The sequence below is a fragment of the Mustela lutreola genome, chromosome 3 (assembly GCF_030435805.1).
Source record: "Mustela lutreola isolate mMusLut2 chromosome 3, mMusLut2.pri, whole genome shotgun sequence".
Classification (NCBI taxonomy): domain Eukaryota; kingdom Metazoa; phylum Chordata; class Mammalia; order Carnivora; family Mustelidae; genus Mustela; species Mustela lutreola.
This window is the reverse complement of record NC_081292.1, coordinates 138,952,824-139,071,126: the sequence shown is the minus strand read 5'-3', so window position 1 is coordinate 139,071,126 and position 118,303 is coordinate 138,952,824. Positions and strand designations below refer to the sequence as shown.

General features: G+C 40.3%; 1 pseudogene; it reads right to left on the bottom strand.

Annotated features, from left to right (window-relative positions):
* Positions 1 to 14,001: 14,001 nt before the first annotated feature.
* On the bottom strand, positions 14,002 to 92,339 carry LOC131827929 (tissue alpha-L-fucosidase-like; annotated as a pseudogene).
* Positions 92,340 to 118,303: the final 25,964 nt, after the last annotated feature.

Below are 118,303 nucleotides of genomic sequence, written 5' to 3'. Positions count from 1 at the left end.
CCAGTCAATTCTCAGAAGCAACGACAAAAGAGTCTTGGGATTAGGGCGACTTGTAGGTAGCCGTGATAGTAATCATGAAAAAGGAAATGATAACCACTGGAAAATCCCCAAGAATAGGTTATGCTGGGACCGAGGGAAGAATGGTACTGACTTTTTTTTTAAAGGAGCAACATGCCTCCCATCCGCATCCTCCAAAATGACTGCCTGTGTGTCTGAAGCCTTTCACAACACATTCGATTGTCTAAGTATTTACAGAGCTTTGGTAGGTGCCCGGCACTACGCTAGGTGTTTTTTTGAGTGGCCGTAAGAGAAAGTTTTTTCAGCAGAATCAGACCTACAAACACAGACAACAAACTGATGGTCGCCAGAGGAAAGGGGCTGAGGGGATGGGCAGAAAGGGTGTAGGGGAGTGGGAGCTTCAGGCTTCCAGCTATGGAATGACTAAGTCACAGGGATGAAAGGTACGGCATAGGGAATACAGCCAATGATATTTGAATAGGGTCGTATGGTCACAGATGGGAGCTACACTTGTGAGCACAGCATAATGTATAGAGAGTTTGAATTATTACATTGTTACGCCGGAAACTAATGGAACAGTGGGTGTCAACTAAGCACAAATTTAAAAATTTCTTTTCTAGAGAGAGGGCTCTTTTTTTTCAGTAAGCAAAATCATCACATTGGAAATGGAGCCATTAGAGTCAGGACTGGTTTTCATGATCCTCAAGCTTACTGAGGGATTTAGGTCCTGGTCCTTGATTCAAGATGGGAGAACTGTTCTTGTGCACATTCCAGAAGTGGGCATCCCAGAAAGTGCGGGCTCTGAAATTATCTCAGGTCCCAAAGGAGTCAAAGGGCTCTGAGACACCTTGCAGCCCACTGCAGGCTCCAACCTAAAGCTCCTTGGAGCCCCAGACCCGATTAAACTGGGAACTGCTTTGCAAGTGCCAAGTTTCAGGCAACTTCCAGTGGATTTGGAATGAGTAGAGGCAGGCCCAGAGCAAAATGAGCTGAGTAGGGAAAGGCGAAAATAGATTCCGAATGTAAAAAGCAGGGTTCTTTGATGGGCTGAGGAACTGACACATGGAAAATGTAATGCATTATTGACAAACACGTATGCTGCCTGCAAAAATAATTAACACAAGCAGAAAAGAAATAGGAATGAAATGGAGCAGAAAGACTTTGAAAGATTGTGAAGTGGCCGCTGAAATTGCCAAGCTAATGTCAGAGAGATGATTAAAATTTTCCAATAGAACAGGTGAATAGGTAGTTAGGAGAGTGTGATGTAAACCAAGAGAGAGTGGATCATTATATGAATCTGCACAGAGGTACTAATCAGCATTTTATGTGCAACTTTGCAGTGCACATTTTAGCAGATGGAGGAAGCTCTTAAAAGCTGATAGCTAAAGCGAGTCTGACTGCCTTTCTACTCTGTAATAACCGTCCCTGGAATGGGTACTTGCTTCGAGTGAGCACTGCAGGACCAGTTCTCAGAATAGAATTCCAGACCCATCAAGATGCTCACAAAGTAAAGGTCTCTGCAAAACTCCAAGGCGAAGGGAAGGGAAGGGAAAGAAACGGGAGGTTTCTGTCTTCCTAAGCAGAGATGACTGGACAGACAGGCTCTCAACAGAGAAGTTGCAAGCTCAGTAATCAGAACTCAGAGTCTCAAAGTCAAGGTCAAGTAGCAACCAGGAAGTATTCTTCTGCAGGTCGAACTGTATGCATGCAAGCAAGCACGCACACACATTCTTGTAGACACTGTATTGCCGCAATAACAAAAACAATTAGACAGCGGATTGTGGGTATGTTAAAAGGGAATAATTCTTCATGATCAGAATGATTTTTTCGCTCATTCAACAGAAAAAGACTCTTATTTTTTATTTGTTGGCAAAGCCAAATTAGAAAAAATATATATCTTTACGACCACAGGAGACAAATGAGTGATACCAAATATCACTAAAAATGCTATTAATCTACAGTGATATAAAATTACCATCTCAGCACAAAGAAAGCCTATATAATCTGAATTTCTCTAGCATCATAAAAACGAATGAGAAGCGAAATTGAGAATAAGTATGCTTTTGAGATGCCATTAAGAGTTACATGCATTGTTAACAAATGTGGCTAGACAGACTGGTGATTTACCTTGAGAAACAAATTTATAGAGGCCCAGAAAAGTTCCAAATGGGACCAACTCATTGCTCTTCTCGTTGGCTGATGACACCTTGAAGGGTGTTATTCTCCTTTCTTAGATATCTAAGTGTGGCTGATCAGCCACTGACCTTACAGATTATTTCCCCATTTTCATTTGCTCATGTTCTACACATTTCAGAAGCCCGAAGTACCTTGGGATGAGGCAAGGATGTGACGAGGAAGAGAATACAGGTCAAGAGTTTCTTCTTTAGGAACCAGAGAGGCACCGGTGATCCCAGTGGGTGACCAGCAGGGAGCACAAAGCACTGTGGACTTGTTTGCTAGCGGACCTCTCCAAACGTGAAGAAGGCCGCCCTCTGTCCAGCTCCCCTCATCTCTTGCTCTGTCTGGGAGGGGAGGAGTATCAGCCCAATTCTAGGATGTTTCACAGGTCTCTGGAAGAGCTGGAAGAGGGTAATGGACGGCCGCCATTATCTGGGACACTGACTGGGTGGGAGGCTAATGAGGACGCAGAGGAAGATGGGTTGAGCACGGTAAAAAGATAGAGAAGTGGCAACGGGAGACATGAGTGTTTCTACTTCTTCCATATATAACAAAAGGAAAAGGAAAAAAGGGAAAGTCACCACAACCACCAACTCCACATGGGGAAATTTGGAAAAAGACATGTGACAGTGTTCAGCTGGTCTCAAAGGTGATGTGGGTACAGCATCATTAGATGGAAAGCTTCACCAAGACGCTACAGGTTAAGCTCAGTTCGCTGCTCGCCGGAGGAAAAAGCATGATAGCAATAGTTTTTTCCTTTTCATTGGATGCCTTCTTCTACATAGGGCATTACACAGGGCACTACAGTGTTGTCCCCAGGGGTACATAATTAGAACAAGGCTTAATCCAGAAATAGAACTCAAATCCCACTCTGATCCATGTCTTTTCTATGAAACCCTACCAGGCACCTAATATCCTTATTGGCAGAGACACCAGCCTTGAGGACACAGGCATGCTGGGCATCCTTTCTGGGTCTTAATAGAAGTGAAGAGAAGGGACCGATCCCAGTTGGTGGCACCTAAAGCTTCAACTTATGGGGCCTTCTTTAAGAAAAATAATTTTAAAAGATGAATGTAAGACCAGGTATGATAGGAAAAATTAATTTGAACGGGTAAAGAAATTGCATCAAATCAGAAATTTTATAACACTAACGAATACCACAAATTTCCCCCAAATGCAGAAAAATAACTGAAAAACAAAAAAATATTTTTATTGGTTTATTAGAACTGATAGAGTTCTGTAATGCTGGTTTCCTTACATTTCTTGCCTTCATATTCTTTGATTGCCTCTTTATAATAACGATTTTGTAATGCTTCCTAGAAAAAGGATAGACAAGTAATTCAGTCTTTCCTCCAGCATGATTGATCAAAATGTGTTTATTATTGATGGTTTTAGAAAGGGACTCTTTGCTTCAGCCTTTTATGGTAATGCCATATAGGTAAATTCCTCTGTAGTTTTGAGCTTAGGAGGTGTTTCTAACTGCAGGCCACAGCTTTTAGAGACTTGATCAAGCCGGGAAGTCCCCCTCCCCACTTTCCAGCTCCAAGTCCTCCCCTCCCTCTTCCTCATCAGGACTGACCCGAGAACAGAGGTCGGGATGCCAGGTGGCCATAAAGACCAGATCAAAGGTGGTAACGAACAGTGCTTGGTTCAATTACTTCCCGTTGAAGGCAAAGCTGGGCCAGGAGGCTCAAGGTGGCCCACCAGAAGTAGTTGTCGTTAAGGACCAGGAGGACAGAGAGATTGTGCCCAGCGTACCAGCCCCACCAGCAGCCCCAGGACCACCACAGGCAAGAGCAGTGAGTCCCCCAGGCTGAGGTAATGTTCTTTGTCTCCTAGCTCAAGTGATGGCTTTCTCCTGCAGGCGGCACCTGTGCCTTGGAAAAGACCTTGAATTTTCAGCTTCTCAAGCTATGCTATGACTCTGCCTCTGGTCAGCTCTGGCCACATTATGAACTAGAAGGCTCATTTTCAGGACCTTACTTTCTCTTTGGAGCATTACCTGTTCTTGGAATGTAATTACAGTAGAAATTCACAGGTAGACCATTCGTAGTAGTAAGTTTTGAAGCTGAAAGTAATTTTTCTAACCTATCATTAATATACATTCAAATTCTGATCAATCTTGTTAGAGGGAAGACTGAATTATCTTTCGACTCCTCCTACAATAAATATCCCAAAATCATCACATGAAGAGTCAATCAAGGAAAATGCAGACAAAAAAGTGGAAGGAAAAAAATATTGTAGCAGTGTGGCCCCCTTGGCAGCTCCAGAACCCAGAGGATATACCCCCATCACTGAGGTACCCCCAATCCTATAGAGAATTGCTCTTGGCTTTCTGGTAGAACTTATTAAGAAATGTTTCCCTTTCAAATAAAAATAAATGCCTGGGAAACACTTAAAGTGCCTCATACATGGGTGACTAAATTTAGATCAGAAATACTAAGACGAAAATCCTCAAGATTTTAAGGAACATGGCTATAACGGTGGTATGCCACTGAGCCAATACGGAAGATGCTGTGATGTTCGAAAAAATCCCCTCAATTAGGCCAAGAAACAGACCCAAACATCACTGATATGTCTACAGTCAACAACAAATTTTGTAACAAATGTTGTAACCTTTTGTAACCTGTTTCCTCACCTATTAGAATGGGAATGGTACTATGGTAACAGTTCGCTCAAAGGATGTGAAACATGTACCACAGTGCCCTCCATATGTGCTTAATAAATGGGATTTCCTTCCTAGATGTTTACAATATAGGCTCTTGAATTTTACAGACAGTGTTCTATGGTGTCTTTCATCTTTACTAAATGCTCCATTATGCAACTTGAGTTCTTGCTGGAACCCAAGAGACCCCATTGTTTTAAAGGCCTCACTAATTCCTGACTTTTGCTTTATCTTCTTCACCCAAAGACCAAACCCTGAACTTCTGCTTCCACCGTGGAGTGCCTGTTTTGTGTGATGCTGACACTAATCCACAGGACAAATGAGCTGACAATGTTAGATCATTTCTTCACATAGCTTTTGATGTTCGATCTTCCCTGAAAGACTGGATTCACAGCTCAGAAGGGAGTATAAGGCATCACGAGACATGCCTACTACTTTCTCTCTTACTCAGACTTCTCCAGGCTGCACACGTCTAATTCTAGGAGTGCCTACGAGCACTTAAGGTCATGCACTGACATAGTCAATGGTCTGTGCAAAGCTGTCCATGTATGATCATATCACACATGCTCAATTACTCTTTGGGTCCTTTCCTTTGAAATGGATGTGTCTTCCATGCTTCAAATTTTTCTGATGTCCAGCAATGTACTTTTCCAGACCTCTTCCTAAACTATGTGAATTTTAAGGGCTACTGTAGGGTTTTTATCTGGCTTTGAATGCTGAATGTATCTGGCTCATTTATTATTAGTAGTATTAGTGTTAGTATTAGTATTAGTATCTGTGTCTGCTCATAAAGGGGCAGGGAACTGGGGAGGAGAAGGCCAATAAGGTAGAATTCTAGCTCAGAGCAAGTTGACTAACAACTAGTGACTGTCTTTCAGATCCTCAGCCTCACTCTCAATCTGAGAGAGTTGTTTCCAAAGGTGGAAAGAGATGGCTTAGAAGTAAATGGGCAGTATTATTGAGATGTAAAAGTGATTGACATGGGCACAGTCCACATCAACAGTGCCTTCTGAACACCAGTGGAGCCTGCACTTCTATCACAGCACATCATGTCATGTCATATCATATTATGGCTTCCTTCAAATTGTGCTGTGTTCCTAAACTTAAAGGAACAAGTCAAATGCTTGCAGAAATTTTAACTCGAACAAATAGGCTTGTGGCATTAGCATAGCACCTTGAGTTCTTTGGAGTCAAGGCATTGGCTCAATTTTCCTTTCTTTTTTTTTTTTTTTTTTTTTTTAAAGATTTTATTTATTTACTTGAGAGAGAGACAGTGAGAGAGAGCATGAATGAGGAGAAGGTCAGAGAGAGAAGCAGACTCCCCATGGAGCTGGGAGCCCGATGCGGGACTCGATCCCGGGACTCCAGGATCATGACCTGAGCCGAAGGCAGTCGTCCAACCAACTGAGCCACCCAGGCGTCCCCTCAATTTTCCTTTCTAATAAATGTTTTGGTCACAAACTAACACCTAATTCCATTATCTGTGTAATGCATACAAATTCCTTTGGTTTGTAGCAAGACCATTTGGTATTAAAGTTTTTCAAAAACCACTGACCAATTACTAAGATGTAGCCTAACGAGAAAGAGAGCCTAGACATGACCCTATAAGTAGACAGATCATTAAAAATAACTTGGCAATTGGTAATTGGAGGAAACCTTAGAAATAATTTCACCCAATCCAGTTATTTTACAGATAGGGGAAATGAGGCCCAAGTTGCTCATGTGATTTGGTCAAAAAAAGCAGCAAATGAGGATTAACATCCAAGTGTTCTGACCTCTACTTGAAGCTAAGACATGATATAATATTTGTACACTGTGCTGGAATGAACTGGGGATTTGAGGACACCAGTACAGGCTAGGTGAAAACACTGATCACATTTTTAAAAGTATTTTATTACTATGATAATAAAAATAAAATACAGAGCATTCAAGATGGATATTAAATATTAAATTCATATAAAATCTCAAAATAAAATCTTTTCCAAAAATGTTAATAAGAAAGTTGAGCTTGCTTCCATGCACATAACTCTTTTATACCAAGTTTTATGTCTGAAATGGCTACAAGCAAGTCCTGATCAAGTCGTTTTAATGATCTCTTCAAATTCTTGATAGTCACCATTGATGAGAAACTTTGTTCACACAAGTAGGTGATAAAAAGTTTAAAGCCATTTTTTACAGCCATTCAAAAATTTACAACAGTAGAAATTATCTTTAAAGAATCTAAGAGTTCTTCTTTTTTATTTTCTTTGACCGACGTAGATGTTGAAATTTCTTGTGATAACGGAAATGAATTTCAAATCCAATCAAACTTCTCCATTCCAAGTATTTGAAGAGCAAGGGGCTTGAACGTGCAGAATGTACACACAGCGCTCAAGCCCTCACCTGGCCCCCTGTGTGAACTTCACTAAAAGGGCAGACCTATGCAAATGCATCTAAGGAACCAGGATATATGAAGAAATAGAGGCAGGGCTACCTTCTGCACTTTGCCTCGCAGGAGTCCCTCCTGTTCCGCAGGCTGCTACAACAGGAAATCTCCGGCATCTCTGCAGCCTTTTTGCCCACAGTAGGCAGCACTGAGCTCTGCGGCAGAGAGCTGAGGTAGGTAGCCAAGGGCACCTTCTTGGCAGTGCTCAGTGCATCGCAGAGAAATTCATGGTTTTAGCCATTGGTGGGGAACATGGGGCCTGCCCGACAGAGCCCCCAGGTTGCTCTTGCTGAGGTCTGGACTGTTGAGCAGCTCGCGACCTCAGTTACCACAGGCCTCATTCACAGTACATCTGGGACCTTTTCTAGCATAGCAATCAGGAAGCCCAGGAAGGTGCAACTACCCGGTATATGTCTGCACGTGACAAGCTGGGGCCAGACAGGACTGTCTGCCACTCGATCTGTCTTCTCTCCCCCGTCCATTAATAATCTGGCCAACATACTCTCCTTGAGGATGAAAGTAATGTCTCCTTAGTTCTACCAGGGGACCAGCAAATGTAGTAGTTTGACTTCCCTCATCTAATAAATGGTGGTCCTAGAAATTCATGCAATTAGTATCTAATTGAAATTTTATTTTGCAAATAAATTAATAATACTAAATCTTATTATACCCACTTCGATATCACAGAGGGCTGACTGCTCTCTTTCTGCAAATGCTCAATGTCAGTGAGAACAGCACTGCTGACCACTGTAAAAACAAACATCATTATGGATAGAAAAATAAAATCAAGCAGTTTCTTTTACAGTTTTTCGCCCCAACTCCATTCATTATCTGACTGTATATGCTTCATCCATTTCCATTCCCGTGGGCTGAGCAGTTTGTGTCATAAAGAACCACAACCTGCACTAAAAATGCCCTTCTCCTATCTTTCTCTTAAAAAAAGAGAAACGTATTTTTCCCGTGGTTGGGATTAGTGCCGGGTAGACAGCCCTGTTTATACCGTGAGCAGCGAAGGCACAAATCAGCACCCAGTCTCTCCTCATTTCTTCATGGAACGATGTCCTCCTTTGGGGACCCATTCTTGGGGTCACGGGGGTGACAGCTTCCCTGCTGTCACACGGATGTGCCTAAGAACAGTTTTAACACCTCCTGTGTGGCCAGAGGGAGCGGCAGCCAAATTCTGACCTTGACCCATGGTGCCCCTGAGCGTTCAGGGCAGGGGCCGCACGAAGCACTCACCCCCACTAGGGACCTCAGCATTACGCTCATCCACTGTGCCCCGTAAACACTGGAACAAGGCACATTCCTTGCCCTTTTTCCTTGCTCAGTCAGCCGTTCTGGTGACATGGTGTTGCTGTACCTCTAACTACCCTTGATCTCAGTGGCTTGAAAGAACCATCATCATATTCTCACTCAAACATTTGGATTTGGCCAATCCAGGCTCGCTTCAGTTGGTCTTGATTTCAAGTCACAGACTGGGTCCAGATCAGCTCAACATGTTTTCTTCATCCTCTCTGGACCACCAGATGAGACTTAGTATTTTCTTCTTGCCGCAGAAGCCCAGCTGCACAAGCATATTTTCCATCTCTGTTGGTGTCGTGTCTGCTAATGGTCCATGGGGCAAGACAAGTCACGGGGCCATGGGGAACATCAGTGGAGTGGGGAAGTACACTCCCCCATCATGGTATCTCAGAGGGGTTGGAGTTGGAGGCAGTGAGTATTTGCTGACCCATCATCCAACCCACCACGTACCAAATCCAAATTACAGGACCAATAAACATGCCATCAGCATGGAGCCAAGTCTGAAACGGTCTGCTCTGAGAGGTTATGTGAAAGAATACATGTCTCATACTGTACAAATATTTCACATCAAAGCATTACCACTTGGCTTCTTGGTCAGCTTCCAGTTGATCCTGTTTGAAACAGTCAGGACTCCCCCAGTGAGGGACCCCAGTTTCCAGAACCTGTGCTGCCAGGTTTTAAAAGAAATCACTCCTTTTTTTCCTCTGACTTGTAGTCCATGCTGTTGGAACTGCCTAGGCTCCAGAACCTTCGGTACATAGTCTTCCAATCTCACCCCATGTCCAGCTCTCCTGCCATCTGAACAGCTTTCTTTCTAGGTCCCAGACTACTTCTCGGGAAGTCTAGGATGGTTTTGCAAAGTCAAAAGAAGAAGAACAAAGATCCTTTGCTAACACCCTTTTTTTCTTCCAGCTCAAACAATGTGTGTGTGTGTCTGTGTGTGTGTGTGTGTGTAGAGATTTACTTATGTGTGTGATACGCCACACTCCTATCACTGGTGATGGAGCGGAAGTTAAACACACATAAACGGTAACCACACGCATAGTACTTGCCCCTCCCTGCAGGGGAGGAAAGCCCCAGTACTATCTCTGGGCCCCCCTCACCTCTATTGTTCTGCACTGCCTTTGGTCTGAAATAGACCCATGGAAGTCACTTTCACAGGAACAATGACATTGCGCTTAGTCACATGTTTAATCTTTCAGAGTCAATATTTGCGGAAAACATGAGCGCAGCAGGCTATTGCCTTGGAGTTGTTGACCAATCCCTTTCTGAGGCTTCCCTTCTTTAAACTTCCTTTTTATTTTCAGCTCATCATTAGTTTCATAACGGGGTGTGTTTCTGTTTGTGTCACATTATCTTACTGCCCCAAAGCCTGTTGAGGACCATGGTGAGCCCAGATTCGGGATCAAGTCAAAGAGACTGCCTCCTTTGCAGCCTGGTTCATAACCTGCAAGAATGGTAAGAATGACTTGACCCAGTGCCCTCGGGAAATAGGGCCCAACTATAGGTGCCTGAGAGAAGTAATGTGGGACCAATATCCCCTCTAATACAGATGACGGGACTGTTTGTCACCTGTTTAGAAAGCTGAAACATGACCATAGAGTAAATGGTTCCTTGATACCCATTTCACACGTCAAACAAAGGAGGCATAGGGACAGATGAAGGGACAAGTAAGAGTCTCACTGTGAATTGGTGGGAGCCCTGAATGACCCTTAGGAGTCTCTGCTTCTCAGGCCATTGAGATCCTCTCTCGAGAGTAGATGCTATGAATCTTTCATTGTGCAAATCCCTTTCCAATGGCTCTCAGATAGGAGCAACGGCATCATGAAAAGATCAGAAAAGTTGTTCTGTAAGAGGAAGGCGAGCTATTTTCAGTCGCCTGACAATTTTCCATTCCTTCTTTCTAGAAGGTCTAGACAAATTGTCATCACAAGTCCTCTGGGCCATTGGTTTTCCATCCCATCTGCTACAACATGAGATAGAGAATTTTCATTGTTGCGTGTCTGTTTGTATGACTGCTTATGTAACCTATAGGCCTCAGAGAAATATAATGTTGATTTACTTTAGACATTAAGACTTGACTCTATTTTATATTTATTTCCAAAAACATAAAGTCTGAGCATCTTAGCTTGGACTCATTAAGCACCAAGAAATTCGTCTACTAAAGTGGCTCATAGAACTTGAAACAATTATAGTTTCTCCAAAAGCTTAAAAAAAAAAGAACTTTTAGTCAAGGCCATTCAGCCAAGCTCATGTGAAATGAAAATTCCATTAAATTTTCTAAAACCATTTTGCTGGAAAAGAGGTAAAAATAAATTTAGAAACCCATGAAGAAACCTGAAGTCATTTAGATAGGCTTCTCTGGGCAAAGGCCTTCAGTGGGTCTCTGCCCATTACTGGAAGCCAAAACATCTAACATCCATTTACTCTTGAATTTTCTTTATTCCCCCACCCAGAGCTCACAGTCGGCCTGTTTCTAATTCCTCTGTGCCAGCATATCTGTTAATATCCCAAGTGGCTTCCTTTACAGCCGCGTGATCATCTGTGTATTATTAACTAACCGCAAATTAAAGTCATTACTTGGTGCTTAATTTTATGTAACATTTCTTTGTAATGTGTACAAAAGAAATTTGTTTTTACAGGAGTTTGGTAAATAGCATGTGCCATGATTAATTAGAGAATTTAATGGGTCTGTTGATCTGAAATTAAATTCAGTGCAACAATTTTCTTTAAAGATAATTTTTTAAATGACATTTCAAGGTGTGTGAGCTAAAAAAAGGAAACATCTTGCACTGATGGTCTGTACGTCCCATTGTAGATGTATCTGTTTTACTTTACCTGCTAAGGGATTCATTTTTATGTTTCTAAAATCTTTAGGCACTCTGAGGAATGGCAACATTCAAATAGCTATTTTAAATCCTTTTTGGACCAAGGTAGGGTGTAAATGAACTAACAAGCAAATTCTTAAATACTTGGATGTTCTGACATGATTCAGTGTAGTTCACTGCCCTCCAGCTCTTGTGCTCTTCCTTGTCTTCAGACACACCAAATGTATTCCTGCCTCAGGTCCTTTGGACATGTTCCTTCTGCCTTGACATCTCTCTTCCTGTCTTCATGTAGCTCAAATCTTAGACAGGGACAGGGTGCCTGGCTGGCTTAGTTGGCAGAATGAGCGAGTCCTGATCTTGGGGTTATGAGTTCGAGCCCCACATTGGGTGGAGAGAGTACTTAAAAATAAAACCTTAAAAAAAATCTTAGGGACTTCTCTGACCATCCAAGTGGAGGAAGTTCCCATCCCAGTCCCTACCACATCATTGTATTTAATGTTAATTCGCAGAATAAGTCTTTCTCTGACTTTATCTGGCTTTTATTCGTTCATTGCTTTTCCTCTGTCTCCTCCTAAAAAGGTAAGTTCCTTGAGAGTAAAAACATGTCTGCCTTATCCTCTCTGTATCTCCAACACCTAGAATAATGCCTAGTATATTAATCAGGGCTTCATACATCTTTATGAAATGAACAGATGAATGGCAATGCTCTCACAAACCCCTAGAAATAGCCATGCCCCTGACTGAGAAAGAGAGCATAATTGGCTTTAAAAGTTTTCTTGAAGAAACAGAAAGAGAAATAGTATTTATTGGCTAGGCATGAGATGCACTAGAAAGAAATGAATAATTAAAATGTGAACAAATAGGGGTGCCTGGGTGGCTCAGAAGGTTAAAGCTTCTGCCTTCGGCTCAGGTCACGATCCCGGGGTTCTGGGATCGAGCCCCGCATCGGGTTCTGTGCTCAGCAGGGAGTCTGCTTCCCCCTCTCTCTCTGCTTGCCTCTCTGCCTACTTGTGATCTCTGTCAAATAAATAAATAAGATCTTTTTTAAAAAAATGTGAACAAATTAAAAGCTGGGAAGGACAGGGATCAAGGTTGTAACTGATTGCATAGCTTGCACAAACACCAAGTACCGATCAAGAAGTGAAACTGGGCATCGGTTGGCACCTTCTATCTTTATAAGCCCAACAAGCAGTTTGAATGGTTCCCATTAAAAGAAAAGCCACTGTCTTTGCTGATAATAAACTAAAAGATCTGATGTTTCTTTCAATTTTCTATATTTAAAGCAAGAGTCTGAAGGTTGAGATGATGTTTCATAGTACAGGGATATGAGGAAGAAGAGGCTTCAGGAATGTAACAGAGTCCTGATCAAGAATAAGAACTAAGAGATATAAATCTCCATGTTCACTGTCATACTATACTGATGTTTTATACTTAAAACACAGAGAAGTCTCTTTCCCAAGACTCCTGTGCCTTTAAAGTTCTCCTACAATTCAACATGAAGTCTGTATCAAACCAATAGTAGTAGTAGTAGTAGTAGTAGTAGTAGTAGTAGTAGTAATATGAGCCTAGAAGTATTAATAAGATTTTATTTCCCAATTATGAGTGGGGTCTAGAAAATGTTTATTTTCTGACTTTCTGAATGTGCTTAGAATGAATGGAAATCTAGGTGTCTCCATGTGCAATGAGTTGGAATTTCCTTATGTTCAAATCCCATCTATGCCATTTATTAACTGTAAACTTTGGCAAGATATTTAATTTCTCTGAGTCTTGGTTTTCTCATCTGCAAAATGGGTCTGTTATAACTCATGTGGATTACATGTAAAACACTTATTTTCACAGAATCATATGTGTCAGTCATTTTACTTATTACTTTTAAGTTTTAAGTTATAATTTAGCATTATCCCTCTGCTAGGTTATACAGTAATTCAACAGATTTACTATTGACTCACTAATCATATAGTTGTTTCAGTTATTGATGGTGGTCTGAAACTATTGTGTTTATAGTGTGAGAGAAAGCAACAATGTTTTTATATTGATGTCACTGGGAACTGGGACTATCGGCTTGGGTGAGAGCAGATACAAATGTAGGATCAATGAGATTAAGTAAAACCCTCTTGTTCTGCAAATAAATCTGCAGTAGCAATTCTGATTCATAATGTGTTTTATGTTTAAAAAGGACTCATTTTCTATTTCTGTCCACTGGAAAGGCCTGTAAACAATGGCTAACCCAATGACAGTGGGCACTCTTGGAACCTTAATTGTGTCTCTAAATACTATTCCCCACCAAAGGAACCAAGTCACTTGGAAAGATGGCTGACTCGAGGCTGATTCCAGGCCTCATGAACTTCCAGGAAGTTCATTAAATGAGTCTGGAATATCCTGTCATACCAGAAAGCAAGGAAGCTATGAAAAACTACTGGGGTTCTGCCCAAAGGATTTGGTTACCAGCTTAAAGAGGATATAACTGATCAAAGAGTTAAGCATCAGGAGGTTGATAAATGCAATGGGTTGAAACATATCAAGTATATTCAAATTCGTGTAAGTTCAGTATGATACCAAAAATTTAGACTCCCCTCTAGAGGATGCTAGGGAACAAATTCATTGAGCTAAAACACAAAACAAACAAACAAAAAATATGTGGTCTCAGAGTGACCAGAGAGTCAGGGGAATTTCCTATTTATAGAAGTTTTCCAGCTAACAAATGAAGAAAGATCAATTGAATCAGGATATCATCATTTTGTGACCTCCTAATGAATTAGTGGATCTGAGCAATGACCACCAATGGCTGCTCAGATCACCAAAGAGAGACAATCAAACATTATGTACATCTTAATAGAAGTACAAAACACTGTATAAGAAATACCCTTGACAAAATAATTGAACCTGAATTTTATCAAGCCTCTAGATCTAACTGCCAATTTAGAGGGTACAATGACAGAGTAATACAATAAATTCAAACTATTGGAAACTCCAAGACAAACACCCAGTCTCTTCAACAATAACAACATTAAAATTGCAGGGAAAAAAAGAAAGGAGAGAGAGAGATGATAGGGAGATATGTAATTTTTCTTTACATATAAATGTATTTATTTGACCATTTTTTAAAAGTTTCTTGCTTTGTTTTGTTTTGTTTTGTTTTTGACAGACAGAGATCACAAGTAGGCAGAGAGGCAGGCAGGTGGGGGGGCGGGGCTCCACGCTGAGCAGAGAGCCCAATGTGGGGCTTGATCCCAAGACCCCGAGATCATGACCTGAGCTGAAGGCAGAGGCTTAACCCACTGAGCCGCCCAGGCGCCCCTTGATCATATTTTAAAAGGCAGAATAGAATCACATCCATTTTTAAAAATAGCATCCCTGTAAACAGACTGAATTTCAGAGCTACTAGTTTTCTTCAGAAACTTCTGAAGATAGAACATTAGCAGCCTAGAAGCCTCTAGGCTCTCCTGCACTTGGGAGGGGGGGAGAGGTTGGTTGACAATTGACATTAAATAAATAGCATATGGTTGAGTTTGCCAAACTTGCTAACTCCTCTCATAGGCAACAGAGTGACTTCACTTATTCTCAGACTAAAGTCCTAGAGTAAGCAAGTAGGCTTATCAAACAGATTATTGAGGAAAGTTCCCATTGTAGATAATTTCCAAAGGTAGAAATGGATGAACTCAGAGCTTAATTGTTCAGTCCTCTCTTTTGCTTCCCAGAGTGAGGTATACTATCAGTGGTGCTCAGATCCTTGTTTCATTGAGACTCGGTGTAATGTGCTCAGTTCCTCTGATTGAAATGTGTTGGAAAAGCCATCTATGGGTAGGGAAGAGAAGTTGGTTTATTACAGTGATGGTACTATTCAAGGAAAATCGAAGCAGCCAACACCAAGCAGTGTCCTTTTTCTCTTGAACTTCAATTATCATCAGCTTCACAGTCTAAGCAAACTCAACTGGGAGAGCAGGTGGTGAGGTCAGAGAAATGAGGACAATTTTATCCAGATCTGTAGACTACCTTGATCTTCTTGGATTCCCAGCACCCCTACCTTTGTAGTCAAGATAGTTATGGGGGGTTAAGTCTTCATTTTTTTACCAGCTCAGTAAAATGGCACACAGAGCTGATCATTTTAAGGTATACCATAGATACTATGTTATTTTCCCATTGCACCCTCCATTGTTTAGATGCATAGACAGCCTCCCCATTGATGCTTAACCACTTCCCAGCACCAAGAAGCTTTCTTGGAAGACGGGAACAACCAGTCCATATTTACTGGGTTTAACATTGAGAAGATAGTTGCCTCCCAAACCTACTGTCTAAACCAGTTCTGAAATGATTTCAGATTCCCTTGCGATGTCAGACAAGGCCCTGTCCCATTGATAATCCCAGGATGCCTTGTGGATGTGGTGTGTATCTCCCACCTGTGATCTAGTGACCTCCCTGGCTTGAATTTGCCTTGACAGTTGTAGTATCATCCATGGTAACAGGAACACTTCCAACCCCACAGGTCATTTCCCTTCATCCCTCACAGAGCTATCCCTGAAGATCCAAGAAAGAAAATTTCTAGAGTTCCAATAAGTATCAGGACATTCTCAATCTCCATCAGATCAACAGGTCAGGGCCCAGTTAACAAGGTCATATAGCATTGTTTTCACACTGACAAAACACTGTGTTTTGAAGCCATTTTTCTTACCAAGTAGACAGTTGATGGGGCCATTCTAAGAGTGAGTGAAAGACTTCAGGGCACATGTTCCTCTTCTGAACAGCTGTTCCCTACTCATCAACTCAGCAGAACATGATGGGGATGGGGTCTCACGTCCTTAGAGTTCTGGATCCAAGACATAGCCTTGGCCAGTTGGTGAAGGCTTTGTGATACTCTGTGGTCAGGACTACCTACTGGCTACATGGTTTAGACGAGTTCAGCTCACTCGTGGAGGTGGAAGAGTTACAAGGGGAACTGTGGCCCTAAGTCTGAGGGTCCTGGTAGTTATTGCACCTGGGGCGGCTCCTCGCCCATCCAGTGTACCCATCCCATTCACTGACCCAGGCCAGCTGGAGAACATGCCTCTGGGGCACTAACTCCCCAAATTCTGCGTCACCCAACTGATCCAGAGTCAATACTTGGCCACTTCAGGCTGTAGTGGTGCCCAGCCCACACTGAGCCCCCAGGATCCCCCCCTGGCCCGACATCTGTCAATTAAGAGAGACTTTTAATTCATCAATCTTAATGAGTGGACTTTGTGTGGAACCTGACCCAAGCGAAGCAAATGCTTTGTTATGTTCTCTTTTGTTTGAAGGAAAACAGGATCAATCTGGTGTTCCCAGAAGGAAATCTGACAGAATGGAGCACCTTGGGGTAGAGAGGTTGGGAAGAGTGGGGGTGCAGGCCAAGGAGGTGAATGTGGGACCTCCTCACTGCCATACTCGTCTCAACCTCATTTAGCTCTTGTCTTTAATTAGCCCCTCAGTGAAAAGTTCTGTTTTAAGTAGAATCTTAGACTAGGGATCCAGAAAAAGACCAGCTCTATCACACCAAGCCCTCCATTTCAACTAGAGAGAAAACAGGAGAGAAAGGAGACATATCTCCAAATTCAATTCTGTCTTCAGTTATGCTTTAAAGAGGACTTATGTCATTCACCAAAGAGATGTAGTTTCCCCAGGGGAGACAGCAGGTGTACATTTCCTCTCAAGGTTATTTAATTGCTGTCAGGAAGACATATGATTAACAAAACCAAATGCTGGAAATATGAAGTATAGACAATTTTAAAGTTGTTTATAGAGTTGATTACAGTATATCATACAATGTGTTTATATGCCATAAACCTGCCTATCACAAACTGTTCCCACACCTGCGCATCTGCATTGAACAGTCCACTGCTTAGCTGTGCATAAATCCCCTGCTGAGACAATGGCCAGCACCCAGCAGAACCCAGCTTCCCCCGATGGCCTCTCTCGGTCACCTTGTATGCACCAGCTTCGTTCCAGTGAAGCTGAGGCCAAAGGCCTGCAGACCTGTAGTGTCATCTGCTGCAGTGAGAGCCCTCTGAGCTCCACAAAAGGAGAACAGCAAGAAAATGACAGGCCTTTGGGGGTTCCTCAGTGTCTTTTAAGATATTGCTATTCAAAATGAGGCCCGCTGTTGTCATCTTGGTTACCATTCAGAGAGGAGACCAGGATAGAATCGAGAGAAAGCATTTAAAATGTTGATATCCATTTGGTAGGATGAGTTTATGTCTGTTGAATCTAATAAAAAAATGGCACTTGGGTGTTGTGTGTATTGGTTTTTTTATTCCATTTTTAGTTACTTTTATTGCCCCTTCCAAAATATCAGGCTGTGATAGATTGCAAATTAAAAAAAAAAAAAAAAACTTCTCTTTCACTCTACATAATTTGAGAAGCACTGCCTTAGAGTGATGCACCCCTCCCTCCCGCAACTCGCCATATCCCCAAGCTTCCCTTGGCACTCTGACAGTTCCCAAGAGTCAGCCAGGGCAAAAATGTGGACCTAGAAAGATGGTCTTCCCAAGAGGCAAAGGGTCGTTCATGGGTGAGAAGCACCAAGGGCTGGTAGAGCTCATGAAACCAGCCCAGTTGAGTCCTGGTCATAGCATACACCTTAGTCTTTCCAACAGTTAACAGTGTTGTAATGCTAGTCATAGAAGCAGCAGCAGTCAAGACTTACATAGGATTTACTGTGGTGTAGCTACTGTCCTAAATGCTCTACGAATACCAGATGACAAGTGGTTCTTCTCTTTGGAGTGACATATATGCACACCTCCCTATACACATATACTGGAAAGCATAGTATCAAGCCAGTTTGCATGGATCTGAAAATTTGCTAATGACTGACCTCTTATTCTGGTATTTCAAGACATCCTTCCAAATATACTAGAGACACTTATTAGAACTCCCAGGAAATAAGAATTTCATGTTCAGATACTGGTCATAGAGCTCAGCTGGAAAATTGTTTTTAACAGAAACAACATTCCATCTTGGAAAATATGGAGATATTTGGACCTCTGTTTTTATTTTTTGTTGTTGCTCTTGGAAGTTCTTCGGCGGGAAACAGAGATTCACAAAATACATGTTAAGAGGCAAAGACAACACCACCACAAAACTTGTTTCACTGTACAGAAAGGTTATCTAGTACCAAGTCTTTCATTTACTAGTTTTCTCCTCACAGATAGGTTGTAAGACTGAGGCACAGTTTAGATATTTCTGTACTCCTTGCCCCTTGTTGAGGTTCAATAAATGTTCAAATTTTATGAAGTCTGTATTCCACAAATGGAATCTATTTGCCCTTGAAGTATGAGCCTTCTTAGACTCTGTGTGAGGTGGGTGAATTCTGCCCTCTCCCGTGATCTCTGCTATATCCAAAGATATCCCACTGCTGTTCGCAGCCAGATTCACTATTTAGCTTTTGAGTGGTCAAAATAAGTTAACCACACACAGATTTTCAGTACATCATTGTAGGTAGGGATCAAGGAGTTCACCCTGAGGAAACTTAAGCAGGGGAAACATTAGCTTCTCTCTCATGTATCCATGGCCTTTTTCCTTCCTTGGATTTTAGGGATAACCTGAGGCTTGACTTTGTGGGGTTAATGGATGTTCCCAACCCAACATGAGCAGGGATGGGGATGTTTTCTCCCGACTGACTAAAATCTATTCTTCTTCTCACCAGTTTAAAACCTAAGTGATAATGCTGAATTACCAATTAATATTCACTGGAAGCCCATAGCATTCCAGAGCCATGATTCCTGCCCCTAGTGAACCATGAATCTCAAGAGACTTTCTCCACATTAATTCCTTGTGCCCTTCAAGATGAGATTATGGGTATAGGCATTCTCCTGAAGATAGGGAAGAGAAAAAGTGGGCCTCCAAGGTAGCTCAGTGAAAGACACAATGTGAGTTAGTGAAAAGACAAGAAGAAAAAGGTATCTGTTACTTAGTGGGGATGTTTCCAGGAGAAAATGTCCAAACTTGTTTCATTGTGTTATTTCTTATGTCTCTATAGTAACAAGAAATAGGACAGTTCCTTATAAAATGCCCTCATTTTATAATGAGGGTGCCTGGCTGGTTCAGTTGGTGGAATGAGCGACTCTTAATCTCAGGGCCATGAGTTCAAGTCCTGAGTTGGGTGTAAAGATTACTTAAAAAAAATAAAGCATTTTTTAAAAAATTGTCATTTTACCTTCCCAACAAAGTAATGAGAACGATATTAATATGTTCACTTTATAGATAAGGACACCAAAACTCAGGAAGAGTAAGTCTTTTTCCCCACATTCATACATACTGGAGCAGAGGCAGGACCCTAACTGAGGTCATCTGCCTTTAAGCTCAGTGCTCTTTTACCATCGCAGATGCCTTTATGGTCTTTTCCTGGATTTACCATATCCCAAACTGAATTCCTGATTATTCCTCTAAATCTTTCTTCTCTCAATATCTGTGTAAGTCTGGGAGTCATCTTTTGACATTTTATTCTCTCACTTTCCCAAATCCAAACCATTACCAAATTATGGTAATTTCATGTTCAAACACCCCTCTTGCTACTTCTCATTCCCCCACGTGGATCAAGCATTCCAGTCATCTATTTGTAAATGCACGTCAAAGTGGAATGTGTCCAATTAAGAATGTTACCAGGAAGACAGAGCAGTTGGGAGATGAGCTAGATTTCCTTTTAAAAATAAGATTTGGAGGGGAACTTGGGTGACTCAGTCAGTTACGCCCCTGACTCTTGATTTTGGCTCAGGTCATGATCTCAGGGTGGTAGGACTGAGCCCTGCATTGGGCTCTGCCCTTAGCAGGCAGTCTGCTTCTCTCCCACTCCCTCTCCTTCTCCCTCTCACTTGAGTGCACTCTCCCTCTCTCTAAACTAAATAAATAAATCCTTTTTAAAAAATTAGATTTTGAGAGGATTCTTCAAAAGAAAATAAGGAAAAATTAAGTTTGTGAGTCACCATATTTGCTTGGCTATACTGAGAAGTATTAGTTGTAGTCACGGTCGTATCTTTTTTTTCAAGATTTTACTTATTTATTTATTTGAGGGAGAAGAGAGAGAGAGAGAGAGAGCATGCATGAACAGGGATGGGAAGGAACAGAAGGGGAGAGGCAGTCGGGGAGGGGCAGAGGGAGAGAGAGAATCAGCAGCAGACTCCACACTGAGCTGGAGCCGGAGGTGAGGCTGGATCTCACCTCCAGGAGATCATGACCTGAGCTGAAACCAAGAGTCAGATGCTTCATAGACTGAGCCACCGAGGCACCCCGTCATGATCCTATCTTAAGTTTGTATTTTAACTTCTCTAAGTGCAACTGAAATCCTTTCAGGAATAAATCAGAGTTCCAATTAAATGCACAGTGATTTAACAACAAAAGAAACTAATGCTTTAGATGCTCTAGTTTTTCTCTCACAATCAGACTCTGAAATCTGGGCAAGAAAATGTTCTTATAATTTTACAGATTGAAAAAACTGAGGTACAGAGAAGCAAAGTGACTTGGCCAGTGTCACACGTCAAGACTAGGATCTAGAATACCCACACCCATTTAGGGGTTCTTTTCTCATAGGCTTTGCTAGCCTCACTGATGCATTCTGTCCTCATATTTTAATGCTAAGATGACCAAAGAATAAAAAGCAATCTAGGAAATTAAAGATTTAGCAGAAGTCTGTGGCACGTACACTGTGGCCCAGATACCATAGTTCTTCTGTTGTTGTTCTAGACACAGTGTGTGTGCTCCAGAAAATAAGAAGCAAAGACCTCAGTCAGAAATTTTCTTAAAGGACAAGAGTATTAAAAGTAACTATAACTATGATAATTTGGTAATGAATGCACCATATAAAAAGAGGTAAATTGTGACATCAGAAATATAAAAGGGTAGAGTTCTTGCATGCAATCCAAGTTTGGTTGTTAATGTTATATCTAGAAAACGTTTTATGTAAGCCTCAAGATAACCACCAAATAAAAACTTCCAGTATCTTCACAAAAGATAAAGAGAAGAGAATCAAAGCAGTCCACTATGCAAAATCATCAGTTCACAAAGGAAGGCAGCAAGGAAGGAAAAAAGGAACAAACGGACTAAAAAGCAACCAGAAAACAGTAAGACAGCATTAATAAGTCCTTACAGATCAAGAAGTATTCCAATGTAAATGAATTAAATTTTCCAATCAATTGCACAGAGTAACTGGATGGATTAAAAAAACAAGACCCAGTTATCTGTTGCCTATAAGAGACAACGTTCATACCACCCAGAATCATCTATAAATTCAATGCGATCCCTATCAAAAATCTATTGACATTTTTCAAGAAATAGAAAAAACAATCCTGAAATTCATGTGAAACCATAAAAGATCCTGAACGCCCAAAGTATGAAGAACAAAGCTGAAGGCATCACGCTTCCTGATTTCAAACTAGATTACAGAGCTTTAGCAATCAAAACAGTATGGTACTTGCAAAAATACAGACACACAGAGCAATGGAATAGAAGAGAGAGCCCGAAATAAACCCCTGCATGTAAGTCAACTTTTCTTTGACAAGAGAGCCAAGAATACTCAATGCAGAAAGCAGAGTCTCTTTAATAAAGGGTGCTGGGAAAGCTAAGATAACCACATGCAGGAGAATGAAACTGGGCCCCTATCTTATACCACACACAAAGATTAACTCAAAATGAAATAAAGACTTAAAACAGAAGAACTGAAAACCATAAAACTCCTAGAGGAAAGCACAGGGGAAAACCTTTTTGACACTGGTTCTGGCAATAATTTTTTAGATATGACACCAGAAGTACAAGCAACAAATGCAAGACTTAAAACTGGGACTACATCAAACTATATAGCTTCTGCACAGCAAGAGAAACAACCAACAAAATGAAAAGGCAGCCTATGAAGTGGGAGAAAATATCAGCAAATCGTATATCTGATAAGGGGTTAAAATCCAAAAGATATAAAGAACCCATAAAATTCAATAACAAAACAAAAAAATAATCTAATTGAAAACGGGCAGAGGAACTGAACAGATAATTTTCCAAAGAAGATATATAAATAGCCAATAGACAGAGAAAAGTGCTCAGTATCACTGATCATCACGGAAATGCAAATGGAAACTACAAGGAGTTATCACCCCACACCCTTAGATAACTATCATCAAAAAGACAAGAAATAACAAGTGTTGGTGAGGATGTGGCAAAAAGGGAATCTTTGTGTACCATTAGTGGGAACGTAAATGAATACAGAAACTTGGAAAACAGCATAGAGGTTTCTCAAAAAATTAAGAATAGAACTACATATGATCCAGCAAACGCAATGCAGGGTATGTATTCAAAGGAAATGAAAATAAGGTCTCGGAAAGATATCAGCAATCCCATGTCAACTGCAACATTATCCACAACAGTCAAGACATGAAAACCACCTACATATTCATCAAAGTAGGAAGATGTTCTGTGTGTGTGTGTATACATATATACATATATACATGTGTGTGTGAGAGTGTGTGTATATGTGTGTGTATGTGTGTGTGTGTATATATATATATATAATATATAATATATATAATATATATTATATATAATATATATTATATATAATATATATATATAATATGGAATATTTAGCTAAGAGAAAGAAGGAAATCCTGCCTTTGCAAAAACATGCATGTAACTTGAGGGCATTTTTCTAAGTGAAATAGGTCAAACAGAGAAAGAGAAGACAATACTGCCCGCTATCACTTACATGCAGAATCTTAAAAATAATAATAATAATAATAAATCACTGACACAGGCAGTAGAATGGTGGTTGCCGGGGGAAGGGCGTGGGGAAATACAGAAATGTTGGCCAAAGGGTACAAACCTGCAGTTACAAGAAGAGTAAGGTTGGGGAGATCTAATGTTCAGCATGGTGAATGTAATTAACCATATGCAGTGTATACCTAAAAGCTGCGTAGAGAATAGATCTTATATGCTGACACCACAGAAAAAAATACGGCAATAATGTGACAGGACAGAGGTGTTCACCAATGCTCTGGTGGTGGTCTTTTCCCAAAAGAAATATCCAAGCCAACATGTCTCACACCTTAAGCTTATACAATCTCATATGTCAATTATATCTCAACAAAACTGGGGGAAAAGAGCTTCTCTTTGTCAGTGAAACAACAATTCTTCAGGGGAAAACTCGCTATTTCTGTAACGCTCTCTCCCACGCTGCTTCCTTCAGCACTGGCTACAAATGCTCCATAAAGAGGCTGTTAATGTGACCCATCTCCTCCCTTCAAAATATCTTTTCAAAACATCGTTTTTCCTTATGGTTCTTCTTGGAATCAGAAGCCATATATTCTAAAGAAATTTAAGAAGCCATCTAAAGAAGTTTTTTAAAATTTAGTGGTCTATATAGGTTGGATTGGGTCACTACAAAATAGAATCATTCTTTTTGTCAGCATTCTGTAGTCTATGCAAAGTATCTCTCTCCTCCCCGTGTCCATGTTGTTGAAAAATTTGCCACGGGCTTCCCAAAAGCTGGCTTTTCATGCTAAAGTACACTCCTAGAAGTGCAAAGATAATAAGTTAAAAAAAAAAAAACTGTCAGTGATGTAGATGAAAATGGATGTTAGAGCAATTCCCAGGCAGCAGAGAAAGACTCCAGTGTTTACATAATCCCCGTGTGCATGCGTGGATTCTTCTCCGCTTCCTTGCTAAACCTCATCTGGCTTTGCTCAAGACCTCAAATGCAGTGAATTCGAGGCAGCACCTAATATTTATTCATGCCATTGTCAAGAGCATCTTTGCAGTTCTTGCCAAGGTCTGTCGTTGAATATGTTTATCCAGCTGCATGGCAAAAACATAATACACAGTCATCATTTTACTCAGTCACCTACTCAATATTTTCTTCTATGATTAAATTAACTCATAAATATTGCACTTTTAATGCCAGAAAGCCATGGTTCATCCAGCCAGTTGAATACTTGTTTGTCCATTTTCTGGGCACTCAGTCATGACCTTACAGAGTTTGAAATAATGAAAAGCACTGCATTTACTTAACATGCACAAGAAACAGAGCAGGATCCTTCTGTGAGCTCCGTTATCATGCAGTGCAAGGCTGCAGAAGAACTTTTGTAAGCAGCACTGAAAACCTGTAGGTAGGGGCTGCGTTGGAAGTGGTTTGGGTGTAGATACGTAATCTGCTCTGATCGGTCGATGCGAAGGACAGAAATGGTGGCTCTATTTGCAACTGGCACAATGTCTTGCTCTACCAAGGAGAATTTCAAATACACACACCTCTTGGTCACACTTGTACTCAATTCATTACCAGACTGCGTTCATGAACCCTGTAGGCACTTGCTGTGTTCTGTGACGTCTTGGAACTTCTTTCTCTAAACATTCCCACACGGACGGCTTGTTTAAAGCAGCTGACACAAGGCCTTACGCGCCAACCTTCAGTGTCGAAGGGCTAGTGTCGAAGAGCTGCTGCCGAAGGGTGAGAGTCTGCCCTTGCAGTCCCAGGCTAGCCCAGGTGACAGTAACGCAACAGGCATCTACACAGATACCTGGCCCCAGAGGCAAGAGCCATGTACCTCGGGACCCTTCTGGAATCACCTCCTGAATGAAATATTTATAGCTGGCACTGCAGGGCAGTTAGCTTTTCTAGAATTCTATCCAAAATCGCGCTGTTGTTCTGGGAATAGCCTCGGTTAGCAGTTGCTCATGATGTCAACGCTTTTGGAAACTTTTAACAGTCATTTTTACTGTTTTTATTTCAAAAATAAAACTTAAAGGAGCTTGAAAAGTAGGTTTTTAGATGATCACACAATGGCCTGATTTCCATGGTTTCAGTTCTGTGCATTTTACTTTATGTGCACCTACTGAAATTAACCAAAATTAATCCATATTTGAACAAAGACTGAGGATACAAATGAGCCCTAACTTTCTAGGCTCCTCGGTGCAGTGCACTAGCTGAAGCGTTTGGAATGCATTGGCCCTGGGAGGCGAAGAAGTTATAGCAAACAACATATGGGCTTTAAAACTGGAACTATCCAAGACAGAACAAGAAAGCTATTTTCACTTTACTTGTTCCTTTTTTTCCCCCTCCAGAAGATGAATTATTTCTAATCACATTTTATTTTCATCTTCAGAGCTAGATCCCAAAAGAGCCAGGTCGTTTCAAACTGCTGGTGAGTTTGCAGCCCCGTCCAATGATTACCTAATGCATTTGTGTCATCTGCTTTCCTTGTTGTGTGAAAACACACTAAGGAAATGTGTAAGTGCACTGAATTGTTCCCAACTCTTTTATTCACCTTTCAGCATGCTAGTTCCTTCCCTTGGCATTGATATCATTATGCATTTGTCAAAGATAGACTGTCACTTTAGGGCCTCTATTATGTGCAAGAATTGGCAGCAAATTTTGCCACTGGGATTTGCTTATATCCTCTGTATGTTATTGTACTTCTTTGGCATTCAGTAAATTCCGTACACCCACTTCTTTGATGTTCATTCCAGCCCCTAAATGTGGAAACAATGACTGAAATTTTGGATCAAAGCATGGCAGGCAACACAGCTCTCTGCTAGTTCACTAAACATGGAGTATCTCCCCCCTTCCCCCGCCCCGAATCTAGACCAATAGTCCTCTAAGAACAGTTCTGGTTTCCCCAGTGCAAAGGAACTAGAGGAAGTTAAAGAAAACAAATCCAAGATTTTAAGAAAAAGAAAGAGATTAAACAAGACAGTGAAACTGAAGCGCACGATCATTTTTAACCATAGAGAAAGCTAAGTACTGTTCCAATTGGTCCACCTGTTCTTTTTTTATCCTACGCATCCCCCACCCTCTAGTCTAGTCTAGTCTAGTCTAGCACTTCTACTGAGCCAGGCTTTTTTCACATTTGGGAAGTCTCTAGATCTCACTTCTGTATAACGTCAGCTACACTAGATGGCTCAGGTTTTTTAAAACAACTTTTTAAAAGAAGTATTAAAGGGCCCGTGAATTAAGGAATTATAAAAGTAATTGACAAAGAAAACCAGAACTACCAAAATTTCAGTATGTTACTTTTGCAAACTAGAATTAGCTGTCTGGAACACATTTTCAGTGTTTGCTTTTGCTTTACTCCTGGGATGCCAGTATAAATAATTACTTCATTCAATTTATTTCACAGGTCAACTTTGACTCATAAAAGCATTAAAGCAGGTAACCCCCTAGGGATGTTGGGAAGACAGATGAGCAAATAGATAGGAAACTGCTATAAGCTCTTTGAGGGGAGAAAAAAAGACACTTTATAAATCCAGGGTATTTTATGGTTATGTTTTCACTTCATTCCATTTGGTATCCAGAATGTGTTAGTTATAATTAATATACAATGTTGGGAACTATTATAAAAGTACCATACTCCTTTTAAATTTAGTAAAGAAGATAATTGTGTTTGGGGAATGTCATCCTGTATAAATTAGAAGAATTCCGAGTAGAGTGCCATAACTGAGAATCGGGCTGACTGCACTGATGGAGAAGAGAGATGTTAGCATGGTAGCCCGTGCTCCATCAAAGGTTAGAACTCGGAGGAGGTAACATGACAGTCCTTAAAATACCAGTTTCAGATGGTCTACGTGGGAAGTTTTTAGGGACAGATGTATGCAACAGTGACATCTAGCGGTTGTAGAGATAATTACAAATATGTCTCATTTTAAAAACACACAACGTTCCCTATTATAACCAAATACTCTGTATTGTTAAATGGTGCCTGGCCACAGTGTAGGTCAGTAATTCAGGTTAGATCGCCACTGCAGCTACATTTACTGTTTATTCACTAAGTAGGTTCCAAAGTCTGTTGTCCCATTATCATTATTTTCTTGCTTTTTAATTTTACTAAAATTATAGTGGTCTAACTCTCCAAGGGTCTCTCTGATCCTCCTAAGCACGCTTAGATATTTTTGCAAGCATAAATGAGACTTTGTGCTACTGCAAACCCAGCAAAAATGGAAGCTACACTTGACTCCACTGTTAGATATTCCAGGGAAGGCACGTGTGACCCTGAATATTTTCATTGTTGTAGAACTGCTCTAAGAAATTCATTAAGATTTTTTTCCAAGTTGTTGACGAAGAAGGGAAAGGAGAGGAAAGAGAAGGAAAGGAAAATAAAGGAGAGAAGGGGGAAAGGGAGGAAAGAGGGAAGGCAGGAAGGCAGGAAGGAGGAAGGGGAGAGGAGGGAGGGATGACAAGAAAGAGAGGAAAGAAGGAGAAGGAAAAAAGAACAGGACCACCCACAGATCTTCAGTAAGTTTTGGTAACCGCTCCATGAACATGATCACACATCTAAAGAGGGAATTCAAAGAGCTATTAGCCTCCCCCCAATTTTTTCATTTTAAATTTCATTCTTTCAACTGGCATGGCAGGCAACTAACTGAGTAAGATAAATAACAACAATAAGAATTTTCATTAAAAAAGACCAAGAAGAGCCACTGCTGCTTGGAAGTACCTACAGCAGGGCCACTTGTAAGAGGATGCTTAAAAAGCGCCCTCTCCGCCATGTTGGGAAAGAAGGCAACAGAAGCCTGTCAGGTCACCTGAGCTTCTAAGTGACTTATGGCCACACCACGGCTGAGCACATCAAGTGACTGCTGACCAGCTTCTCAGGCGATTCTCCTTTAGAGAAACCGTCATCTTGTGGCAAGTTGTTTCTCAATCTTAGACTCCCTTATGTTGGGTTTTTCTCTTCAACTGCCCGCCTCCTTAAGTCCTCAAGATGGGAAGACCTTAAAGGTCCCTTCTTTGACCTCTTCTTTGCTATCTACCCAACTCCAGTGAGAAAATCAAGACATAACTCCAGAAAAAATGCCAATTGCTCTTTAACTAAGCCCACACCTCTTGTGCCCAAATGGCAGAGAAGAAAGAACATTATAGAAACTGCGCTGCTTCGAAAGAGCATGTGTGTGTGAAAACGGTGATTTGCATTAAGCAAAGAGCCCTAGGACAAAAGCATGGGGATGGTCTCTGCAAAGAAAGTCTGGGAAATGATTCCCATCGTGTCAGGGAGAGTTAGGGGAGACGTGCATTGAAACAGAGCAGATAGCCGGGTCTGTTTGCTTTTCCAAGGCCTTTGAACTGCAAGCTCGCCTATCCAGATTCTGAAGTAAAACAACGCCATGTTCCTATCCCGGCTCTCACGGCAGATTCCTCGGCCCTGTTGCTTCTCCTAGAAACTTTCACGGCAGGCCTTCGAGGCAGACGCACCGGGAATGGCTGTGCCCAGGCCTCACCTCTCCCTTGGGAGTTGTGCAAGAATGTGGCTGGGCCAGCTCTTGTCTTATCCACTCTGGAAGCCCAGTTCGATGATTTCTCCAGTCAGATCCAGGGTCCCTCCAGAGCAAAAGTAGAACTTTCCTGTAGCATGTGGTCCTTCCCTCCCCAGACTGCTTAGGCCACCGCATTACCAGCTCCTGCCAGTCCGAGGAGCAAGAGGCTGGCATGAGGAATCAATTTCCTTCTTTTCCCCTTAAAGAAAAAAACCTGCCTTGCAAAGCTTTCCCCGGTGTTTCAGTACCAAAAAAAAAAAAAAAAAAAAAAAAAAAAGCAGTTGCGTGACAAGCATACCCTTTCCTTGCTTACAGCTTTGGGTCTGGTTTTACTGCATTATATAATCTAATAATCCTTTTAATTTCTTTAGAGAGATGTTTTAGATATATACAGGTGGCATTTGGATGGAATCACATATGCCATAAAGCTGTCCGCTCCTATCTGGCTTCAGAATACAGAAGAAGGATCTGTTTTACAGACATTCCAGAATTTTTACATGGTCAATTGGCTGGTTTTGTATTCTGGAACATATCAGAGCGTCTGCAGGAAAATACACAGATAAATTCTATAAAATGGTGGCAGGATTTCTGATTTACTGGTAGTGCTGGTTTGAATTTTCGCAAAAATATTTAGCCATAGGACAATGTATTAGACGTATTCTTAAAGGTAAATAACTGCAGCCAATAAAAGTTCGGCCTATAAAGGGTCCCATCTTCTACTAGTTTTCTGCACCGAGAATTACTACCAGTATAATCATGGCTCCCTGCACACTAATATTTCCTCTGATACAGTATGATCAATGTTGTGGAAAAACATTTATTATATTTCTTCTAGCTACTTAAAGGCATTACTGAATTATGGGCATCGCAAAACGAATCCACTGTGCATTTTTTCTTTATGTGACGTTTTTACAATCTTCATTTTCTGCTTTGCAGCCACTGAGCTATAGAGATCCACACTTTGTCCCTCTTACAACTGCCACTGGGGCCACCCTCTCCTTTCTGCTTTATTACATCTGAAATGCACTTCATATGATAGCATTCCTTTTCATTCTGTGCCAGACTCTTATTTGAAAGGAAGAAGTTATGAAAGAAATTAAACAATCCGTGTTGTTAATAACAGTTCTTAATCTCCTTACTTAACAAAGGTTATGAAGTTTAGACTGAGGAAAGGACAAGGGGAGGAGATGGTATTTCACAGAATCATTCCAGAAGAGCCAATGGACTCGGAATGGGTGTGGGGTTCGCGGTTTTGACATTTAACAATTTTATTAACATCTTTGCTTATTACGCACCTTGATCCACAGGATCTGCAGCTGGGAGAGAGTGTCCAGCTAACAGCCCGCGTCTCAGGCCCTGCCAGGGGATGAATCAATTAGCAAGAGAAGCAATGATGCAAATGCTCCGGGGTCACTCAGGATGCTGTTTGCCTTTTTGATAGAGAAAGCATGCCATAAATAACATCACACCTCAGGAAATCATTCCGGGAGGCCCAGATGCGGGCAGGGCTGCTGCCGGGGACGGAAGGAATCATTTGCTCATTGTGTGTATTTCCCCCATCTCAGTCAATGGAGGATTTGTAGTAAAATCAAAGTATTTAAAAGGAGGACAGTATGTGGTAACGGAGGCATGTTTAGTAATTTTTTTTAGTACCAGAACCTGTGATTTATGACCCAGAGTTACAGCCAACTTTATTACAAAAATGACTTCACCCATAATAACCTTATTCAGGGCTCTCTGGAGAATGATGTAGTACCCAACAGCATTATAATCTAGCAAATATTCACAAACAATTCCCCGCCTCGGTCTCCTTTCCCCCCCCGCTCCAGTCTCCACCCCAGAGGCAAGCTTCCCCCTTCACTGCCTGGAAGAAGTTGCCTCCCAGCAAAGATTCTGTGCTCTTTCTGTGGGGATTTGCCCAGATCGCAGATTTATAAGCAGCCTGGGACAGAAAGCTGCCTCCTGGGTCTGGGTCACACCTTCCCCAACCTTCTGGCCTGAGGAACAGTGAGCAGAACACACCCACTCACCTTTCATTTCCTCCCCGCACAGAACTTGCACAGAACTTGCCTCGACTCTGCACCCCAGGCTACTCTACCAGAGCTCTGATCCCCACCACCTGAGAAAGGATCACTGCAGTCCCCACCCCCCACCACCATTTAAATTGCCATGGTAACCACCAGCTGCACTAAAACTGCTGGGGCTGGGTGTCCAAGCAGGGTCCCCTGGGTGTACCGGGATCTAGGAACTGGCCCTCCATCTTATTAAACTCTGGTGTCAGTTCCTAGCAATTGTTTTAAATTTACACCCTCAGAGGGGCTTAGTGGGATTACATGTCCATTTGCATTAAAACAGGTTTCTGTCATTAAACTGCCATACAATAAGCTTCCTCGGGACGAATTAATGAGCTCTAAATATCATCAAGTAGAAGTTCACTTCACCAAGAGGGCCACCAAGGGGGGCAGAAGGAAGTGGCTGCTCAGAAATCTCAGCCCAGGAGAAATGTAAGTGCCAAGTGAGAGGAGTCTTGTCCTGGTTCTTGGCTGTGAGATAAATGGTTTCTGATTTAGGGCCGATCTGGGAGAGCTGGTGACATTCTCCCTGTTCACCAAAACCCCACACTTCACCATCTACTCCTTATTCCAAATACACCTCTACTCTTGACCTTGGCTGCTGAAATTGGCTGATGGACTGTCAGCCCCTTTACTCTGTGACATGTCTGTTGTCTATCTGTCCTTGAGGAACTTGTCTGCATCTAAGCTGGCTGAGAACAACAAGCTCAAGGCACAGCACCCCCTGTAGCTGGATTGAAGCCTCCTGACTCTAAAATGCAGGGCTAGTTGTTAAGGGACTATCCCCACACGCCATCGGCAAGCTGGATCCCAGAGAACTAGTCTCTGATTAGGAGCACCTTACTCTGGTCACCTAGAAGCAGAACAGGAACAGGGACAGTTTTTAAGGCTGGCTTGTCCCTGCTCACAAGGACCGCCAACACTTGCCCTGACAAATACAGATGTATGTCTAAGGAGCCATTTTTCATCAAAAACAAGTAAATCAATCTCGACTTTCTTTTATGGAAAGGAGTGAGACTTGGTGCTAGACAGACTTCCTGGTCCACAGGAGCTGTGATCTCATTTCTGTGCAGTCTTAACAGGGGACAGTAATGTATGATTGAGACCCTGCTATATTTAGGAATGACAAGATAGGCATTATTAATAGCTTAATTGACATTAAGGCAATTACCCCTACCCTTATTACAGTTTGTAGAATTACACAGAAAATATTGGCTGAGGCCTTTTTCTCCCTAGAGCTACCCAAGGATACAGCATTGTATTTCATGCCAGATCCCAGCTTTGACATTAGATACTTAGCCATAGAATGATTCCAGTAAATCATTATAAATGCATTATAATAAAGATGTTATGAGCTATCAGATATTAACCCCCAACCCCTAAAGAGAGATAAATAGTCCAGTTGCATGATTCTCACTTTTGTTTCATAAGAAATAAGCTTTTGCAAAGAGCAACTGACTAATGAATTATAAAATGGTGTGTTGAGCTCAGATAATTAAACAATGCATTTTAGTGTCTAGTGCAGGATGAACACTAAATCATACACAAATAAAAAGGGAAAAACCTAACCCCCAAGCCCAGCTCCTATTTTCAAATAACATTAAAGGTGGGTCTATATTCCAGAAATGCTTCAACTCTTTTTTTTATCTGATTAGAAGGACATATCGAGTGCAAGATCAAGACACGAGGAGGTAAAGTAAACCAACACTCAGAACAAGAATTCTGGAGGTGCTAATTTCAGATAAGCCCACAAGGTGATTTTAATGGAGATTTTACATGGAGATAACTTCCGTTCCCAAAGTGTTTACTGGGGCAAAAGTCTAGAAGAATCTTGAAGTTTCCAAGTTTCCTTATACTTTTCTGTTTTGTCTGAATTCATGGTAATAACATATGAGAGGGGTGTTAAAAACTGTGGCTTTGACCTTGTAGTAGAAGACTAACGGAGATGCAAGAGGCGGAGAGGTTGGTTGGTTTGGGCTTTCACCACTGTCCTGAGGGGTCACCATTCCTGGCAGGGCTCCATCTAGTGGTCAATCTTGGATCACCAAGAAGTTTTATCCTCAGGTGGCTGGCATATGGGACTGGTTTGCTATTGGCTGCTGTTTCAGACATGTCTTGAATTGACCCCAAGATTTGAGGCTGCGGTTAAGCATGTCCTGAATATGTGTTTTAGTCTCCCAGCTTCTCAAAGGCGTGGTGACTGCCTCAAGGCCATCTTCTGTTTCTTGGTCAAACAGCACACCACTAATAACCAGGTGGCCAAAATTAGAGATGACCTTGGAATCCACGTGGGCAATGAGCACCTGTGCTGGTGTGGAGCTTCCTTGGAACACCAGGTACATCCTGTTCCACTTAGCCGTTCCTCTCCTGTGCTCCAGTCCAGCCAGACCAGTCTTTCCTCCATTTGTCCACGCGGCTTCAGTGTTGTCCAAATCAACTGACTTCAACCCTAACCAGAGGGTTGGGTGAACATTAAATGAGATCAGTTCTATAAAGATCTAGCTATGAGAAGTACCTCTTAGAGAGTAAGCCCACAATGAAATGCTACTATTTTTATATTAGTTATCTTGTCATTCTTTGTCTCTGGCTATTCTCATTGTTCTGCCCTTACATCTCAGGGTCCAGCACAGTATCTTAAGGCACTAATGTCATACATGCTGGCTATCCTGAACAATACTGACGGTAACAAGTACCAGTAAGAGTTACCATTTTCTGACCACTTGATAGCAGCCAGCCACCAGGCTAAGGCATCATCGTCTCAATCAATTCTTTCAACAGGGCTGTGTGGCAAGTACTATTTTCATTCTCATTTTATGGGAAACTAAAGTTTAAAGACGTTATGCAACTTGCTCAAGGTCACACAAGCTCATAGGTGGGCCACCAAGATGTAAACCCAGAATGGGCCTAGACTCGGAGTCTCAGCTCTCTGGCACTGCATTGGGCTGATTTTGTCATCTTTCTTCTCTTTCATTTAGACTGGGCTCCATCGAGGATCAGTCAAGGGGACATATCCACTCTTAGATGGACGACCCTCAGGACTTTGATCTTTGATGTCCCAGGAAGTCCAGAGCTGCAGGCTAACTCTAGTTGACAGCTGCTCAAAAGTCACTTGTCTGAAAACTCCTGGGTCATTACATAAAACCATCCAAATAGACTTTACAATTGCGCACCCCATAAAGTTAATTTCACTTTGAGAGAATGTGTCTGAGGGAGGTGATGCACTCTGTTATGTATTCAGGTTGGTGGCTACAATAGATGGAGCTGTCCTGTCATCCTTGACACCCTGGCTTACTGGCAGCCTCGCTCCATCACACAGTCACAGGCGAGGAATGGCCTCCCAGGCTTGGCTCAGAACAGTTATGCTTCCTAATGGTCCAAGCTTCACAAACCCCACACCTCCCTTAATTAAAGAAGTAAATTAAGAGGAATATTTCAACCTCAGGGATGAATTATCTTAGTAATTTAAGACTGACATTTTATTGGATAAAAGGACACACATGGGTATTTATTAAAAATGCTGCCTTCACACACAAGGATCTGTGGAAGAGGATGTGTGAGGTGGTGAGGCGTTTGGGAACCAGAGGGGCTAGAAGTGAGCTCTGACGCTTTAGAACACAGGTTGACTATTTGTTCTACATTTGTCCTTCAGACATGGCAGCCGGACATTTGGGATTTTCCACAGTCTTGATTGCAAACTTGCTGACTCTGCCTGCTAAGGTAGACACTACTAATCTCACAGGGTCAGGCACTCTCTCCTCTCAAGCACACGAAGGCTGCACTGCTCAGCTCATTGGCAGTTGGAGAGGCCATCTGATGTGTCTGGTTGCTGTGAGTGGAAGAACTGTGGGTCCCTTCCAGGCTGAAGCATCTATTGGTGGATGACCCTCCACTGCTCTCCTCCCCTGTGGAAGTGATCTTGGAAGCACATGCTGAATGACAGCATGCCCAATATCCCAGATTCCTGAATGATTTGGTGGGGCTGTATCCTCCACAGGCCCATGTTGGACATGGAGCTTCAGCAAGAAGTAAACTTCTGTTGGGTGAAGTCACTGACATTTGGAGGTTATTTATTACTACCACAAAACCCAGCCAATCCTGACTAATCCAGAGGTTGACGTTTTGTTCAGAAATATTGTCTTTCTTTCCAATTCATAAACCCTTATCCTTTTTCCGATAGCCTTATTCACTTTTACCGTAGTTCACACATTTTTCTTCAACCTTTCAGATGCCTAAAATTGTCAAATGACCCTGAACCGGTCAGAGCAGTGCTTTGCCCTTCAACTACTGATAAATATTGGTACTATGAAGTAAGTGAGAAAAACAGAAGACAAGGTTGGCCTTTTGAAAGTAACAAGGCATATTATGATAATAAAAAGGAAGGAAAAAATAGAGAAAAGGAAAGAAGAATGAGAGATAAGCAATGAAAAATAAAATAAAGAAAAGACAAAGGAAGAAAAATAGAGAAAAGAACTCAAAAGATGGGCATTCTGTTTCAAGTTAGTGATAGCCACTTGTTGGTAGTTGAGTTCCCCTCTGGAAGGCATCTCTCAGGATATCTTGGATCCTCAGCACCAATACCTGTGCCTTAGCATGCCAAGGTACTCAAGAAATGTTGGCTGAATGGATAAGTCAAGGAATGAATGAATCTTCATTTTGTAATCTTGAAAATGCATATTACTCGAATAGTCTAGAACTATGAATGGGCACTCACTCCATCACACATTGAAAAGCGGTACAAAAAGTGAGAGGGGACTGGAAATCACTGAGTTGGAATAGCTCTTCATAACCTCTAAACCTGAGTCCTTAAAAAGAGCAACTATGAGGGGCACCTGGGTGGCTCAGTGGGTTGGGCCGCTGCCTTCGGCTCAGGTCATGGTCTCAGGGTCCTGGGATCAGGTCCCGCATCGGGCACTCTGCTCAGCAGAGAGCCTGCTTCCCTCTCTCTCTCTGCCTGCCTCTCTGCCTACCTGTGATTTCTCACTGTCAAGTAAATAGATAAAATCTTTAAAAAAAAAAAAAAAAAAAAAAAGAGCAACTATGAGCTCAGAGCAATTATTCCTTGTCCTAGAAACAGGACATCACTGATGACTCAGAGAAGTCTGTTTGAAATAGTGTTTCGAATAAACGGGGTAGAAATGTCCTTGTTTTGTTCGCTTCCAGCTGGGCTGAGCAGAGAATACAGTCAGCACGGAGACATCTGTGGCCTTTAGTGCAGTGGGAGATGAAAGTAGGGGAATGAAATAACATTTGCTGAGTAATTTATTTTTTAAAAACTTCAAATGGGGCAAGGAGTAACAATATATCACAGGGATAAGAAGGTGGAGCTGGGAGTCCTTCTGCCGCCAAAACCACCTGGGGACCACCAGGAGAATATTCACCTGGTCATGGGGTCATTCACTTTCCCCAGGATGCACCAAAGCACTGTGATGTGGCTGCCCCACTGGAAATGCTCACAGCTGAAGTCAATAGAAACCAGTTCTAAGGATGTGGAAGGAAGTTAGCTTTCCCTCTGGGGAAAAGTGTGCATCTGGGGTCTCTCATCTTATTTGTGTGTGTGGGCGCATGCTCACACACACTCCAGCAAAGTTCAGCTGCGAAGGACTTGTAATGAGAATGAAAGCCCCGAGTAAGCAGAAAGCTGATGTGTGGCACGTGAAGCCGGGGTCACTATAATGTGGAGTAGGCAGGAACATGCGCACATGGGAGGAGGGCATCCTTGCAGATCCCATGGAAACCCAGCAGAGGTGGTGTTCTGTCCTGCCTGTAGTTTTAAAGGAAAAGATCTCTTGGAATGATCACCTCCAAGAGATGCTCATACTCCCTATATCCCAATTCAAATTCATCAACTTCCACCTGTCATCCCCAGGTACATTCTCCTCCAATTTCTTATCAAAGGAACACACATTCTTCTGGTGTCCCTGGCTACACCTCTCAAAATCAGGAGCTCTTCCTCCTGAATTTTCCCTTCTTTCAATCTCTTCCCCTTTAAAAATGTTTTTTGGGTTCCCTCTTTTCTTCTCCCTGCCTGGGCATCGATCTAGCTGGTCTAATTATACATCGTTGCTTTCCTCTAGGAAACATAAGACCCAGACACAAAAAACGGAATGCTATCCCATAATCCAAGCAGAAATGATGAGTGTCATAGTAACCATGGCCCTAAGTGTTAGATTTCTCAGATAGTTCAGATTTCATGTAATTTTATAATTTTCAATAAAGGCAATTTGTTTTCAATGCCTATGTTGAAAAATGAAATTTTTGAATATGACCTGATTTTCTTCTCTAGCATGTCTTTTTCCCCTTTTGACCTCTCTCTTCCCCTAAGCACGCAGCTGGACGTGTCTCTGCTCTGTAACTCAAGGAAGGGATGAGCCGGCATTAAATAGAAGAATTATCTTCCTGACTTGCCTATTTCAAAGTGTAACCCCTAGGGGGAAGAAAGACTTATTATTAATGCAGAGGTGAAAGAGCTGGGAGCAAACATGGATATAAGGAGGCACTGCCCCCTCATCTCTTATAGAAGAAAAGAGCCTTGGGGTGGGTGGAGGGAGAGTAGTGGAGGAATAAATGGGAACAGGGATGTTGGGGACCTACATCCACCAGAAAAGGAACTCATGTCCTGCTAGCTGGTTTTAGATATGATAAGGGGACAACAGCCATTGTGGGAACAGAGGTGGAGGGAGTGAAGATGGGTAAACTGGTATAACCACTTTGGAGGCTAACTCAGCAGCGTTCGGTAAATTTGAAAATCTGGAGAAATTTTCACACACACATATATATAAAGAGATTGGTACAAAAACATTTATTGCAGCATTACGTCCAATGGGGGGGGGGAAGCACCCAACAAACTAAGTGCCCATTAATAGAAGAGGGAATAAATAAAATGTGGAATGGTGTCAACCACAGACCATTAGACTATTGTACAGCAATTAAGAGGAATGGGTAAAACAATAGGAAGAAAATTACAGGGGAGTTTAGACCTTAGAATCCCACTGGTATAATAAGACCTCAGAGTTAAAATATAAGTGCCTCATTTTACAGATAAGAAGAAATGGGGGCCCAAAGGTTAAATGGTTTCTGAAAATCAGGCCAATGTTTATAGACTTCCAACGTGGCCTTTTGTCCATGAAGTTATCTGATACCTCAAGCCACCCGGTATAGTTTTCAGTTTATTCCAGAAGTAGAAAGTTGTCTGCTCGGATCTCCCCAGTACACTAGCACAAGAGGAAGACAAGAAGGAGAGAGGGAAAGGGGAAGAAGAAGGGAAAGAAGAGATCTTGCCCTGTTCTTGAGATCAGTCCCGATGAAGACCAGAATCACAGTAGGAAGCCAGGAAAGCCAGTTCTCATATTTCCCATCTTCATAGCTAAAGGGTCTCCTGATTCTCTCTGGATCTCCATTATCTTATTAGGAAAACAAGGAGTGCAACTGGAAGGAATTCTGCTGACTCCTTATGTTCAAAAACGTGGGCCTTGCCGCAATCTACCTTTTCGCTATCGAATCCAAGGGGTCTGGATGTCACTACTGACATAAAATAAGTCTTCATCTACAACTCCCAAATCTTCTGTCTCTACCTTAACATTTTCTGCTGGATAGTCACATCTAGAGAGCACATCTGATGCCTTTTCCCCACTATACTATTTAATTCTCAACACACCTATAAGCTTCTGGGAAGACTCTTTTACCTACGCTTTTAAGAAAAGCACCAAATAAAAATCTCAACACTAAATGGCAATCCAGGCTGGGGGGGTGGGGGAGAGATTGGAAGCCCAATGTCAGTGAAGCAGCCACAGCTCCATCTCTATGAAAGCCTGAGGCGGGAGGGGAAGTCAGACGGCACCAGCACTGGCCACCCTGAGTGGTCTGGCCAGCTGGATGGGAGTGGGAGTCAGGAATGCCACGCTAAGTCCTGACTGTCATCCACTTGGGCTGTCACACCGGAGAAAACTGTTCTGCCTCCAGGCTTCTTTTGCAAAGGAAGAAGAAGTTGTAAGGAAAGTTCTCTGGAAAGTACAGCATGTTCTAGAGGCCAAATGTTCTAGTGATCCAGGAAGTGAAAGGAGACTCACCTTCTTCCTCAACCACGCCTACACTCCAAGTGGCCAGATTTCAAAGTGTCCCAGCCGGGCCATCAGAAACCTGCTCAAATTCACTTTTCACTTTTAAAGTAACACAGTTTTTTGTAGTTATTAATGGTTTATTCGTGTGACCACCCATGAGTGAAGGGCATTTCCCTCTTCCACATCTTTAATGGAAATAATTAATGAGGTGTTAGAAATTAACAACAATTAACAGTGCATAGGAACAGGAGCAGAAGGTCAGAGACTCCAAAATGCAATGGCTAGCTTCTCAGGTGGAAGCCTGCCATTTCAAGGAGGAATGTACCAGGAGAATTTTTCCTGTTAAATATCTTGCCATTGTACTGACTTTTCAAATGGGGAAAAACACCAACAATGGCTCTACTATTCTTATTTCTTAACAGTACAGGTTTCACTGACAGGGTATGAGAATTCCTAGCCCTGGAGTGCACAGACACTGCTGCAAAACAGGGGCCAAAACACCATCCTTTTGTAAGATGGAGCATGTTAACGGAAGGAAGTTGTTACCTGGTGCTTCTTTCAAGTTTATTCATTTTGCCAAGCAAATAAAATCGTACAACAGATTACACTTTTGACTTAGTAAGCATTGCTTGATACAGAGATCAAACAAATGCATGACCATCTTAGATTTTATTAGATTTTAGTGGATGTCTGGAAGGAACTGGTACTTGGAGTAACGCAGGAATATACACATATATATACTATATGTGTATATGTCTGATTAACTACAGTATCTGTGCAAGTATCATTATTGTATCTAGGCAAATTAATAAAAAGTTGCCTTAAATTTATCTCCCTGATAGCTAAGTGCCAAGGAATATTGTCTTGAGGTATTGGGTCTCCCATCCTCAGTCTATGCAATTTTTTCCCCCATTTTCTAAAACATAACTGAACTCAAGCCAAAGTTTTACATACGTCTCAATGCTGAAAATAAAGTTAGAGAAAGTGAGTCAAGCTCAACAAACTGATGATCTCACCAAGGATATCCACCAAGGATATCCTACTAGAGAACGGGCATGGGATTTATATATATTCTGCTTCCACCCACAAAGTAATTACAATTATAATTACATTACCTGTAATTATAAACATAATTAATTATACTCCTGCAGTGCTTTAGAGCTTACAAAGTATATCACATACATTAATTATTTAACCTCATCAGTACCCTGTGATGCAAGCATGGCAGAAAACCTGCAGAACAATATCAAGGACTTCTCACGGAACCCAGGTCTGTTGTTTTCGGGAGGCCACTTCCTCCTTTCTCATTCGTGATTATCTCCTTCAACAAAGCTTATGCAGAAAATGAGAAAAGAATCCAATTTCTAGAGGCAGTGATGATTCTGGATCTTTGGTCAAGCAACTTCCAGACCACCACAAATGGTTTTCAGAGAAGGAATGGGCCAGAATTTGTGGGAGTTGGGACCAGTCTCAAGGCCCTCAAGGTTCTGGTTTAGCCCAGGTATGCAGGATCGCTTGGCTTGCCTTGAGCCTCAGTCCATGTTTTCGTGGATAAGAGTCACTCACAGAATGATAGACTTTGGGAGCTAGGAGATCAAACATCTCTTGTGCACCTAGGATGTGCACATTGCTAGGAATACAGAGCCCAGCCAAGCTCTGCGGCAGTTCACGACCAAGGGGAAGGAACTGTCATCACACCAGGCAGTTCACCCTTGCGTTTCCCAGATCAGAGGTCAAAATGTACACTCCTCTGCCTGCCTTTCAAGGTTCTTCCCCATACCTGCTCAAATCCAGCCTGACACTTCTCTCGAGACTGCTTTCCTACTATACTTCAGTAACCCACCCAGTCACCCTCGCCTCCCTCCTCCTGCTACCCCAGGACCACTGTCTGGTCCTGGCCGTGGGTTTCTCATTTGCAGTGCTCTCCACCCTTCAAGTCCCAGCCCAGGTCTCCTCTGGATAGAAGGGAAGGTAGATTTGGGCCCTTTCACTGAGAACTTAATCTCCTTGAAGAAGGAATTTGTACTCAAATAACTGAAACAGAAATCATAAAGTGTTCAGGGCCCTAAAACAGTGCTGCTCAAAGCATGGACCTCAGACCAAGCAGACTAGTAGCCCCCAGAACTTGTTAGCAATGTGAGTTCTTGGACCCTACTCTGGACCTATGGAATTAGGATCTCCAGGGTTGGGCCCAGCAATTAGAGTTTTAAGAAGCTTTCCAGGTGAATCTGATGCCCATTAAAGTTTGAGAAAGCCTCTCTTCAAAGAAAGACTTTTAAACAAAGTCTGAAGATGGAGTGATTTACATCCTTTAAAGACTGACAGGATTCAGGCACTTGGAGAGGAGTCATGGGCATTCCTAAGGTAAGGACAGTGGGAGAAGAGGCCTGATCCAGAGTGTGGTCTGTGAGCAGCAAGAACTTCTATAAGGCCAGCACCTAGGATGGCCAGAGAGCTGCTGACAGGCAATTTTCAAGTAATAATAGTAATAGCAGTAGCTAGCATTTATGGGGCCCTTGTTATGTGCCACATAGATTTCTAAATGCTTTATTCACAGGAATTTTCTCATTCTATTCTTACAACAACCCTACTGAGTAGAATGTGATCTCTAGTTACATGTGAGGAAAAGCAGGATTGGGAAGAGTTAACTAAACCACCCCAGGCACACAGCTTGTGTTTGGATTTTTGTAACAATGAGGGACTAGGCTGAGTTTTCATATTGGCAGCACCAAGATCACAACTTGACCTTGGGGCTATTTGGGAGCTGTGATTCAGGAGAGAGAGGAAGGAGCCTGAGGACTGGATTTGGGGCAGTGAGAATGAAAAGGAAGAGGCAGATACGAGGACCAAGACTTGCTAAGAGATGAGATGGAAGGAGCAAAGGGGAGGCTGGAGCCAAAAACAGTCCTGGGAGCTTAGTCTAGGAGGAGACTGGAGTCATTAACCAAAGAGGAGAACAACAGTAACCACAGACACATCACCCTGTTCCTCATTCTGGATTTTCAGATAATGTTCTCTAAGAGTTGTACATAGGTCGGGTCATTTAATTTTTACAACAATCTTAAGAGAGAGTATTCATCTTTCTAATTTACAGAGGAGGAAACTGAGGCACAGAGCGTCCGAGGGGCTCATCAAGGACCACAGAGGTTGGCCAGCCCTTCTTGTTCTCCTCTCCCTACAAAACAGCACTAGCATCTTCCCAGCCATTGGGATATTTGTTTCTCAAAGGAATACGTCTAGTTTTCTTCTAAACTTGGAAGCCAACAGAATTTAGCCAATTAAAGCAACAGTCTAATTAATCCAGTAGCTCTCAACTTTCTCCCTGCACGAGAATCACCTGCAGAGCTTTACAAATGCTCCAGGGCTGGGGATCTGTGCTCAGACATCCCGGTCCAGTGGGTCTGGGGCGAAGCCAGTGCAGTGTGTGTTGACTACGTACTGTGTCAGGCTCCCCCATGTGTTTCATGTGGATGCAGCACAAGACTATTGAATTAACCATCTGACAAGCATGTACTGCTTACCTCCTAGGAGTCCACGCTGTGTTCCCTACAGTGGCAGACCCCAAAGGAGATCAAGACGCTGCACCAGCCCTCAGAGTTAATATCTTCCCAGATCCACATGAGACCAAGAAAGAAGAAGATGGAAACAATACTGGGGAGCAGAGCAGAGGTGGTGAATTCAGCCAATGCCCCAGAATTAATCCTTGGAGCCTGCTTGGAGAATCAGGGAGGACTCATGAAGGACAGTGTTTATACTAAATAAAACAGATAAGGAAACCATCCGAGATCATGGTGCAAAGTTATGCTTCCCCTTGAGAGGTCAACTGGCATAGACCAATTTGTCATGTTCTGCCTCCTTTCTCCACGAGAGGAGCTCTGAATGGTTTATGTATCCAGACCTGGGTCAGGGCCTGGCGCCTATACCACTGACGGCGGGGCACATCTTCTTCTTTTTTCTTGGCCAATGGGAAAAGAAGGAAAACATTCAGCAGCTGCTAAATCCCAGGGTCTTTATTTGAACTTCCCTGGACCAGGCAAGTGAGTGGTATTTATGGCTTGAAAGAATTTCCATCTGTAAGTTTATCTTCTTGTTAAAAATCAGCCATCACCCTTACCCAAAACAACCAAAGACAATAAATCAAGGCTTAAGTAAAAAGCAAAGACTTGTTTCTACAAATAGGAATCCCTATATTTAATAACATACTTTTTTTTTCTTTTTTAGTATGGGGCATCATAGGAAGTTAAGTGATTGGCAGGTGGGGGCAAGCTTCCTTCAAATACGCAGAAGGCACAGAAATGAGACAGATGCTGTCCAAGCTAAGGGAGGAAGAGCTGGGCTAACATTCCCCCGTGAATTCCAGCATTTCATCAGGGCTTTCTTTACCTCTCCCAAGTGACGCACACTGGTGCTGTTGTTATTCTTAACTAATTCTGCCAACTCATGACTATCCCTTCCAACCTGGTTCCTTTCTCTTTCACAGAAACAATGGTGTCAAAACAAGCAAGTCTCCTTTCTAAAGTTCTGAATGGATGTGTAGTTCTACCACTGTCACAGAAGGAATGACCACAGAGTTCAGAGGCAGTCAACTGGTGCAATAAGTTACTACTATTCTATCAAAATGTAAAAAAGATACTATTTAATGCCCAAGGACCCCAAAATCTGCTCTCTCAAGAGGACTCTGTGGACCTCTTGTCCACATGGGTTCAACCTCTTGTCATGGGGCCCAGACAATGGCCCTTGTACCCTACCACCCAAGTGGCTCCCACTCCCAACCCACATTGTATCACATGAGTTAGGGGGTCCTTTTCCTGCTGATTAAGGTCAGTCTCATTCATAGGTACAACAGAAAGAGCCCTTGAAAGCAGAAGACCTGTGACTACCAAATATGCCTACTGATAACTGGTCACAGTGAAATATTGTCTCTTCTGAAAAATTTCTGAAGAGTTTTTGGCATTTTCTTTCTTTTGGAGAAATTTGGGAGGATTATTCGGTCCTTCAGAATGTCATTTGAAATGCATATAATCTTTAGAATTGGGGTTCCACATCTTAAGCCACTTTCTATTATTTCTATATCCCATGTACAGCAGGCTTTCTAATAATATATAATAGTAATAATGTACACACAATTTAGAATTTAAAACCTATAAACCATGTTCATGGAAACTTATTCTCAAATACAATCTCACTTGGGCAGACTGGCCCTTAACCAACCTTCCAGAATTAGAAGTAGCTGCCCTTCCTAGGAGTGCTCTTGGTGTTGTCTCTGGTGTAGAGCTGGGTGAAAAGTTGGAAGGAAAGAAGCCATCATCAGCAAAAGTTTCTTCCAGAAGAAACCAAGCATTCACTCTGGATTTCTTTCTCTCATAAAGGGAAAGGTGTATTGCTTGGGTTCTCCTAAGCTCAAAGGGAAACTATAGTATTCTTTTCCCCTGACAAAGTCTGTACTCACCCTACCTTTTTTATTTTTTCTTTTTGAGAAATTTAAAAGACGCAAAAAGGTGGGTCAGTCAGTTAAGTGTCTGCCTTCAGCTCAGGTCATGATCCCAGGGTCCTAGGCTCAAGTCCTGCATTAGGCTCCCTGCTCAGCAGGGAGTTTGCTTCTCCCTCTTCCCAAACCTCCTGCTTGTGATCTCTTTCTCTCTCAAATAAATAAATGAAATCTTTTCTTTTTAAAAAGATACACGAAGTTAAACTCTTACATTCATACTTACCAAAGTTAATAACTGTTAACATCTGATACTTTCTGAAATAATGTTTCAGATTCCAAACTGAGTCCCCTTCAACCTCAACAAGTTCACCAACCCCCCCCCCCACACACACCCAAGAGAAACCACTTTCGTGAGTTGGTGTGGACCTTTCCAGCCTATTAAAAATATATATGTCTTATACACTTACACATGCAGGAAGCAAATAGTATTACCTTCTATATGTATTTTGTATTTAGATAAATGATGTCATTCTTTATATTTTCTGCAATTTGTTTTTTCTTCCTATTTAACATTAAGTTTTGGGTGATCTCAGTTAAAATATGCAGATCTAGTTAATTAACCCCTGTTCATGATGTATACATCATATTTTTAAATCCACTATTGAGAGATATTTAGGTTCTCTCCAGTTTTTCACCATTTTCTAGAATGCTGCAACAAACATTCCTGTACATGTCCCTTTGTACACACCTCAAGGGTTTTCAAAGGAAATACACTCAGTAGTAGAATCTATGGGACTATGTTATGCATCGTTTCACTTATGTGCCGCCATAGACTCCCAAAGTGACTATACTGATTTACATCAGTAAATCAGGTGATGGGACCACTTCCTCTGCATTCTGGCCAATATATGACACTACTGGACATGTAACTTTTTTCCCAATTTGACAGTTTAAAAATAATGGCTAAGTATTGGTTATAATTATTTCTCGTTTCCATGACTATTCATAGGCTTAACTATCTTCACGGGTTTATTGTCAATAACAGTTTTCTTTTATCATATCCTTTGCTTATTTTTCTATTAGATTATTTGATTTTCATTACCAGTTTATAAGGATCCTACATGTTCTGTGCATAGTAGTCTTTTGCATATTATATATATCACAGATAAATCTTCTTTTTTAAATTGGTAATATATTCATAGGGTAAGATGCATGAGTACATAGTGAAAATTTTTCTCTCTCTCATCTATTCTCTTCTCTTCCATTCAGTTTGCCTTCTTGGAGAAAACCAATGTGCTAGTGTTCCTTCCAAAAGTTCTATACATTTGCAAAAAATAGTTTCTATGTTCCTCTCCAGTAACATTAATTCTGCATCTTGCTTTTTTCACTTAAAGATCATTCTCTATTTGTTTATACTTCTTTTCTTTTTATTAATGCAGAATCTTCCTTTGTATTAATGGATCAGGATTTATTTAACCAATTTCCTACCAAATGACAATTAGGCTACTTTGAATCTCTTGTTGTTAAAAGTTGTACTTCAGCGACTTTTTAATACATATATTATTTCATACATATACAAATGACTACACAATAAATCATCCGAAGTTAAAACTAAGTGCTTTTCCTAAAATCAAAAACACAAGAAACAACAGATGCTGGCAAGGATGTGGAGAAAAAGGAACCCTCTTGCACTCTTGGTGGAAATACCAACTGGTGCAGTCACTGTAGAAAATGGTATGGAATTTCCTCAAAAAGTTAAAAACAGAACTAACCAATGATCCAGCATTCAACTACTAAGTATTTACCCAAAGAATACAAAAACACTAATTCAGAGGGATACCTGCACCCTTATGTTTATAGCAGCATTGTTTACAATGGCCAAGACATGGAAGCAGCCCAGGCATCCAATTGATCGATGAACAGATAAAGAAGCAATATAGATGAATGGAATACTATTCAGTCATAAAAAATGAAATCTTGCCTTATGCCACGACATGAATGGAGCTAGAGATTATAATGCTGAGATAAGTCAGTCAGAGAAAGACAAACACCAAATGATTTCACTCATATGTGGAACTTAAGAAATAAAACAAACGAGAAAAAGGGAAAAAGAGAGAGAGACCAAGAAATAAACTACGGAGAACAAACTGATGACTAGCAGAGGAGAAGTGGGTGGGGGATGGGTCAAAGAGGTGATGGGGAGTGAGGAGGGCAATTGCTATGATGAACACCCGGTGTTGTATGGAAGTGTTGAATCACTATGCTGTACACCTGAAACTCATTTAACACTATATGTTAGTTGACTGGAATTTAAATAAAAACTTTTCTTAAAAGTGTCATTTGTTCTGTTCAATTGTATTTAAATTCTGTTTATAATGAGTTTTGTTTGTCTGTTGCCAAATCAAAGAGTTAAATTTTGCTATAGTCAAATTTCAGTACCTTTTTCGCTATAGTGTATGGGGTTTTTTTGGTATCCTGTTAAAGAAAACCTCTCTTACTTCAAGGGTAGGTTTTTTTTCACGTGGGTTTAGAGTTATGTGATTTATACCTTGGGCACTTAATCCATTTGGAATTTATATTTGTGCATGGAATAAAACTAGACTCTCATCTTATTTTCTCCCATGAGATGGCTCCATCTACTCCTTCATTGATTACCAATGTAATCTCTGCCACAAACTAAATTTTTGCATATGTATGGCTCCATTTTCAGGCTGTCCTGTTTAATCTACTTATCTGACCTACTCCAATATCAGACTATTTTAATGACAATAGTTTGTCATATGCCAGGCCATTGTTAAGAAAAAAATTTTTTTTCAAATGTTTTAATATGCAATGACATCAGGCTAATCAAAGCCCTCATACTTCTAACAATGGAACTTTGGTTTTGGAGGAAAATGACATTTTACAGCCTGTTGAAACTGAGGTGGGAGTGCACGTTGTGCCAAAAGATAAAATTTAAAATCTAGATTTATTGTGTTTGGAAAGGTTTCATACAGTTCTTTTGTAAGCACAGTACTTTCAAAACGTCTTTGAGATCACGATGGATTTTGCCTCTCTTCTCGCATCCCTATCCATGTGTGTGGGCAGAGAGAAAAAGAGAGAGAAAGTCCATGAGTCCAGGGTAAACATACAAACCTTTGGTTTACAGGTTAAGAAAAAGAGACCCCAGAAGTGGGACGAGGTCAAGCCACAAGTCACAGAACCCTTGTTATTTGCTGTCCTGCCAACTACTCAATTTAGTAGATTTCAATGCCTCAAAGAGCCAATAGCTGACAGCTCATGATTAATTCATCAGACACCTACTGCTTGACCAGTCTTGAAATGGTGGGAGGGATGGCAGCAGTGAATGTACTCATCAGCAATCAAGTGAGAAAGGACTGTTCTTGCTACAGGGAAAGAACATGTAGAGCTCCAGAAATAGGACTGTCTCATTTCCTCAAGGCTGGTAAAGGGCCAACTTCCATTCTGCTTCCATGGGAACATCACTCCACAAATGCTAACTCTGCTTTCTTTTCTGCTAGGCTTTGAAGACTTTTGTACATCTCCCTCAAGCTAAGTCAATAATGTGTTCATGGTAAAGCATAGATAGAGCCAGAGTCAAAGAAAATACACTCAATAAAAATGAATTCAGGGCACAACAAAGCATTTGAAATGTAGTTTTTCTATGTTGTGTAAGGGAAAAGATCTGGTTGAATTTTCTAGCCTCTGATTTGGTGAAGCCCAAAAGATAATGGGTAATTCACAGCCAAGGTGGGAAAAGGGGATGCTCTCTCTTTGGAGACTTAAAGAGAAGAGTAAAAGTAGGAAAATCAACTGTCATATTCTATACATGATATATAGCAAAGAGCAAGTGATTCATTGCCATAGAGAAATGAGACTTTTGTTTTGGAATAAGAACAATGACTTGGATTCTTTCAATTATCCAACAAATACTCCTCCTATGAATACTGAGAAATCCATAGTGGACAAGACATCCATGTGCCATCTTCCACAGTATTTTTATTCTAGAGCAGAAAAGGCAAACAATGAGTCAAAATTAAATGGCAAGCTGTAATGACCGGTATGAAGGAAACAAAAGTCTGAGCTAGAGGCCAAATACAGGAGATCCATGTTCCATAGGGGGCCAAGGAATGCTTATCTGAGGAGAAACTTATGTTCAGACATGAGGGAGGCAAAGGAGCTGGCTAAGCAAAGACTGGGGGAAGAAATTCCTGGCAGGTGAACGGGTCCTGAAATGGGAAGAAACTTGGCATGGTCAGATTGCTGAAAGGGAAACGGTGGTGAAGCCCTCGGAGAGGGCAGGGGTGGGAGAGGTGGCTGGGAACGGCCCCAGCCAGGTGATGCAGAGCCTTGTGGACAAGGGGAACTCATTCACATTTTTGTCCTAAAGCCCTCAGAAAGCCTGGAGTACTGCTTAAGGAGGGAAGTGACCAATCTGATTTACATGTGCAAAAAATCTACCTGCTACATGAAGAATTGATGAGAATGCAGATGTTTAAGTGAGAAGAGATGGTGGACTAAGGTAGGAAAGTAAAAAGAAGAAAAGTGGACTGATTCGATGTGGACGTGGATTCAGCAAGGCTTGTTAGCAGACTGTATTGAGAGGGGAGGAAAAGGACAGAATCCAAAATAACTTAAAGGTTCTTCCTTTGAGTAGTTGGTTGAATGGAAGTGACCTTTATCCATACGCCCATATGGGAAAGACTGGATGAGGGCGGGCATAAACTGGAAATAAAAATTAAGTATTCCATTTGGAAAGTTAGATCAGCACATATATGATTTTGAAACTCAGAGGAAATAAAAATTGGGGAATTGCTAGCATTTAAAGATACTGAACATAGGAAGAAATGAGATTGTCTAAGGAGAGGGTTTGAAGATGCACAAGAAGAAGGAACAGATTCAAATCTGAGAGGCATCAATATTCAAGGTAAAGAAAAAACTGAAGCTCACACAATGAGCCATGAAGGAAGAGGAGAAACAGTGGAGTGTGCTGTTGTGGAAATCAAACAGAAGAGCAGGTCAAGAAGGATGGAGGGATTAAGGAGAACATGCCTGGGGTTGTAGCTCTCAGCAGCCAGTTTCTCAGAAGGCACCTACTCCTCCTGGTTATCTCTGCACCAGAAGTTCAGGGATTTACTATTCAAGATGTGTTGGCCAAAAGACTATTGCTGTCCCTCTGGGGATTAATGGCTTTGATGCAAACACTGATAGAGCCCATCATGGGAGATCAGGAACTCATCATGAGGAACTCCCTGCATCACCGTACCAGCGCCTCACTGGCTACCGTTAACTCCTGACTTCCTAACCCTGGTATTATATGCTAACTCATGATCATACCTTGAAATACTACTTGCATTTTTCAGGAAAATTTACCCTCAAATTTAAAATGTTTGTACACTCTGACTGGGAATTTTTATTTCTGTGCATCTCATAAGAACTAAGATAAATGTTCGAGAATGTTCCAATTTGTAGTATAATAGGAAAAAATTGGAGCAACCTAAATGTCCACTCTTAGGGAGGTGGTATTAAAGAATGACCTAGCAATGCAGGTGAATGTTATATAGCCATTGGGAAAAATGTAGTCTTTCCAGATGGGCTGACATGGAAAGAGGCCATAATCCATCACACTTCTATGTGCACTTTCCTCTCCTTGCCTTTTAATGGAACCCCAGTTTTGTTCTGTTCTCCACCCCCACCCCAAGGCAGCTCATGTGACTCAGGCTTTAGCCAACTGAAGCATTCACCTAGAAACTCTAAATGTGAAGATCCTCTTTGAAGCTATTCTCAACTCTGTGGCCAAGGAGGTTTTTGAAAAACCTAATCAATGTCACTTTCTTCTCATCACCCTTGGAACAAAGACCAAAATCTGTACAAAAGTCTATGAGGCCTTTGATCTGACCATTGGCTGACCACCCATCACCACTCTCCTGCTTATTCTCTGGGCTCCAGCCACAATGACTTTCTTTCTGTTCTTGAATCATAACATTTCTTCCTTCCACAGGACTTTGGGTGTGATGTTCTCTTTGCCATCATCTCTCAGCTAGCTCAAATGTCATCTTCCCAGGGAAGCCCTACTGGTTATTCAAGCTGGATTAGATCCATCCATTCTTAAGTTCAAAACTACTATGTACTTACCCTTTCTCTCTTGACACTTCTTATGATGTACAGTCATGCAATCACAGGGTGATTATTTGATAGTTTTCTGCCTCCCGCAACTCTAAGCCCTCTGAGAGGACTGTGCCTGTCTTGCCCCAGATTTTATAAGTATCACTGTGCATAGTACATGGGCAAAGTAGGTGCTCCACAAATGTCTATCAAATGAATGAATCTGGAACACACATAGTAGGGTTCCACTGATAATCATTTAGTCAAACTGAGTTGGAGATAGAGATCTAAATTTGTTCTATTAATTTCCATCAACTAATGTGACTTCAAGATTTAAGCATAATATATTCCTTCTTCTTCTATCCAATCCATCACTATATCCCATCAACTCTACCCCCAAAACACATCCCAATCTCTGCCCCTCCCTCCCATCTCCACCACAACCACCATCCTTCCCTTTCATTGGCTTCTCCTGTTCTCACATTTATTTATTTTTAAAATATTTTATTTATTTATTTATTTGACAGAGAGAGATCACAGAGAGGCAGGCAGAGAGAGAGGAGGAAGCAGGCTCCCCACTGAGCAGAGAGCCCGATGCGGGGCTCCATCCCAGGACTCTGAGATCATGACCTGAGCCGAAGGCAGATGTTTAACCCACTGAGCCACCCAGGTGCCCCTGTTTCATGTTTAGAATATCCTCCATGGTTTGACTTTCTCTTCTTCTCCCTCTCTTAGAAACACCCTGCCCCATAACCCAGGAGTTGAATTATAGTTAATTCTTGTTTTCCCTTTGGCCTAGCAGCCAAGTGGTCATCTTGGCCTTCTGAGTCTTCTCTGGAACTTTCTTAGATTCAACACTTTTCCATTCCCCTTCTGGGCCCTGTCTGTTTTTACCTACAATCACACAAACTCTTCCTACACTTGTAAATATCTCTTTAAATTCCAAAAGCTCAGAATCACAAGAGAGTAGGATTGGAAGTATCCCTTGAAGTAACATGTTCAACCCTCCTCATTTTTTTTTAGATGAGAAACTGAATCCCAAAGACAATCCCCTGGTTTGCTCAATACCTGAGTTAGGCATTTGCTTTAGAGATCTTACCAGCTCTCCCTTTACACTGTCTTCCTTTTTGTCTCCAAATGTTCTTCCCAGCTTGGCTCTCTTTCCTGCACCGTTGTTGTGACTTCCTCAAGACAGAAATAATCCCAACCTTCTCCTACTCAAAAAACTTTAGGGGCTTCTAGTGCTTCAGTGAAACTAAGGAATTACTCTCTGCTCCAGAATACACTGCTCACAGATTTAAGCTCGAACTCCTTAGCCTGGCACCTGGCACTCAGGTTTCTCCTGTAAGCCTCAAAGAACAGAAGGGAGACCCACAGAAGCAAGATATTGAAAGACTAGTTTCATTTCAACATGAAAATGAGTTTTCTAGTTATTAGAATTGTTCTCCAATGGCATGGTTCTCTTGGGAGAAGGTGAGTTTCCTCTGAGCGAGCCTCCACGTTCAAAATAGACTAGACATAAAATAAACATTGGAAAGAGAGCTCCCATCATGGAGATGAGGAGGGCAAGTGGATGAAATTATATCTGATTAATTACAACTTGGCTCCAACATCCAGACTCCTCCCGACATTAACATATGGTTCCTTTTTGCACCCACACCCCCAAACAAACTGAACTTCTAGCTATTCTCCATATGGCCCCATACTTTCCAATCCTTCTATGCCTTTATTTACGCTGTTCTTGCTGTGTGAAATGTTTCTTCCAACCATCTCCATGAAACCAACTTAGATGTCACCTCTTCTTAGATATTTTCAATTAAGTCTGTCTGTCTGTCTCTCTTTTTTTGCACAAAGTCATGTAATTATTTTCTCTGAAGTGGATCAGAAGGAATGTTAATGGACATCTGGTCCAATACCTACGATTCTGTTCCCTTGCTATCTTCTCTTCCAGGGAGTCTTGCACACTATTGCTAGATAAATCCACATATTCTTCCTTCCATGCATATCTGTCTATATTAAGAACCTCCAGTACCACTGCCTCAAATCTGTGCCCCTCAGCCCTGTAATGGAAGGTTTCCATAAGTAGCATCCACATCTGACTTTCCCAGCAAAGAAGTTCCTCCCCTTTGGTCAGATGAGCCCCATCTGTACCCTATCCATGTTTCTTGGTCCTTCTTCTTATGTGCTCAGGCCATTCTCTCAATCCCAAATGCTTTCCCTTTTCTTATGCTAGAAAATGTGTTATACTTCCCTCCAGAAAGACTGTCTTAACTAAAAGGACTGGGTTTTTTTGTTTGTTTTTTTGTTTATTTGTTTGCTTGCTTTAAACTTCCTGATTACCTAGCCATATAGAAATCAAATATCTGGCTTTATACTGACAGAGAATTGTTTTCTAGATGTTATGAGTATTGATATCTCCTCTCCCCACGGGGATCACAACCCATCTCGTACTTCCTTTGTCCACCCCCACCCGCCCAATGTATCAAATACACAGGAAACAAACAAAAACACTTGTTGGTATTTACTAAACAAGTTATATCTTACCAGCAGCCATCTTATCAAACAATAACCTAAACCATATTTTGTGCTGAGATGCAGAGCCAGATAAAGAATTAAAAAGAAGGAAGGACGGAAAGAGAGAGAGAGGAAGGAAGGAAAGAAGATAGATAGATAGATAGATAGATAGATAGATGGATGTATTGGAAAGGAGAGACCAAGAGGAGAAATTGAACACCAGCAATGAAACAAAGAGGTAATCAACCCTTAATAGTTTCCTAAAAGAACAGGCGTGATTGCTTTAATTGAAGCAGAAAGACAGGAACACCGGAGATGTGCTCATTTAACACCCGCAAGATGAATTAGAAAAGCCGCCCCAAATATTTTTTCTCTGAGTGAGGTATTATGTGATAAAAGCTTGTAATATGTTTTAGTTGTACCTTTGACATAGGATTTAACCCATTGGTGCAGTGTCTGGATTTCTTGGTTTGCCTCTGTCTGCCTTTGGCTTTTAGAAAGGAGACTAAACTGAGAGGGAAAACGGAGCCTCGTAAGGATTTGACGTGCAGGGTGAAGTCTTTCTGCAGATTTATGCTGAGAATTTACAGTAGCTTAAGAAGAATTGCAAAACTGAAGAGTACAATATGAAAGGTATTCCTTAGAGACAGATCACTCTGAAGTCTGGCTACAAGTGGTCTTTGTGCTTAAGCTTCCAGGCCAAAGGATGGCAGATGAGTATGTTGCTAGAAATTGGAGATGTGGCATTTCACTCTTTCAGATGTTTCCAGAAAGGCAAAATCTCCAGAACAGAACCAAGCCATCTGGTAGACCTTCACCTCGGCCCAGGCTCAGTGCCTAACTGGGCCATCAGAGGAAGGAAGCTTCTAACATAGTCTCAGTGAGTTCAGGTCAGGAGTGGAAAAACAGATCCTCAGAGCCTCTCTCCATGCCCTTTGTGTCCCATAGAACCCATGGGCATGCTCTTCAAAAGCAATGAGCACTGCTGACAAAGCTACTAGCTTTTACCTTACTGTCTTTCACAATACAAGTATTTTTAAAAAGTTAACAGAATGCATGGTTTTAGTGCTATGCTGCTAGATCATTAAAAAAAAAAGTGTATTATGACCTCTAAAATGTTCTGCCATGCTTGCACAGAGCCAGCCCAGCTACATCTCATATTAGGCAAGTTTAATGAGTTTCCCCTCCTATCTCTCTTTTCCATCATTAAGATAATTCTTCAAACATTTAAACAAGAGTGGACTCTGCCTAATACTCATAAACCTCGCTTTCCTCAGCCTTCTGGGTCATGCTGACACAGTCTTGGGCAACCACTCGGGCTGGATCCTGTTAGCTCGTCGAACACCCATCTAATGGTCGTATAGTTTATGTAACCACAGACCAGATTTCCTCCAGCTTACTGATGATGGTGACATGCGGAGGAGCACAAAAAAACAGGGTACAATAGAAATAGAGCAGACAATCTGCTTCCTTTCAACCCATCCTGCCCATGCCACAATCCTAGATGCAGATTAACTGGAAAACATTCCCTGACTGCTACCCTAGTCTCCAAAATATGCTACTACTCTTTTGCTGAGTTTGGAATAAATGCCTCCTTGCATTTGCTAGGCCTCTGAATTTCATCTGTGGCCATTAGCCTTAGCATTCTCTTTTATGTCAACCAATGCCACAATCCCACTATGGATTCCATATCTCGATTTCATCCTCAACATGATTCCAGCCTCCTCCTTCCCCCCGTCTCCTTGCTCCAGGCTGCAGTCTGAGAAAGAACACATAGCAGATTTTAAATGCTAGGAATGACTATTTCTGTGCTGTGGCCTCTTTTCCCAGCCGTTTGGCAAATGCAGTGCCTGTCTTTTCTTCTAGGGCTGTTCTTTCATAGAAAAGTATATGGATTAAATAAGAACATTCCTCACCATCAGGCTTGGGGAGGTGTGGTGGGACACAAAGTCTCTGCCCCAGCTTTTCCCACAAGTCTGAGAAATGAATCTAGAGGGTTCTGTTACTCTTTAACAGATGGCTTTGAAAGGAAAAAGATGGAGAGAGAGCAGATGTTCTGGGTTCACCTAACAAGGTTGATCTTTGAGTCAGGTGTAAAGTCAGATGGATCCACAGCGGAGCAGGCAGACATGACAGAACAACTCAATCTAAAACTTCCACCCCAAGAATTAACAAACTGGGTGTTTCCTTTCATACACGTTTGAAGTAGGTGTTCCAACCGCATGTGGGATCCTACAACTCAGAGCGGGAATCTGCTTTGTGTTTAAAGTCAGGAGTTCCACTGAAGAAGAAGAGAAGATCACCAATGCCAGGTTACAGTATTCTACTGGTCTAGCGTGAAAACTTCAAGAATACTTCAGACTTTTGACCCACTTAGGATTGAAATGACAAGCCTTAAACTCCCAGAGATTTCACTGAGGGAAAAGCAAGTTAGCTTATTTTAAACCTTTTCTTATTAATACCAATAACAATTAATTACAAACATTTATTCTGATTTATAGACACCTGCTTAGGATCAACATCACAGACCCACCCCACCAATTATTCAGTGATACAATGGCACATTCATTTTGCTCAGAGGAGTCAAGACTTTTCTAATTTCCTGTGTAGCCACCTTCAGCTCTGTGTATATCTTCCTAGTTTAAATTACCACCAGGCCTCAAACATATTTGCCTGGTTTTTGAAAGCAGCGGGAGGTGCTTTTTGAAGTTTCTGAAACATGTACACATGCATACGTGTCCTCGCACGCAGAGGTCACTCAGTCCACAGGCAAGATCACAAGATCCCTTTTGTGTCTAAGTGTTCCAAGGACTTACTGTCACTCAGATGTATAAAACTTCTGTTTTTTCCCCTTATTTTCATGATAGATCACAATTAGAAGGGTTTCTTATTTATAACACTGTTTTTGCAACAACAAAGAAACATGGGATAAGTGATGACCAAAATGACTTTAGAAGTCAGCATAGGACATTATTTTCTGCTATTAGTCCTTACCAATGTCAAGTGCAAAATTTAAATTAACAACACTTCCCTTATTGGAATGACTTCAGCACTTTTGCCGCCTTCCATTGATTTCTATTTACTTTGGCAGCCACAGGCAAGAAGAACATATTTCTGTGCCTGATGAAGCAACCTAAGACTTCACGAGGGGATAGAGATGCAAATGTCACAATGAAATGTTGCTGCGAGGTTATTCTAAGAATTAACATAATACAGGAGGAACACTATTTATGTAGTGTTCCTGCAGGTCTTAACTTCCCGTTAGTGTGATGTTAGAGCAGTCTCCAGTCGTATTTCTCATATTAACAACTGGTCTATGGTACTTTAACCTAGCAGTAAATATGATGTCAAAGCCATTTTAAAACGAAACAGCCTACCTGCAAATATGTCATATGCCAGATATTCCCAACCAGGGGTAACCTTGACCCCATGTCAGCGCCTAGGGAAGAGGCGGATGCTTCTCCCATACTGCTGAAGTTACTGTGGGCGACTGGCTTCTATAAAGGGTTGTTCTTCATTAGGAATACCAATAATAAATATTTCTAAGGTCCAAGTTGGCTTCAGAAGGAATAAAAATCTACAGAAGGGCCAAAAGAAGCTTTGGACTCATTCTCCAAGTTTTTTTCTTTTTCTTTTAAACTGCTGTCCTCAGAGTTAGAAGTCAGTGGTATCAAAATCATTAAGAGATACTCCCTCTCCTCTTTCCCACTGTATCATCTGCAATAAAAATCCAGTCACACGATGGCATATTCAATTCATCTACAAAGGTAATGAGGCAGAAATGGGAATCACCACACTTTTCTCGAACCCTGTCTTCCACAGTCCGGCATTTAAACATCTGCCAACAGTGAGTGGCTCCATGGGCTTTATCAATAATACAGAAATAAATAATGTTAAGCTGTGTGTTTTAAATGTGAGATCGAGGGTGCCTGGGTGGCTCAGTTGGTTAAAGCCTCTGTCTTCGGCTCAGTTCATGATCTCAGGGTCCTGGGATCGAGTCCCGCATCGGGCTCTCTGCTCAGCAGGGAGCCTGCTTCCCTTCCTCTCTCTCTGCCTGCCTCTCTGCATACTTGTGATCTCTCTGTCAAATAAATAAATAAAATCTTTAAAATAAAAAAAAAAAAGTAAGATCGACCAGAGATGACTAAAGAAAACATTTTCTCACTCTGCTTTTAAATGAAAAAAGACTCTGTGGATTCCATGTCAACCTCAGTCCTGTCTTCTAGGACTGGAGGTGACACCAGGAAGCCAGCCTGGTGCGAGGAGCGAGTACCTGGAGGACGCACCCGGAGACCCAGTGGAAAACCAGACGGGAAGGGGGCCATGTCGATAAGCAGTCGAAGCAGCTGTGCGGCCACGAGCCCATTCCCCACGAGGGGATGCCCCTGCAGATCTCACCTGCACGGGCATCCGCCACCCATGACCTGGGCCGGGTCTATTTCCCCAGGGCAATTCTGTAGAGACATCACTGCTCAGCAACCCTGGATTCCTTCTGAATGAGGCTACTACATACTTCCTCATCACTTCTTGGGAACATGAGCTAATGAGAATCAGAAAAAAAATCACCCCGTCCCCTGTGGAAGTGGAAAACTCCCGATGAGAAAGTTCCCACAGCAGAAAATTTGTCAGGTTGTCTTCTGCCGTTTGGATGTGCAACTGCGTCAGCGGTCTAGCCTGAGCCCCTGCCCTGGTCGGCTGCCCGTGGTCATTGCGAGGTCAGGGCCATCCTCGGACTCACCTTCACTTACACTTGGCCATTCAACAAACCTGTCCTGACTCTTCTGTGCCACATGCTGGGAACAAGCCATGAGCAATTCTGACAGGGTCTAGCACTCATTTGGCTTCTAAGTCAAGGGACAGTGAATCACGGTGAAGTGGGGTGAGGGGCGGGAAAATGGGAACAAAATCTGTATTCATGGTGACTGCAGTGCTTCTCGCACCATCCATACAGAGTCCACCTTCCCTTCCAAAGTTGGCCTTGGTGAGGCCAACTTTAAAGGGGGCAAAGAGGACTCCTCAACCACTCTGGCTAAAAAGGAATGCCTAGAATTCCAGGCCCAGATCTGATCTCTATCTGTATCTTTGAAAGTTTTCCAGGTCACAAAAATAAATTTAAATGGGAACTTCTGCCGTCTTAGACTATGAGCAAAGACCGGATTTTGTTAGATCTTGCATCCAGTGACCTTATCTTCATGAGTTACATTTCTAAAATGTATCAGGAGGTAGTACCTGGGGATTTAAAAGTGTATTTTTGCCTGTGAATGCATGCAGCAACGGTCAGTGTTATTTGTTTAGCAATCAGTTATTTAAGCTTCACTATGTACCAGGTACTGTTCCAAGCACCCCTAATTTTAATAAGCAAAAGTCTCATTGGAACCCTCTGAGAGAGGGGTGCTGTTACTACTTCCATTTGTGATGAGGAAACTAAGTATTGAGAGGTTAAGTGACTTCCACAAGGTCACACAGCAGCTGGGAGTACCAGCTTCCACGGGATCCCTTCTGAGCTGTCTGGGTATATTTCAGGAAGCTCTCTGAGGATGACAGTCTGAATAGGCCATCCTCAACCCCAAGCCTCCCCCTTTTCTGCTGCCCATTGCAAGTGCCCTCCCTTGATTCCCGTGTCTGGGAAAAAATGTGCTCAGTGTGAGGAGAAATGGGAGATCTTCCCCGCTAGCACCTGCAGGCTCCTTTCAGAGACGCCAGGCAGAACCTGCCACCCAAGATCTGTTCGCCCAAGATCTGCAAGAGCTGGTGCTCCAGGGCTGGGGGACTGGACAGATGGAGCAGGCAGGAGGTAGAGGGGCAGCTGGACTCATATCGATCTTGGCAGTCAAATGCTAGGGCCCTTTGGACACAGTGCCCTCCCTGCACCAGACAGCCCAGAGTTTTTGACCAGGAAAGGGGAAGCATTGGTTTCTTTCCCCAAAATCTAGATGTAATGTGCAACCTTGACGATGTCAGGGTGACAGATCCCATCAGTCTAATTCCAAGCATTTCACAGAGAACCGCCCAGGCACACAGGCAAGAGGCATTTGGAATCTCACCCTACAAAATCAAAAACAGTTAACAACAGAACAGAAGGAATCGACACAGAACAAAACTATTTTCAAAAGTAACACAGTGAGTTCCCCAACACTGGCAGTATTCAAGCATCACTTGGCCCAGATGTTACCGAGGGAATTCAGACATCTAGGTGGTTCAGCTAAATCAGTGGTATCCAAATCTAGACATTCACCAAGATGTCCTGGAGAATTTTGAAAAAACACACACAGCCCGGCTCAATGCCATGTGGTCGGATTCATTAGGTCTGAAATGGGACCTAAGGAATCTGTAATTTTCACAAAAATTGCAGCTATTTTTGTGCCCTCCCAACCCCAGCCAAGGACTGGGTATCTTTGGATAGGATAACGTCTATGGTTCCTTTAAACTGGAGAGGCTAGGCTTCCTTCCCAAGACCATGAGCTTCATCCACCACATATTTACAGGTAGAAAAATGCCAGTGTAGCTTGCTTGTCATTGGGGAATGGTTTTCCCCCCACACAATGCAGTGGTTTGCATATCTGCTGATGTTTCCCCTCAAAAGCACGAGGGAATGAATCATTATTGAAACAATTTACTTTCAGTTAGTGCATGAATGCCTTCCCATGGTGCTCTGATGCTTTGTTTGTCCTCCTATAAAAATTATTTATGACCCAAGTGTGATCTTTTAAATCAGAATACTTATTCCTGAAATCAAAGCTCTAGCATGCTAATGCAAGTAGAAACCTTGATAATGTTTCAAAGCCATGTTGAATATTCAAAAGCTGGAACTGAAGGAAAGGAGTTAACATTAATTAATATTTGAAGCAGTAAAATAAAAGCAACAGTGAAGCTAATTTTGCAGGACAATTAATCATGAGTCTTGCTAATTACACATGGGATTTTGCAAATGATTTTTTTCTCAGGTAGCAAAGTAAAAATGATAATCCGCTACCCATCAAAATCATTGGCTTCTCACCAATGTCCCCAGCAAGAGCAATTAGTGGGAACAGCAGAGCCCTAGTAATTGCATGTCAAGAGAGGAGAATGTGAGAATTTTAATTGCTCTAAATAAAGACCACTTGCTCATATGTACACCTGATTGTCCAAAACAGCTCTGCAAGCTGGAGCAAGTAAGCCACCACTTCCAGGTGCCCACATAAAAATAGCTCTGGGGGAGCAGTATGTTCCCAGCAACCCAGTAAGTTGCTGGAAGAAAATATCAATAAGCCTTCATATTCTGAACTGCAGTGTCATCACTTGACTATAAGAACTACAAAAAAAAAAAAAAAAAAAAAAAAAAAAAGCCCAACCACCCACTTGGGAAAATGTGCATATTCTTTATATTTGCCAAATATTTATTGCTGACATTTTTTGGAGGAACTTTAACAATCTACAAGGTGCCAAGGGCTTCAAATTTACTGAATTTTAGGATCACCAATAAAATGTTTTTAACAAGACATCTCAAGAGGGCATAAAATTAAAAATTACCATATTCATGAGAGTAAGCCTCTAAGATTGCAATGCTATAAACTGGATGTTTATAATTTGCTTGTGGCTTTCTTAATTAAAAACTGGTAATTAGAAACTCAAGTACTATTTTTATACTTCATCTTCTACACTTTCCATGCTACTGTTACTTTTCAGTTTAATATATGTACACATGGATGCACACAATTGCAAATGATCAATAATATTTAACTGTGTGTCTAAAACCTAAATGATGATGGATACATTTAAATATTGCTTTCCAAGAGATTATTATTCCAATGGCCATGTCGTGGCTTAAACATTTAGTTTAAACAAGACAGCTACCATTTCTTGCTCTTCCAAACATGCATCATTTACTCTCATTTTTAAGTTGAACTGCTGAATTGCCTTCCAAGTACTACTGGCATCTATTGTCTGCATGCCTAGCCTTGCGTCTTTAAGTACACCATACTGAGGTGCTAAAACACTGCACAATTCCTGCTATTGGCTTTGTCGGCTGGGCATTAAGCTCGGAGCTGCAACTTTAGCTTGCCACCGTATCTTTGCACATCCAAAATGGTGCACATGGCTTACTACACCAGAACTACTTAAAAGCAACACGGGAGGGCCGCTTCCTTCACTAAATTACCAGCAGATCACAGGTGTGTAGCTGACTCCCGGAGGTGATTCAGGTAGTAACACCAGGATGGTGATTTAAATGGTTAGAAACTTTTCCAAGGAAGGTAGTCCTCACAGTCCTATCATTTTGGAGATGCTGCTCACAAATGGCAAATTATTTACTCAGCCTCCTTAAGCAATTGTTTTTGATTTTTATTGTTTTAAAACAGAAGCCTTTGAAGCTGGGTGCTTACCTGCCAAGGCATAACCATGATGCCACCTTAAATTACAAGCTCTTCTTCTGGTCATTTTTCATCTATACCCATTCTCATGAGACCTCAATGCAACCTCCACTTTTGTTCTTCAAACATCAAGTTAGGACTAAAAAGGATAGAAGTCAGAACAACCATTATTTACTTAAGAGCATTTTACCAAGACATAAAGAACATGCTGTTCACTTTTGTACGAGGATCTTTCAGAGGGTCCATAATGAAATGACAAAAAAAAAAAAAAAAAAAAAAAAAAACAGAAAAGAAAAGAATAGAAAAAGAAAGCCGTGAGTAAAACAAAGCTTGCTGGGGAAGAGAGCCGGATGGCTATGTCTCAGCTGGCTCTAAAGAGTCTGATGCGATTTATAAGATAATCACTTAGAAAATGCATTGTTTTTACAGATCAAGATTACAAATACTTACTGCCATTCTTAGTTTCTTAAAGAGCATGAGGAGTAAAATGTGCAATTCTCCAAGTTTCTTCCCTGAGCTGCTCAAGTTCTTTTAGAAGTTCTAAAAGAACTTGAGCAGCATTTAGAATGCTCACATATACTGTTTATTTCCTGGGTTGTCTGGCATTAATAACATCAGGGGATTGCTAAAGTGCTATTTATATTGCTACTCGTTACTGGGCAAGAGAAGGACAAGGAAGCTTTTTGATCAAAATGGGTCATTTCCCAACATTAAATGTTTATAAAAGGGTGTTACAGTAATAAGGGGTTAGGTGTGCCAGAAGTTTCCAAATCAAAGGCCAAACCACTTCAGAGTCAACCTGACATAAGTATTCCTAGATTCTAGCTACCCATTAAGGCAACAGAGCAGAGCATGGCTTGACCTTTGCCACACACAACCCCCAGGACCTTCTGCGGTTTTTCTTGACATCAGGACCTTTTGCGATTTTTCTTGACATCTGCAGAATATTGGTAATTTCTAACACCACAGCTAACTTCCTTTGTAGCAAAGCAGAGCTGTTATATTGGCCCTTTGATGGAGTTTTGGTGCCACATCAATTAAATGAAGCAGAGAGAGACAGTGAGCAGACATCCTATCACCCATCATTTGAGAAGAGACATAGAATAAAAGAACACCTTTTCTGCACCCATATCAGTTTAGTGAAGAAAAAATGTATATACAAGCAACACAAAGAAAGGGAAAGGAGGAGAACCACAACAACAAATGACAACGCTGAAGAATCCAGGACGGGTCACTAATCCTCTTGGGTTTCAGTTGCCTCCTTTGGTTTTAGACCAGATTAGGGGTTCTTAGTCTGGATCATCTAGATTCCCCCAGGGGATCCACTAATGGGTTTGATGATACCCACGAACCCCTGAAATCCCAGACCAAATGTTATTGGTGTTTGCACCTATACATATTTTTGGGCTTCAGCTTTATAGCTTTTATGAGATTCTCAAAAAAAAATCATAATCCAGATAAAATCTACTGGAATAAAAATGGTTGCTCAGGCCTCTTGAGGTACTAGTTTTCTATAGCAAGAGACTCTCTGATGATCCTGTTTCTAAGTGAAGCTGCTCCAAAAAGGCTCTCTTGTGTCTAAAGAAGCCCAGAGCTCAAAATCTTATTTTAATTGTACGGTTTCATATCATTGCCTTCCCTGTGGTCTGCATACCTCTAGAAATTTGAGATTCTCCTGCAAATACTTGACAAGGTTTCACTTTAATCTGGGTGGTCTAATGCTCTTTCACCGATGCAGTACTTAACTGAGCTGTATTAATAGCCAGGAAAGAAGAAAAAGGAGATGAGCACTTTCCTTCATTGGTGGCCAGAGCCCCTTGAACATGTTAATGGCCTGAGTAGTAACAAATCCTGTGAGTCACTAATACCAATGGGCTGGTGAACTGGCCGACGTTAGCTATCCCGCTATTACAACACAGCAAGTTTTGTTTGTCTAATCAGTTGTTGGAAACGAACTCTTACTGTGGCCTCCACACTGGGCATCTTGCTGTGTTCTTTCTAGGTTCTTAAGATTTCTTCAGCTTGCATGTCAGACTTTGAAAGAACTGCTAAAACCAACACGACAGCTGTCCATGTTCAAAAATAAAGGGAAAGGAAATTCAAGAAGCTAAAAAAGACTGATCAGTTTGTGGATGGATGGGCAGCTGGGATTCACCGGAACGAACCCTTCAAACACATGAAAGCACACACCACAGTTTATTTAAAACAACTGAAGAGCTCTAAGTGTGTTTGCTCTGATAGGACAGAAGTAGAATTTGAAGGGGAATCAAGGCAGCCAGAGAGAAACGGGTAATTAAAAAAACAATACAAAACAAAACAGAAAAACACCTGGATTCTTGAATGGTAGGTGATTATCCTTGAAATGTAAACATGGAAGTGTCCATCTCTTGAACTGTAAATGGGAGGGGAAACCTAAATGGCTTTCTTTGGCATACTAACATGGAAGTCAATCACTAAAGACAATAAAGAAGACATTACTCTTGGCTTAGAAAGATGGTAAAATGAGAAGTCACAGCAGGAGGACAGCAACAGGAAGTTATGGGGCGTGGAAGCAGAGTGGTCTTCCCACCTTTCATGCTGTGCTCCCGCAATCCCCTGGCTTGCCGGGAAGAACTGCTGTCTAGTCTATGGGTTAATACACCCTGCGTGGAAGGAGATACAAGATGGTATCTCTTGTGTGAGACTTTACCTGCTGACCTGAAGAAAACAAAGCTATTAGGCTTTTATTCAAATGGCTAGTCTCCAAGATGAGTTTCCAACACAGAGAGAAGTTCACTGTGTGTACTGAGGCAAAGACAGTTCTTCTGTAAACTGAGGCAAGGTGTGGTCTATGAGACTCCAGAGTGTAGGCATAGACCCTTACCACTAGAACTGAGAAGTGCCTTGGGCCACCCATAAGGCAGCCCTGGCAGGGCACAGGCCCGTGCTGCCCATATCCCCTCTCTCTTCCTGCCTTCCAGATGATTCCCCAAGGGCCGTAAGCAAAAGCTCAGCTGCCTTTAGAGTCACCGGGCTCTGCATTTAAAGGAAAACAGCATTTGTTCATAACTCCAGGGAATGATGAAGGGGAAAGAGAAGAGAGGAACAGCAAAGTCAGTGTTGTCTGGACCCTAGTGATCCAGCCTTCTTTGTCTCTTCATTTCTGAAAGGTATCATCTTCCCAATCAAGAAACCCCTCCCTTATGCAGTCAAGCAGGTCATTCTGAGCCCAGTCATCATCTTTCCGGGCCATCATTCACTCCCTTTCCTTCTGCCCCTTGAACAAAACATACATGTCTTCTCCTTTCCTATGTCAACTTGTCCTTTTTGGGAGCTCTCATGCCAGAAACAGCTGTCTCATGTTTCCACCCATATTTCTGTTTCTCTTTTCCTTGACCTTTTTTAAACAAGCTGCTGGCCTGTATTCAGATGGGAAGCCTTCAGAAAGCATGGTAAGAGGAGAGACGCCACGGAGCTCGGAGCACTGAGAAGAGGCAGCCAAAAAACAGTGCTTCCCCTCCCGGGGTGGGGGTCTGTTGACACCCACAGAGGCCCAGCTCCAGAAAGAGCCTGACTGGCATTGCTCCACAGATTTGAAGGTCAGGATCGAATACTCTCTCTTCCCCCTCACAAAGTAAAACTGGCGGAGAGTCCTCATAGTGTTATGTGTAATTCATTAGGGATATGGAACAAAAAGGCAAATTTATTCTCTGATATAAAAGACACATTTTCTTTTTTCCATTTTGGTTTTCCAGATATTGGATTACATTTTCATACGTTCCACCTCACTCTGCCGAAGAGTGGCTGGTCAGAGAAGTCTTTAGAAAGCATATCAAATAGTGCAGAACTCTGCACTAAACAAATTTGCATCCTATGTATGAGGTATGCCAGTGTATGAGGTACACTGGCAATTAGTGAAAATAAAAAATAAAAAATAAAAAAATGTCTTGTCAAGGATAAGGAGACTTGCAAGAATCTCAAGAGCATTTTGTAATGATTATATTCTGAGATAGGAAGTAAAAATATATCTATATATATCTTAATGACTTGCACCAAAATTTTTCTTAGGGAGTAAATTACCTTTGTTTAGGAACATATCTTGGTAAGCTTTGAGAGGGAGATGGCAAAACCCAGAGGACCCAGGGTCAGTGGGAACTAAGGTGGCAAAAGAGAAATCAAACTTGCTTCAGAGAGAGGGACGGAGAGAGAAGAGGAAGCAAAGCCAGGAGAGGCCAGGAAGATGACATGAGATGAGGCGCGTGGCGATGGAGTCACTGTGATGGTGGGAGGCACAGAGGGACTCTAAAGAAGGAAATGAAGAGGGGTGCCTGGGTGGCTCAGTGGGTTAAGCCTCTGCCTTCAGTTCAGGTCATGATCCCAGGATCTTGGGATCAAGCCCCACATTGGGCTCTCTGCTCAGCGGGGAGCCTGCTTCCCCTTCTCTCTCTGCCTGCCTCTCTGCATACTTGTGATCTGTCAAATAAATAGATAAAATCTTAAAAAAAAATGAAGGAAATGAAGAAATTCAACTTGAGGTTATTCGCTTTGCTGTGATGTAAACCTCTCTTGTGTTTCCAAAAATCTTACGTGTACTGAACAGTCATGGATTTCTTTTCTTTTGGTTAGAATTCAAGGAAGGGATCCCATCTGTGTCCCATGCGGAGGTGCTAGGGTGAGGATTTCAGGAAAGGAGCCAGGGAGGGGAGCACAATTCAGCCCTGAACACTACTGTTACAGGCAACAATGCAGGAGAACCCAAATGCGCTGGGCAGGGTAAGAGAAGCCAGTCTCAAAAGTCTTCACACTGTGTAATTCCATTTACGTGGTACTCTCGAAAAGCAAAGCTTCAAGGACAAACAGCAGATTAGAGGTTGCAGGAGGTTGAAGATGGGGAAGGGTTTGAAAACAAAGGGGTGGCCTGAGGTAATCGGAGGGGAAGGGGTAATGAAACCACTTGGTAACTTGATTGTGGTGGTGTTTACAGGATCCACACTTTTCTCAAAGCTGATAGAAGAGTAGGCTAGATAATGGATTCCTGATGTAAATAAAAAATTCATTTTAAAAGTACGGGTTCTAAATCAGAAAGAGAATCGGTTTTTATTTAACAGTCTATTTAGAGAAAGACATAAAAGCTGAGACCCGTGAGCGGTGTGCGGGGTTTGCCCCTGCCACCAGGCACAACCTACAACCCTCCTCTCGCCCCTTCGCAATACCCCTAAACCGGACACGTGAAAAAATCATGATCACAGAAACAGGGTTTATTTTTTACATTCAGGGCTTCCTCCTAACATGAATCCCTTTGAGGAAGTCAGGGTCTCCCGGTTCCACAGGCACCGGGGCTCTGCAGTACCCATTCTGATGCCCAGGCTCGGGGGAAGAGAAGCTATTTGGAATCCCGATGGGAGACACGTCACACCCCCATGACCCTCCACTTCTCCTCTCCACTGAGGAGAGATCCTGAGAGACTCTCGCTCCCCGTGCCAGCTGCTGTCTTCTCCCCATGTGCTTGTTTCCCCAAACCCCACCAAGCCCATACTCTTCCACACGGCAGGAAACAGTGTCTCGGTCGTGCTGATATCATGGCTATCTGTAATGAAGCATTATGAATTTGTATAAAGCATCGACAAGGCAGTCTCTGATTTGTATTTCTTTGTTCATTTATACTTCATCTACTACCAAAAAAAAAAAAAAAATTGGGGTGGTTTTGGTTCAATTTCATTAAATAAATAAATATTTTTTGAGTTCTCGCTAGGTGCCAAGCACTGGGGCTATGGAAAGAGATCATGATCCCTGATCTAGGCCCACAGACTAATGCGAACAGAAGAGAGAAAAAAATGGTTGTAAGGCACTGCGGCGATAAATGCCAGGCAGAGGCGAACACGGGCTGCTCGGGAATTCAGAGAAGGGGTAGATATGCTGGTCTGGGCATCAGGGAGCCTCAGAGAGCTGGATCCCGAAACATGAGCTGGAGTTAACCAAGCAGAGAGCAGTGAAAAAGGGTACAGAAAACACTGAATTATTCAAAATGGCTGGGACATGATGTGATAGAAATGGGAGGTGGTTGCTGGAGAAGAAGGCAAAAACCAGATGAGAAAAGGCCTTACACTCTCTCAGAAGTTTATCCAGCAAGCAGGTGCTGGGCAAGATCTGATTTTAAAAGGTCCTCCGGTATTATGGAGGGCATGTATTGCATGGAGCACTGGGTGTGGTGCATAAACAGTGAATTCTGGAACACTGAAAAGAAATTTTTAAAAAATATGAATAAATAAATAAATAATAAAAAGGTCCCCCTGGCAGCACCAGGTGGGATGGGTCTGGCTGACAAAGGCCTGGAGGCTTGGAGATGGGGAAACATTTCTGCAGCATTCCAAGTAAGAGGAAGTGAGGGGCTGGATCCAGGCAGAAGTCAGGGAGAGGAAGTGGAGAGAGAGGGTACGTTTGAAATCAATTGTCCATTAAGTGCTAAACAGAGCCCAGATAAAGCACGGCCCATCTTCCTGGACTTCTGATCTAAATACGGAAGTGATGATGATATGGATAGTCCCCACCTTCTCATGGCTCACCTTGTTCACTGTTTCATTCATTCAGCGTTGGTAATAAACATGAGTGTTCACTGATGCCAACCACTCATTTGAAGATTTCTAAGTATCAGTTACTATCCAGCAGTTAAAAAATGTGAATTCTGGAGTCAGACAAATCTCAGACAAATACTTTTTTAAAACGTGTGTTTCCTAAATTATCATAAAGTTGACCTTTTGGCATAGATTTCTATGAATTTGAATACATATCTAGATTTGGGTAACCACCACCACAATCAGGAGACAATTCCATCCCCTCAAAGCATCTTTGTGCTGTCGTGCCCTCCCCGTAACCCTTGGCAGCCTTCGATTTGGTTTACTCCATCACTCCAGCTTTATTTTCTCGAGAACGTTATGTAAGTAGAATTATCCAACACTCAGCCTTCAGCGACTGGCTTCTTTCATTCAGGGTACTGCCTTTGAGATTCACCCACCTGCCACAGGTATCAATAGGTTCATTCCTTTATAGGGTTGAGTGGTACTCCGTTACATGGTTGTGCCACACTTTGCCCATCTCCTGTTCGAGGGCTATATTTGGGTTGTTTCCAGTTTGGGATGATTATGCATGGAGGTGGGTTTTGTGTGGACCTAACTTTCCATTCTTTAGAGTAAATATCCAGAAGTGGGATTCCCGGGCTACACAATTAGTGTATTAACTTTAAGAACCTCCCAAACCGTTCTCCAGAGTACATTCTAAATTCCCACCAGCCACACAGGACAGAGTTAGTCATCTCCATCCTCTCCAGGACTTGATATTGCCGGAATTCTTTTCTGAGCCCCATGGGTAGGTGTACTTGTTTAACCCAGCTCGCAAAGATTTCCTCCCATGTAGTTTCCTGAGTTTTTATAATTTGAGGTTTTACACTTAAATCTGTTACTCACTTAGATTCAGGTTCTTGATGGATGTCCAATTTTTTTCCTCACTTGTTGAAAAGACTATCCTTTCTCCAATTGCCTTTCAATTTGTCAGAAACCACGTGTTCGTGTGTAAGTGGGTCTATCTCTGCGCCTGCATTTTGTTCCAGGGCTGTGTGTCCGTCCTTTCGCGGTGCCCCAGTCTTCATGACTATGGCTTGAGAGGAAATCTTCAACTTGGCTAGCAGGATTACTCCAAAAGTATTTATTTTCTGAAACCATCTTAGCTTTCCTACCTCTTTTGCCTTTCCGCATATTTTTAAAATTGTTTATGGATATCTATATTACTCTTGCCGGAATTTTCACTGGAAGTATATTCTGTCTGTAGATCAATCTGGAGAGAATTATCATCTTGACTATGTTGAGCCTTCTAACCCATAAACATATGTCTCTCCATTTATTTAGGTCTTCTTTTATTTTTATTGTCAGCATTTTAAAATTTTCAGCATATGGATCCTGCATGTATTTTGCTAGACTTACACCATATTTGTGCTGTTGTAAAGGGTGTTGTTTTTTAAATTTCTATTTCTAATTGCTCATTGTTAATAAAGAGAAATAGAATTAATTTTTATATATTGACTTTGTAGCTGCATCCTTCTTAAAGTCACTCATTTAGTTCTTGGATTTATCTACAGATTTCTTGGGATTTTCTACATGAACAAACATGCTGTCCTTGAATAGAGGCAGTTTTATTTCTTCCCTCCCAATCTGCATGGCTTTTACTTTTTTCTTGCTTTATTACACTAGCTAGGACCTCCAGGATAATGTTTAATAAGAGTGGTGTGAGTGAACATCCTTGCCTTTTTCCCAATCTTAAAGAGAAAGAATTCTTTTATGATGAAATACATTAGCTGTAGGGTTTAGATAGATAGATAGACAGACAGATATTATATATCGTTATACATATAGATCCCTCTATTAAATTGAGAAAGTTTCTTTCTATTTCTAGTTTGCTCAGAGTTTTTGTCATGAATGCAGGTTGAATTTTGTCACACGCTTTTTTTGCACCAATTAATGGGACCATGAGGTGCTTCTTCTTTAAACTTTTAATATGGTGAGTTACATTGGTTTTGAATTTTGAATATTGTCTCTGCCTTACATCTCTAGATAAATCCCACTCTGTTACTGCTTACTATTCTTTTTACATATTGCTGGATTCATTTTGTTAATTTTTAACTGAGTATTTTTGTGTCTATGTTCATGAGGAGTATTGGTCTGCAGTGAGGTTTTTTTGGACTGTATTTATCAGACTTTAGTATCTTGGTAATATTGGCCTTGTAAAACAACTTGGAAAGTGTTACTCTCTCTTCTATTATCTGGAACTCACTGTGTAGAATTGCTTTCATTTCTTCTTTAAATGTTTGGTAGAATTGACCAGTGAAATCATCTGAGCCTGGAGATTTATTTTATGGAAGGTTAGTTGTTTGTTTTACTACAAATTCAATTCTTTAAATAGTTATAGTTCAATATAATCATTCAGCTACAGGATTGAATAGTTAGGTTTAGGTCATCTATTTCATCTTGGATGAACCATGCTAATTTGTGATTTATGAGAAATTGATTCATCTCCTAAAAGTTGATGACTTTATGTATCTAGGGTTGTTTGTAGCATTCCTTATTACCTGTTAAGGTCTGTGGGGTTTGTAATTATATTCCCTATTTCATTCCTGTTATTGGTAGCTTTATCTTCTCTTTTTCTTTGGCAGTCTTACTAGAGGTATCCCAATTTTATAGATCTTAAAAAAAAAAACAGATTTCATTTAGTGTTTGAATGGTATACCTTTTTCTTCCTTCTTTTAACCTACCTATATTGTCATTATATTTGAAGTCAGTTTCTTATAAATAACATACAGTTGGATCATGTAATTTTCATCCATTCTGATTATTTCTTTTTATTGATGTGTTTTGACTATTTACATCTATTGACATTATTGGTATGTCTGGATTTAAATGTGCCATTCTATGACCTGTTTTCTATTCGTTCCCTCAGTTTTTTTTTTTTAATTTTTTATTTTTATAAACATATATTTTTATCCCCAGGGGTACAGGTCTGTGAATCACCAGGTTTACACACTTCACAGCACTCACCAAATCACATACCCTCCCCAATGTCCATAATCCCACACCCTTCTCCCAAACCCCCTCCCCCCCGGCAACCCTCAGTTTGTTTTGTGAGATTAAGAGTCACTTATGGTTTGTCTCCCTCCCAATCCCATCTTGTTTCATTTATTCTTCTTCTACCCACTTAAGCCTCCATGTTGTATCACCACTTCCTCATATCAGGGAGATCATATGATAGTTGTCTTTCTCTGCTTGACTTATTTCGCTAAGCATGATACGCTCTAGTTCCATCCATGTTGTTGCAAATGGCAAGATTTCATTTCTTTTGATGGCTGCATAGTATTCCATTGTGTATATATACCACATCTTCTTGATCCATTCATCTGTTGATGGACATCTAGGTTCTTTCCATAGTTTGGCTATTGTGGACATTGCTGCTATAAACATTCGGGTGCATGTGCCCCTTTGGATCACTACATTTGTATCTTTAGGGTAAATACCCAATAGTGCAATTGCTGGGTCATAGGGCAGTTCTATTTTCAACATTTTGAGGAACCTCCATGCTGTTTTCCAGAGTGGCTGCACCAGCTTGCATTCCCACCAACAGTGGAGGAGGGTTCCCCTTTCTCCGCATCCTCGCCAGCATCTGTCATTTCCTGACTTGTTGATTTTAGCCATTCTGACTGGTGTGAGGTGATATCTCATTGTGGTTTTGATTTGTATTTCCTTGATGCCGAGTGATATGGAGCACTTTTTCATGTGTCTGTTCGCCATCTGGATGTCTTCTTTGCAGAAATGTCTGTTCATGTCCTCTGCCCATTTCTTGATTGGATTATTTGTTCTTTGGGTGTTGAGTTTGCTAAGTTCTTTATAGATTCTGGACACTAGTCCTTTATCTGATATGTCGTTTGCAAATATCTTCTCCCATTCTGTCAGTTGTCTTTTGATTTTGTTAACTGTTTCCTTTGCTGTGCAAAAGCTTTTGATCTTGATGAAATCCCAATAGTTCATTTTTTCCCTTGCTTCCCTTGCCTTTTGCGTTGTTCCTAGGAAGATGTTGCTGCGGCAGAGGTCGAAGAGGTTGCTGCCCGTGTTCTCCTCAAGGATTTTGATGGATTCCTTTCGTACATTGAGGTCCTTCATCCATTTTGAGTCTATTTTTGTGTGTGGTGTAAGGGAATGGTCCAATTTCATTTTTCTGCATGTGGCTGTCCAATTTTCCCAGCACCATTTATTGAAAAGGCTGTCTTTTTTCCATTGGACATTCTTTCCTGCTTTGTCGAAGATTAGTTGACCATAGATTTGAGGGTCTATTTCTGGGCTCTCTATTCTGTTCCATTGATCTATGTGTCTGTTTTTGTGCCAGTACCATGCTGTCTTGATGATGACAGCTTTGTAATAGAGCCTGAAGTCCGGAATTGTGATGCCACCAACGTTGGCTTTCTTTTTCAATATCCCTTTGGCTATTCGAGGTCTTTTCTGGTTCCATATAAATTTTAGAATTATTTGTTCCATTTCTTTGAAAAAGATGGATGGTACTTTGATAGGAATTGCATTAAATGTGTAGATTGCTTTAGGTAGCATAGACATTTTCACAATATTTATTCTTCCAATCCAGGAGCATGGAACATTTTTCCATTTCTTTGTGTCTTCCTCAATTTCTTTCATGAGTACTTTATAGTTTTCTGAGTATAGATTCTGTGTCTCTTTGGTTAGGTTTATTCCTAGGTATCTTATGGTTTTGGATGCAATTGTAAATGGGATTGACTCCTTAATATCTCTTTCTTCTGTCTTGCTGTTGGTGTAGAGAAATGCAACTGATTTCTGTGCATTGATTTTATATCCTGACACTTTACCGAATTCCTCTATAAGTTCTAGCAGTTTTGGAGTGGAGTCTTTTGGGTTTTCCACATATAGTATCATATCATCTGCGAAGAGTGATAATTTGACTTCTTCTTTGCCGATTTGGATGCCTTTAATTTCCTTTTGTTGTCTGATTGCTGAGGCTAGGACCTCTAGTACGATGTTGAATAGCAGTGGTGATAATGGACATCCCTGCCGTGTTCCTGACCTTAGCGGAAAAGCTTTCAGTTTTTCTCCATTGAGAATGATATTTGCGGTGGGTTTTTCATAGATGGCTTTGATGATATTGAGGTATGTGCCCTCTATCCCTACACTTTGAAGAGTTTTGATCAGGAAGGGATGTTGTACTTTGTCAAATGCTTTTTCAGCATCTATTGAGAGTATCATATGGTTCTTGTTCTTTCTTTTATTGATGTGTTGTATCACATTGACTGATTTGCGGATGTTGAACCAACCTTGCAGCCCTGGAATAAATCCCACTTGGTCGTGGTGAATAATCCTTTTAATGTACTGTTGAATCCTATTGGCTAGTATTTTGTTGAGTATTTTCGCATCTGTGTTCATCAAGGATATCGGTCTATAGCTCTCTTTTTTGGTGGGATCCTTGTCTGGTTTTGGGATCAAGGTGATGCTGGCCTCATAAAATGAGTTTGGAAGTTTTCCTTCCATTTCTATTTTTTGGAACAGTTTCAGGAGAATAGGAATTAGTTCTTCTTTAAATGTTTGGTAGAATTCCCCCGGGAAGCCGTCTGGCCCTGGGCTTTTGTTTGTTTGGAGATTTTTAATGACTGTTTCAATCTCCTTTCTGGTTATGGGTCTGTTCAGGCTTTCTATTTCTTCCTGGCTCAGTTGTGGTAGTTTATATGTTTCTAGGAATGCATCCATTTCTTCCAGATTGTCAAATTTATTGCCGTAGAGTTGCTCATAGTATGTTCTTATAATAGTTTTTTGTTCCTGTTTACCTTTCCTGTACTCTTGGATTATTTTAACAGTCTTGGTATTCCATTTTAACTTATCTTTTTTTTCTCACTATATCTCTTTGTGTGTTTTAAAGGTTACTCTGGGGATTACAATATACATATCTAACTTTTCAAAGCTGACTCAGCATCAGTATTTTACCACTTCTGCATTACAGGAACTTGGCGCCACATGGGCTTCTGCTCTCTCCACTTTATGTTACGCTTGTCTAACCTACTACACTTATATACTTAAAAACCTTACTACAGAATGTTGTAATTTCTGTTTTCAGTGGTGGAAGATATTTTAACAACTTAAGTGGATAATAGTTTATTATATTTATCCAGATACTTACCATTTTTACTGCTCTTTTTTCATTCCTGATGTTCCCAGTGTCTTTCAGCCTTATGTCCCCCTGTCCATTAGCAATTCTTTTAAAGCAGATCTGCTAGCAATGCATTCTCTCGGCTTGCCTTATTCTAAGATCTTTATTTCACCTGTATTCCTAAAAGATATTTTCACCTGATACAGAATTCTGGGCTGACAGTTCTTTATTTTCAACACATTATGAAATGTTCTGCCACTTTCTTCTGTCATTCCTGGCTTCTGATGGGAAACACATTCTATGTGTTTTCATAGACATTTGTTTCATAACAAATGCATTATTTTCCTCTGGCTGCCTTCCAATATTTTTAATTTGTCTTCACTTTTCAGCAGTTTGATTATGATATGTGTGGGCATTTATTTCCTTGGGTTTATCGCACTTGGGGATTCCTGAGCTTTTTGAATCTGTAGGTTTTTGTCCTTTGCCAAATTGACATTCTCAGTCATTATTTCTCTTAATTATTCAGCAACACAATTTTTCTCTTCTCTGAGACTCTGGTAACACAAATGCTAAAATATTTTGTTATTGTCCTACAGGTGTCTGACTTTCTGTTCATTTTTTAAGTTATTGTTTATGTGGTTGTATTAATATCTGCCATATTTGTAACTATCTTCTATTCATTGCATTTGCTCCTTGCTTCTTTTCCCCCCATCTGTCTGCCCTCTCTGGTTTTGAGCATTTTACATGATTCCATTTTATATCTTCTCAACATATCTCAGCATAATTATGCTTTAAAAATTAACTTTACCTAGAACATACAATATAAATCTTTAATTAATCAAAATCCACCTTTAAAAAACACTACAGCATTTCATGTGTAGTTCAGCTACCTTATAATTCCCAATTTGTCCCTTACATCCCTCATGACATTGGTGTCATGGCTTTCTCTTATTCATATGCTATAATAACTCAATATTGTTACCACTATTTACTTAAATAGCTGTCTTCTAAATCAACTAAGAATACAAACAAGATTCTTATTTATTCTATTTATCTTCATTTATTCTTTCTTTGACACTCTTCCCTTTCTTTATTTAGATATGAATTTCTGACCTATCCCATCTTCCTTCTGCTTAAAGAAATTTTTAAAACACTTTTTGTTGACCAAGTCTGTTGGTGATAAAGTCCCTCAGTTTGTATGTTTGTTTTGTTTTGTTTTGTTTTAGTCTGACAAAGTCTCTATTTCTCTTTCACTCTGAAGAATAGTTTTTCTGGGTATAGAGTTTTAGGTCGGTGATGTTTTCCTTTCAACCCTTTAAATATTTCACTCCACTCTTTATTTGGTTGTATGATTTCTGATAGGAAGTACACTGTAATTTTTATCCTTGTTCTCCTATAGGTGAAATGGGATTTCCCCCTTCTAGCATCTTTTGAGATTTTCTCTTGTCTTTGGTTTTCTGCCATTTCTGGTGTGTGTTTTTTGGTATTTATCCAGCTTGCTGTTCTCCCAGTGCTTCCTGGATCAGTGGTCTTGGTATCTATTAGTTTTTTGTTTGTTTGTTTGTTTGTTTGTTTCACCACTGTTACTCCAAATATTTTTTTTGCTCCACTATTTTATTCCCATACTAATTATGTGTATGTTATACCTTTTTATATCATCCCACAATTCTTGGATGTTCTGTTCTGTTACAGATTATTTGTTTCATTCTTTCTTTCTCTTTGCATTTCAGTTCGAAAGTTTCTAGTGCTCTATCTTCAAATTCATTGAATTTTTTCTTAGCTGCACTGTTACTGATAAGCCCATCCTAGACTTCTCCATTCTGATACATTGCTTTTGATTTCTAGCATTTTTTTTTTAAATTTTCCTAAAGTTTCCTTCTCTCTGTTTAAATTACCGATCTATTGTTGCATCTTGTCTATTTTTATCACTAGAGCTCTTCATATGCTTATCATACTGATTTTAAATTCCCTGTCTCATCATTCTAACATCTACATTATATCTGAGTTTTATTCTGATGAATGCTTATCTCTTCATATTGTTATATGTTACCTTTTGGCATGCCTTGTGATTTTTTGTTGAGAGCAGACATATTGCACTGAGTAACATGAACTTAGGAAAACAGGCCTTTATGCAAGGATTTATGTTAATCTAGGTATGAATTGAGCTGTGTTCAATGCTTGCTATAGTTACAGGTGCCAGAGGCTTCAATCCCTTTCGTGTCATTGTTTTACCTTTGAAAATCCCTCAATTCTCTTGCTAAAAGTATGTGTCTTACAGTTCTTGCTGCTGTAATTCACTTACACTGGAGTCCTCTGGTGTGGTGGTAAGCTCTTAGCGTAAAAGGGGAGAGGAAGAGCATCTATAATCTTCTAATTAAATCTCTGTCATGTAGTCGACTTTGTCTCATGGCTGTCTTTGTAAGTGCTTCTCCAGTGGAGTAGCCTTTTTGCCTTTTTTCCCACCTGCCTTCTACTCCCTTCCCTGGCTTAAATATTCCATTCTGTTTCCTTGTGGCCCTGATCCTTGGTGACTATGAATTTTCTCCCTCAGGTGAAACAGAAAGGCTGGAGAGAAGATGGAGTGGAGGGAAGTGCCTTTCTCCAACTGGAGTAAGTCTTTGACCAAGTGCTTTCCCCTGGAGAATGGGCCTTTATTACAGGGAAGGCTCTGGGTTTATTTTGTAATGATCATTCTTCCTGTTCCTGCCAAAGCCACATGATGATCTTTTTCAGATATCTTTTGTAAGAACTTGGTGGGACTCCTAAAGGTAAAGCCCATGAAAGACTGCAGCCTCCTAGGAACTCCGCACTGTCACACTTACTCACATTCCACCTCAAGCAATTTGTCAAAATCACCTTCTAAGTAATCTTGCCAGTTTATGACTCCAGTGGCTTTTGCTTTAGGCAAGCAAATCTCAGCTGTGCCTGTCTGGATACACCTATTACTTTAGATTTGGGGGTTGTGCTTAGTCCTATGACCTCAGTTGTCTGATGAGTCCAAGAAAAGTCATCAACTTTTAGCTGTTCCAGCTTTTTCTTGTTCTAAAATAGGAGTGGGGATGTCCAAGCTCTTTACATGTTGGAAATGAAACTGAAAGACTTTTTTTTAATTCCTTTTTATTTCTGTTATTTGGCTTGGATAATTTCTATTGATCTATCGTTAAGTTCATTGACTTTTTACTCTGTTATTTTCATTCTTTTATTTGGCTCGTTCTGCTACTCAGTTATTTTAATTATTGTTATTTTTAAGTTCTAAAATTTGCTTTGGATGATTCTTTATGCCATCTATTTCGTTGCTAGGACTCTCCATTTTATTATTCATTTCAAAAGTGCTGCAATTCTGTATTGGCAGGTTTTTATAATAGCTGCTCTGAAGTCCTTGACAGATGATTCTAACATCAGTATCATCTTAGAGTCAGCATCTGTTGACTGTTTTTTCCCAGGTGAACTGAGATTTTCCCTGGTGCCCTGAATGCCAAGTATTTTGAATTGTACCTGGACATTTTTAGTATCATCTTGTGAAATTCTTGGTCTTATTTAATTCCTATGAGAATGTTGAATTTTTGTTTTAGCTACCAATCAACCCCTTAAGTTCAGGCTGCAAGCTGTAACCTGTTTCCTCTGGGTTGAGATTTTGATGTCAGTTAGGCTTTAACAATGCTATTCAGATCCAACCCACATGTGCAACCCCCACCCCCCAGTGGCCAGATGAGACCTGAGCAGCATCTGTTACTTTATTCTCAAAGTATTCTACATGCTGATCAGAACCAGGTCCATGCATGCAGGGTGGGGCCTGGAGTTCATAAAGAATTGTATGCTTTTATTTTACGTTCCATAGCATCTTCTTCATGATCTTTCAAGGAGCTTCTCATAGTGAGAACGCCTGAAAAAATAATCTCCCATACTTTCAGTACTCTGACCAGAAAACTGGGGCTTTAGTTACTCTGAGATCACAGCAACAGAGGTTGGTCCTATTAGACAACTCTCTTGGACCAAAGCTCTAATGATCAGGGAAGAAAGTTACCCTTTCTCAGAGTTTTGGTTCTCATACCCACATTGCTACAGGATTGCTTGAAGACTAAGGTGCAAGTGAATGGAGAAAAGATTTTGTGTGTAAAAAAAAAAAAAAAAAAAAAGTTAATTTCCCCATTCTCTCTGAATGTTAGAAGTTCCCTCTCCTGCTATTCAAACCAGATGTGGAGGATTTCTCCAGAAGCTCTCTCTGCACCACGGCACCCACTTCTGGGTGTGGGGCTGCAATGACTTCAGCTGGAGAGAAAAACAATGACCTGTTTAGTGGCAGTTCAACTCCTGATCTTCTTCCCCAACCTGCCAACCACTCTCCATTTTTCAGAGTCCTCAAGTAACTGCTCCATGCATTCTATCCCAGTTTTATAACTGTATTCAGTGTGTACTTAATTTTAATAAGAACCAGAATGTACCAGATACTTAAGACTGGATACTTCCCAAGCCTGAGTCCCTTCATCTCTAAAGTGGGAATAGCAACTCGTGGCTAGAGTTTGTGAAGCACGAAGGAGACAATTCATGTAACGTACTTAATTCTCAGAACACTGTACTGTGTCCAACAAATGTTAACTGCTGTTATTATTTTTGTTCATTGTTATTGTTGTTTTGTCACTGCTACTGCAGCAACACTGAGATGGCACACTGGATAGCAACAGCAGAAAGAGGCAAGAGAAAGGAAGTGTGATTAACAAACGTGGACGGAACAAAGGAGGGTCTACATTATATGTCCCACACTTGAACCACTCATTTATATGTTTTAAGTAAGGAAACAGTGAAGCTACGTGAACAGTATATCATGCAGCAATGTTTAGTTGTAGGTGACAACGTGTTATGTGCTATTCTTCATGTAAGTGCACAGATGGACACTATTCCTTCCTTCCTGCCTTGAAGAATGATAAAGAGAAGAAAGGCAGAAGAAAGTGTGAAGGTGGGAAAATCTTTATATCCTGTCCTTTTACCTAATTCACGCCATGCATGAGATAGCTTTACACACACAGTCATTACTTTAGTGCAAAATTCATCCATCATGCCCAGAGTCAACATCTTTTTAAAAGATTTTATTTATGTGAAAGAGAGAGAGACAGACAGACAGAGACAGCACAAGTGGGAGGAAAGACAGGGGAGAGGGAGAAGCAGACTCCCCTTTGCGCAGGAAGCCAGATGCAAGGCTTGATCCCAGAACCCTGGGATCAACTGGGCCCAAGGTAGATGCTTAACTGACTAAGCCACCCAGGTGCCCCAAGAATCAACATTTTTAAGGTAAGAATTATAAATACCTCTTCACTATTTATGTAGAGTCTTTCAGGTATTATTTACTATGTTACAGGGCAGTGCTGATAGATTGTAAATGGTGGGTGGTAGTGAACTGAAAATGAATATAGACCTTGCACTTTATTCATTCCTAAGTAAAGAACTGCTCCTTACATGTCTTTTGGATAAAAGTTGGATTTTCCTGGAACATAACTTTGATATACAATGTGGCTTTCTTTACTAAGGCTCTTTGCCATATCCACAACCTATATATTCCACCTGAGAGCGTCAAAACAAAAAAGAATGACTCCTTCCTACATGTGCCCATCCGCTGAGCTTTGGTGAATTCTTTAGCTGTGGGTATTATAAGTTAGAATGAATGAGAATGTTTTTTATTTGGGCAGAATTGGATTTAAATTCTGGCTCCCCTATTTTTTATGCATTTGAATTTGAGAACGTTACTGCAACTTTTAGAAATTTCTGTTTCTGGGGCACCTGGGTGGCTCAGTGGGTTAAAGTCTCTGCCTTCAGCTCAGTTCATGATCTCAGGGTCCTGGGATCGAGCCCCGCATCGGGCTCTCTGCTTGGCAGGGAGCGTGCTTCCCTCTCTCTCTGCCCGCCTCTCTGCCTGCTTGTGATCTCTCTCTCTGTGTCAGGTAAACAAGATCTAAAAAAAAAAAAAAAAAGAAAGAAATCTGTTTCCTCGTAAAAGGAAGTTAATACTTGGCACACAGAACTTCTTCTTCAGTTATAAAAACTTGTACTATATGTATGCCATGTACATAAACAAATTTATAGGACATTGAAGGCACTTTGTATAAAATGCAGATATACCATCCATGCCCATTTTTAGAATTTAGATTATTTCAGCAATGTTTGTAATTTCTTAATATTTGTGTTTATGACAACTCACCCTAAAATTCACCTTCCAATAGAACATCTCAGTGAAAAGCAGGGACTTCTACATGCTAAAGATCTCTTTAATACTTCATTAACACTGGCAGCTCAGTGTTTGGAAAATAATTGTAACAAGTGGAATTCACTACAAACAGGGGGCCTTGTGCCTTCATAAATGCCCATCACTTGGACTAACTTAACTAATATCAGTCTCTGTCCCAAAGGCCTGTCCCAAGGAGAACCTCAAGGGGTTTGGGATGACTCATTAGTGAAGCTTCTACAATACCGTATCTTTTTTGTTGTTGTTTTTAAATTGGTTCCAAACCCAGTGTGGAGCCCAGCGTGGGGCAGGAGCTCACAACCCTAAGATCAAGACCTGAGTGATATCAGGAGTTGGGACACTAAGCCAACTAGCCACCCAAATGCCCCTTCACTGCCATATCTTAATTTTGCTCTGTAAAGTCCCAAGTACAGCCCCTTACATCTGTGGACCCTTAAGAATGGCATCTATAAAAATAGCTACTCTATACAGGGTAAACAGTTACTACATATCAGGACTCTGTTCTGCACTTAGCTAACATTGTCTCAAATAATCCTCTTGACACCTCTGGATGCTGGACCATTTTACAAGTAAGCAACCTGATGCTTAGATCCTCTAAGCAACTTACCCACAGGGCATGCAGTTAATTCATTGCTAAGCAGAACTGAAACCAAACTCCTGGCTCTAAAACACATGCCCTTAACACCATGCCAGCTAGAGATTCCTCATTTTCTTCCCCTTGCAGGTTGAGTCTCACTAATCAAACCTGAACATTCTGGACCTACGAGGCATTGCTTATATTAGATCCTGCTGTTTTTATCAATAATTGTAGACCAAAGTTAGTTTTCTTAGGCACAATAGGGATCAAAATCCATTTCAATTCCAAGAAGCTTTCCAAATTCTTTTGTTGCACTTGAAATTTGTTGAGTTAAACAAAGGGGCATTGACGTTGAACTGACTTTTCTTAAAATGTTTCTAATCGTATTTGCTTCAATGAAATCTTCACAACACAAAGAAGCAAAGAATCTGACTCCCTGCTATTTAAAGACTTGAAGAAAGTTCATCCAAAGTATTCTTGGAAGATGAGATAGTCAGAAACACTGAATTAACACTTGCCATTTAAACATCCCTTTACAATACATAAACACTTCCAGAACTGGCAGAGTAAGATATGGAATATATTACATAATCTCTCCTAGAAGAGGAGACTAGACCTTCAACAGATTATGTGACTTGCCAAGGTCACTTAACTCTAGATGGTGAGTCAGAACTGGAACCTGAATCATCTGAATCAAGGTCCAGTTTTCTAGAAGGAGAACAAGCAGAAATTGTCTTTCCAGGAATGTTAACTTAAGTAGAAAGGGTGACTACTGGAAATGTTCTGTACTATAAAGCATACATTTTAGTTAAAACTTGATGTTTCCTATTTACAGGTTAAGATATTAAAGAATATCCCTTGTTATCATTATACAATTACAGTACTGTGGTTATTATGATCATTTTATAATTCAGGAAAGTTTGATACAAAAGGGTGACTTGTTCATGGATTGATACCAATGAGTATGAAATTTCAGATTACGGCCACTGGCATTTTAAAGGATGTTCTTGCCACATTTAGGACTGATGCAAGGTGACCATTTCTCTTTTACAATATCAATTATATGGCACTTTCTTAAAACTTTGGCTTCAGGCCGTCATGGACTATTTTGGAAGGAAATGTGTAGCACATGCTATATTAGGTCAGCCCTTCCCATTTGGGGCAAGAAAAAACTTATTTAATATGAACGTGAGCTTTTTATGTACGTAAAATGGTTAAGAGAATTATGTCACGTAATGGAACAGTGCACTTAAAGATTTATACACTTCAAATGAAATGCATTAGACACGTTCATATGCCTAAATGCACAAAAAGAATTTAAATATGACAATTAATTTATCACCTGTTGACAAATAACATTTTATACTTAATGTTAGAAGGAAAGTATTTTTCATGAAGTGGCTAGTTCTAATAAACATGCCAAAAGCACCTGTAAATAAAAGGCGACAATGTTAGTCAGCACCTTATAAACTCTCCGAATTCAATCTACTCTAAGTGTTGTGAGTGCTCAAGAGAAGAGTAATAAGAACATGATGACAGAAGGAAGAGCTACAGCTAATGTAAGGGGGAGATGTTCCAGGTCCTAAGACAAAGGCATGCATGGTTTGGCTCGCCTGTTTTGTTTTCCTGAAGCTGCAATTAATTTTCAAGAGGAAGACACAAAGGATATATTTAAGTGTTCTTAGGTAAAGACCTGAAACTCCTCTGCTTTCTCACAGGCCAGAATGAAGGGTTTGTTTATTGGAAGCATTTTCCTTTTCAGAGAAAGCTTATGTTTTCACTATTTGGTATAACTTCAAAACAATCTATATATTTGAAAGCACAGATTACTGCTAGCTTTTAGCTAGTGGGAGTCTAATAAATCTAATGAATAAATCAATAAAATTGATTCCCCAGACTATTTTTCTTTTTAAAACAAATATTAATGATTCTCTATATCATATTATGATCATTACATGACCAAACGTACAATGAATGAATATCACTGTGAAATGGAGTTCCCAAAAAAGGGGAGGGGGACGAATGATTATCTGAATGTCAGCAGACTAACTATTCTTCAACATGAAGTTCATTATGTTTTCTTTTAAAGTTATTCAGAAAAAAACGATCTTTTCCTTCTTCATCACCATGACGCTAAAGAGGAGAAAGTCAGGTTTCCTCTGAGTAACTTTTTCCTCTTCAGCTTCACAGTACTGATTTAAAAAACAGACGTTTCTTGGTCATATAATGTTTGGCAGAATTTACCTGGATTTTTTAAAACAAAAATTTCCGTTACCCAGCCTCCTTTATAAGACAAGGATAATTAATGTTTCATGGCAATGAACCTAAAGTGGAATAAGATTCTTACAAAACATTAAGTCAGGAATAGAGTACGGTAGGTATCATTTTAGAGCTAAGCACATTGTAGCATAATTTGAAAATTGAGTATTTATACATAATAATATTATTTTTCAGAACAACTGGTACATCAAGCATGCAGGTAAAAGAACTTGAGCTCTTTAGCAAAATGGTCATATTTACATGTGGGCATATCTGGCAAATCTGACAGACTTGATTTAGGAATCTGGTTCTGCCTCTTATTAGTCATGTGACCTTGATTATGTGATTGCCTCGGTTTCCTCATCTGTAAAATAGGATTACATTAGTACCTCTTCTATAGGATTGTCATGAGGGCATTATCAGGTCATTTAGCACAAAGAAGGGCATAAGATACACACTCCAAGAGAATTACTGATATATTATATTTGGTTTATTACTGTGGAAAAATGAGAAAACAGCTAATCATGTGTGTAGTCAGGGAGAAGCTGAGCAACAATGTTCTCAGATGGATTCAACACAAGGAAGGTCGCTCTGAATTAAATACTCCATGAAAAAGAAGAAAGAAAGAGAGAGCACGAGAGAGGCAGGGAGAGGAGAAAGGAGGGAGAAAACCAGGAGGGAAAGGAAACTCCCTGACCTCAACCTTAAAATAAGTACAAAACAACGGTTACTCCGAGCAAAAAGACAGATTTCCCTCTTCACACAGGACTAAAGAAAGCGACATTCCATATAAACAAGTGGTTTGTGATGAGTTAAAAAGAAAAGAAAAGAAAAGGCCCAATCCCAAATTCATCCAGAGCTGCCAAAGTCCCTGCAGCATCTGGGAGAAGAGCATGTGGGGAGCAAAGGGGGACAGGTGAGGGCTGTGGATTCAGGCCCAAAGCATCACTCACAGAAGACACAACTGTAGAGAGACCTTTTCCCACTGGCTTCGGGCTGTTAAGTGCGCAGAAATGGAAGAACCACTGTCACTGTAGCTTTTCACTAGCTTGTTTATTTACCCATCAAGAACCATAAGGACCTTTACTGCATAAAATGCCACGTGTGGTGGTAATTGACATCAAACGATCCATGTCTACCAACAAATAAAAGACTAAAGTAATAAACATAGAGAGATGAGTGTTTAATGACCTTCAACAAATTTTTATTGTAAGATCCATAACAGTTAACTATATACACTGACATCTCTGCCTGGAGCAGTCTCCGTTTTCAAAGTCAGAGCGAAGAGGCCCCAGTCCTGCCTTGCTACAGTGGCTCATGAAAACTGGCTTGAATGTGTCAGCCCAGAATGGATTTGCCAAAATTGCCAGGCCCCTGAGACTTCCACCATGTCCATAAAATTAAAATTTTCCACCTTGAGTACTACCTCTCCACTTGACCTCCACCTCCTACAAATTCCTTTAACTTTTTCCAGAGCTGGATAAAATGCTGAAGTCATCCAATACTTTTCAACTATTTCTTCCCAAAATCAAGACATCCAGAGGAAGCATAATAAATACCATCATTCAAGATGCTCTTGGATTTCCATAATCCCCAACCACTGCCTTTAACTTAGTCCTAAGAACATCTGGCGATAACCTGAACTAAATGGCCATTTTGTCGGTGTTAAGTGACAAACTCAGAAGGTTTCCTTGTATAAAGATTTTTGGTTATAAAGGGAGCATAAATAAAAACAGGAGAAAGAGATCATGGTTCCTCTGCTCAACACCAGAGGCTATGAAATCACCACAGCACCAAACTAGAAAGACAGTGAAATTACGTTGATTTCCTTTTAAGCCCATTGCTTAGTATTCTTTAGGTGTTGGATGACTGCACTGAGGTCCATGATCTCTGGGCCAGGGTTCAATTTCATAACTGGAGTCATGACTCTTTACACAGGGACAGGGATGCAGCTTCAAGAAGTCATTCAGAACCTTAGATTCATGGGAATCCAAAGGAAGGAGGCTGTTCTTCTGCCTCTCATCATGATCAAGAGCCAATCTCAGCCCCAAACAGACCAAATATACTCACACCGAGTCTCCCAATAAGTGGGGGCTCTGAGGGAAGAGGTTACTTCTCCCCCTCCTTTGGTGTCACCCTGTAGTAAGTATGCAATAAATGTTCACTAAACTCAAATCGGTGATAAGTATTTGGGAAAGTAAATACAAAAATGGTGATAGTTTTTATTTTCTTTACAGTTTTCAAAATATTAATTAGATTAATAATTAATAATATTAATAATTAATTAATAATTAATGATTTTTAAAAACAAAGGATTTGTTTTATAAAAAGGATTTCAGAGGTTATGAATTCACTTGACAATGAGAGTGAGGACTAGTAGAGGAGCATCGGTTTCGAAGAAAAGACAAAAGCATCTTTATATCTCAAAATCTCTGGTATCACTTTTATAATAATGTAGGCTTTGGGCTTATACAAGACCCAATTTCTTGTGGTTCACAAGCTTCTGTAATTCAAGGAAAGATCTCTCTAGAAGTTGGATAAAACTTAAACAGAAGCTCAGCATCATGGATATTCATTCTTTGCCTGCCCAGAACAAAATGCTTCTCTAGGAAATGCTCCTAATATGTGTTTCAAAAAGTAGTGACTCTATTCTAAAAGATCGTAACCTCCCACTTAACATTGATCTTGGACCAGCCACCCAACCAACCCTAGGCCAGTCATCAAGAAGACTTCAGCCATTCTGACTGGCTTGGGGGATGTCACTTACCCCAAACAGGTTAATCAGAGCGCTCTCAGGGCTCTTTTTCTCCTGAGATAAGATAACAAGTTTCAAAGTCTCTTTGCCTCTCTGGCAGTGAGATTAAAAATGGAAGTCTCATAGTTGCTGGTTAACATGTCCAAATCATGTAAAGATGCTGCTGTTCAGTAAAAGAGGCTGATACTGACTTGTAGCAAGAACCAGAGCAGAACCAGGAAGAGAGATGGAAGGTGCTGGTGGCATCCCAGCCTCTGGTTCCAGTTGTTTCCCTCCCTGTAATTGATTACATTATATTCCAACTGTACAGATATAATAGACATAAACTCAAGAGCATAGATAATAGCAAAAGTAGTAAAATAATCAAGAAGAGGTAAGTTTGTGTATTTGTTAGCTTTGTTCTTAGTAAAATTCATTAAACTATAAGTATATATAATTTAATTTTTAGTGATGGCTCTGTTTATCAATCAGCTCACAAAATTCTGACAATTTAGGCACTGGGTCTGGTACATGATGGACAGTATAAGCGCACACCTGGAGCATGGTACCCTTACTCATTTGAGTGGGTTTTTTCCTACTAAAGTTTTAAGTTTCTATATAGTTACATCTATCAAAATTTTGTGGTTTCAGCCTTTGGCATTATATTAAAAAGCTCTCCTATCAGAAAATTATAAAAATATTCACATTTTACTCCAGCACTTTCATCTTTCCACAACAGAATAAAGTATGAAATAAAAAAACCCAAAATTAGCCTGTCATAATACCTTTTATTTGAATAAACTATCCTTCTGTTCCACGTTTACAATATACCTCAGGCTGATGATTACTTGGATCTGTTCTGCAGTCACTCTTCTGGCCCACTGATTTATCTCTATTTTTTATGGCCAGTAAATTACACTAAATAGTGAATCTTTAAAATACATTTTATTTCCTTTAGAACATCTCTCCCATTACTCTTATAAATTTTTTCTGGGTTATTTTTGTGTATTATTATTTCCAATGAATTACACAATCATTTCTGTTGGGTTTCCAAAAAAATCCCATTAGGATTTTTATTGCATTTGCATTAAATCTTTTACTTTTTCACAATATTGAATGCTTCCAAGAACATGACATTTTTAATCTATATTTATATACTTATATTTCTATTTACTCTAGTCTTTTATTTCTTAGAGTTAATTTATATATATATGTTCATTTAAGTCTTGTACTTCTCTTACAATTTCTATAAATTTTCTATTTTGTTGCTACTATTAATGGAATTTCTCATTTTATTCAATCTGAAATTTTTAGTTAAAAACACAAAAGGTCAATTTAAAAAGCTATTGTTTTGTTTGTTTACTTAAAACTGTCCACTTTTCTGGGTTTCTTTCTAATAGTCTTTTTAAAATTCTAATAATCTTTTATTTGATTCTTATCTGCAAATAAAAATGTTTTTACTTTATCTCCAATATTTATACCTCTTATTTCCTTGCCTTGTCTGATTGCATTGGCTGGGACTGCCAAACAATATTGCATGTTATTGGTAAAAGTAGACATCCTTGTCTTATTCTTTTTACACAAATTCTTCTAGCTTTTGTCTTCACTTTTTATCATTTTAAAAGTAGTATCACTAAATCCCATATAACAAAAAGATTTTATTAAGATTAAATATTGATTTTTACCAAGCACTTTTCTGCCTTATGAGATTTATGTGAGGGTTCCCTTTATTTCATTAACAAGTTTTCTAATATTAACCTATCCTTGTATTCCTGAAGCACTGTTTACCCTTACATCACTCTTTCAATATTGAATTTAACTGTAGCATAATGACCTTCACAGAAGGTCAAAAGTATTGACTGACAATACAAAAAGTATTGACTGACCGATTAATTGACTGGAAAAGGAAAAAAGAAGTCACTGATACTCTCTGTCATTAAGAATTGAAATTGCCATGATTATGTTGTCCTCCTTAGAATAATGAGGAAACAAGGACTCAAAATACTAAGCTCAGGAGCAATGGATGCCAAAGATGAAATTCTTCTGGGTCTCAATTCCTGGGAGAAGGTTCTAACCAGCTTCTAAGATTTTTATGTTCCTTGACCTGACAAATGTTGAAATGCACTGGATTGGTTAACATGTGAAGAGCAGACCTTCTATGGGACCCCTTGGGAGATATCACTGTATCCGAGAAAGTTTAACTGGAATACAATCGATACTAAAAATTTCTTATGGCACAGATAGTATCTACCAAGATGCTCTCTTTTGCACTGCATCCATGGTGAATGGTTTCTCTGCTGCTTCTATGCCTCTAGTCACAGAATCTGAGCTCAGAAGGGTGACCACAATTTCCTCTCTCAAACCCCTTATTTCTGGACAGAACTGAGTCCAGTCCAAATGACCTAATATTTAAAATCTGTAAAGAAAGATGGGCGCTTTGTCCCATAAGACAATTTCCAATTTTTTACAATCCTGCTGGTCAAGAAACTCTTTTCACATCTAGCCTCGATTCCTCATACTCTCTCTCTCTTGTAATCAGTGTTTTAAAATTGCTCTTGTCTTTGCAGAAATGTCTGTTCATGTCCTCTGCCCATTTCTTGATTGGATTATTTGTTCTTTGGGTGTTGAGTTTGCTAAGTTCTTTATAGATTCTGGACACTAGTCCTTTATCTGATATGTCGTTTGCAAATATCTTCTCCCATTCTGTCAGTTGTCTTTTGATTTTGTTAACTGTTTCCTTTGCTGTGCAAAAGCTTTTGATCTTGATGAAATCCCAGTAGTTCATTTTTTCCCTTGCTTCCCTTGCCTTTTGCGTTGTTCCTAGGAAGATGTTGCTGCGGCAGAGGTCGAAGAGGTTGCTGCCCGTGTTCTCCTCAAGGATTTTGATGGATTCCTTTCGTACATTGAGGTCCTTCATCCATTTTGAGTCTATTTTTGTGTGTGGTGTAAGGGAATGGTCCAATTTCATTTTTCTGCATGTGGCTGTCCAATTTTCCCAGCACCATTTATTGAAAAGGCTGTCTTTTTTCCATTGGACATTCTTTCCTGCTTTGTCGAAGATTAGTTGACCATAGATTTGAGGGTCTATTTCTGGGCTCTCTATTCTGTTCCATTGATCTATGTGTCTGTTTTTGTGCCAGAACCATGCTGTCTTGATGATGACAGCTTTGTAATAGAGCCTGAAGTCCGGAATTGTGATGCCACCAACGTTGGCTTTCTTTTTCAATATCCCTTTGGCTATTCGAGGTCTTTTCTGGTTCCATATAAATTTTAGCATTATTTGTTCCATTTCTTTGAAAAAGATGGATGGTACATCCAGATGGCGAACAGACACATGAAAAAGTGCTCCATATCACTCGGCATCAGGGAAATACAAATCAAAACCACAATGAGATATCACCTCACACCAGTCAGAATGGCTAAAATCAACAAGTCAGGAAATGACAGATGCTGGCGAGGATGCGGAGAAAGGGGAACCCTCCTACACTGTTGGTGGGAATGCAAGCTGGTGCAGCCACTCTGGAAAACAGCATGGAGGTTCCTCAAAATGTTGAAAATAGAACTGCCCTATGACCCAGCAATTGCACTATTGGGTATTTACCCTAAAGATACAAATGTAGTGATCCAAAGGGGCACATGCACCCTAATGTTTATAGCAGCAATGTCCACAATAGCCAAACTATGGAAAGAACCTAGATGCCCATCAACAGATGAATGGATCAAGAAGATGTGGTATATATACACAATGGAATACTATGCAGCCATCAAAAGAAATGAAATCTTGCCATTTGCAACAACATGGATGGAACTAGAGCGTATCATGCTTAGCGAAATAAGTCAAGCAGAGAAAGACAACTATCATATGATCTCCCTGATATGAGGAAGTGGTGATACAACATGGAGGCTTAAGTGGGTAGAAGAAGAATAAATGAAACAAGATGGGATTGGGAGGGAGACAAACCATAAGTGACTCTTAATCTCACAAAACAAACTGAGGGTTGCCGGGGGGGAGGGGGTTTGGGAGAAGGGTGTGGGATTATGGACATTGGGGAGGGTATGTGATTTGGTGAGTGCTGTGAAGTGTGTAAACCTGGTGATTCACAGACCTGTACCCCTGGGGATAAAAATATATGTTTATAAAAAATAAAAAATTTAAAAAAAAAAAATAAAATTGCTCTTGTCAAAATTCTCCCCAAACAGTTCTTGCTCTTCTATGTAATCTCCCTCACTACTAATGAAACTAACCAAGAAATGACTATACAAAATCCAAGTCCCCCAGCTTTCATTCACTCAGCAAGGCTTTACTGAGCACCCACTATGTACCAAGTACCAAAGAGAGTAAGGAGGGAAAAATAAGGAAATCTTTAGAATAAAGATGGATCAGACCTGGTTCCTGACCCTGAGAAGTTTGTGGTTTACCTGAGAGGCAAACACTAGAAACATAAAATTATTCCCTAAGGGTACTTTCCATAGATTGTGACTTCAAAATGAGAATCTCCCATATGGGAGAATGTTACCTGCAAACACACAATACAAAGCATTTCACGTGATTTGATGTTTATATAGATTATTTTCCAAGAAAATAAAAGTGATTTATTTATGTTCCCTCAATATTTACACATCCCCTCAACTGCCAAGGGCCCTGCTTCCCTTCACACACACATAGGGCTTTTATTGACTTCAAAGGGAGCTTGGTGCATACAGGAGAGACCCACAGAGGCTGAAATGGACACACACTGCTATTAATCTCAGCACACTTCTCTGAGCTGGGGAGGCAGGAAGTTCTGTTGCAGGCCTTTAAAGACAAAGGAATTAAGACACAAAGATTAAACAACTTTCTCAGAACCAAAATGGTTCCTGGGAGTTTAACATGGTGGTGAAATGTTTCAGCTCTGAAGTCAGACTGCTGGGATTTGAATCCTGACCCCAAACCTTATTACCAGCACAACCTCAAGCAATGAACTTAACCTCTCTGTGGTTTCTTCATTGACAAGACAGGGATACAAACAATCCCTACCATATAAGGTTGTTTTGGAGATTAAATGATCAACACATGCAAAGTATTAGGATATCATTCATCACATATTAATCATTTATATGTATCTATAAATATTGTTCTGGCACCAATATTGCAAATTAGCTCCCAGTCATCTGCATAAGTATTAGATTTCAATCACAGACAACTCAGTAATTGAAACCTTAAAGACAGAAGTCACCCCTAAGCCATCTCATTAAATTAGAAATAAAAGCTAAACTAGCTCAGTAAACCTCAAACAAGGCCTCCCTTCCCCCTCCTTCCCATAATCTCTTTCTTTACTTTGTCCTGATATTCAAAACCAAAAATTTCTTTTAGCTGAAATTGCACATTTCCATTGCTGTGTTTCTTCTTCTTTTTATGACAAGATCACAAAGATGACATAGGGCCTGCGAAGGTTCATTTTGCTCCGGAAGATTACCGGGCTATTTCCAAAGAGACGCTGCATACAAGTCTTGAGGAAGGAAAGAACATCTCATTCTTATGGCCAAGCTGTAAAAATCTTTTAGACTTAAATCAAATCGTCAGGTCATTCTTCAATTTCGTTAGTTTCATCTGGGATATGTTATTATCTGGTCATGATTACCAGCTACACTTCAAAAACATCTATACTCAAAACAAAACCGGGTATTAAAAACCTTGGTCTGTAAAATCTTGCTCCACATCCCAAACAGGCAAGTAGTAGAAATCTGTATTATGAATTTATTTCAATATAATAGAAGTAAATATCATGTAAAATCCCCCAAATATACCATCTTCTCATCCCCACCACTACCCCCTAGATTCACCTCTATTAACTGGAAGCAGTGCTCATAGCCTTAAGCAAAATTCAGAATTCGGCCTTTTTTGAACCATTTGTCTTGCCCTTTTACCTGGTTACAGATGGGTACTACTGGCCCCTGCCAGACTGAGCTCAGCTGGTGTTGAGCTGAGGCCCTTGTTCGAGAGCCATTAGCATCAGACTGACTGAATTCAGGAGAATTGCCCAAGTCACACAGACCGTTTAGGCATTAAATTTGTGTGTGTGCTCCCTTAGAAACATTAAATTGTATTATACAGGACCACTACTGCATAAAATGACACATACTTGATAATGTTCTAGGCATCAATGCTATTAAGTTAAGAACATAGAAATGATATTATTTATCTTATTAATTTGCTCCAATGTAGAAGGGGCCTTTGAAATACCTGCTCTGACCTCACTGAGCACCCTTGTCTAGGAGCAGCCTGCCTCACCCTCCAACGTACACCCTCAGCAGCCATGTTTATACGTTATCAATTCCCTTCGAAGCCAGGGAGGACACTGGCCCAACATGGGCCAATCATAATTTCCCTCCTGAGAATTTGACTCAGTCTGGACTGGAGAAGACATGAAGTCCCCTTTCCGGTCTCTCCTTCACAGGTTTGCAAATAGCATAGTGGGGACTGGAAAACCCAGTCTGGGGGACTGCACTGTCAGCAGAACCCGGAACATCAGCTTGTTGAAAGAATCACCAGTCTTCCTGCAGGAAACCATGGTCTGTGACTAGAGACCTGGCGATGTCACAGGAAGGTGGCCCTTACGTCAGCCACACAGGAGGCTGCTGAAAACAGGCCAGAGTGTGGGAGGGGAGGAGGATGCAGCCGGTCACCTGAGCGGATGACGTCATCGCGTCAGCCCTGCAGTCCGGGAGGTTGCTCCTTCACCTCCCTGGCTCCTTCTCTGGCGCCACCTTCTGTGCCGCCTGAGTATCAGCGTCTCACACGCTCTCCAAACATGTATTTAGTCATAGAAAGTGGGGAGTTCATCCTTTTAAGGGATTACCTCTAAATATTTTAAAATATCACTCTTTTAAAGGGTATTTACATTTTCATAGGCATTACTACTGCTCCAATAGTAGTAACAATAATAGTAATACTATTACTAATACTCCTCTAGTGTAGTAATGATAATGCCAGCAATTTGAAGATTTCTAAGCTGCTATAGGTTCAGCCTTCCTCCACAGGCTCTGCTACTCCCCTCAAATGCTCTCTCCTACACGGACATCAGCCCTCCCCCAAGCACAGACTCCAAATCCCTCACCTTGGATTACCTCCTTTGTTGACTTTATTCAAATGTCTCTGAATCCATCACCCCGGGAGACTGACAGATGGGATACTGGATAGGGAATCATTGCCTGGGAATAGAAGCTATGGGGAAGAGACAGAGAAGGTAGAGTCAGAATAAGACCAAAGACTGATTTCTGGGGAAGGCATATGTAAGGGATGGTGATAAGAGAAGAAGAGTCAGAGAGAAAGAGGAAGAACCAAGAGAAATATCAGGGAAGCCAAGGTGGAAAGACAGCTTTTAAGAATAGGGGATGGGCTGTAGTGTGAATGGCAGAGAAGAGATACAGCAGGCAGAGAATGGCCGTTGGCAGAAGGCCAGCAACTGAGAGACATCACAGCCCCTTACGCATCTTCAGGCAGGCACGGGATGACGTGGAGAGCGCTGGTGGGCAGGAGTGGTCAGAACCAGCCAGGGAGGAGGCAGACCCCAACAGTGACGGGAGGCCAGAGACTAACTGGCTGAAATTAGTCCAAAAAGTCCCCAAATTGAAGCGGCCAAACTGAGAAAAGTAAAGTCAGTATTATGTAGAAAATACTCAAAAGACTATATTCATCCATGTCACTGTGCTCATACTACCACTGGAGAATTCTAGTATCAGGCACTTTACACTGCCTCAGAGGAGTGCCACTGAGCCTAATGATGACAATAATATTACCAGCATTTTGAGCAGCAGAAAGCCAGTTACCTGGAATCTCTAGTTAACCAGATTTTATGACTTTATGCACCTACCCTCCACTTCTACAACAGGGAAGAAATTGTCCAAAAACAACAACAACAACAACCCCACACACAGTTTAGAGATCTAGTCAACAAAGAAATATAGGATCTATACAGACCCGACTCAACCCTGATACCTTTTCTAGCCATACTAAGAACGGATGTTTGGGATACTAACCCTGAAATAAAAGATTCAACCACTGAAGAAATATTTACGCTAATGGACCTTATTTGACCAAAACTTTATACTTGGAAAAGTTCTATTCTATTTTATCTTAACCTTATTAAGCTTAATCAAAACAAATGGAGTAACCTTGGGTAACAGGTAGTCTCACAGCAAGTTTACTGTGGCAATATTACTTTGGAACTTCTGTGAGTTGCGGAAATAAAAAATAAAATAACTTATGGAGAAACTAGCCTTATATAGTCTGAGAAAAGACTTCTTGAAATATTTCATTCCTTTATGTAACAATTTTTAAATTGTAGAGATACAAAATGAAAAACAAAAGTAATGAGTTTGGGATGCTTTCTTATATTCCCCTAGACTCAAAAACAACACATTTAAACGGGGTTTAAAGTCTCTAACTTAGATGAAGGGGTCCTACTGAAAAGTTTGTACCCCTTGACTATTTCACTGCATACATCATTGGTGCTCTATCTGAGGGATGTGGAAGAAGGTATTAAACCAGTAAATGGAGAAACCAAAATGATAATTCATTTCTCATGATTTCCTTTCTTTTTTATTCTACTTTACAATATTGTTTTTTCATGCATAGTCTCTAGGAACTAATAATAGACTCTTCTACCAGGAAAACTAAGATGTGTTACTCTAATACATCATATGCTAATCAATGAACGTTTGCATATATCAAGACTGACCCAAATGTTTTTGTACCTAATTAGGAATTAGCTATTTAGCTAGAATGCACAGTGCCTTTTCTGTTCTCTCTCTCTCTCTCCCTCACTCTCCTCTCCCTTTCCTTCTTTCTCTCTCTCTCTCTCTCTCTCTCTCTCTCACACACACACACACACACACACACGCACACATACACTCACACCCTAACCAGCTGTTCTGACTAGGGCACCTTTGGAAGGTTGTTGGGCTGTTGACTGCTGTTGACTGTTGACTGTTGACAGACAGATCCCTCTGGGTGCCCAGTGACAGTTGACTCATTCTCCTTTTCCACTGGCCAAGCCATGTTGTCAGAGGAAAGATGGCCAACTATGAGAAAAAAAATTGCTCCAGGAAGGGGCATACGTGCAAAAGGGCAGCTGTTTCCCTTCTCTCTCAGGACATCCAGGTGCCATTACTAAATTTCCTGTATCCAGGGCCCTGGAAAAGTTCACTGACCTCGGGCAGGGGTTGCGGGGGACGGGGAACACTTTTTCCTTTCAAACCGTCTTTCTTTACTCATTGTAACCAGAGGATCACCACTCACTATGTTGTCTTATAAATTATTCCTGTAAGATTTATAGCCATTTCTATGCTTCAAGTCAAACATTCTTTTAAGGCGAAACAGAGTAATTTACTGGATTTGTGTCTCTAAACAATCTTATAAATAGTTGCTCTCTAGTTCAAGGTGAATAACAGTCGGTGGCAGGCTAGCATCAAAGAATACTGATTGCAATTCAATTTTATTACCTTTGAGGATTCACCCTGAGGATAGGGCAGCCTGGCCAAAAATCTATAGGCTGATCATTGTGGGTCTGTATTGGAAAATCCTTTCCAAGTAAACACCTCCTCTAAGGGTTTTTGCCTCCTCTCTTCATTGATGACCGTGTATATTTTTTTCTTTCCCAGAGACACCAAGATGACAGTGTTGCTAATCATACCTGCACTTATGGCTCAGACAGGCAGTGCAAGTTCTTTCCAGCCTGCTTGCACATAAAGTCTGATCTCTAGGTTGTGCCTGCAAATGCTGTTTTAGACCCTGACACACCCGTAAACACCCTCTATCCTTGACACCATTGCGAATGGCAATGAACACAATTTAATGCCATTACAGCTTCTCATTCTTGGTAATTTCAGCTGCTACGTAAAAGCTTACATGAGATATTGGCAAGATTTTCAGGAAACTAGATACTCCGTCTGGGCAAACAGAACTCTCATGGTTCTAGAAATACACCCATTAGCCTATGATCTTTGATTTGACAGGCAGCTTGATAATACACTGATACCATTTTCTGCCTATTGACCTACCAAAAGACACATAAACCTCTTAATTTCTCCAGAAATATATGTGCCATTGGGTCTAGCCACCCCTGGAAACCTTTGGTAAGATAGTGGGATAATGTGAAGAATTCTGGAATATAAAACTCAATTGTGCCAGTGATTTAGCTTAAGGGAACACAACAGAGGTCAACTAAGCTCGCATCTGTTTTTTTCTCTTTTGTGTCCTTAAAACCAAGAGATCAGTTAGCCAGAGTAAAAATTTAAGTTTTTGTCGAAGGTCCCTCTCTCTCCTCTCTCTTTTCAAGTCTGAATCACTTCAGACTTCAGCACATCTCCAGGGTCCAACTCTGAATTCAGTAAACAAGATTTTGCCAAGTGTGCATGTGTGCTGCCTTAGCAACTAGATGCTGAGGGAAAATGAAGGGTGAGAAACAGGAAATGAAGTGCAAATGGAACTGTAATGTCTGTTATTGGTGATCTCTGTGAGAGAGGAACTAAGTCATTACTGTGGGGTACAAAGGATTTGTGTTAATGTAACGAGTAGGTAAACTTTATTAAAACTACCTTTCAGCTTCCAAAGAATGTTACTGCATTAAGGCTAGCTACCTTAATGTTCATCCTGTTATATTGCTGGTTGCTATGGCAATATCCTCCTAGGTATTTGTAAGGTCACAAAAGGAAGAGCTAACCCTCTTACTCCTGGAATAACTAATGTGGTTCTGTTACTTGCTTGATGTAAATGGTCTCAAGTGACAGCCAACTGTACATATAGTCAATTACAACTGCTCAAAGGAAATGATTTGTTGTAACAGCCGCTGTTCAACCTCTGTGACATCAATGTTTCTATGGAAACAGTTGCCTATTGCACTGCTTTGAATTGAGTATTGATCAAACTAGGGCCAACACTATTTCAGAGACTTGCTACTTTACTGTGTGGCAATTTACGATAGGAACTCATAACATCACTGTATATTTCAAGCCCCAAGGAACCAATTTAGCAGACAGTTACAGTAGAATATTAACAGAGGTCAATAATGGAAGTCTGATTATAGTCCTAGGACAATTATTCAATGCTTTTGTTGTCTGCCCTTCCAACATTCTAGCAGCTATTATAGTTTTCAAATAATAATATTCATGCCTGAAGAAAGTGCTATATTCATTCATCTTCTATTTTAAACTTTATTTTTCATTGTTATGTTATCTATCAATAAAACTATTCTGCTATATTAACCAAGCTGTGACCCCTCAGAAGTAAATAACTATTGATCAAGGAGTAAAGATCTACTGGTGCACAACACTGTTTTCCATTAATGATCTTATTGGCCCAGCTGATAAGATGGTTGTCTCTAAACAACTGAAGATACAAAAGCAAAAAATAACATAGGTCTGATTTCCATAAAAAAAAATAGTTAGGATTTAATCCCCCGTCATTGTTAAAGGATGGATTCTCCAGCCTCAGTTGAAGGAGTAGTGAAAATAAGGACACTGCTATGCAGAATCCTTCTGTAAGCCTTTGATTCTAGGTAATATTTCTATTGTCCACAGATGTTTTATTCAATCTTCTCTAGAAACAACCTTCACTATGGTATCATCCAACCCTGTCCTTTTACAGATGAGGAAACAAGGAGACATGGCCTCTCTGATGTCTTTCATAAAATAAGTGTTCTCCTTACAAATATATATGTGAAAAATGTCGAACTGTGTTGAAAAAGATCACGAGTTACCCATCTGTCACTCATCTGAACAAAAATACATGCCAATGATCCCTACTCTTAGACTGATTTGTTAAGAACTTAAGTTAACCAATTCTATAAAATTATTTACTTCTAGCCCTCCTCATTCGGAGACAGAATTCAAGGCAGACAGTCAGCCAGTTTACTGCAGTGACATTGACCACAGCACAGGCACTAGAAATTAATTTTTGCAGCTGAAGTTATAAAACTTCAGAAAGCACTTGGATAACATGGCTCCATGCCAAAGAAGGGTAGGTGTCTATGAATGAAATCTGTTTCAATACATAGATAGTAGCACTAACTTTTTATTGCCATAATTGAAAAATTATGGCTTGGGGAATGATTCTTGTCAGGTAATAACAAACTCATCACCTGCTTGAAAGAAGCTCCTCCTCATATAAGGAAAAAGGATATTCTCCAAGCTTAGCTATTGATTTTTTTAAAATCCTAACTAGATAGCTTAGAAATAAAAATTAGTGTAAAGTATCAGTCCAGGTAACGTCTAAAACAGTATTTGAATCAGTCTGGATCCCGTTATATTTCTTTTTCAATCAGCTAAGTCTTTAAGTTAGTCTTCTGGAAGACAATCATTGTCTTTTAGGAAATGAGCTTTCCTTGTTCATAGACCAAGTACTTACTGAGCACCTACTGAATGCCAAATACTGGTCTGCACAACGGGAAGAGCTGAGTAAGGTTAGCTCTCAGCAGTAGGTGGTAAGGATCATTTGCCATGTGGAACAGGGAGTTCAGGAAAGAAGTGGTCTCTAGTTCCATAATCTATGTTCTCCCTTTGTCTCTTTTAGCGATTTTTGTTTATATATTTATATGCTGTTTTGCTATAGAAAGGATTTAAAATAGACCTTCAGTTTGATTCTGAGCTTCCTACCAACCTATATAAAAAAGGAAACATAATCAGTCACATGATTCCATGTCTGGGAAATTAAAAGAAAACAAAGCTAAACAAAGAGCAGACGTGCAAAAGAGGCCCAATGACTCCTGGTAAAGAGACCAGAGAGAATTCTCCCTTGGGTCCTTAGAAACCAGACCTTGACGATGGGGTAAGGAATATCTTCCTCAACACAATGGCTGCAAAGACACGACTGTGTTTTGTAAGGCTAAATAAGCTGTAAGGCTTTTCATACAAATTCTGTGACCACACCGAAGTGCCATTTAATAAACACAATTCTGCCAGACACCCAAACAAGGCCTTCCCTGGCATACTGCTTTCTATCAACATATAGGTACTGAGGAGCCATTAAAAAAAAACTATTAGTAAATTATCCATACAATACCTAACTTAGAATAATGTACCTTCCTACTTGACCCTGGAGATTACTCAGGTGCCAAGATTTACACCTACATTAATAGATGTGTTGGTATATTCTGAAATCCATTTATCTCTATCTGTGCGTGTGTGTGTGTGTGTGTGTGTAATTTGTACTCTGTAAGTGAGATAACATGGAAGAACGTTCATGAGAATGTTAATTCTGGCTTTAGTGTATGAATCTCCAACTTTCTGGGCCTGGGCCATTCCTAGCTTACGCAAACTAGGTCATCTGTGTTAAAGAGAAAGAGGAAGAAGGTTACACAATGACCTTCTTTGTCTCTTGTTACAGTTTTCTTACTTAAAGACTATTTTTTCTAACATAAGTATAGCAAGTCACTTTTTTTAGTTTTTGTTTGCATAGATTATCTTTTTCCATCCCTTCACTTTGAGCCTATGTGTGTCCAAAAGCTGAACTGAATCTCTTGTAGGCAGCATATAGTCGAGTCTGGTGCCTTTTTTTACATTTCAGCCATTCTATGCCTTTTTATTGGGGGAGTTTATTTATTTCCATTTAAGGTAATTATTGACAGGTAAGATAGTGCCAATTTTTTGTTTTCCTATTCTTTTATATTTCCTTTGTTTCTTTCTTCCTCTCTTGCTAGTTCCCTTTGTAAACTGATGATTTTCTATAGTCGAATGCTCTGATTCCCTGCTCTTTATGTTTTGTCCATCTACAATAGGTTTTTGTTTCCTAGTTACCAAGAGGCTTACAGAAAACATTTTATAGTTAAAACAGCCTATTTTAAGCTGATGACAACTTAATTCCAATCACATACAAAACTCTACTCTTTTATACCCCGCAACATGGTATATTTTTGGTATTATAATGTACATTTTTTATATTTTGTGTCTACTAACAATTATTGAGCTACTGTTTTTAATAATTTTGTCATTTAACCTTTATACTAAAGTTAAGTTATTAGCTCACTACTGTGTTCCAGTACTAACATAACATACAGGGTGACATTTATTACATTGTTACCCTTACCAGCATGTTTTATATTTAAATATATGTTCATGTTACTAGTTCGCATCCCCTCATTTCTGTTTGAAGAACTCCTTTCAGGACTCCCTGTATGACAGGTCCACTAGTGATGAACTCTGTCAGCTTTTATTTGAGAAAGTCTTTGACTCCATTTCTGAAGCACAGCTTTGCTGTGTAAAGTATTCTTGGTTGGCAGTTTTTCCTTTCAGAGTTTTGAATATATCATCCCTCTCTCTCCTGGCCTGCAAGTTTCAGCTGGGAAATCCCTTATATGTGAGAACTCTTTTTTTCTCTTGCTGCCTTTAAAATTCTCTTTGTCTTTGATTTTAGCCAGTTTTACTATAATGTGTCTTGGAAGATCATTTGGGGCTAAATCCTTCTGGGCACCTATGAGTTTCATGAACTTGGACGGCCCAATCCCTCCCCAGATTTGGGAATTCTCGGCCATAATTTCTTTAAGGAAGGTTTCTGCTCCTTTCTCCCTCTCCTCCTTCTGGGACTCTAATAATGTCTAGATTATTTCACTTGATGATATCCCATAATTCGTGGAGCTTCTTTACTCTATTCCATTCCTTTTTCTTTTTTCTTCAATGACTGAATAGTGTCAAATGACTTGTCTTTGACATCACAGATATTTTCTTCAACTTGGTCAAGTCTACAATGCTATTTCATTTTTTTCTTTTTTTTTTTTAAGATGTATTTATTTATTTGAGAGAGTGTGTGTGTCTTTGTGTGTGTGTGAGTGTGATTGGGGGGAGGAACAGAGGAAGAGAGAACATCTCAGCCAGATTCCCTGCTGAGCACAGAGTCCCATGGGGCTTGTTCTCACAACTTGAGATCTGAGCTGAAACCAAGAGTCAGACACTCAACTGACAGAGCCACCCAGGTGCCCATCTATTGCATTTTTCATTTTATTAACTGTATTCTTTAGCTCCAGAATATCTGCTTGGTCCTTTGTTATTATTTTTATCTCTCTGTTAAACTTCTCATTTTTTAATGTATTTTTTTTGAAAGATTTTATTTATTCATTTGTCAGAGAGAGAGTGAGTGAGAGCGAGCACAGGTAGACAGAGTGGAAGGAAGAGTCAGAGGGAGAAGCAGGCTCCCTGTGGAGCAAGGAGCCCGATGTGGGACTCGATCCCAGGACGCTGGGATCATGACCTGAGCCGAAGGCAGCTGCTTAACCAACTGAGCCACCCAGGCGTCCCTCATTTTTTAATGTATTACCTTCTAATTTTGTTGAACTATCTTTCCAGGTTTTTGCATAGTTCATTGAGCTTCCTTAAAACAACTATTCTGAATTCCTTATAAGGAAAACCACAGATTTCCAAGTCTTTGGGATTAGTTACAGGAAAGTTTTTGTATTCCTTTGATAGTGTCATGCTTCCTTGATTTTTCATGTTCCTTGAAATTGTGTGTTGCTGTTTTTGCATTTGAAAAAGCAGTTACCTCTTCTAGTCTTTACTGACTGGCTCTGGAGATATCTCTTCTGTCAGCCCTGCTGGGGATTCTGAAGCTGTCTTAGACCTTTTCTATGGATATGCCTGCACCATACTTTTCCTTCTCTTTTGGAGGCATTCTTAAGCAAAGACAGTCCAAGTCCTCTGTCTGCTTTCCCCAAGGTGCTGCAGAATGCTCAAGTTTATGTGCTTTCTCCCAATGCCTCACACTTTCCCCCCCCTTTGGTTGTGACGGTATGCTGGAACTTCTCCAGTGGACTCCTGGACTTCAAAAAAGTCACTATCATCTGACAAAGATTGTCAAAATCAGTGTTCTTTGGGGGGAATACAGGAGAAAATTCCTAGTCCACCATTTTGCTGACATCACTCCCTAAACACTGTTCCTTCTCTGCCAGTGAATGTGAGCTGTGTGATACAATAAAAGAACACTGGAATACCTGGGCCCATGCCAGACCTTTGCCTCCTACTGGTTATCGGACCTCTAGAAAGTTGTAGCAAGTAGCCTTTGAAAGTCTCATCTATTAAATACATTATAAAATCACATCTTCCCTTTTGATGGGTTTTGAAAATTCAATGAGATTCTATACACCTCTGTACAAATGTTTTGTAAACTGCAGGACATTATTTAAATTTGAAAGAACATTTTATCGAAAGCAATTTTTTTTCACGGTCTGCATAAATTGCAGGATAACTTGGTGGTATTTGGGGCTTTCTGATCTCTTAGAATATATTTTGACCAGAACTGATTTAAACAGACTAATACACAGATGAACAACTTAGGTAGGTAAGTGGAATCCATGTACTATTGTGGGAAAACCACAGGTCTTAAGAGGCTTATGTTTCTGGTGGGCTCCAGCCTCTTCACACCCCCACGTGAGAGCACAGCATCCTTGGCCCTCAGAGCTTGTAAACTCAGGTTAGTGATCTCCAACCTGAAGAATCTCTGTGATGATTCATAACAAATGACATAGGAGGGTACCTGGCACATAGCAGGTGCTCGATAAATGAGAACTCTTACTATTTTACAGAGAAAGGAAACAATAAACTGGATAGAACTACATAAATGCTATCCACAATCTTATTCTCTCACAGGGAGATTTGGAATAAAAAGGTTTATTCTTGGAACCCACCCAGGTGGGTTTAGTTACTAGAGAGCCAAAAGCTACCTCCAGGAGCCAACTTTGATGATGTTTGGTTAAGACAGAAGATATTACCTTCATTCCCATCTTACAGGTGAGAAAATCAAGTGGTTACATGCGTTAGTGGAACATCAGAATAGGACAGAAACCAAGGTCTTCTGATTACCACCCTTCTTGTTGTCCCCATAGCTCCCTTCCAGTTACCCTATAAGACAGCCCCTGGACATGCACTCCCAAAGCATAGCACCCTAACAGAATGCCAGACCCAGAGGAAAGTACAGAGAGATGCTACCTATCAAGTGTGGGAAGTAAACTTTAGCTGGCAAAAATCATCTAGAGATATTTTAAATAGGACATTTCCCTCCTGAGATCTTGAGAGAAGTCATTTTAAAAATGTCAAATTTTTTCATGTGTCTGTTGGCCATCTGGATGCCGTCTTGAGAAGGGGGTGGGATTATGGACCTTGGGGAGGGTATGTGCTTGGGTGAGTGCTGTGAAGTGTGTAAACCTGGTGATTCACAGACCTGTACCCCTGGGGATAAAAATATATGTTTATAAAAAATAAAAAATTAATTTAAAAAAATGTCAAATTTTAGTGTCAAACCAGAAAGCAGGAAGGCCCCGCCCCAAGTGAGTAGCTTCCGTGTCCTTTATGAAGACTTCCAGCGCCTCCAGCCCACATATTGCCCAAGTCTGGGCTATCTTAAGGGTCCCCCAAAATCTAATGTCATCCTAGCCAAGGCTTATAGGATCTCTGAAGGCCAAGAACCCTACTGAGTCTGGATAACCAAGGCTTGGGAAAGTAGGGAAGAGGACAATAGGAGAGGATACGAAAAGAAATATTAGTGGTACAGGGCAAGAAATTTCGACCAAATGCCGCTGCATTAAATCTCTTTGAGCTTGCTGTAATATGGATTTCCATTCCCAGGTTTGGTCTTCTGAACCCCAGAACCAGCTTAGGATTCAACCAAACAGGTCACAGACCCAAGAAACCAGCAGGACACACCTTAGGTCATGCAGTTCCCTAGCCTGGCAGTTGGGAAAAAAATCATAACCGTAACTAACAACAAATCCAGAAGCATTTGAGTCAGTGCCATTTCTCTATCCCTCCAGTACCACGTATATATTTTTAAAGCTGAAACTTTCCTTTGGGAAAACTATTGCTGAGATGTGCCCTAGAAATCCCCAATGAATTTTAACAATAAGGAGGTACTATAACTTCTGTTTTAGCAATTAACTAAAGGAATAATATACACAACAGAAAAAGACCTTTAAGCAGACATTTCAGCAGAAATTTGGACTCTGCATTTTTTCAGTGGGACACCTCATATCTTATGGCTATTCAATAGGTCATGATTTCATCATCATTGTCTTACGTCTATTCCCAGCATCTCCTCCCACGCTCTACCTGTCCCCATTAGGTGGGCCAACACGATTAGTGGGAAACATTGAGGTAAGAGGTGGGAGGATACATATACCCCTGTATGTTTTTGTTGCAGACTTCTAAAACAAATATCAACTTCAGAGATCTTACAATTTTTCTTAGGAAGCTGATGAAGTTAAGAGAGGACACTGTACTTTCTCTTCCTGCCTTCATTACAAACATGTGAACCATGAATCTTTGATGTTCTGTGAATCTCCCTAGCCGCTGACAACACTGCATTCCATTACACCATCAGCCTACCAGATCTAAGGGTCAAGCTTCCTCCTGGAGCTTACAGGTCCTTCGTGAATGGACAGAACCTAAGGCAGGAAAGACCACCTATTCTGGTGCCTGTGATCCACCTTCTCAGACCAGATCTGGTTCCATCTCTGAGATGCATTCCACAGAGAACTGGAACAGGTGGACTGAGGCAAAGGCTGAGGTGCTGGGGACACAGGGAAGAGAGGAAGGGCAAGGAGGTGTAGTGGGTATAAGGTCAGGCTGAGGGCTACAGGGCAGAGCAACCTTGGATGCTCCCAACCGCTGAGGGTATGGAGCAGGGAGTCTGCAGGCTTTGTTTTACTTCACGACAATTCAGCCACAGAAATTTCTCACTTCCTGCATTCCAACCTCAAACTCAGCATGTCATGGGCATTTGGCCACACATATACCATGAGAGGTTTCTTCTTGAAGGTCACACATCAGAAGCATACAAGCCAGAGAAAGGAAATCCCCAAAGTCAGAAGTCCCTTGACAGTGGGTTTCTTACAAATCTGTCTTCCCCTTGGGTCATCTCTTGGAAGGACGGATGCGAACATCCCATGTCCCCACACCCTAGTTCCACCCTCTGCTTTTCCTTTACTCTGGTCTGGGTCACCTCATGAAGAAAACAACTCACAGCTCAGTGGTGTGTTTCTGAGGTTTCTCTTATTTATTTGGTTCTCAAACATAAAGCTCAGATCCAGGGATGGCACTATAAACCCTCTTAAATACAAAAATAAAACTTGATATTTCCATAAGGCCACAAAGAAAAGGCATTGGGTCTGACTTAGCTATTCCCCTGAGTTCTTTCCAGAAGTCAGGGGTAAGGCAAGCTATATTTCCCAGCATGGACACAGCATACACCTTTATGACTGAAAGAGGATGTTTTTATTTGCACTGCATTATACCCATAAATTCCATCCACTCAGCAAGTCAAATTATTGCTGGCCTCCAAAATACATTAAGTTTGGGTTTAAATCAGTCACTTTTGAAGATATACTGCAGCCCACTTCCTAGCCATATTTGTAATATATTCACTCTGCAAATGTTCTTTAAAATGCATTGTTTGTGGAGTTGTCTTACTTCAGCCAGCCATGTGAAGATATAAGGAATATAAGCTCTAATTTGCAGTTTTTTTGTGTGTGTGATTGTTCATGATTCTACTCATGGAGCTAATGGCTGCCAAAAGGCTTTCATGTTATGAAGAGAAAGAGCTCACTCAATCTGAATCAAATTAGAATTAGTGATATAATAGTAAACTGCAATGGGCAAATACAGAGCCCTGAGCAGTTTATGTTAGAATTTGGTGACAGCAGACAAGCTTTTCTAGATAATGGTGGGAAGGAGAAAGCCACAGAATTGTCTGGGATGTTTAATGGTGTATTGTAAGATGAAAGTGTATTTAAATGGCAGTGCTCAGACTCTCTCTCCCTGACCCACACTTCTATCTTACAAAGTATTACACACTTGTGTTCCCCATCAATTGTCATTCAGCCAATTTCAACACGACAACCTGACTCAGAAGGCAAGGAAGCTGAGAAAGAGGGATATAAAGAAATAGAGTCCTATGTCCTGGGCTTCCTTAGGAAAGAGGCTCATCCTCTCTGCAGTTCCCTTTTCCAGCTGCTGTCTGCCTGATGAGAAGGAGATGTGCACCATGACGGGAGAGATGTGCAGGGTGGCCTCTGCCAGATGCTCAGCGCAGCGTTTCTCTGAGCTGCAGAAGGAAACTGGCCCGTGGAGCCTGTGAGAAGCAGGACATTCAGATGGTTTGACACCTGCCACTCCTCTTTATGTCCACCTTATTTCAAAAGACTGTTCATTTTTAAAGGTAAAAAAGCTGCTAACCCCTCACCAAGGAAGATGGCGCCACAAATATCGTCCACACTGCAGCCGGAATCTTTGATGCCCTATGGTATGTACAGATTGTTCTTAGTATTTCTCAGAAATCAAGCACGCATGTTTGTCCTTCCCCAGGCTATCTGTGAGGCACTTTTTCACCCGGGTATACAAGCCTACTACACGAAATATCTGGTGGACACTAAGATATTATTTTCCCACAAGTCCCATGCCAGGATCAATTGATATCTATAATATTCCATATTCTCTGATAATCCTAATATTTCTGCATAGATTAGGGGGCTGTCACATTTAGTCTCGGGATATAATAATATTAATAACAATTACTGTTTCTGAGCACTTACAGGCCAAGAACCTTGCTGAGCATTTTACGTTTACTATCTTCTTTATATAGCTATCCACCTTATAAAAGATACTATTCCATTTTGCCACTAAGGAGACCCAGGATCAGAGAAGTTAAAGAGCTGACTGGATATCACAGAGCTAGTAAGTACAGAATTAGAACTTGACCTTGGGGATTACTTACTGCAGAGCTTCTTTAATCACTTCCCAGCACGCATCACCACGATTATTACACACTGAGGACCAGGGTTTTGCTGGACCACGTGGACCAGCTTGCAAGGGCTGAGCACTGAATTTTCAGGAAGTGTACAAGCAGTTGTCACACTGGTAGCTTGAAATTTGCCACAGTAGGAGTATTTACACCATGGAAATAGGCAAACACTACACATTAGGGCTTTTTTTTTTTTTCCTTAAGAGAGAAAATCAATTTTTTAAAAATTTACCAACACACTGCTACCAAGGAAGTACATTTCCAGTTATTGGGCTCTTTCTTCTCCCTCCATGGTGTTGTCCCCAAAGCACATAACATGACAAAGTTCACAACTGGAGGACGAATACACAGGCAAATGGTGCCAGCCTCCACACTAGGTGTGAACTTCCCTGTACAGCCTCAACTTCAACGGCCATTCTGGCCTGATTCTGCCCTTTCTCTTCACTTACTCCATCCACTTTGCCTGTGAAGCACACAGGGGTTGGCAGAGCAAATCAAGACATTTGATATAGTTGTTTTGATGATAAGTTTTATAAGCCAACTTCAGTTCTTATGACTCAAAATCAATACTCTCAGCCTATGGCATCAATTAGCTTTTCTCAACTCTTTTACTTTCCATCAGGTGTATATAATGTAAGTCCAAAGGAAATATATATGCTGAACACAGAGGGCATCCGTTTATGTCCAAACCTGATCTCCACCAGGGAGAGTCATGCTCAATATTTTTTATTATTATACAATTAACATTTATTGAGTGTTAATAGTGAGCTTATATATAACACAGAGACCATTACTATACCTGATTTCTTGGCAGACTGTAGGAACAGCATGTTTTTGATATCTTGGATGGCACCAAGCTTGCTATAATTTCCCAATGAAGTCAGTGCTCCTAATTTCCTGAACATCTGTGCATCAAATTCATTAAATGGCTAATGAATCCAGACATATAAGGTTCATAAAAATATTTATATCTGACATTAACAAAATGGCACTCCTGCTTTGTTCCTCTACGTGACACCCTTAAGATAACCAAGTTTTTGTCATTGGCTAGAACCTGTTGGAAGAAGGCAAATGACTAAAATCAGTACTTTCATGTTTCTTCCATAGAAGGAGGGATACAGAAACCATGGCTCTAAATGGTCAATGAATATAGGACAAAGAATACAGGGAAAGGATCCAGGAGTGCAGACAAAATCAGAAGATGTCCACATTCCATAAACTCACTTTCATGAAGATCGCAGCAAACATGGCTCAAAGGTTGATGAAGGGTAGAATATTATATGGGCATGATCAGTGATCATATATGTCCTCCCCTGCTGTCACCATGACCACCAGCCAGATCAGGGTCTCCAGGCTGAGCCCATATTTATAAGAATTAATAATCATAATGCTCTATTCTTCAAAGTTTAGATATTCTAGAAATGAATGAAGAAACATTATTTGCCATGAACTCTGAGCTGAGTCAAATGATGGGGTTCTCCTCTGAATGTTCCCTGACTAGATAACCTTGTAGACCTTATTGGATTTCTCTATTGTCTCATGCCTTCCTACTCCCATGCATAAAATGATCAGGGTGTGGGCTAGACACCTTTCAATCTAAAGGTTTTAAGCTTGTTTTGTTGAGAAAGATGCAAGGCTGGAGATAAATGTTAGTCTACAGAACTTTAGTTCAAAGCTTGAAAACAATGCTCATCTTTGAGTCTGCTCAGGTTAAGGGAAAAGAGCTTCATCAGGGGCCTACCAGGGCGAGCCTCCAGCTTCATATCCTCTCATGTAGACCCCTTTTGGTAGAAATAAGACTCACAACATCCCACTGAGACACATTTGCAGCTCTGTGATTTGCTCACTGTGACTCACACCTGGAAGAGCCTCCTGGTCCCCTTTACCAGCCCCTCCAGATGCAGCTCACACTCTGGGTGCCCTCTCTAGTCCTCATGACCACGTGGCCCTAAGAAACCACCTTACCTTCCTCTAAACTCCTGTACGGTTGACTTTTGAACCGTGTGGTTTGAACTGTGTGGTTCCACTTATACATGGATTTTTTTATAAGTACAGTACTATAAATGGACTTTTTCTTCCTTATGATGCTCTTAATAACATTTTCTTTTCTTTAGCTCACCTTATTGTACGAGTACAGTATTTAATATATACGTAACATATGAAATGTGTGTTAAATGATTGTTGAGGTTATCAGTAAGGCTTCCAGTCAACAGTAGGCTATTAGTAGTTAAGTTCTGGGGGAACCAAAGGTTCTATACAGATTTTCAACCATGTGAGGGCTGGCACCCCTCACCCCAACATTGTTCAAGGGCCCACTATAGTACTTAATCTCCAATGCATTTTATAATCCTGTACTTCTCTGTGACACTGCTTTTCTGGGATTAAAGTATTATTCAAACATATCATTATTGTTGTCTTTTATACATGCACAATTTATTGCCCTGATTTGATTATAAACTCCTTGAGAACAAGTTTTGTATCATTCACTTCAGAGTGGCCCCATGCCATAGCAGATTCCATAGCTTAGTTTTTCCATCTGCAGAATGGGATGATAGCACTTACTTTATAGACATAATGTGGAGTAAAGGAGATTGTAAAAAAGTAAATTATGCCTGATTCAATAGATGTTGGATAGCATAATTTATTAGCATTATTAATATCATATTAGGGCAAAAGGAATAATATAGTGCTAGAAATGAGCAAAACTGAAATCTGGTTCCACCTCTACCAATCAGTGACTTTAAGAAGGTCAATTAAAGTCTTGGAGCCTCAAATTCTTCACCCATTAAAATTAGAAAAATAATACTCCCTGCCAACTTTCTGTTGGTGTGAAGATCCAATAAATAACACATTTAAGGTAGCCTACAGATGTATCATTTTTGGTACTCAGAAAATATTATTTGATTTGAGAATTACATTGTCCTTTTTTTTACCACACAAACTGCTTATTGTCTCCATTTTGTGGCTGAAAGATCACCAGTCTCGTCTCTTATGGGCTTGTAGGAGGAAAATGGGGTCCTCTGGATTTTCTGAATTTACAACAACTAGATGACATTCAGGGGAGTCATAGTGTCTTGGCTTTCTACTGCCATATTCCAGGGTTCTCAGTCTTTCTTTGAAAGGTATATTTTCATAACCAAACTAAAAATGTAAAATGTCTGCTAGCAAACCCACCATTTTGTTTAAAACAAGTAAAACAAGCAGACATCTAAATAGTCAATTGATGAACTTGCTCGCATGCTTGCCTATATCCATGAGTAAGAAAGGAACAGAGCAAGAAAGTACCATGTACCCAGGGATGCCCCCTCCCTTAGGGACAAAGACCTCCTCCAGCCTAGGCACCAAAGAAACCTTGGCACATGCACATATGGGGTTCCTTGCCTACGCCTATGCAAGGCCATTGCTTTCATAAAAACTAAGTATATCACAGATGAAACTGCACAATTGCATCTCCTGACTTCTTATGGTCTAAATGTATTTTTCTACCTGCAAAATGATCACTCCTACTTTTTTTTTTTTTTTTTAATTTTTTTTTTTATTTATCAGAGAGAGAGAGGGGGAGAGAGTGAGCACAGGCAGACAGAATGGCAGGCAGAGGCAGAGGGAGAAGCAGGCTCCCTGCTGAACAAGGAGCCCGATGTGGGACTCGATCCCAAGACGCTGGGATCATGACCTGAGCCGAAGGCAGCTGCTTAACCAACTGAGCCACCCAGGCGTCCCCACTCCTACTTTTTCAGTCTCATGTTATTGATTATTAGAAATCAGAGGCCATCTAAGTTGTATTATCAACACACCAGATAGTCAGTCGTTCACCAAATAATTATTTAATATGTCTATGTGCAAGGCACTGGAGCACACAACAGTGAACAACACAATCTAACCACAGTATTATTTAGACAACTTATCTTAGTTATCTAGGAAGATTTGTTTCTTTGCAGTTGTATAGGCATAATTTACAATGTTTCTGTGAACAGTACACTTTTAAAAAGAAAAAAGAAAAAGTATTAACCAAGCAATAATCCATGGTTAAAATACTTGGAATTTGGTGTTCCTATCCCTTCTTTAAAGACAATGAAAGGCAAAAAAAATTATTAGGAAAAATTATTTGATATTCTGATACGCTTATACTCATTGCTCCAGTGAAAACAGGAAATGTGCAAGTACATTTTTACTTTGTGTAACAAAACAATCCAATAAAAAGGTAAAGTATGGTGGAAGTATACAACCTTTATGATATTTCTTGAAATTACTCCACTTTTATAGAGGATGATATTCATGCTGGCAACAGCTATAAAAAATATGGAAATGTAAAAGAAGAGAGATTAAATATGGGATTTATCTATGGACCCCAGTGCATTAAACCCTTAACATATTTGAAATATGAAAATAACCTGGGCCCTCAACATCAGGATCATGAAGGGAATTTTAATGGTGTCTTGTGCCTTTACTTCCAAGATTTGAATTTTTGTTTTTTAGAGGTCTTTTTATATATCTGCTTGACTTGCACAATTACAGCAACTTGTCACTTTGACCAATAAGACAAAAGCATTTGAAACTGGGGATATGGGTGACTCATTCTGACCTCACACACAGTACGTGGAAACCAGTCCTTGGCTTCAGCCTCCCATGAATTGGGAGCTCAGGCCATGCTGCCAGGGTGGAAATCATAGCAGCAGTGACCACACCTGGGGGACAGGCAGGATGCCGGTTCTAAATCCTCTGCCCACAAAACACACAGTACCTGTGCATCAAAGTGGGGCCAGTCTTGAAGCGGAGTGTTAGAGAACAGCACAGCCTTTCCTCCATCTGTTACCCATAAACGCTTCCTAACTGAGGCATGAGCTGACACAATGGTCCTCTGCGTAAAGGGCGGAAAGAAAAGCTACATCCATCCCAGCATATGCTGTTTCTGCAGGAGCGGAGTACCCATTCGTCATGACCTACGGAGATCCTGAAGAGTAAAACCCGAGTTGGGGAGGCAGCAAAGAAATGAACATAGTGTCTGTATCAGTGGGACATGAGAGAATGGCTATAAGGTTTAAATCCAGGCTTGGGAAAAGGAAAAGGAAGGAGTGAGAACAAAGAGAAGTTTACAGGGCACCAGGGACAGTGAGGAAGTGGGAGGTAAAGAGGTAAGAGACAAAGCCCAATTCCCAAATCTGTCTTCTCACTTTGTTCCAGGGGGCATCTTCCAGCTCTTCACTTACTTATGTCTCACATATGCCATAGGAGTTGGTAGATAAAAGCAACTTGGTAATTAGCTTTTAAAATAAAAAGACCCCCAGGACTTCCAGTTTAAAATGGCATCTGGCTAATAGTCCTGATATAGCATCTTTTACTAAAACACACACACACACACAGGCAAACATTTACACTGCCACCAAAAATTAAGATTGACAGTCAACTCCTTACCACTAACTGTAAGGTCAGTGAACCTGGATTTTTAAAGGCAATTAGTGGCCCACCTGTGCTTGCCACCAGACCTAGAGAAAGCCCACCTGTCTGAAGTTAGAAAGGCCCATTATACCTTCCCCACTGTCTGCCACCTGGCTCATTAAATCAGACAGACATTCTTCTATTATGGAAGTGCTCCTTTTTAAGCTGGAGTGTTATTTTCCTTCTATATCCAACCCTCGGCCATCAGCTTTTTACTTGAGAACAATCAGGACCGCTATCTGGAAAAGAACTGGTCAACAAGACTGAATGAGGAAGCAAGATTTGGGGTGCCTGATTCCAACCAGGAAGGTGTACCCATGAAAACAAAACACAACAGGAGAGAAGAAAGAATGAAAGATCTCTGACAACCAGGTATGCCGAATATTACAGCTTCCATGCCAGAAAGTAAGGCAATGGGAGCAGGGCAAGAGCTAACGTCAACACTTAAGAAATGAAAACAAGTTAAACACCAGAAATTGGCTAGCGGCTCTGGACATCAGCTTGCCCTCCAGATGTAGCTCTAGGAAGGGAATCCAACCGACATTCAAGAGGACAGAAGAAGGCACCAGTCCAGATAGATATCCTGTGTTAAGAGAAGTGAAAAGAAGAATCAGTAATAATGCATTCTGATAAATGACATAGAGGTAGAGATAGAGGATATTATCCTAAAGACACAGAGGGAGCACAGTCTCTGAAAATGATTTGGCACAGGAATTGAAAGAAATTTTCAGAGAAATTTTTTTTCAATCTTCAACAGAATTCAAGAAGTAGTGGCTTTAATGGAACAGGAAGAGATACCCATAACAAGAGAAAAGGTCATGAGAAAGAGACAGTAAGGTGAAATGAAAAGGAAAATGTGAAAGAGAAAAAGACTGAAGTAAAATAAAAATGAATGATAGAATTAAAACTTGCACTTGAAGTCATGTGGTACAGAAATGACACACATAATCATGTCAGTAAAGCAGAGACCAATCTGAGAAAAGAACAAAGATGAAAATAATGGAAGAGATCATGAAACAATAAAAGAGAGGGTAACAGACACAGAAAACCTAAGAACTGTATATGTTTTTTAGGAAATACTAGAGGAGACAGAACAGAATTTATAATCAAACAAAAAAATTTAATGTTTTTAACCTTAAAAAAAAGTTCAGTTTACAGATCACCAATCCACTACATTCTAGGCAAAACAAACATATTAAGACATATCTAGAAGCATCCACAGAACTTCTGAAGTTCAGAGGGAAATAACATTCCTAACATCCAGAAAGTCATGCCCAGACAAATTATCTTTCCTGTGCAAAAAATCACAGAAAACACTCCGGGAGGTCAATTGTATGAGGATGGTTGGGAACTAGTCTTTGGATGATGATCACTTTGTAGCCTATACAGATGTCAAATTACAATGTTGTACACTTGAAACTTCTATCTTGCTGTATACTAATTTTGCCTCACTAAGAAAAAAGACATAAGGAAAAAACTCAGAGATAATTCAAAATAAATAAGAATGAAACTATTGTGCTTTTGAAGAATTAGCAAAAATGAGCAGTGAAAGAAGTTCTATATTTTAATTATGTTAAGTGATTGTTGCAAAATTTGTTAATAACAAAGCAAATATTAAAATTATCAATAAAAGAAAAAAGGTTATATAAACAATAGTGATAACATGTGTTTTACATCTAAGCTTGTATTAACAAAGATGGGGAAGTAATGAGGGAAAAAATAAAACTATGGTACCTTTCTCATATATAAAGATATTTTAAAGTTATGGTTTAATTCTTGATTTTGAAAAGCTGGGAAATATAAAATATGGTTCTTTAAACAATTTAAAGACAACCAATAGTAAAATTTAAAATAAGATTACCTTTCAAGATTTCCTTAATAGAAAGAGTAAATTTTATTTTATTTTTTTGAAAGAGTGAATTTTAAAAAGAAAGTTAAAAAGTATTGCATAAAGCAAATAAAAGACAAGGAAACAGCAAAATGTCAGAAAGAGGATAAAAATACATATAAATTATGAGAAAATTTGTAAATGGGTTAAACCAGCCCATTTAAGGACCAGTAGTTTTTTCAAATTGGTTTCATCTTTTTTATTGAAGAATAACTAACACACAGTATTGTATTTGTTTTAGATGTACAATATGGCAATTTGATATTTATATACATTATTGAAATGATCATTGGAATAAGTCCAGTTACCATCTGTCAGCACACAAAGTTGTTACAATATTACTGATTACATTCCCTATGTGGTACATTACAATCCCATGTTTTATTTTGTACCTGGAAAATTGTACCTCTTGATCTCCTTTACCTATACACACATCCCCTCCAACAACTATCAGTTTGTTCTCTGTACTTGTGAGTCTGTTTCGTTTTGTTTATTTGTTTTGTTTTTTAGATTCTACATGTAAGTGAAGTCGTGTGGTATTTGTCTTTCTCTGTCCAACTTATTTCACATACCTAATGCCCTCTAGGTCCATCTATGTTGCCATAACTGGCAAGATTTCCCTTTCTGTGGCTAATACTCTGCCCTGTGTGTGTGTGTGTGTGTGTGTGTATACATATACCACATCTTTTTTTATCCATTTATATATCAGTAGACATTAGGGTTGTTTCCCTATCTTGGCTATTGTAAATAATGCTGCAGTGAACATAGGGGTACACACATGCATATGTCTTTTAAATCAGTGTTCTGGTTTTCTCTGGATAAATACCCAGAAACAGAGATGCTAGATCATAGAGTGCCTCTATTTTTAATTTTTTGAGAACCTCCATACTGTTTTCCATAGCAGCTGTACGAGCATAAATTCCCACCAACAGTGCACTGGGGTTCCCTTTTCTCCATATCCTGCCAATACTGATTTCTTATCTTCAGAAACAAAATTCAGACCCATGCTGCTTATAAGAGACAGACCAAAAAATTAGTGACTCAGACATGTAAGAAGTGTAAGAATGGGTAAATACATTTTTGATAAATACAAGCAAAAGAAAAAGTTACAAACCAGGAATCAAGCTAAAAAGCAATAAATAGTCCAAAGATATAATTTTATATTGATAAAAGATATAATCCACAACTAAGAGAAAATACTCATAAACATTTTTTCTAAAGATTTAATTTATTTACTTGACAGACAGAGATCACAAGTAGGCAGAGAGGCAGGAAGATAGAGAGGGGGAAGCAGTAAGCAATATTCATATATCAGACCATAGAAATAACAATTAATTCCCAAAGCAAAAATTCTAAAGGCCACATATTTCCAACTACAATACAATCAAACCAAAAACCATCATCACATATTTAAACAAACAAATCAATAAATAAACAAAACCAATAACTCTGAACTTTTAAAAAAACACTCTCCTGGGGCACCTGGGTAGCTCGGTCATTGACAGTCAGGCTTTTGATTTCAGCTCAGGTTGTGAGATCAAGCCTGTTGTTTTGTTTTTTAGATTCTACATGTAAGTAAGACTCAGTGGGGAGTCTACTTCTCCCCCTCTCCCTATCCCTCTGCACCTCCCCTCACTCCCTCTCTCTGAAATAAATACATCTTTAAAAAAAAAAAAAAGGTGTGGGGGAGGTGACTGTGTGGCTCATGTCAGTCAGTTGAGTGGCTGGCTCTGGGTTTTGGCTCAGGTCATGATCTTGGGGTGTTGGGATTGGACCCTGCATTGGGCTTGCTCAGCGAGGAGTCTGCTTGAGGATTCTCTCCCTCTCCCTGTCACTCTGTCCCTCCCCTTGCTGACATGATCTCTCTCTCTCAAATAAATAAATCTTAAAAAGAAAAACAACTCTCCTAAACTAAGTTACAAAGGATATCAAATCCTTAATTATACACTAGCTTTTTTAAAAAAAATATTTTATTTATTTATTTATTTATTTGACACAGAGAGAGAGCACAAGCAAGGGGATCAGCAGAAGGAGAGGAAGAAGCAGGCCCCCCCATGGAGCAGGGAGCCTGATGTGGGGCTCGATCCCCAGGACCCTAGGATCATGACCCAAGCCAAAGGCAAACGCTTAATCAACTGAGCCACCCAGGGTTATTTAAAACCCTAGAATAGGTTTTAAATAACATAACTAAGAAATAACATAACTAAGGTAAATTAATAAAAATTATGGGAGGTAGCCAAAATTCCAGTCAAGAATAAATTCATAATTTTTAATTAATTATTAAATCAAATATGAAAATAAACTGATAGCTGATAAATTGATAAATATAGTCATTGATAAAATAAATTGAAAATAAAATTATAATGACAATGAGAAAATAAAATTATAATGAGAATGATGGAGTTTGAGCACTTGCCATAAGGTACTGAACCAAATGCCTTACATAATTATCTTGTTGAAACCTCACTTTATTTTTGAAATATGGGTATTATTAGCAGTAGTTATACTTTATAAATAGAGAAATTGAGATTTCAAGATATTAAGTTATTTTCCCAAGATAACACAGCTAGTAAATGACAAAACTGGGATTTAATCCAGGTTTATTTGACTCCAACGTCTTTGCCTATAGTCACTGCCTTTACAGGGTTAGAAAAGAACAAAGAATCTAAATGATAAATTTAGTTTTGAAAAACTAGACCAATATTTGACAAGTCTAAATTAGAAAATAAAGATAAAAAGAACAGAAAAAATTTTTTCAATTAAGAAGAGGATACAACAGATACATTATGATTTTAAAATTTCTTTATGTTAATAAATTTGTAAATGAGCTAGATTATTTCATAATAAAATATAAATTACTAATTGTGTTGAGAAGTAGTAGATGATCTGAATAGAAAAAAAAACTGGAAAAAATAGAAAGCTATCAAAGTCACAAGGTTTAGAATGATTTACCAGTGAATTTTTTTTAAGATTCATTTATTTGTTGGGGGGGTGGGTGGCAGAGGGAGTAACTCTCAAGCAGACTCCTTACTAAGTGTGGAGCCCATAATGGGATCATTTCCATGACCCTGAGATCATGACCTGAGCGGAAATCAAAAGTCAGAAGTTTCACCAACTGAGCCACCCAGGCACCCCGCCAGTAGTTTCAAACAACAAGAATAATCTTTAAATTTTTTTAGTTTCAAACAAAAATAAACCAAAATGAACAAATGTCAGAATTTTATCAAGACCCCCAGAAAGACTTGAATAAATGTTCCTGAGGGGGAAAACCCAATTTTATAAAGATGTTTAAAAAAAAAGAAAAATTTTTAAATTAATTTTAGTGGTGCCTGGGTGGCTCAGTCATTAAGCATCTACCTTCAGCTCAGGTCGTGATTCCAGGGACCTGGGATTGAGCCCCACATTGGGCTCCGGGCTCTGTGGGGAGCCTGCTTCTCCCTCTCCACTCACACTGGTTGTGTTCCCTTTCTCTGTGTGTCTCTCTCTGTCAAATAAATAAAATCTTTAATAAATAAACAAATAAAATTTAATGATTTAAGTCAGTCTTCATGGGGATAATTTTTTTTAATTTGGCAAAATGTTTCTGAAGTTTAACAAACAAAAGGGACTAACCAGCACATTTTTTAAAAAGAAAAAAAATACATCATTAAGAGATATCTGGGTAATTAAAACATCCTATACAGTTTCAGAAAGTAAACTATTTTTAAAGAGTGTTGCAAAAATCAGTGGGTAGATCAATGGAATGGGATCAATAGCCAAGAAAGACAGTTGGCATATAAAGAAATGTGTACATGGTAAAAGTGCCAACACAGTCCATGGGGACAGAATTATGCCAGTCAATGCAGCATCTGTTCTATCTAGGACAGAAAGGAGGACAGAAATTAGATCCTTCCCATACCCCACATACATGCACATATCACACACATGCACACATCATATACACATATGCACACACATAGTTCAAAGATGTAAATGTAAAATTCAAGAAATTCAGTCATAAAAACCTTTGAAGGTAGACGAATATATAGTGTAAGGACCGGGAAATATTCCAAGCATAAATATAATGGAAAATGCTAAAAAAGGCAAAAGTTAGCAGGCTTCAAAACATTAAAAAAAATCAAACTTTTCTATTGCAAAAAGAAATACAAATAAAATTTAAAAGCAAAGAACCTGGAAAAGTAAGTATTTTTCCCAATATGTGGCAGACAATATGTTGACATACTCTGTATATAAGGAGCTCATACAGTTGGATAAAATCCCATGTACCTGATTTCTGTCAATCAGGCACCCACAGTCAACACCCTTCCCTTTAGAGGAAATTCCCTGGTGGACAGCCTGCCATCCTTGCTTGCTGGCCTACGGCTACAGGACATGTGACCTAAACACAGCCAATCATATGCATCCATCTGAGCCTTTGTCTCCTTGAGGGTGAGAGAGAAAGATAATAAAACTCATAAAAGATGATTATTCACAGAGGCTGTAGTAGAATTCAGAGACCAGGGGAGCCACTGTTGAGCCATCATGGTACCAGTGGTCATGTGCCAACCACTGACCAGCAGTTATGGTGGT